The sequence below is a fragment of the Pomacea canaliculata genome, linkage group LG12 (assembly GCF_003073045.1).
Source record: "Pomacea canaliculata isolate SZHN2017 linkage group LG12, ASM307304v1, whole genome shotgun sequence".
Lineage (NCBI taxonomy): Eukaryota > Metazoa > Mollusca > Gastropoda > Architaenioglossa > Ampullariidae > Pomacea > Pomacea canaliculata.
This window is the reverse complement of record NC_037601.1, coordinates 23,035,241-23,144,568: the sequence shown is the minus strand read 5'-3', so window position 1 is coordinate 23,144,568 and position 109,328 is coordinate 23,035,241. Positions and strand designations below refer to the sequence as shown.

Below are 109,328 nucleotides of genomic sequence, written 5' to 3'. Positions count from 1 at the left end.
CCAAGTACGTCTGTCAGCTGACATTTCTAGTTGACACTTGCAACTGATAAAATAACAGTCACACACACACAAACACTAGCTCGTGCACATAGTAAAATAAAATGTGTTTCTCCCCCTAGTCAGCTGGAGGTGTGGGTGGCGACAGTGTCTGACAGTTGCTGCTGATGCCAGGTGGACTCAGGTGTGTGTTCACAGACTGTGAATGTCGTCTGACTTGTCAGTCTGGGTCCTGGACACAAACATCAGTGACAGCAAGTCTCGCTCTGTTGACATGTTTTCCAGTCGATTCCACCCCATCTTTATCTCCACAGCTATTATATAAAACTATTAATATTTCCGCATTATTTTCCAGGGCTGATTTCATGTTGTCGGTGTGTGACTAGAGCTGCAAGTGCTGCCATCGTGCTGCCATCGTGCTGCTGCAGACAAAGCTGATGATACTGCGGCTCTGTGATGCTGGCCTGTGTGTTGGCATTGTGAGCAGGTCCCGCCCTCAACACAAACACAAATCATAAAAACTGTAGATGGTATCAAACACACGACTGGAGGAGAACAAGCCAGACTGCATGTGGGGTGCACGAAACTTTCTCTCCACTGGGATTTCCCCCGCAATGGCGACTGTGAACAGTAAGTCTTTGTTGTCACCAGTGCACGTGCTTTGCCAGCTTTCCACGCCCTGTCCTCTTATTATGTTACACCTGTTGGTTACACATTGTGTGTAGACAGCACTCCACAACCCTGTAACATGGCGACATACCACTGACTGTATCCGCTGTGTGTGTGAAAACTGTTGATTACAACAAATGTAGTATTTATGTATTACTTTCATGACTGCTGACACAGAGCACAGGGAATCTCACGGCAGTTTGGTAAATATTTACACGAGACTAATAGTAGTATAGCTACATCAACACGAGACTAATAGTAGTATAGCTACATCAACACGAGACTAATAGTAGTATAGCTACATCAACACGAGACTAATAGTAGTATAGCTACATCAACACGAGACTAATAGTAGTATAGCTACATCAACACGAACAATAGTAGTATAGCTACATCAACACGAGACTAATAGTAGTATAGCTACATCAACACGAGACTAATAGTAGTATAGCTACATCAACACGAGACTAATAGTAGTATAGCTACATCAACACGAGACTAATAGTAGTATAGCTACATCAACACGAGACTAATAGTAGTATAGCTACATCAACACGAGACTAATAGTAGTATAGCTACCATCAACACGAGACTAATAGTAGTATAGCTACATCAACACGAGACTAATAGTAGTATAGGTATAGCTACATCAACACGAGACTAATAGTAGTATAGCTACATCAACACGAGACTAATAGTAGTATAGCTACATCAACACGAGACTAATAGTAGTATAGCTACATCAACACGAGACTAATAGTAGTATAGCTACATCAACACGAGACTAATAGTAGTATAGCTACATCAACACGAGACTAATAGTAGTATAGCTACATCAACACGAGACTAATAGTAGTATAGCTACATCAACACGAGACTAATAGTAGTATAGCTACATCAACACGAGACTAATAGTAGTATAGCTACATCAACACGAGACTAATAGTAGTATAGCTACATCAACACGAGACTAATAGTAGTATAGCTACATCAACACGAGACTAATAGTAGTATAGCTACATCAACATGAGCCAAAACACTGGAAAAAATGTTAAAAACCTCAGATGAACTCATCAGCGATGACAAGGTTCACATTGATAAGTAACATTCACAAGTATTATAAGTAAGATTGATAAGTAACATTGACAAGTGTAACATTGATAAGTAATATTGATAAGTAAGATTGATAAGTAACATTCACAAGTGTAACATTGATAGGTGAATTAATAAGTGACATGAATAAGTAACAAATAGGTTGGACACTGAGCACGTGCGCGCTCCCCCATCGTACACAAAGATGGCTGCTCCGCTGTGACGACACCACACGTCAACACGTGTGTAAACAAACAAGTTAGCCGATAGTAAGCTGCTAGGTGCCAGACTGTTCTGGTGTACACCTGCAGGCAGCTGTCAGCTCTGTAGTCGTGGTGCCGCTGTCTGTCTCACTTCAATAAGCTCCCTTTGAACGTAAATTTCCATTATCTCCCTTTACGTACGACAGGCGCGCCCTCTCTCTCTCTGTGCTCTGCTGACTTCCAGAGTCAAGTTGCCGCAGTTCTACCTCGGCCATTCCTTTCAATCGTCTGTTAAGTCCAATTTATCTTACGTCACTTCCGGTTCCCGCAATCTACAGAAGATTTCGAGCCCCTGAGAAAGGGGAGATAAATCAGCCCGGTATCTGCCGTCTGTACGCAAGCACCGATTGCACCCTGGCAGACTGTGTCGTGATAAGCATGGCTGAACCTGCAGTTCACCTGCAACGTCTCCAGCTTTCACTGAGGTCTGCAGTCGGTGGGCAAGTGATCACGTGACTCCACGGCTAAGCACGAGCCACCCGGCGTGTGGGCGTGTGAACCCAGGCAGGAGACGATCGCACACAATCATGTTGCATCCGCCCAAAGATTGATTGTAGCTTACGGAGAAAACTCGCCATTTACTCTCCTGCCAGCAACACGTCACACAAGCGACGTCAGCAAGGTGAGGCCGTTACATTTTGAGCTCCACCGGCGGAGACGTCACAGAGTCGGTTATCCCACAAGACTTTGTGCACAACATGTTGTTATAACAGGTTCCACTGAATACACTCTTGGCCCCGGGGTACCTGGCAGAGAAATGAGCACTGCTCCATGCCTTGTCCCGATAACTCACTGTTCGTGCTGTCACGTCACATCCCGTCACGTCACTTTAATTCTTACTTTCTATGTCACATTAAAAGTAGTACAGGTGACGAGGGTGTTAGTATACTAAGCATCACGCTAACCTAACATGCACGCGTGCTGACCCCATCTACGGAAACCAATTCTGTGTGTGTACTGGCTGCTTTAGTCTGTTGGAGGTGTAAGTGTCGGTAGGTGCCGCCTGAAATGTTGGTTAGGCCGCCACTGTAGTGAGTACAGCAGCAGCAGCAGCAGCAGCATCTCTGTCTTCCCGTGGTTCTCAGCGGACAATCGCTTCTGGTTCCGGGTCCGTGCCTCAACCGTCGACAGAAACACGCAGCACCTGTAGATATCCGGGTACCAGATACCAAGCTGACGCAGAATCTACCGTTTGTGTACACTTTGGGTAGATGGGGTCACTCCCGGACATTCAAGACAAGAAAGCTGTCATCTCTTAAGAGCGATCCCTGGTACATCGTTGGTTTGAAAGAAGTAAACAGACTTTATCTAGGGGAGAGGGCAGCCAAAGAAGGGCATCCAGTACCCAGGTTAGGGTACCCCTTAGTACATCTGGTGTCTGGAGAATCCTTATGAGTGGCGTTCATTGTGCTCAGAGATTGTAGGCTGTCACAAAGTTGCGGCCAAACGCAAGGCCACCAGCACCACCACCACCACCACCACCACCACCACCACCTGTACGCACTGACAGTCACACTAATGGAAGAGATTAACAAGCGCCAGAGAAGACTAGAAAACTCCACCACCAGCACACTTGTCAAAACATCATGGATGCTTCAGGGAGACTGAAATCGACCTCATCACCCCTGGGGACGACTACAAGAGTCAAGAGTGAGTCAAGTTTGTTTCTCCAGCTGTCCTTCATTGAAGACAAGTACAAGACGATGTCAGTATCGAGTTCACCATCCCAGAAAGGGGCTCAAGCATCAACGCCATGGTTTCCCTGATTACACCCACCTTGTCAGTGACGACATCAAAGAGCAAGATAAACTGACACAAGTGCACATGCACTGCAGGGAAGTGAACTCAGTGAAACGAACCCCTGGTTCACAGCCAGGCAACGCTCCTGTCGGCCATCAACATCAACGAAAACAAACCTAATGTTCAGACTTCCTAGTATTTCCACAGACCCTCGCGAAACATCTCGAAAGATGGAACATAAAGCACAGAGATCACGTGTCGACTGTCTCGCACAGCGGCAGCCATGACCTCAGCACAATGTGGAAACAGCAACACACCATCCTCCTATTTAAATTGCCCTTTGTGACTAATAAAGTTGGTTGTTATTGTTATTGCTATCCTGCTTGTGACACTGACACCACCACTCTACAGTCTCTCCCTCCCCTCTATGTTCCCCGATGACTGCTCACGCCGGACCTTGCCACTGACCTCCAGAGTCCAGGAGATGGAACTCTTCGAAATGAAATGCTGCCTGGGCTACTGAGCATCGCCTCAAGTGAGCACCAGACTGTCATCATCATGTAGATGACCTGCTGACCCACAAGACTGTCATCATCATGTAGATGACCTGCTGACCCACAAGACTGGCCAGCAACCGTCCTTGACATTCAAGAGAAGGAAGCTGTCATCGTCTAAACAGTCGACTGGACTGTCCTGGACACGATGGTGGGAGGCAAACAGGGGGACAGGCAACTGGTCTAATAACATCGGGGTGGGGCAGGGGGCCATCTCGCTGCCCCACCCCTGCTGTATCTGTAGACGACAGACCTCTATGGACACCCGTGTAAAAGGCTCCGTCTCCCCACCCCAGCCTCTCACGACAATAAAGGTCAAGGGCCAAACCTAAACTGTGTCAAACATCTCCCCCATGCTGACAATGCCCTCGCCGCACTTTGCTGTTGTTTCAAGCGAAGCTGTGTCTGTACAGTGCGTGCAGCGGTCAGGACAAACAACGCGTCACAGGCAACATTCACCTGCCAGCAGACTGCTTCTTGTTTACCAGACTCATCGCCAGACTTATCGCCTGCTGTCGGTGCAGCACCACACAAGATGGCCGCCAGCAGGTGAAGGTGATGAGACGACCTGTCTGCGACCATCCTCCCTGTGGAGGAAGCTTGAAATGATTTTCTTGTTCCAGGAACTCCTCAACAGCATTGATCACATGACTGGTGGCAGAAAAGTGGTACAGGGTGTTCATTGCATAGACAGCATGTAAACTCTGTGACTACTAGTTGTCTATGTAACCACCTCCTTACATAGACAACATGTAAACTCTGTGACTACTAGTTGTCTATGTCTAGTCCCTCCTTACATAGACAGCATGTAAACTGTGACTACTAGTTGTCTTGTCTATGTAACCACCTCCTTACATAGACAGCATGTAAACTCTGTGACTACTAGTTGTCTATGTCTAACCACCTCCTTACATAGACAGCATGTAAACTGTGACTACTAGTTGTCTATGTAACCACCTTACATAGACAGCATGTAAAACTGTGACTACTAGTTGTCTTGTCTATGTAACCACTCCTTACATAGACAGCATGTAAACTCTGTGACTACTAGTTGTCTATGTAACCACCTCCTTACATAGACAGCATGTAAACTATGTGACTACTAGTTGTCTTGTCTATGTAACCACCTCCTTACATAGACAGCATGTAAACTGTGACTACTAGTTGTCTATGTAACCACCTTATAACATAGACAGCATGTAAACTGTGACTACTAGTTGTCTTGTCTATGTAACCACCTCCTTACATAGACAGCATGTAAACTGTGTGACTACTATTTTCTTGTCTATGTAACCACCTCCTTACATAGACAGCATGTAAACTGTGACTACTAGTTGTCTTGTCTATGTAACCACCTCCTTACATAGACAGCATGTAAACTCTGTGACTACTAGTTGTCTTGTCTATGTAACCACCTCCTTACATAGACAGCATGTAAACTCTGTGACTACTAGTTGTCTATGTAACCACCTTATAACATAGACAGCATGTAAACTGTGACTACTAGTTGTCTTGTCTATGTAACCACCTCCTTACATAGACAGCATGTAAACTGTGTGACTACTATTTTCTTGTCTATGTAACCACCTCCTTACATAGACAACATGTTCCAACAGCATCTACACCGTAAGTACACGTGCACTCACCTCCCACGTGGCCAGTCAACATCAGTTGTTAATTTTGGGATGTGAACACGAGAGGCTCAAAGCGATTATGGGATTGAGATAGGAAAGTGGTTCATCATGCCACAGCTAAGAACTGTGTAGTGCTTGCACCCATAGCCTGCTAGCCAGGTAGTCTTGTAGCCTGGTAGCCTGCTAGCCTGGTAGTCTTGTAGCCTGCTAGCCTGCTAGCCTGGTAGTCTTGTAGCCTGCTAGCCTGCTAGCCTGGTAGTCTTGTAGCCTGGTAGCCAGGTAGTCTTGTAGCCTGCTAGCCTGGTAGCCTGCTAGCCTGGTAGTCTTGTAGCCTGGTAGCCTGCTAGTCAGTTGTAGCTTGGTAGTCTTGTAGCTTGGTAGTCTTGTAGCCTGCTCATGTCATGGTGGGTCATCGTAACAGACTAGCAAGCGGACTAGCAAGCGACTGAGTGCACACTGCAACTGCAGGTGAATGTGTAATTATTCGTCATGCCTGGTGATGCCATCACACACCTGTTCAGGTGCCACCAGTGGTCGTCATGAGACTCACCTACAGAAGTGAACAGCATGACTTCTGTAAGATGACAGGGTTTGTACATAATCCTCGTGGATTCTCGTGTTTGGTGTAAACAGTATAGCGACTGTAAATATACAACTGTTCGCAAAATATTTTGTAAATGTGAATATACATTTGCGAACGTGCGCTAGCGTGCGTGAGAAAGAAAGAAAACAAAACAAAAACAAAACAGTAAACAAAGAACATGATGGCAGGAACTGCAGCCAAACAAACACAGAAAGGAAGCTGTTAGCAAACAAATGAGAGAAAGGAGTAGAGAAGAGTAGTGTAGAGTAGAGAAGAGAATAGTAGAGTAGTGTAGAGAAGAGTAGAGAAGAGAGGAGTAGAGAAGAGAATAGTAGAGTAGAGAAGAAAAGAGTAGAGAAGAGAGGAGTAGAGAAGAGTAGAGTCAGCTTTAGCAAACAGGGAGGTGCAAACAATGTGCACATTGCTAACACTCTACGAGGGAAGGAAAGAAGGCATAAGAGTGATTAGACCGTTGGACACAAGAGCTTGAGGACGCAATGTTCGACTCTGACAACGACATTCAGTGCGGAGCGCGCTCGCCACCTGTTGTTGGTCCCTGGAAACTGCCGCCAACGGTCTGATGGAGGACACCTTCATTATCTAAAACCGTCCTCCGAGCCTCTCTGGGAGGATGGTGCCAACGAGGCAGAGAAACAACTGGATGGTGGATGTGGATGAGCCACAGGCTCCTCGTGCAGGACCTGCTCATAACCGCACACGACAGTCACGTGGCCCATCCTACCCAACCCCTGTGTCTAATTAGTTTCCCCTCCCCCCAGACAACGGGTACCGGCGGACCAGCTCCACCAGCAGGCAGGCAAACATATCTGGTGATCGAGGTTGGGTGGGTGAAACTCACGTTTTATGATGAGCCTTGTGAACAGATGCCTCGTGCAAAACAGAAAAAAGAGTGCCCGAGACAAGATCTGAACCCAGGACAGTCGGTCCTCACGGTGTTGGTGCCAGGAGGTAACCGCCAATCTGGTGATCAGGGAAGAAAAGGAGAGAAATCTGGTATTTCAACATCATTCAGACAGTCAAAGACAGACACCTACCTCAAGTACAGGAGGGTCAAGCTCTACCAGTCACAGGCAACTTTCACGAAAATATGGATTCTGTGTGCTTCCTAACTTCTCGCACTCCTCTGCGCATGTGTGTGTGTGGGCGTGTGTAAGTGTGTGTGTGTGCGCGTGTGTAAGTGTGTGTGTGTGCGCGTGTAAGTGTGTGTGTGTGTGGGCGTGTGTAAGTGTGTGTGTGTGGCGTGTGTAAGTGTGTGTGTGTGGGGTGGGGAGGGAGAGAGAGAGTAAAAGAAGACTGTGATTTACATTTCTCCCACTATTTACACATCAGCATTGTCGGGAGGGTTGCTGTTGACCACTGTGTGGAGGCAGTGTTCATGTGCCGGTGAGTTTCGCTAAAGCAAGTAAGTCGACTGTTCACGTGGTTTCCGTTTTAATTTATTTATTTTTAACTTATGAAGCATTTTAGGAGAATTACTATTCCAAAGTGTAAATTTTGTCTAAAAGCCGGTGTATCGTACTGTGTGACAATGAGTGTTCCCACCTGCCGGCTACCCCACCCTGCTACTTGCTGGTGTCCCCCTGCTGGTGCACCCCATGGCATGCTGTTCATCTCACACTTTACACTTTGTCACTTCTTTCTCCCTTTTTCGCATACTTAGACAGTACGTACGTGGCTGTGATTTGGAAGAAACAAAACCCTTGCACACCGACAGGCCATACCTGACTGACTAGTCGTGATTTCACGTAAACCTGTCTACTCTCTACTCTTGACAGCGAAATACTTGGATGTTTTGCCAGATTTTTATAATAAAATTCATTAAGAACACTTCGAGAAAAGGTAAAAGTATGCGAGAGTACAACTTATTATTATTGTATTATGTTTAATGGAAATTAAATGAAAAGAGCGAGACGGAAGTGAAAAGCAACCTTTGGTCAATATTTGGTTGTCTGTAAACAACACCTGCAGTCTGTTAGTTGAGCTTGTCGGTACTTCAAGGAAAGCTGCCTCCTCCACACACACACTAAGTCTTTCTTTTCTGCTGTCTGCATCGGGAAACCGGTCGACTCAACCATTTGCCAGCTCGACCATCAGTCGACTCAACCACCATAACACGTAGTCAGTTCGACCATTGCCTCTAGTCCATTCGACCAAACCATCATCACTGCGATTAGTCAGCACCAGAGTGAAAGTCGTCCATGGCTGACCCACGTACACATCCACACACACATCCACACACATCCACACACACATCCACACACACATCCACACACACATCCACACACACATATCCGCACACACATCCACACACACATCCACACACACACATCACACACACACACATCACACACACACATCCACACACACACACATCCACACACACATCACACACACACATCCACACACACACATCACACACACACACACACACACACACATCCACACACACATCCACACACACATCCACACACACCACACACACACACACACACATCCACACACACATCACACACACATCCACACATCACACACACATCCACACACACACACACACACACACATCCACCACACACACACACATCCACACACACATCCACACACACATCCACACACACATCCACACACACATCCACACACACATCCACACACACATCCACACACACATCCGCACACACATCCACACACACACATCCACACACACACATCCACACACACACACAGCAAGATGTGCGTGAGTCAGCCAAGGGAGAACTTCACTGTGTGTTTGTGTGTGTGTGATATAAAGAGAAAGAAAGTAGATCCAAGTAAAAATAACTATTATATCACGTGACCAATTTGCATAAAAGTGTCGTTTCGTTTTGTTGTCATAACACCAACAGCGGATGTCACTATACTGCATAGTAACTTGTGTAGGTGGTGGTGGAGTGCACTGAGGTCACTGGTCAGTCGACTAAGGGCTGAGGACGAATGACCTAGGGTCGTAGTTCAATAGTTCAAGTCAGCGTCATGGCCTCTTGTCATCTCTAAATCAGTTTAAAGGGTTTCAGCTGCAGAAGTTCCATCATCGCCATCATCATCATCACCATCATCATCATCTATAAACAACACGATATGTTGTACCGTGTAGGGGCCACCACAAGACCTACATGGCGACCGGTGCTAGGAACTCGTGTTGTGACTGTCTGACTGACACCACCATATGTCCTGGGGAGAGATCAACACAGGTAAGTCAACGCCTCCCCTCACCCCCATCACTACCACCTGGCAGGTACACAGATGTGGCGGCGGGCTTCTCTCTCTCTTACCTTTCGACATAATGCCCTTCAGCTGTCTGCGACTTGTGCACCCCGCACCCGCTACCCGCTACCCGCTACCCGCACACGTACACAATTCACGTGCAAGGGTCACACTACTCGTGATGAAGATGGAGGTCACAGTGCCCGGCCCACCCTTCCCATCTTTCATGTCAAGCCCTTACATATGAAATCTTTGGCCTCAGCCCTCCGTGTCCGCAGCTTTCGGCGCCATATGTTGCGGCGATGTACCCAGGCATTCCAGAAGAAAGGTGGAGAAAAGAGTCGTTTGGACAGGTTCACAGCTGATTTCACCTTTTGAAGCAGCTGGCATCCACACCCTACACGCAGATGTTGAAGGAGTTGTTTCTCTCTCCTCCGTCCCTCTCGTCAGGAATCGTACCTCACGTGTCGAGGCCTGTATTTTTTTCTTAAATAAATGCATAACGGCAACAGTACTTACTACTTTCAGGGGATGAGAAAAGGGATGATCGAAGTTTATCCACCACTTAATACCACACAAGAGAGAGAGAGAAAGAGGGGAAAGCAGATGATCCGAGACAGACTGATATAACACAAAGATGCATCGAGGGACAAAAACAAACAAAAAAGTAATTTAAAGTGAGCCGTAGCGTGTGAAAAAGTGGAAATCATCCTGTGGACTGAAACTGTAATGATAGAAAACACAAAACTACAATGTTGTCAATCACATCACTGCAATGGCGAGCTGTAACACACCCACCCGACTCGACATGCACGCACCCCACCCGCGGACTGTTTTGTCAGTGGAAGGAGAGAAAGGTTCACTCACGTGTTGGTGCCGCTCCTGTGTGCTGTGGGCTGCTGGCGTCTGTGTGATAAGCAGCCGTCCAGACAGGCAGACAGCGCCAAGGCAGGTGCACGTGCGTGCCGGTGGCCGTGTGCTGCGTGTAGCGGGTCTGGCAGCCTGTGCATGCTGGTGCTGGTGCTGGTGCTGGTGCTGGTGCTGGTGCTGCTGTCTCCACCCGCACACCTCACGTGTCTGGCACTCACCGACACGCTTCAAGGCGCTCTCCAGTCGCCCCTGTCAGTGAGTTGACTGTCCTTGCGGCCTTCAACACTCCCGTCAGCCAAGTGTTGCTTCAGACGTGGCCTTGAAGATGCACGTGTGCCATTTTGTTTCGAAAGATGAACTAGTAGTAGTTAGTCAGGTGCAGGTGCCACGAAACTTACAGCAGCGCCCTCCCCACTCGTCCTTCGGCGCCACTGGCCGGACCTCACTCACGATCTTGGATATCTTCCCTCCCTGTTCTTGTCCCCTGAGCACCGTAGCCTCTACCTTCAGGACAGGTGGGGAGGAGATGCCGGGTTCAGCCAGCATGGAGCACGCACACCCGGGTGCTAGCGACTACCTGAGCTGCCAGGTAACACCAGCCCCGACTTACCGAGCGACAGACAACTCCTCACTGCCCGGGCACGCGCTGCCGCCCTTCATCATGCATGGGTTAGGGTTGTGTGAATGCTTGTGTGTGCGTGCGTGCGTACTGTGTGCGTGTGCGTCTTAGATCAGGAGGGAGGAAGGGGGTAGAGCTCGTGGGGTGGCGCAAGCGGTGGTGATGGTTTGAAGTATTAGGAGAGAGAGAAGATAGCAGCGTGCCAGTCTGCTCTATCACACTCCGGTGGGGAAAGGCGAGCTCTGGAACTGTTGCCAAGTCCGATACAGCCATGAGCACCGGAGACGTCGGCAGCCAAGAAAAACTGGCATCTTCACTCTTGATGACAGGTAAACAGCAGGAGGGGCCATGCCACTTCCCTGCTGCATTCAGGGGTAGAGTGCCAGCCTCCCATACTCCCACTCACAGAGCGCTCCTCCTTCCACCCGCGCATTTGACACATTGCTGTTTGGGGCACGTTGATGTGACTGTCACCTGGGTGGCTGATGTCATGTTATCATGGCTGTTACAATGTGACTGTCACCTGGGTGACTGATGTCATGTTATCATGGCTGTTACAATGTGACTGTCACCTGGGTGACTGATGTCATGTTATCATGGCTGTTTCAATGTGACTGTCGCCTACATGGCTGACAACCTACACCTGTAGGGAGGACATAATTCAGGGGCTGAGGAAGATGCTCAGCTTTGGGTTGCAAACTCCATGCTGACAGTAAACGACCTTCCCATTCTTGTCTCCTCCGTATCTGCCTTTGAGGAGAGGCTAGGCTACCCACTTTACTGCCCCTAGGGCTCCTACACAATAAGTTGTATGACCGAAGGCTGCATGGTAGTCATAATATGTTGACTGCAACTGCTGTAATGTAAGTGTTGACTATGAGTGTATTATGAATGGCCAGACAGGCTGGTCTGTTGGTCTGTGAGTCTGTGACATTGCCGACAGCTGAGTGGTATTCACCGCGGGTGGACAGTAGTTTTTAACATTGCTGACAGTTTGGTGTGATTGCCACGTGTGTGTGCGCGTTGGATGCGACCCATCTCCGTCATGTTTGACAGCAAAACTAACCAACAATCTCGTCCAATACCCAAGGATAAGCGTGCATTGCGAACAGACACAAATGCGTCTGTCTGCGTGTTTATGAGGTGGAACTGTATAGCTACGATTCCCATATTGTACGCGCGATTGTGGTCATCATGTATATAACAATATTTATGTAGTTAGTCTGAATATAAAAGTATGTAAAATATACATAATGTCATAAAAAGTAAAAACGGTTTTAACATTTTTTATGTCTATTCCAATGCGAAAGCCAAGTCAACATGAACATAACTATAGCCATATAAAAACATGCTATACATGGTTAAGCCATAGAATGGCATCGACATATATAGTTATAGTCATATTTGGATCCATACATGCTATCGGCAATACGCTGTCAATAATACACAGTCAATGCGATATCTCTAGAATAAAAACACAGACGATGCATATTGAGTTGAAGCTGAATCCTATGAGAAATAATGTTGATGACATTGTGTCCCCCGCGAGCTTGTATTACAATAACAGCAACAGATGTCGCTGAAGATAGTTTTTAATTCTATGGAATATGTCTCTAATTACACCGTTGTCTATGTACACAGCGATATGAAACACGCGAGTCAGTCGTGTGTAGCTGCTTCCCCGTCTCTGGCCATATTGTTTATTGTTTATTGTTTATTGTTGTTATCAACCCCAGTAAACATTCATGTTCTGTCACGTCCGCTTCGTCCACGTGTTACAGAATCTGAATCGCATTTTATGTTCGTCTGTCCAAAGCACGTTGACCTGAGAACGAAGTCTGCTCCTCCAAGATCTACCCGGTACCCGGATAAAGCACGTGACGTGTCCAGTCACACAGGTGCACAGACACTTGTGTGTGAGACTGAGAGTAACGGTGCTTAAGTCCTTCACAGCTTAGCGACTTGTTGTAGTCTAAGCTTTACTTCAAACAAACACGTGAAAACCAGCAAATTAACGGTTTTACCCGTCAACTGTCGTCTGCCGCTTGACGTCACCATCACGTCATCACAGCACGGAACGACAGGTGCGATAACAAATGTTTACAGTACACAGGGCCAGAACTACTCTGATCTTCCTTCAGCTTTCATACATTATCTTCTCTTCATTTTGCTCTCTCTCTCTCTCTCCACAGACACATACATGTGTGCACATACTCGCATACACACTCACATACACACTTACACACATACACACACTCGCATATACTTACTCACATACACACTCACATACACACTCACATACACACTTACACACACACATACACACACACACATACATTCCTCTTCTACTCTCATATCAGTCTCACTCGGGAGGTCGCTATCAAAGTATCGGCCTGAGACGGTGAGACCTCTACCTTCTCTCCTAGCGAGGGAGGTAGGGAGTTACTCGCTCACTTGCGAGGGTAAATATATCTAGTTGGAGCGTCATCCGTTCCCTGGGTGGGAGATATTGCATCATTTGGTTGACTGCTAGTAGCGTCGGATTTATCAAGACCCGTGGTGGTGCGGCGTTGGCGGCAGACGGTGCGGCGGCGGGAGGCGGGGGGTGAAGGGCGGGGCGGGGGTTGTGCTGCAAATAATAATAAAAAGAATTAATTAATGCATATGCTTGTGTTAGAGTACATTGGAAACAATCAAAAGAAATTTGGACCAGAGATGTGTGGAACAGGGGATCAGAGGAGAGACATGGCAGAAGACACGCGGTCATCACACGCGAACACATGCACACGCATATGCATGCACCTTCACACACGTCCGTCGCCGCGTACGTACACACACATGCACACACAGATACACACACACGCTCTCAAACACAGTCACACTCCACATGTGGACCCAAGGCTAAGAAGTCTGGCCTTTGACCCCAGGTGTGGACGGTGGACACTATACTTCTTTGAGTATCATTAATTCGTCTTTATCATAAATGATAACCATTTGTTGTACGTGTAAAATTAATTGTTATTGTATGATGTAAATGTTTCCTGGCTTTATACTCAATGACATGAAAACCTGTGTGTGTCATTCTTGCCATGTTTGAAGTGGAACTTCAGAGAGCATGCGTGGTTTAAAATTAAACGGTTTTTAAAACATAACTTTGGCAACCAGAACAAAAATAACATTGGCATTGAAGTGCGAAACGTAACAGCAACATGAGGGACTTACCTGTTGCATGTCTCCTGCACTGTCGTGAAATATTTCGTCTTGTTTTCTGCATATCAACAGAAAAGTCACTTCAAATTGGTTTTGACAAACGATAAGTTTTGGCCGGAGAGTTGATGTCAATTTGCAGAAATTCTGTAAATTTGTCTTTTTTTGGAGGGGGGGGGGGAGCAGGGCAAGTTCTGGGTTACATTTGCAGGGTCGTATGCCGCACTAAATAACGATGGACTAGACTCTGATGACAGCTAAACTTTAACATTTTATAAATTGTTGTTAAAATACATCTTGGACTGTATTACTATCACGCAAAATGTGTTAATAATGTTTAAATGTTTAAATGTTGATAAAACATTTCTTTTCCATGTTTTACAATGTTTCATTTCAAAATGTTTCATCTAAAACTTAAAACTTATTGCTGTAGACAAAGTTCGCTACTCACCTCTATCGCAGCCTTGTACTGATCGCGTGACCTTTGGCCGGAACGGAACTGTCGTCATACCTCTTGTTTTCGTCATCCATACGTCACGCCTTCTGAAAACTGTCGTCATTCACGTTCTTTCCCCCCTTCACGCACGTTCACCTTGGCTGTCAATCAAATGTCCAGTCGGCCATTATAAATGGTCTAATCCAGTGCTTCTCAAAGTGTGGTCCGCGGACCACGTGGGCCACACGCATAAGTCAGGTGGTCCGTGGATGTCAGTCATCATCTGTCAGCAAAGTGATCGCCTCGCGGACGAACATTTCGATTCAGTGCTCCGACTTGGTACGTGTCTCTAGCCGGACATTCAGATAACCCACTAATTACTACAAAATTAATGGTAGGTACAAATTGTATTTTTGCGGTGAAGCGGCCCGTGACACGCGTGTCGGAAATGTATATGACCCCCAGGCCGAAAAAGGTTGGACATCACAGTACTATGGGAACACGTCGACTAACTCCCAATTCCAAAGAAAGCGCAACGAGAGGATTGACTTTCAGGCCACTGAATATTTTGTCTTGAGTGGTGGCTTCACGGTATAGTTTCAGATTGGCTAAGAAGGAGAACAGGGGACCGGGTGGGATTGTGGCGTTTGCACACCGGTTGTCTGCTGTCCCACCCTCCTGTGGTACAAGGCGTCGCTGGGGCATTGTACACCACATCTACTACTCTGTATCGCTTTCTTTGCTGATGCTGTGCTGACCGACACGTCATTCTACTGGCTGGGCTGGAGTTTAGCAACTATTTAATAGTCACCGTCAAACCCATTACCTCGCTTTTTGACTTTGAACAGCAGGTGTTTGGGATTTTCTAAAGGACAAGTGTAAACATATTCAATCATCAGATTCACATGATCGAACTGAGCTACCAAATGTCGTCTGGAGAAGTCATGACCTTTTTACAAACATTTAGGATCCCCACTGTAGACACACGTTATTTCGTGTATTGCCCGTGTTGAAAAATGCAGCGATGGTATAAACATAGAGCTGCGAGCATCATCAGTTGATTGCAGCTATATAGGTACATGGAGTTGTTGCATAACCAGACGCACCATAAGACCCTCAGAGTGGCATGTCTTTTGGCGCCTGGAGGATCACTTTAGACTCGTTTGTATCTATGGTCCCTGGTGTAAAAGAATTTTTTTAAACCAAGAATTTTTAGTGCCAGTAATACACTTTCGCATCCCTCTCCCTTTTTCGCCTTTGATGTTATATACTTTGTTTCCTTTTGACTAACGATTGATTTTGTCACAGATACGAGCATCACATTCTATGCATGCATTTATTCCACACACAAAAGTGTAGGACACTGATAACTTATAATATAACACAAACATAGTTGTTTTTTTTTAACTGCTCATTTACACATTGTCCCCTACAAGATAAACGAACAAACAAAGGTAATCATGACAAAACTAGATATTCATTTTTTCTTTGATTTTATTTTATGCAATTTTTTTGTATATTTGAATGACATCAAATTTTTCTAAAGCAGGTTTGCTCTGGCGAATGGCTTTTAAATCTTCGCTACTTGGGATGCTTGTGAGGGCCTCAAGAGGTCCAAGACTGTCTTCCAATGCCTTCATCGAATTGGCATCCCAAGTGACTCTGATTCCTGCACATATAAAAATCCAAGTGGTGAGACGTGCATTCTAACTCTGTCACATGCGATTGCACAAATAAGCTGCATGTAAAGAACGAGTTCTTCGATATTATAGCATTTAAAGCTTCAGTTTACTGTACAATTTTACATTAAAATTGTATTATCTACATCGTAACAGATTGATATCATCATCATCATACTAATAATATTCAAGTATACAACAATTACAAAGTATATACAAAGTCCAGACTATAGAACAAGCTGCATCTTTGGATAGTACTATCACAGATAGGTGAAAAAAATGTGAGGAAACATTTTGTATTCTCATCAAAATAGCTAGAATGCAAATTATCCGTTTGATGTTAAGAAAAAACCTAACCCGTAAAGAGTTTACTCGTGAGCATTGTTTATCTTGCTCATTCAACATGTTTTTGTGTTTCAACATAATTGTAATAATTTCTCATTAGTATTTAGTTCTTCTACACGTGTCTCATACTGTTTTGTTCCTGGCTCTTTAACACAAATACAATACCTTGAAATCCTATAACACACAAACTTGTAAAGATCATAAATGGAAACCTAAAATAAGAATTAAGGGAGAGAGCTGCAGACTCCAGGTGAACTAAATGACAACAGTAGATCTGCAATGTATCGTTTAGTGAATCTGTCATTCACTGATTCTTACTTTTAGCCTTGGGCAGATCCACTGAACCTGCAACAGAACAAGTACTGTAATCATGATGCTGTATGTTAAAAGACATAAGCTTAATTTTACACAATTCCACAAAAAATCTTTTGAGTATATGGGGGATTCATTTTCACACACAAGCATGTCATGGACACTACAAATGTATCCTGTGAAATCAGGAGAACCTGAGAGAATGTTGGCTCTAGTAAAACCCTTATGCTTTCATTTTGAAAAGATCAATTTTCACAAAAATATATCAACATCCCCATTATCATTCCCCATCACCATATGCATTGTACTCATGCACAGCAATAAACATACTCGTTTGTTCTCTAACTTTGCATAATATCTTGCCATATATAGAAAGGCATTCTATTGCATTCTATACATTCTGAAAACAATTCTGGTCTGAAACTTGGTGATCAGGACTTCCGTCTTCTCATGTTATGAGCTTCCTGACAGTTTTCACCAGTGACCATGACAAATTATCTTACTCTGGAAGCCCATTTCACATCAGTGGATGATGCATTTTTTTGCTTAACAGATAAGATGTTATCCCTATGCCCTTGATACTTATGCCTGTTAGCACTATGCCTAATCCTCATCCTATCCACCTGGCTATCGCTGCCAGGCATAGCTCTAGGGACCATTGAGACATGCAGGCTCCCTGGCTGAATGTGTTGATCATCTTGGAATATCACTCACATTGACTGATTTCAATTTTTGTCTGTTAGGGTTGCTTTATTTTATATTCATTTTTTTGTCACCTAAAAGCCAGCATACTATGAATAAGCTTGATTCAACAGCTGAATAATGTTAATTTTGGTGCTTATTTTAGTATTTTAAAAAGTACTCTAAACATAACATACCACTTGGTCAACACAAAAAGATGATATTCAATACGTTATAATAATGTAAATTTGAAATGAACTAAAAGCAATCTCTTATTACATCTATATAAATGTAGGAGTCTGCTTGCTTCACTACATATAGCAATCAACCACCTTGTAGCAATTTTATTTGTAACAAAAGTCTAGAATCATACTTTTCATAAGCTTATTAGCAAAAGCTGTAGTTTATGTTCATGTACTTACTATGCCGAACTTCAAATCATTAAATCCTATAAACTAAAAAGTCTTAATGTCAGTAATTTTAGCAAAACAGGAAAAAAAGATAAAAGAATGCACTGAAAAGTATGCATCGAGACTTGTTCTGGTTCACAAATTTTATCACGTAAGAAAATGCACGACCATATTATCTGAAATTTGTATTTTTTAATCTTTAAGATTATTACCTTGGCAATAGGTTCACAGTTGTATTTTCTGCTGGCTGTACATCTGTAGTGTCTACATGGTGTGCTGTGTTTTGTTGCATGTCAGTGATGTGTTGAACTGCACTGTCTGTCTGTGTCTCTAGGCTTAGGTTTTGTATATATTGTTCTCTCTCTTGTGTTATATGTTCAAGTGCTGGAGCAGTTACTGTGACTGCAATTGTTTGAGTCTCTGTATAATTTTCTGCGTTTGTTTGTGATGGTATGTTTGTCTGTTGTGTTATTCTTGGTATCCTGCAAAGTTAAAAATAAGCAAAACTCATGTATAAGTAAAGTCTTAACAATGGAGTGTAGAAGTGTGCCTAGTCACTACTTGTTTTTTACAGTCCCAAAGGTTACTTTTACAGACAGGTATCACTGAATGTCTTGACAAAAGCATAAAATTACAAACGAAAATCACTACTCTTCACTAATGAAGAAATTTATAGACTACACCAAATGAAGCTGTTCCATACCTGGCGACTGACAAATCACTCATAAGCAGCTCTTGTAGCTGTTTGGTCGCCAGTTTTGCTGGTGGCTGGAGAGGTTGGAGGCAAGGCAAGGGGGAACTTCCCCCTTCTCTGCCCTCTTGTAGGGAAACTGGGTCAGCCCCAGTTGTGATTCTACAAATATCAAAGCCATGCCAGTGAAATACTATTAAAATTTCAACTTTCGTGTACTATGCCCCACTGAGCCTCAGAAAACATTTACTCAGTTCACTTTTTTCCCTTTATAGCTAAAATGTTGCCACATAATCATGCTACCTTTAAGCTGAATTTTTAGTTTGTGCGAGCAGAGACAAGCACTGCTGGAGCAGTCTACAGGAGAGGGAAAGAAACAGGAATACTCAAAACTATTTCTAAGTCAGGACTTACGGTCATTGCCATCAGAGAATATCTAAACAACAAAGGTACATATTTGTAATATTGTGCATATCTGGAAAATAATGAATGATACATACTTGCAATTTTTGACATTTTCAATGCAGCCTTCTCCCTCAATTCTTTAATAGACTCTTTCACTGCAAGACAAACCTAATGCTATTATTGCATTGAAAATATCAATTACTAGGTACGTATATATGTTTATGCTTCCACTTAGAACTTGAAATACTTGAGTTTGTGGATAAAAAAAGAAAAGATAAAGGATGAAATTTTATAGCCCTAACACAAAACAGACCAAGCTTTAACAATTACACCAAGCTTACAGTACAAATAGCCTTCCAGGTATTGCATTTATGCACTATAGTGTCATATTGTATAATGACTAGACAAATCTACAAATTCAACATCTCTATGTCCATAAAGATACATGTGACATAGTGTTTTAAATCACACACTATATATATATACTGCTTAAAACATGTATGCTATAAAAGTTTTCGAACTCTTTCGAGAAAGAAAACAACTTGAGGCCAATGTTGTGACGTCATGTCGTGGCGACAGTTTACTTCCCCCTTCTGCCTCCCACCCGCCCACACTTATTTTGTAACACGTGTGTAGTAAACAGCGGATCAGTATTTCTTTTAGCATTTACATGTTCCCTTTCGAGTTTAAAAGATTTTAATTTCAAAGTTTTATTTTTGAATTACCATTGCAGTAAATGTTAAAATTTTCTCAATCCTTTTTATCTGTGGTTATTTTATCTTACGTGTAAATCTGTCTTCTTTGTTTTAACTAAATATTTTATTATTTTGTGTTACTTTGTTTTATTGCAACTGTTTGCCATCGGAAATATCCATGTGTAGCGTGCAGCAGCGCCTGGGAGCGAGCTACACACTGAGCTCTTTTCGTCTCGCGAGCTCGCTACAGAACCAATAATACTTTCATCTGGCAGTGTTATTTCAGAACTCACAAATGTCAGAATGCCAAATGATGTTAGTAGTGTTCGGTCAGCTACTAGAAGAGTATCAGCAAAGCCTGCTGGAAACAGCACACAAGGAGAGGAAGAGGTCACAGCTAGTGTCATCAAATGGAGCAGGGAGGCCACACACAGACTGATACAACTTTACAGAGAACATCAACATCTTCTCAGTGATCACCACTACAAGAAGAAAACAGTAACTGTCATTGTGATAACTTTATAACACTTATTTCAGTATCTGGGCATGCATTTAAACTTGGAGTTTTGTTTTTGCTGTATGGTGGTATTAATACTAATGAAATATGCTCTCTGCCTAGAAATGATCAAATATGCAAGAACAAAGATTAGCAAGGCCAGTGATCACTATTACATCTAAATACAATTTACTGTTAATTAAGGCACTAAAGTAATTTTTTTATGATAGGTAATCGACAGTTTTCAGCAAAATCCACTCCTGCAGCTGTATTGAAGTTTGCAAAATATTGCAGTTTATAAAAACTCCTTGTAGAAAAGTATACTTAAAGGGTATGTATGTATAAACTTGATTACAAAGGTAAAATTATGTCTCATTCACATGTTCACCCAGCCCTCTCCTCTTCTAATTTGCAGATCTGGGAGATGATTGCCACTAAGCTTACTAAGGAATCAGAGATGACAAATGGTATGGTGTATACTTCATCCCATGTTGGAAATCGATGGAAAAATCTGACTAAATTGTACAGAGACTGTTTTGAAGCAAATCGAAATATGAACAAATCTGCTAGTACATTTCACAAGTGCCAGTTCTTTGATGAAATTGCTTCTGTTTACAATTATGAAGGTCAAGATAGCATTGATAGCACCTCCAAGAGTAAAATTACATCAGGTACCACATCCCATTCTAATAAAGAAATACTAGTGGTTCCAACTAAGTCAACTCTAAAAAGAATTAATTATGTGCATATAGCACCCAAGCAGTCAACAGAATGTACTGGAAGTAGTTCAGTTTCCAAAGACATGCCTTTGGCAAAGAAAGTTAAGAGCAGTGCTGAAGATGTACTTACTGCTATTAGACATCTCAGTGATGATCATAAAGTTCAAGAGAATATGTTTTTGGCGAGATTAGAAAAAATGCATAATGAAAAAATGGAGATATTTCAACAGTATTTTGAAATTGTTAAGCAGCACCTGAAACCATGAGTGGTGTGGAGCTTACAAGCGACATGATTCTTGAAGAGTGGATGTATGATAAAGTTGGTCAAACTCAAAAGCAGTCGCTTTGTGTGTGTGTGTGTAAATATGAAAAGTACTGGTAAATATGCTCACTGTTAACTTTTCACTATCTCGTGTGGTTAACCCTCTTAACATGAAATAAAAGTGTATTACAAAGACTGGCTAATAATTGAAGACTGAAAATCACAGTTGGTGGACCTCGTTTTTTACTATGGCTGATCTTAGGTAAACATTAGACCAAGAAACCTATACATTTTTGGGAAGGAACAAACTTGAACTTACCAATAAAAATAATGAAAATTGCCTTCCCCATGCTTCCCCGGCAAAGCCACCATCGTAGCTTATTGTGCTTTAAGGATTAAAGCATAACCTTATCCAAAATTTAGTGCATTATTTGGAATTTGTTACAACAGTATGTGACAAATGCTGATTTCAGGAAGGTACTGTCTAGACTACGTTTTCTTAGGTCTGTCAATTTTTATAAGTTACTGTTTATATATTAACGTCGAAAATGCCATGAGATGGTAGTCGATTGAGCAAAGAAAGCCGGGCCCACTGTTGGACAGAACCATGATGTGGTTAAACAGTAATATATCGCAGATCGACTAGTTATGAAGTCTAGGGGAAAGATGATAGCCGAATGATTAGAGCACTTGTCCGAACCCTTAGGCACGTCTTGTGACTACCCAGATGTTGAACATGGGTACTTGACCAGCCTGCAAAGATAAAAAGTAAAAAGGGGCGAGGGGAATCACACTAAGGGGTCACACTGATTTTGTCTGGCATGTAAATGGCATGAGTAGAGAGAGTCAGTGTCACGAAGTAGCGAGACTTGATGCCGCAAGTCAACTTTCTCCTGCCAACTCTTGCAAGGGAGGTTGCAGACAACATAAAATTAAAAGTGGTCAGGAGCAAACTACACGAACATTAGTCCAGACATTCCGCTGGACGAAAGAAATATGTAGGTACACGTATATACAGCTGCAAACTGGTTAGGTCGGACTGTCAGACACATGTGTGTCACATGGTCACACTTGCTTTATTAATCCGTTGAAATGTACCCGATATCTAACAAAAAAGTCTTTGCCTGTCACTAGCAGTGCTTTCAAAGTTATCGGCAAGATGCAGTCATAATGTAGATGTGCTTGACTATAGGCATAAAGCTACCCGGACACGCGCGATTGCTTCAGCTGTAAATATAAACAACAGGGGAGACTACTGTAAGCCAAGCCAAGCCAAGCGGAGCCAGGCCACAGCACAACAGATGAATCTTGGTGAGGATCTTACAAGCCTGCACTGTTGTCATTCTTAATTTTGTGGTCATAACATTAGTATTGTTAAGGCTGTTGCGTGTGATTTGGTAGTGACCTCTGGGAACCTTTCTTAACAGGTTGAGAAAGGGAAACCGAATCAGTCCTCGTCAAACCGGATAATGGCTGTCAGCGAAACTGGTTACAAACGGGTTCCGGGCGCAGACAGTACATATCACATTTTGTGGCATTTAAAAAACACGAAATAGTAGAATTTTGCTGTCATCATAACACAAGCTATAAAGTGATGTAAACAATAAGAAAAATTACAGGGTATTGAGTTATTTTTTCCAGGAAGATTCACAACCGCAAACAGATTGGTTCCATGATGGCTCAAGGGTATATTGTTTTTAATTTTCGGCTGGTGACGTTATAGGTGCTGTGCAAATAATAATAATGTGAGAGATCTGTAAAGCACTGACAAGAAAAAGGTCTATTTTGAAATACTGACAAAGACAACAAGAGTGAAAAAAAAAACTGAAAATGATTAAAGGAAACCGATCATATAATAATTAAATTGCTTTTGTTAATTAAAAATTAAGTTGCTTTTGACTTATTGTTGTCCATCAGGTGTGCAATAAAGAAACATTGCTAACGATCTGAAATAGAAAGCATACTTACGTAATTTCACAGCGTGTCCCTCTTTAGATATAAAAATGGACGATTCCTGGATTGAATGTTGTATTTTTAAATTAACATAAATGGCAAATACATCTAATCTAAAACTTCTAAAACCAAGTTAGTCCAATTGTGAGACTAACTTTTAACACCAATGGATACATAGCTTTCTTTTTGTGCAAAAGGCCATACATAAAAAATTAGAAGTAACATTTGAATGTATATTTTGTAAAAATGTATCATCTTTATAAAAGAAAGGTACCAAAAGAATAAATTTTACTGTTATAGCAGAGCGAGATTGGTGGTGCCATGCTGAATTGCTAGTTACCAAAATTGTGAGAATCAAATGCCATGGGCTCTTATGCTAGGTGTGACATACCTCTTTCTGGATGTGACCCCTTTTTTACAGAGGCATTTATGGTGTCCTCTGCCCTGTGTGCATGTTGGGCTCTGTGCGCGTATGTGGTTTAGTTTTGAATGCATTAAATTTAATGCCTATCCTAAAAGAAAGGGTGCATGCTTATACACCTGTGCATGTGTAAAGCATGTTGAGCTTGACTGGCACTGGAAAGGTACTATATAAATGTTCTATGCTCGAACAAAACATGTCCCACATGTACACAAGTAATAAAGATACTTCTGCTGGTTCAATTAAGGTAATAACTATATAATCAATTAGGCTGAAGAACTCTTAAAATCTTCCATTATCATATCTTCCAACAGCTCATGAACAATGGTGGTAACACGACAAAAGGCTACAAGCGCTCTTAGAAGTGACTCTGCAGTGACACTTCAAGGCTGCTCATCAGACAGCAGAACTTTTTCAGGATCTGCCAACAACAGCACAATAAATCAACAGGTTGTTGCGTTATTGTCTGACCGTGCAGAATTAGCTTCAAAGCAGCATGTACCTATAACAGTTTTCGATGATGGAGCTGTTGTGTCAGCCAACGTCAACTTTGCTTCAAGCCAGCAGCCACAGGCTAAGGTATCAACTCCGGCAGCAATTATTTTGACAGAGTCTCCTTCTGAAGAAATAGTCAATGCAAATTTATTGAAAAGTTCTGCCAATTTACAATCAGATTTATCAGGTAATTCTGGCCCATCTTATGGTGATCATCAGATCAATACAACACAGTCACTCCAGAAGCCTGAGATTTTTTATGATGATGGAGTTCTGCCTGTTCAATGTACTCAGCTCAATCCAGTAGGAAATAAAGAAGCAGCAAAATCTTCTTGTGGAGTCATGTCCAAATTTGATACTGAGAATTGCTTCCCTACCTCCAAGACGGATGGTATAGCTCTAGGAAAAAATAGCAGTAGTACTTCCTGGAACAGCCAGTTTATCATAAGTATTGCTGATCAGCCTTCACATCAATCTGGAGCTGGTATCCACAATTTTTGTCATGCAGAGTCATGTCTGGCCCAACCTTTCACCTCCTCGGTAGAATTTTCTACTCTAGCCTCTACCCAGGCTGTGACTAATATTGCACCAGGATACGTTATTTCAGCAGTGACAGCAGCCAACACTGGTACTAGAGTACCCTGCACTCCGCACATCTCCAGCGTGCCATCTGAGCTCAAGTCGGTGCCTTCTGAACAAGACTTAGCAGGGTCCACGTGCATTGTCTCCATCACTGAACCTAACAGACTTTCAGATCTGAAAGCTCTGGCTGACAGAGGAAACACAGAACTTTCTGGAGCTGCTTCTCTTGTGCATGAAGTTCCAAGTGGAGTGCATGAAGAGGAGGATTTACCTGTCCAACTAACATGGACAAGAACTGCAACGCTCAAACTGCTAGAGCTGTATAAGGAGCATGAAGTGTATCTAAGGGATCCTCACTACAAGAAAAAATCGGTATGACAACTAAAACATATATGTTCCTGTGTTCTATAATTGTAAATAAATGTATATCTCTGTATTTCTTGTGGCACATATCCTGCTTCAAATTAAAAACCAGTAATCAGAATAGTAAGAAAATGATATTGAAATGTATTTGGAGGACAATAAATCTGTATCATGTCTTAATTCTTTATTGCTGCAGTTTGGCTTAGACTCAGTTAAAAATATTGCTAGGAAAGCTGTACAATATGGAAAACATGTATTTGTCACTCAAAGCAAGGGATGAACAGTGTATGATTCAGGACATGATCTTAGAAAACAAACACTTAAAATGAATAAAATGTATATTGAGTGAAATAAGCATAAGAATCTTCTAGAATGTTGCAGTTTTATACGCTTGTCATATTATGTCTGGAATTGACAGTGATGACTGTTTCTGTATATGGTCTGGTTCAATCTGTTTATTCCAAAATGTAGCTTTTAGTATTTTTGACAAACCTATTACTAACCAACTTGCAGGTCTGGGAGCGTATTGCAGCAAGAATGAACATGGATCCTAGTGACCCAATCCAATACCATTGGAATCAGGTGGAGAACAAATGGAAAAACATGACCAAGAAGTACCGTGACTGTATTAATAGCAATCGCCGCAACGGGACAAACCACAAATGCCCCTTCTTTGATCAGTTGGCAACAATTTATAACTATTGCCCTGACGAAGCTCACAAGACAGCAGTCGAAGGCCTGAGAGCATTAGGGTATTCGTTCAAAGCACCTGTTGCTTCCAAAGATTTGCCAGGTATTGATCTACTGGCAGCATCTACAAATTCACTAAAACGTGACCATGGAGCAATAATGGACTTAAGTGATGACAAAAAGGATGAACGAAAGTCCATTCCACTTCCAAAGAAGAAAAAGAAGTATGAGCGGCAGAGTATTGCAAAGTTACCCACATCTCTAAAACAACAAGTGCATGTAGAGACCTCGGTCCCAGCCCAGCAACCCCCACTGACCAGAATCCTGTCATCCGCTAATAATGATGCAGCCAGCAGCACCAGTTCTGCTCAGTCTTCCTCTGATCAGATGACACTAAACTATGAAAGCATTATCTCTACCATCAAACAGTTGAGTGAAGACCGCAAGGCACAAAATGCCCAAAGAATGGAGAGACTTGAGCAGATGCACCAAGAAAAAATAGACTTGTTTCGACAGTTCTTAGATATTCTGAAACAAGCTGACTAAATATTCCAAATGAGTGTTTTAATATCCTTACAGTTGTAATATTGGTGTTTATTTTTGTAGTCAAAGTCATAAACTTTTATTTTAGGGTAAAATATTGCATTAACTCTACCACATATTTTCCCTGATTTTATTGGGATGTAGTCAGGAATTATTGTTTTTATTGCATGTAGCCATGAACAAAATTTTGTGTGCTATATTACTTGTTTTTAATAAGAGGTTCTTAGCCTGAAGGTCAGCGCATGACTTCAGAATCAGAGCATGGGAAACTGCCCTTGCCCAACCAGCATTAATGGGTATCTGATAACATCAGGAAAAATGAAAGGCAATGACACTTTACTTCTGTGTCATATCACAGACATGGTGAATAGCTGACAGATCACTTCCACTAGGTTATAGGACACTTCACCTTTAGTTTTGTTGCATTGTTAGTGGTTTATATTGCATCAAGGTGTATGAAATTTTATGTGACTCGGTGAGCTAATTGAAGACCAAATGCCCACCACAGTACATGAAATTTATTGTGTTTAAGAAGGGACAGATAACTTCAATATTTAAATTTTATTTTCATGGATTGGATTAGCAGTTCTAAGAATTGGCAACAGATCCTGAACAGCATTTCCACAAAAACTTCCTGTACCACACCGACCATGTGTCAGTGAAGATGGCATCAAATTGATACAAGACTGTCAGGAATTCATCTCACTTTTTGGTAGAGTGATGTAAAGAACTCTGTTTTTAAATTGTATTAATTCTGGCATTGCTTCCTTTCAGACAAATTTGGGCTGTCAGATGTTGGCCTATAACAACAGCTTTCTGTAGTCCTGTATTAGATGTAGGTCAGATTTTGATACAGTATATCCATCATGTCTCCTTTCCCGCTCTTAGATAACACCAAAACATTTATTCAAAAGTATTTTGCTATAAAAATGTCTTTCATGACTACCTCCACAACATGACTTATGACCAACAGTTTGTGCTGTATTATGACTTTTTTTTTAACATTTCAAGTTGAAGAAAAATATAAAAATTAAGTACATTTTAAAAATAGACTGCTTCTGGCCTTATATTACAACTTTTTGCAGAAATAATGTAATGCTATTTACATTCTGAAAGGCTCCTTATCTCTTTGTTTACCAGTGCACATCAGTCAATTGGGATTCATTACAACCATTAGGGGGTCAGGTGTTAAAAAATAAGATTCTTTTGATAGGAAGGTTTTACTGTATAAGTAAGGTTTTACTGTATAAGTTTCTAGATTTAATTTTAAAAAAATGTTGTTCATGTCTTGCATTAAATTATTAGTCTGTTTGGTACTATAACCTAGTGGTGTGGATAGGAGGATTTGCAGTCCTAGTTTTTCAGCTAGACTGAGCAAGCTGGCAGCAAACTGGCTTCATATGTTTGATCATTCCATAGATATAGCCTTTGCATATTATGTTGTGCACATTCATGTATGTGTTCTTATTATTCTGTTTACTCAATTATTTATCTTGACTGCAAGTGGCATATGTATATATGATCTATGTGCTTTGACTCTGTATTACATTTATTTTTATTTGTGTAAAGCACATTCTCTATAGTGGAGAAATGCACTATATAAATATGTCTTTTATCATTATACCAGAATTCTGTAAATATTGTTTTCATTTATATTTCTAAAATGTAAATAATAGTCTTATAAAATGAATCATTCAATAAAAGAAATTAAAAATTTCATTTTAAATCCTCGAAGTCCTTTTTAAAGTGCACACTTCTACAATGAAGTATACACTTTTTAAAAATAAAATGAACAGTCCTCCCTTTAGAAAAAAAAAGGAGTTTACATGTATTTAGATATTTGTTTTCTCCCCAGATCCTGCATAGGTTGCAAGCATGAAACCACGAACTTGTATTACACGTCCATGATGAAACTATGATGCCTGCACCTCAGCTTATTTATTTAACCTAACAAATATTATATAATCATACTGTATAACCCTCTTAGCACTGCATATAAGTATGTACAAAGGACAATGGCTAATAACTAAAGACTAGAAAGACAACAGTGGGTGATGTTTATTTTTATTATTGCAACTCTCATAAGACCAAGAAGACATAGTTTTGGAAAGGAGAAAAATTGAAGCTTGCAATGTAATGAAAATTCGCAGTGCTTTTCCGACAAATCGTGACTCATCGTGCTATATATATAGGGACTAAGCACAAATTATATTAATGATAAATTCTGTGATAGTGTTGAACTATATATCTTGGTTATTGGCTGTGTAATTCTGACCACTGTTGAATTAACCTAATGTCGCTGCAGTCAGTTGGAAACTAGAAACAGGCGAGCTCATCGAATTTCACACGCATAGAAATTACACTGTGAAAACAAATTACATTTTACAAACAGGTTACCATGTACACAGACTCCAAATTAAGGTTAAAATCTTCTCTTAAAAATAAATTTTTAGCGTCTTTTTAAAAGAATATTTCGCTCCACCAAAATGCATCTTCCTTCACCATACAGGAAATTTCCAAATATTAAGATAAGTATTTTCACTATTCCTTTTATTTTACCGATTAAAAAAAAAAAAAAAAATCTGAAGTTTAGAGGAATTGTGTATCACATTAAAAATTACGTTAAAAAGAAAACTACAAAACCCATTAAGAACGCTATGCTGTTGACTTGTGGAGCTGCACCAGATATGCCATGTCTCTGTTTTATCTGTAACCCAGATTGTGTGCAATTATTAGTTTTTTCTTGTTTTAGCATTTCGTGCGACCTGCGAGCAGCTGTGGCTGGGAGTGTCAGGGGAGATAACTCTCAGGCCAGCGTGTAAGTTGTCGTCACTGACGAGACAGACGATGTCATCTCGATGTTTCGGCTCAACTCTTGGAGCAGGCTGTGTTTTAAGAAGGAAAAAAACCGAAGAAATAGGGTTTACGATTGTAATATTTGATTTCCACAGAGTTGGTGTGATGCAGTGCAGCGTCTGCTGCCAGTTATCGTGGTGATAGCGATGCTGACATGGAGTAACGCAGCCTTGGGTCTCAACTCGCGATACACCTTCTATTGCCAGGTAATATGTGGCGTGTTACCACAATACATAACGAGGTGAAAGGTGGATTTATAAACGTGTCAGTTCGCTAGAACTATTGCTTCGGGACTAGTCTAAGTACGATACCACATACTGGTAACAGGTGATACTGATGATAACATTTCGTAAACGGCAAGGCTTTGCCAGAAGTTCAAGATACTATGAGGCCTCGTCGTCACAAAACACTTGTAGTGCAGAAGACAGAGCTGCTTGATTCCTTACGAAAAACGTGATATGTGTGTTGTACCATACATTCGAGTAAATGCCGCGTTTGTAGCTTTAATGAAGAAATTGTACTGTTTATTTGTGGATTTGCTACCATTATATATGTATTACTTTAAACACACCAAGGGTCATTAGTTACTATGAAGAGTCTATAAGTTACAAGCTTAAAAAAGTCAGTCGGTGAACAACAAATCAATAAGATGAGAACATTTAACTGATGAGAAAGTTCAGAATTATGGGTATATTAAGGAATTAAAGTTACAAATTAGAATTTTTGTATATCTGAAGTCTGATGTGTAAGCCATGTAGCAAAAAAAGAGATCATTTTGTGTGACCAAAATCAGCTTAAATAGAAAATTATATGTACACAGATAAGACATTTTTTCACAAATAACCAGTGAGGTTAAAAATCTTCTTGTTAAATTTTATATTCTCAGCAGCAGTTATAATTAAATTATTGAGAACAATAATTATAGCATTTTTATTTTCATCTTTCTGGTAATGACATTTTTTGCTAGTATTATGATTAGGCTCAGTGCTTATATTAAACAAAATTAAGTGATTTCTGTAAGTTATTAAAGATAGATTATCATTAATAATTTACAGATAATTGATTTGTTTTCTTTAGGGCTGCTGAATGTGCTCCCTTTGTGTGGTAACAGCTGCTACACTACAATGCTAACGGCCAACATTGCTGTACCTTCCTGGCCATTGAGCAAACATGGTTTCATTGTGCTAACTATGCTCTTTGAAGCTGCATTGTAGTTTTGATTGCACACCAGTATGTGATGAAAAGCAATAGAAAACTTTGGAAACAACCTTTTCCCCTCTGTATATCTAGTATGCAGAGACTGGATGTGAAACTTATTGTATGTCGACTGGCTCAGCGTTATAAATCAACAATGTTCATTTACATGTTTAGGCCATCGAAAGCAAGTCATCAGCAAATGGAGTGCTGATTTATACTTAAAGAGAGTTTTTCATCTTGTGATGTAGTTTTTTTGTTTTGGTTTAAGATAATTGTCAAAATGAGTAAGTTTATTGTCAGTCCTGCAATGTTGATTGGCGAACCATCCAAGATAGATGAACTATTTCTGCCCAGCTCCCTTCGTCCAGCTAGCCTGGCACATGAACTGTGTGAGAATTTGGCACTGGAAGCTGAAATGGGTCTTAGCAAACATGGATCTGATCAGCCAACAAGGGAGGAAATGAAATTTGATGACACCACAAGAATCATTGTTGATGCCCTGGTGAAAACGCCAAACGCTACAACACGATGGTACCAGGCATCATTTACATCAATAATCTTCATTATAGCAATTATTTTGTTTCTTTTCTTTGGACGCAGCTACATCCATGCTTTACTAATGTGGCTGCAAGAAGCAGACTTGGTTGTGGGACTGATAATCTTCACACTACTTTTTTGTGTTGTCTCTTTTCCGCTCTTCTGGGGTTACAGCTTACTCCTTTTGGCTGCAGGCTATCTCTATGGATTTATCCTGGGTCCTTTGGTTTCTCTTGTGTGTTGCGTACTAGGTCTGCTTTGTGCTAATCTGGCCATGAGAAACATTTGTCGGACATACTTCATGGATAAGTTTTATAGTAGTAAAGTGGAGAGTATTATTCAACTGCTTAATGGAAGCTCAAGGTTCAAGATTGTGGCACTGTCACGACTAACACCAGTTCCTTTTGGGCTTCAGAATGCATTATTCTCAGTAAGTAGATTTAATGTAGTACATTTTGTTTCTTATGGCTGCTATTGCTTACTTACACTTCTGTTGAATCATAAAAAACTAATATATTTGCTTGCTAAATACAGGTATTAGAATTGTATGATGGATAGACAAGATGGGAAAGCTGAGAGGCAGTTGCTATGAGACAGCAAAGTAAACTGTGCAGCACAGGTGCATTTTTTAAGGTGTAAACATGAGGATCTGATTATTATATGCAGGAAAAAATCTGTTTTGATACCTGATTAATTTTGTCTAAATGAAATCTACAACACATGTATAGGGGCAGGTTAACAAGGTTAAGTCCAAGACTTAATGAAATGTAAATGTAAAATGTAAAATGTGAAATGTAAATTTGTTCTGCTTTTGATTGTCATCATTGCCCCTTCAAACTGCTCTGTGTATCTAACCATCTAGATTTTGCCTTTGCAAAAGTCATATATGATCCTAAATAAACTTTAAATGTATAAGAAAAATCTTCCTAACAGTATAATATATATATAACTGAATTGATGCAAGTGAGAGGTAATGAGAATGGAAGCAAAATAGTTTTTCTGACTAGCTTGTGATTGTTTTGGAATATAAGCTTTGTCATAAATTGCTCAGAATACAAGTATTAGCTCTGACTACACACTTAATGTAATATGTGAAGGTTTTTTTTTAAACAATTTTTTTAAGAGTCCCTAAGATGCAGATATAAGTATTCATCTTGTTAAAATGTAGGTAGCAAATCTTTATATGTTATTTAGTAAGCATAGCAATATTACATATACTCTTACTTTGATTTAAATAGACATGTGCTTACCATTCATGTGAGATATTTCCCCATTCCTTCCTTAAATCTAATTCTTTTTTAAAAATCTCCTATGAAGAACCTGCATGTTGCTTATCTTTCTCTTAGTCGCAATTTCTATAATTATGTTATCAGATCTTTCTTATGCATGTGCCAAGCCTCTATCAGATACACTCCTGGTGTTAGGTCAAGATCAGGACAGGTCTGATATGAGGGTCAAAGAGCAAAGGTGCACCAAAGTAAATACCCACCATTGTTAACAACAAGTGGTAGCAGTTCTTTGGGGAATTTAAACACTCAGGGCCTTGTTACAAACATGTTATTCATGACTCTTTTAAAGAGTTTAGAGATGCGTGTCTTTAGAAGGGGTTGGTTTGTACAAAAAAAGAATTTTTTTTTTCTCGTGAATCTAATCTACCTGAAGAAACACTTAAAAAAATTTGTGTGTGTCTTATTATCTTTTAAAACCATTTCCTTCCATAATAGTCGAGACATTCATAGAATTATAGTTTGCAATGCTAACTCATAAAATGGATAATGAAATAATGAAAAACCTTTTAACTTCTGTTACCACTTGTGGCTGACACCAAGTAAGGTTACTGCCCCCCTGTAACATGGAATACATAATAGAAAAAATGCCATGGGGATCAGTAAGTTAACCATGCAATTTAGTTATAAGTGTGCCATCAAACAATTTCCTCAGATTTAGATTTTTGTGATAAATAGGGATCACTTACATTGTGTTTCAAGTTAGATACATTCTGTAATATTTACTTAAAATATATACAGAGATGTGTGCATGCATTTAAAAATACAGAATGTGTACGTTTTGAGCCAGAAGTATTACTGTCATATTAAAGACTTGATTGCATGTTGATGCTTAAGCATATTGATGGATTTCACTTAGTTTTGACTTACTGTTATATTGGACACTAAAATGTTTAGCTTTGATAAAACAAGAAACTCTTGGTAAAAGTGCAGTTCTTGCGATGAGATACATTATAGTAAAAGCTAAAGAATTTGCTAGAGGAACAGCATCTGTTTTAGCCAATTAATATACAATCTTTCACAAGTTTCTGTTACTCAAGAACTCCTTTATAATATTTCTAAAATAAAAAAACTTTTTAAATATTAGTTTGAATTTTTGTTTGTACTCTGAATGTACAAATTTTGTTTCTCGTTTTGTTTTCTCCCCTTAAGCTGGCGGACATTGGTCACTTGGAATATTTGCTGGCATCGGCTGTTGGATTGGCTCCAATGGCAGCATTGAACTGCTACATGGGTTCAACTCTTCGCACAATGGAAGACATAATGACAGATCAGACAAACCAGTGGACAGGGTATTTTATCTTCATTGGGCAGGTATGTTTTAAAACACTTAAAAGAACTTAAGTGCAGATAAATATTCATGTTCTATAAAATTCAATATCACTATTATTATTATTAAACAAACCCTGATTTTAGTTGGAAAAAATACAATGAGTAAGGAAATCATTGGCACACCTGTACATGTAAAACACAAGGTTGTTTTTTTTAAAAATCAAGCAGAAATCTTTTTGCCCATATCAAAGCAGACATATACATTTAATAATCAATGTTTTTAATTCTGACATTTCTTTATTGTAATTGTTGCAATGTCTTTCTCAACAGATACTGTTTACAGTGATCCTTTTGTGTTTTGTGGTAAGAAAGGCTCGTGCAGAGCTAAGGAAAACAATGGAACAAAATGAAGAGGGAAAAATTACCTGTGGGGGTGCGATTGTATAAAATGGCTTATCAGATTGAAAAATTTGTTATTGTCATGCGATTTTATGATTATATTATAACAGCTTTACTGAAAGCAAAAGTACATTGCACTGTAAAAACTATTTATAGCACTAATTAATGCCTGAATGTCAAAATTGTAAAAAACAAAACAAAACAAAAAAAAACACAGCTATAAATGAAAGTCAGCATAGCACATTTTTTTTTTTTTATTTCGTTATCACTGTCAGCATATTTTTTTCATGTTATTGAAATCAACTTCTTTTCTCAGGGCACCCAATGAAGCACAGTTTTACTTTAGTTTATTCCTTGTTACTCCTCGAGGAGCATAGGGCCGCCAGGGAAACAAAACTCAAAGAGAATTTCTGAATCCTACTTAATTAGCAAAAGTACATTCTAAGCACAGACATGTAGACCACATATATATCACATCTATTTTATCATATTAAGAAGGGGCAGATCAGTGACTTAAATAAGCTTGACTTTAATGCAATAGTAGATGTAACATTGATGATAACAATTACATAAGAGCTGCAGTTCTAACGTCAAAATTACTTTAGACATGAATTCTGGATTCTGCTCTATGATCATGAACCATTGATATGTAGAGTAAATTGCACATAAACAGCATGAAGAACTCTCTTTGACTTCTTACAATAAAACCTCCCTGTTAAGACTGGCTAATATCTACCACAACTGCAAGACTGTAACTAATAGGAAAATCAACTAGTCTTTCATGACAGTAACCATGACTTCAGACATCTATAAATTCAAGTTCATTTATTTAAATGTTGAAATAAAGCTCTTAAAACCACATAATAATGCTTCTCTTAGTCAGTCATGCTTATTCTGCCATTGATATGTTTGACTGAAGATTTATATTGGAACGAAATTTCCAGGTGAGAACAAATAAATACAATTTTACAATGGTATATAAAGATTCTTTCTTAAAATACACTATTTGTATTTTTGAAAGTGATTTCTGCAAGAAAAATCACAAAGCACAAACAGTTGGTCACAATAATCTTACTTTTTTTTATAAACATGTGACCACTACAAAAGGTCCTTAATGAAGCACAACTGACTGACATGCACTGGTAAAGATACAACAATGAAGAGGGGCTGATCATTTTAATCAAAAACCATATCATATAGCCTGAGTCAAGCGATTCCCATAACCATGCTGTCCCATCTAAGACCACATTGCCCCAAAGTCAATTCGGCCCAGGCTAAATGAATGCCCAAATGGTGAAATCAGTTTTACATTAACCAAACGTGCATGTACAAACCTCAAAACTAAAAAATAATGACAAAGGTTTTCTGAAAGTTCAGATAAAATCACATTTATGCATCATTGTAATGTCTGCAAACAATGATGATAAAAGTTGTTTTTGTTTTGTTTTTTTTTTGTGTCAAAAAAAATGTAAGAGAAAAATTGCATTTATGCACTTTTGTGAGATTTGTTCTCTGAACCAAACGACCATTTTGTTTAGTGAGATGGTCGCTAAATTAGTATGAACAACACATGGCTCTGTTGGTACTATTTGACACCAATAGCTGCTTTTGTGATCAATTCCTCTTTTGAGCCTGGTGTTTTCGGACCTTTTTGGTGTTGGGACAATTTTATATATGAGGGACAATATGTAGTCATAGTGGGGCTGATTGGACTCAGGCAGGTGGTAGATATGACTGGAGCAATGTGGCTTGGGTTAAAATGACTGGTGACCCAATGAACAAACAGTCTCTTTCAAAATGTACACAGTTTATGTTGCATTATCTCTGTGTAAAGTCAGAAATGATCAGCCAGAAGGAGTGTGTTTTTAAAAAGTACTTAGTACTCTTCAACACCTGAGTTTGTGATAGAGTGCATTTTTTCACTCATAAATCAGGTTATGGAGGTAGTCATAACAGAGATAACATTTATATTGAGAAACACATTTGTGTAAAGTTTTGGGATTGTATCTAAGGTGGGGTTTCGATAGGGAAGGTCTTAATGATGAAGTTTTACTGCATGTGTTTATACTGAAAACCTAGCAAGTGTTATGTGAACATCAGATATAACTCCTCTTGTACCATTTGACCATTTGGAAAGCACTTGACAGTTAATGAGTGCTTTCATGGTCTGCTCATTCTTTACATTTCTGAAATATTTTATACATTTAGTTTATTAGCTTATAGCCTATAAAAGGACCTTGTCTGTTGTCACTAAAACTGTAATTATGTACTCTGGAGGATGAAAAGTGAAAATTGTCCAATGGAATCAAATTGCATCCCTAGCAAAGGACAGCTCTAACTCTAGAATGAAGTAGCAGTGCTTTTCTTCACTGAAGCAGGATATCTTACTGTGTGTTGATTACTGGTGCAAAGCACATTCTTTCTACAGATTATTTCATAAATGGCTGCACCGAAGATGCTGTAATTTACCGATGCATATATTTTCCCGCTTTCTGTTAGAACAGAATTACCATTCTTTAAAAATGGTCTTTAAAAATCTGACTGCATTTTAGTAACCTGATGTAAAGGTGTGTGCATTGAGTATATTATTGGAGGCAATTGATGAATTGTTTTAATTGACTATTGTGAGTAGTCATAATGTATCAACAGTATTAAGCAAGGTGTTCATTTTGAAATACAAAATTCCTGGGGATGGTTTTGTTTATCTGCTGTTAATGTGTGAAATACTTAGTTTGTGTTGGTCACTGTGACACATCATGTTCTGGGCTGCTTCACAGGAGTCACAGCTATGAGATTGCCTGGTGTGGCTGACTGAACTACCAGGATCACAAGATATGTTGTAGCTGGATCACATCCATCTTTGTCAGGATCACTATGTTATCGTAATTTATTGGTTGGCAAAAGTCAGAAGCGCCAGCTAGCTTTTCATTTCACCTTGGGTTTGTTGGTCAATTTACTGTTGGATATATTGTGGTGCTGTTCACATTCTTTTCTCTTGATTTTGTTGTAATATGCAATTGTGGAATTTTTTTACCAGTATAGGAAATATCTGCCTACCTCTTCATATTTTGCTGTGTGTGGATGTACATGTGTGTGTGAGAGAGAGTGAGAGATTTATATGTATAGCAGCTAAAGGCTAAATAGAAATTTGCCACTCTTCTTATTTGCAGTGGCTTCTGCTGCTATTGAAACCATTATTTTGCTTCTACGAAAGAGTTTTTTGTGATATTTTATCGTGCCATTAAACTATAAAAATAGTTCAGTATTTTCAAAAGTTAATGCTTTTAGAACATTCTGTAGTTACTGCTTATGAAGATCCTTTTGAGATGGCATACATTCTGGCCATTGATGTAAATATGACCATGCTGACTAAAAGTCTTTGCGTTTTTACTTTCCCACAGCACAATGGTATAAAAGTATTTTTTAATACTCTTCAGTGGAGTGAACTGATGTGAAGAGACATTATTTTGACCACATCCTTATAATATTGTTGTAAAAGTGTTCTGATGCAACACTGAGGTTCTGAGGCTGATGGTGGCAAGTGATGTCTGTGTTTCGTATGTATTTAATCTAATATTTCATTTATACATTTAACAATGGGACAAGTTTTTCTTTGGTATTTTCACTTGACAGTTTTCTTGCATGTGTAATCGTTATATTTTAAAAGTTTAGAAGCATCAACCGTAGGTAATTAAAATGTGAATCATGTTTCGGGTTATCATGGTTTATTGAATGATAAAAGTAGAAAGGGTGTTTAAAATATCAGTTGATCAATCAGTGTTGTGCAGGAAGCCGACTTTCACAGTGGAGTGGCCAAACATTTTTATCTTTGTTACTGCAGAAGATCACGCAATTAAGGGAATACTTAGTCCTCTTCGTTCATAGGTAGTACCTAAGGCATTCTTTAGAGACCTCCATTTTTGTCTGTCAGCAGCAAGTTTAGCTATGTTGTTCCAGGACAGTTTCTGGTTTGTTCTATCCCTAGTGACCTTTGCCATGTTTCTTTTGGTCAGCCGTATTTCCTTTTGCCACCAGCTGTACAATGAAGAGCTGTTTGGGTGCTTTCACATCCCCTAACCATTTCTATCTCTTTTGGATTATGGTTGTCATGTTTGTGCAGCTGGCTCTTGAAAGGATTTCTTCGTGAGTAATTATGTTAGTCCTATTTTTTATGCAGTTGTGGTCAGATTGTTATATCTTTTCCTGAGAATCTTTGTGTTGGCTGGATAGAGTAATAATGTCACCAGCATAAGCTAAGTCTTCCTGTGCAGACGTAAGTGTCCAATGGATTCCTTGTTTTCTTGTCTTCTGTTGTTTCATAAGCCAGTCCATGGCCAGTGTAAAAAGGAATGGTGAGAGAATGCATCTCTTCACCAGTAGTAATGTTGAAATTGTAAGCTTGCTGTTGCTACAAACCACCAGGAAATGAAAATCTGTATGTAGGGCTTTTATTACATTTACTATTTTCTGTGATATTCCATAGTGCATGATTTTCCATAATGATTCACGGTGTATGCTGTCAAATGCTATCTCATAGCAAGGGAATACACACATACACAAAGGTAAAATTTAATGGCAATACTTTGGCTGTCATTAACAAGTGACAGACCAAGTGCAACAGTTGATGTAGAAAGTAGCTGGTCTTTAATATCTGAAGCCCAGTGATATCTAGGAGATGGATTGGTAGAGTCAGTACTGTGGAGCTCAAATTACATTTAGTTTCAACATTGGGTTGAACAATGATTGAAACTAGAATTTAAAATAAAAACATACATTAACTCAACAAATTGTCACTTAATAACAACACAGTTGAGTATTGTAACAATTTCTTGGTACCAAAGACATCTATTTTCATATACTTTGTGGACAAAGGTGATCTTATAAGGGAAAGTGAGCATCGTTTCTTTCAAAAGCTCAGAAATACCTGGACTTAATTGAAGTTGCTAAAGTGAGTTTATTACTAATGTGTTATGTAATAAAAATGATAACCCTGTTGTTATTATTATGCATTATTAACTTCCAAAAAGATGTGATATGAAAAAAATATTAGTGAGGTTGAAGATGTTGACAATGAAAGTGATGTAAACAAATTTTGGGATATTGATGTTGATATTTGATTATTAGTGTGCCAACTTGTCAGTGGAAGTTTTTAACATACTTTTTCACTATGTAACATTTCATTAACTATATAATAGTTCATATAAAGCTTTACAGAGGCACATTTTTAAAAATTTGTTTAATCTAGTCCAGACTCAAACAACTTTGCATGTTTTGTATGCACTTGGAGAAAGAGAGATGTCCATGAACTAATACTCAAATCATTGCTGTAACCATACATAAACTGTTTTAAGGACAGCAAAATGAAAACATTAAACAAACAGAATAATTCCAGTCAGTGGAAAACAAACACCAATGAATATTTAATCCATTTACTTTAGATGGACTAGTTAACCAGTTTTACTGTAGCAACAAATGCAGAATACAAGGTGATAAAGCTGTGCTTGCATAGCCATATTCTTTATTTTGAGTGTTTTTATCTGTCCGGCCCATTCACTGAGGGCATTATGAACTTGAAGATATAGCTTGGCAATCTGCCTGAAAGATCCTTTACCCTGTGGATTTTTCATTTGGGAAAAAGTTTTCTGCCAGAAGAGTTTTTTTATTGGTGCAAAGTAAATACTGTATAACACATGAAAATGTCTATTAGCATTGCATTTGTATGAAGTAAAGAAATATGTCAGTGTTATCAAGAACATAAATCACTCTAGATAATTATTATGAATATTTCAGGACCATTCTCACTACTGTAGGGTGTTTTAGGATTATTTTAACTCATTCAGTACAGGTGTGTCAGTTGAGCTGTAGCTATGAAGACATTCACCTCTGTGGGTGCAAAGTGTATGGGAAGAGTTAACTTTATTTGGCTTGTGTGTTACAAGTATGCTGATATTGCAGCTTAGATCTTGTGGCGTATCTTTGCCATTTACTGACGTGTCCTCTTATTCTGCCTCCCTTTTACACTGTCAGTTTGTCATTTTGTGCTTGTTTGATGCGCCTGTTTAACAACTCAAGTTCTTGTTGATTGAACAAAAGTTAACAGATGGACTCACACACACACACATACATACACATACACACACATACACTCCTACATGTGAAGACAGATACTTGTGAGTAGTTGTCAGGTCTTTCCTGCCAGTTGTAGTTGTGTTGTCACTGAAACTCACATTTCATTTTCATGTTAATGGTCTTGGCTGTGCTACACTAAGGACAAATACTGAGATATCTCTGGAAGGAAATATGCTGTGTTCATTGGACTGTCTTATTACTGAGTCAGTAAAATATTATCTTGTACTTTATGACATGGAAGTGCCTTCGGTGACTTGCAGCATTTTTGTTGAAGATACACATCACCAACTCCTGTGCACAAAGAATAAATATATTTTTATGTGCAAATTTTGCAGCAAGGCCAGATGTGTTGAATAATATTTATGTGTCATTAGAACAAAGATGTCAATCTCTTGTGGAGCTTGTATGTAATAAACCACAGGTACTGTTTACAACAGCATTGAGTGACCAGTTTATAGCCTCTTGTTAGCTTGAATGGGTTAATGCTTACACAATGCTATTGAAGTAGATGTTACTGTATTATGTCATCATGCACATTCATAGAGAGCATCCTTATCAGGAATGTATAGGCTTTGGATGGTCCATTTTTTCTTGCAGAGAGTGTTGTGTCTATGAAGTTTGGCATTGTTTTATTTGAGGTTTTAATGGTTTTATTTGATTTTTATTCATCAGCAATTCTTGAATTAAATGACATCTCCACCAGCAGCCTGTGGAATTTTGGTTGATGTCTCCACCATCTTTATGTAGGAATATCGCTTCAAGTCATGTGTTCTTTTCAGAGAATGGATCTCAGAAAAAAAAGAGAATAGATAACAATGCTGTTGGTGACAGTGGTGTTTTGTTTGATTGTTTAGAGGTGTGTGTGTGCATAATGGCAGTGTTACAGGTATATTCTAGTGTGTTGTAGATAGTTTTGCACCATGTTTCCTGAAAGAAATGACAAACTCGATCTACCAAAAACTATAATCATGAGTATAATCTATAATCTAAAAAACTATAATCATCTTGCGTTCCATTGGCATCGTCTGTTAGGAATATTGGGTTCCTGGTCACTACTGACATGTCCCTTGACAAATTGTAGCAGGCAGTCTGCTTGGATGAGCTGTGTAAAATTAGTACCATCTGCCACATTCTGTGTAGACAAACTGCTAACATGTCTGATGTTCATCTTCATTCTGTGCACTGGCTGCCTGTTTGTGCTCGCATTTAGTGCAAGTTGTCTGTGCTCTGCTTTAATTTGTTTGAAGGAACTTGTCCAACTACAATGACCAGTGCAAGATGTCTGCTCTTGTCACCAAAACAATAGCCGCCATGATGGCTATGATGCTCACCTCCCCCTCATATCCGCCACTTCCTACCTACACTTTCTCCTGCTGTTTCCTGTTTCTCCTACACCCCTTCCTTTGATATCTTGATTATTCTTGTCCTGCCGACATCCCTTTGTTACTGCTACTTCGTGTCTTCGCAGTCTTTTGTACTTCATGGTTGCTCATCTTTCTGTTCCTGTTTTACATATTTTGTAAGCGCTGACTGCATGCTCATATGTAAGCGTGATTATGTGCTCACTAAATTTCACTTTTATTATGGATATTAGAGTGCCACGAGCTAGCCTAATTCATGACCACTCTGCACGTGGCATCTGTTTACAGGGCTGGCTGCTTGCCGTGATATAGCCTCAGTTGCTGGCACGGCGTAAAACACCAATTCCCCCCTCCCCCCCCCCCCTAATTCATGACCACGTACCACGTCCACAGAAAAATGACTTTGCCGGATGCGAGGTCTGAATCCATAACCCACGACTCCTTAACTTAACCCTTTAAGTTTAAAATGTGTTTTGAAATGTTTGCCATCACTTCCTCAGCTCTTGGGCAGCGCACGTGGAGGTGAAGGCAGCAGGTCTCAGGTCTCTGGTCTCTTCTCCACCCACAAGAGTAAAGTTGTTGTCGCCCGTCTGTCCACCTGCCAACGTGTGGTGCTGCCTCAAAGCTCAGCTGTCGGCTTTTCCTCTCGCATCTTCTACCCAGTGTTTCTTAACCCCAGAGCTTATCTGAGATTCGTTTATAAATATTGTTGCTGAAGTGGAGGGGTTATCAGTGTTGAGTAATTGTTTACGACTTGTGCACTACATCTGGTGCACACCTATAATTGTGTGAAGGCTGTGATTAAACAAACTTTGCGTTTAATTTTCCTTCACATCTGGTGCTCGGCTACCCTGCTTCACAAGCTACTGAGTCTTCACTGTGTCTAATAATGTCTGGAGCATGCTAAATGTGCATTTGTGCATGCTGCATTGTTGTTGGCACGAGTGTATATAAACAACAAAATGCTTGCTTACACGTAAAGTTTTGTTATGTAGTCTGGCAGCCTGGGTGTGCGCGCGCGAGGTACTGGATAAGTAAGAAAATGAAACAGTGCAACTATCCGCAAATAAGTGTTTGTGTATTGTATGGCAGGTAGCGGACGGTTAAACACAAGGATAACATGACATTTTGACATTTCATATAATTTATTCATTCCATGAAGAGTTTCCAGTCCATTCACACGTTGCTTGCTTAGTTCGCACAGTCTGAAGGCCATGTTGTAATGGCAAGTCTCAAACTCCTTACTCGGCTACGTAGCCGGGTGGATACTGGATGATGATGTTGGCCGGGCACACGGGCACTGGGCAGCACTTGCCTTCAGGGGCAGGGTCCATGTGGCAGCCAGAGGGCAGCTGGAAGTTCAGACACCTGTGTGGACAGACGGAAATGGCCGATTACATGCATCTCTGCAGAGACTTGACTGACGTTCGTGATGTCACGAGCCACTAGTGCAGGGCGAGGCCTCGCTAAGTGACATCACATCATACTAGCGGGTGGCGGGGGCTGTACCCGTGACGCTACGTGATACTAGTACAGGGCGAGATCTCAATCATTTTGTGGCTAACTGCTAACTCCACATACTCTGCCATGTGTAAAGGAATACAGGTGTAAGACATGTAACAAAAATACACGATACGTAACTACGTGACTCACCTGCTGGTACACTCGTATCGACCAGTCAGTCCGTCCTTACACGTGCACTTGTAGTCGCAGCCGTCGTTCCACTGCTGTCCTTGCTGGTAGTAGTTATCTTTGTACGAACAGGTTGCTGCAAGCAAAGACACCGTGTGAAAACCACTCCACCTGCAGGGAGAGGCACTAACATTTGTTCCACGTGTACATGGGCAGTGAGTGCTAACTGGTTGTGAACTGTGTTTAGGGCACAGGTGACAGGCGGAACACAATCCAAGGTTCCCAGGACAAAAAGAAGAAGGCATTCAATTGTCTACATTGATATCACATTACAAACAAAGTTGAGGTCTTCATTCATCACCACGGAGATCGCCTTCTCGACCTTCCTAAGATGAGTCTCCAAGATCAAGGACTCTCATGGCCTCAGGTTAAAGACTGATTAACTGAACAGAGAATAATGGATTTCCTTCTTTCCAATGTCATTGTCGCTGTTTTTCTGCCGAAATGCGTGGCTGTACCCACGTACCTGTATTTCCTGGACACCCGGGTCCTATTGGCTTGGGACAACATTCACCGTCCGCCTTCACCAGCTGACACGTGGCGGGCAGGTTGGTGTAGGTCGGGCACCTGTGCAGTTAAACAAACATCTGAGTAACTAGTTGGTTACTGGAATAGCTCAAGGAAAAATGAGTTCAGCTGGAGGCCACAAGCTCCATCGGCATTCATCAATAATTTCAAGTTTTGGAGAGTGAAATCACCACTTGGAAGACCACCTTCACACCAAAGGGAAAGCGGGTGTAAATGACAGGTTGGTTTCTGCCTTCACAGTCTTGCAATAATGACCCTGACCTGTCTTCAACAATCGCAGTGATTATATAAGAGATATAAATCTCCTGTAATAGTAGGACCTATGACAACATCTTCACTGGATACAGGCGCAGGCTTTTTATGTTGTGTCGGGCTTTGGTGTGGTACTTGCCTTACATATACACACAGTATTCAGGGTTTTACAACAATAAAATGTATTGCGATAATGGAGCAGATGTGGTGGACACTGTACGACTGGACTGACCAGCTGGACTGCATTAAGCGAGAGAAGGGCCCAGACAAGGGGTGAGTGGCCAGCAGTGACCACAACACTCACAGCTGGTAGCAGCGGTAGAAGCCGCGCTTTCCGTCCTCGCACGTGCAGTTGTAGTTGCAGCCGTCTTGCCACCACTCGCCTTGTTTGTAGATTTTGTTGTCGTACACACACACCTCGCCTGGAAAAACATTACAATCGCAACATTACGCGTTGTGACAAACATTATAATCGTTATATTACTCTAGGTATTCTGACAATCACCATCACAAACACCTTTACGAGAACTGCACTCATCTGCTTATTTTTATGATCAGTACAAATTATTACAATGCTTACCTTCCCCGTTAACATCATGCTACCACTGTTATCGTAGCACACTTGATTTACCATTCGTACACTCTCTGTTGTTCTGTGTACTGACGGCGCATTTGTTTACAAATAATACCTGCGCGCGTGATGTAACAGGTGACTAAATTATTATAACTTACTTCTGTTGGACACGATGGAGGTGGGTGGGAGGACTCCCGTTGGACCTGTTGGGAATAAACAACATCATCAGCTATGAGTACAAGAGGACAACCAGCAACTAAGACTACATCGCAGCAAGGCAGTCAGCCCTGTAAACAGATGCCACATGCAGAGAAACAACAGTGGGCCCGCCACGAGGTCCGAACCCAGGACAGCCAACCCTCACTGTGTTGGGGACAGGCGCTAACCGTTGCGCCACTGGACCAAGCTGCAGGACATCTCCCCATCTGTACAATGTCTACGGCACATAATCTAGTTGGAGGAGAAAGAATGTTGAAGAAGGTGTGTAATGCACATGTTTGCTGGCTGGAGACCTGCCAGGCAGGCAGTGGAGGGAGGGAGGCGGAGGGGGCTTGATACTCATCAGATTTTCTTCACACATCCGCACTCTTCATAGCTTATCTCAACTGTTGACGACAGCGGAAAATCTACAAGCTAGAAAAGTTTTTTGTTTTGTTTTGGTTGGCATTCTGGCTAAACAAGGCCGGTGTATGCAACCGTACTGACAAGAACTTGGCTCCTGAATAAGCAGGGGAAAAAAAATCAGACTAACTGAGACCAATGCGTACAAATGCGACAGAAAGTCCTTAGTACTTGCATGATCAGACTAAAATAACATATATATACATACGTATATACATCAGTGACTTTAGCTGCCTACTGATCTGTAAATAACTTGAGAGCGTGACAGTACAGCACACAGAATGTTGAAAACTTACAGCTTCCACCCTGGCCCATGATGGCATAGACATCCCCGGAGTGAAGCTGACCTGAAGAAAAGACCAATGACCACGTTTTTATTATAAACAGACGAAGTTTAAAATTATTCCTGACAACTTGATTCAAAAATATTCAATTGCTTCAAGTTAAAAGCACCACACACACACATGCACACCAGACATCGTAACGTCACAGCTCCACACCTTTGTCAGTGACGTTCGCGGTACCAGCTTTAGCTTCATGTAGCCTACTGTTAGGTGCCTGCTCTCTGATTTAAGTCTTGACGACGAAATTTTTAAAAGAAATCTTTTTATCTTAATGCGAGGGAATAAGGGAGAAAGGGACTCGAGGAGTGGAGAACGATTAACTGAAAGAACAAAGAATGACAGAAGAGGACCAACCACTGTCCCAGCTGCTGGCTTGGGTGCCTGCTGAGTAGTAGAAGCCTGGCTTGGTGCCCGACTCGTAGGAACAGGTGTTCCTTGTCGACACCATGATCCACCCACTGCCGCTGCATCCGCTGTTGGTGCCGCCGATGTAGAACTCGCGGCCAGTGGCGGGGTCGCTGTCAGGACAAAGAGACAGATGGCGCTCGTGTCACGTGTACACGCTCGTGTCACGTGTACAACGCTCGTGTCACGTGTACAACGCTCGTGTAACGTGCACACATGATACTGCAATGCTCTTGTGTACACCTGGAATGCTTACCCAGCCAGCTGGAAGTGGGCGATGGACTGTGACGTCAGGTCGTTGTAGGTGGATGAGATGATGCGGCTTGGCGAGAACCAGTCGTCGTGGCCGGTGTTGCGGCCGTCAAAGACGATGTTGGCCATTTGATGGCCGTTGTTGTAGACTGCTACCATGATCTAAGAACAGATAATACGAAGAACTGAAGCGTTTGATTTACCATGTAGTACATAAAGAACACACGCGCAGTTAAGGTAATGTTTATTTACTAAAATAATGTTTAAACAGAAAAGTTTCCATTCTGTATACGGTTATCTACTAAAGTTTGTTTGATGTATACCATAGGACAGACACTGCCTACAACTTTCAGCTTACCCTGTCGAAATCGCATGAGTCTAGGTGGTTGGTGATGTCGGGCTTGTAGTGACCCAGGTACTCGGAGGTCAGGCGCTGGGCGGCAGGTCTGTCTGTGTTGGCGGTGTTCGGAGACTCCCACAGCTGCCACAGGTCACCCGGTGCTCCACTCACACCCTTCAGGAGCAGCACCCAACCTGGACAAAGACAAAAGCCTTGTGATCTCTTGCTGATCACTTCATCTCTCTCGTTCTTACAAACACAAGCACTCATATTTACACAGAAAAAGGAGACAAGAAAGCCAGTAAACAGGAAATTGGGAAGGAAAGACAAGATGGTGAATCCGGAAGACAGGCTTTGGGAGAAATCACCAGTCTTGGACAAAAAGACATGAAAATGTGACAGGCAAGACAGGAAAACGGCACAGAGATGACACTTGGGGGACAGGAACATGACACATGGTGGACACGACAGTGAGACTGGAAGCACAAACCTTGTGGGACTTCGCCCGTGCCTGGAGGTGGTGTGGTTGTGACTGTTCCCCCTGTAACACACCGAGTGGAGAAATGTCATTTTCTACCCCACAGTCTGACAATCACCAAAACTAGAAAACGACAACAGTTCTTTTCAGCCCAGCTTATATTTTTTTCATCTTTATCTTCTTTCCTCCATTCCTTGCTTTGTTTCTCGCGGTGTGTAGTAGGGAGTAGGGAGGGGGACAGATGCTCACCGCAGTAGCCGCAAGTCTTCCTGCAGTTGTCCTGTGCCCAGGCGGCGTACTGACCCACACAAGCGAAGGAGCCATACTGGTTACAGTTGGACAGCACGTCCGCACAGGCTGCAACACACAGTCGTGTCTTCTTCACTCTCCCTCCACATGGCGACCGGACACCAGCCTCAGGAGGCACAAGTAACCACAAGTAACCAACTCTCATCTTAAAAGCGCACAAACCACATCTCATGTTCTAGTATCTTAAATCATCGAAAGAACGAATATTAAGAAATATTTAGTAAAGATCCTGACTTTTGTAGTGTTCAGTGCTGAATGCAGTCCATTCCTACCCTTGTGAGGAGGCATGAATAAATAAATATTTCACATGTATGACAGTATTTCACACGTGTGACAGTATTTCACTTCTGTCTTGCAAGTGTGGAGGAGTACTCACGGCACAGGTTGCAGTACTTGGCGCAGTTGTCTGTGGCCCACGCCACGTACTGGCCGGTGCAGGCGGTCTGTCCATAGGCGGCGCAGTTGTTCAGTTTGTCCACACAGGGTCCTGCTGGCTTTGTGGTGACCTCAGCTGCATGGGGGAAACACCGACAGGTGACAGTCATCAAGTCGTGTAAACCTTTACATTAGGACTGACAGGACTAACCCCTTATTATGTCTTTAACTCTGGAAAGTCGCAGTCACAAAGGACACAAGGTGCAAGTCTATGCACGACTGATGTGCACTTTGTTGTTCTGCTTTCGCAACAATAAGGTTCGAACCGCCGTCCTTCGTGTAATCAGAATGTAAAGCGGTATTTTTTTGTGCGTAAGCAATGTAAAGTTGCCGAGTTTTTGTGGGTGACAAGCAAACAGTCGGTGAAGAAGCATGTGTGGTTACTCGAGGGTAAGAGTATCCTATTCCACCCAGGAAAATAAAATAAAGCATCTTTAGGTCAGGGTGTCCCACATTATGTCATCGCAGAAAATCATGTATTTGTTTGTGATAATGAGTTGAGGGACACCTAGCGGTACGTACTGCAGTATCCGCAGAAGGCTGGGCAGTTGTCCACGGCCCACGGCTTGTAGTCGCCCACGCAGGCCACGTTCTTGTCGTACTGGTTGCAGTTGGTCAGCTTGTCCACGCAAGCACCGGTGGGCGTGGTGTGGGTGGTGGTGGTGCTAGCGGTACCCGGGGTGTCGCACGTCACCTTGGCACAGCAGTCATTTCCCACCTTCACCAGTCGACAGACAGGCGGAAGTGTGGTGTACGTCACGCACCTGCGCAGACACCACAGATCAGCCTCATGCGGGGCGACAGGTAGACTTTTGGGTAAGGTGCTGACAAAGTTAGGAGTCGTTTAACTGTAGGTGTTTGGTGTGCTTTACGTGACTAAAAGAGATCAGTCGACGGCTATCGGTATCTTGTTTTAGTACTTAAACCAAAAGGTCAAAGTTTGCTGTGTGACGGGAGCAAGAAAATTGTGAGCTCACTTGTTTCTGCACGTGTACATGCCGGTGGAGGCATCTGTGCAGTCGCAGGCGTAGTTGCAGCCGTCATCCCACTTCTGACCCTGAGTGTAGATCCTACCCTCGTATGTACACACATCTGCAAACAGGGTACCAAGAAATGACGGTCAACCATCTCAAGACACAGAAGGAGCAAAATACGCAAAACAAACAAAACCTTGGATCACAGACAGTTTAACGCGATACCACCAGACAACAGGACAGAAGTTTCAAATCTTTACGTGAAAAAAAACCTCATTGTTGTTTTATAACTGGTAGACGACAAGTTAGCTTGTTGCTAGAATTGCAGATCCTGGTAAATTACACAAAACTCGCCAAACACTAACAGCGAAGACAGAAGACAAGAAACAGCGGACTGTAACCCCCTGACAGCAGGGTCATGTCACTCACTAGAGTTGCCACCAACTATGTTGGTGTGGCCGGGGATGTAGCCAGGCCTGAAGCCTGAGTAGCCGGAGCCGATGACACCGTAGACAGGCACCTTGGTGTTGCCGGGGTTCTTGGTGGGGTCGGTGACCGTGCCGTCGGGGTTGGTGCAGCGCAACGATGGACAGCACTGGCCGGCCACGTTGACCATGGAGCACGTAGGTGGCAGGCTGCCTTGCACGTAGTTTGGACACCTGAACACACACACACACAGGTGATTCTGTTAGTGTTGGCATCCTATCTCGCCTGTTGTGTGACCTGCAAGAGAACTCTCACTCCCGCTCTGTTACTATAACTCGCTGACAGGCAAGAACTGTCGTTGATGTGTAATGAGTTGTCAATGTGTTGATACACGTAACATCATGGTTGTGTCAGATATGAGTAACTGATCCGTGCTTGAAACAGCCAGCCACTCACATAGGTGTACACTGGTAGTAGCCACTCCTGGCATCCAGACACTTGCAAGTGTAGTCGCAGGTGTTGATGTTCCAGAACTCGCCTTGTTTGTACACCCGATACTGACCGTCGGTACCCAGGTACACACAGCGATCTGAAACAGAGGACAACGTGACTGCATCCACTGCGTGATATGTTGTGATCCTTTGTTAGGATAACTTGCTCCTCAGAAACACCCTGTTCCTGAATCTCCATGGTTACAGTGCACCAACACCGATATAACAATGATTAAACAACAATTTAACATCTGTGCAGTGATAATAGTTGGTTACCATGGTATCATATTTTACACAAGCTGCTGGCAGTCCAGTGGCTGAAGCGCCGCGTCCACCCACGACACGCGCACAGTAGCCGCTTGAATACCCGTGCAGCGAGCTGCAACCAGCGGTTAAGCGGGTGCCTGACTCCAGAGTGGGGGAGAAAATACGGGGAGGGTGGGAAAGTGGGAACCGTCCTTACAAAATGTAGGCCTCACCTTGTGGGTGTCTAACACCTCGTCTTGTAACAAGAGGAGAATAGGAAGTGAGTACCTTGACCTTTCTACCTGTCTTTCATCCAGGTCATGACTAGCGCGATAAGACCACGTGCTCACCGCTGATGCCGCCGATGGCGCTGGGGTTGCTCAGGATGTAGCCGTTGCCCGGCAGGTTGCTGGCTCCTGTCATGGGTAGCAGGCCCGACAAGACCATCTGAGGATTCTGGGAAGGCACGGCGCCTGGAATCATCGTGGGCACGGGGCGGGGCTCGGTCTGTGGGATCGGTGTGTAGGCCCCAATGTCGGGAATGTTGCAGTGCATGCTGGGACAGCACTGGCCGGGTACGTCTACCAAGCTGCAGTACCTGGGTAAGGGTGGATACTTGGGACACCTGTGCACAAAAGTATACATCGAATACAGTTTGATTACTACCACCTGGACAGTTGACACTCCTTTGTCATCTCTGTTAAGTGGAGGTTGTGGTGTTTTAACTGTGTTGCTATTAGTTACACGAAACAAGCAGCGAAGACTACATCAGTGCCAAGCAGCCAGTGCCACGTGCAGAGAAAGAAGAGTGTGCTCGAGACAAGATCTGAACCCGGCACAGACAATCGTCACTGTTTTGGTGACATTGAACCACTAGAGGAGGTAGGAATGTGTTGAGTATATGGAGTAATTACTGTGTAGGTATATTACTAGGTATGGCAGTGTGTTACTCTGGTGGTTATACAGAACAATACCTACTTGCTGGTGCACTGATAGACGCCAGGCTCTTTGTTCAGACACGTGCAGGTGAAGTCACAGCCGTCATCCCAGGATTCACCAGGCTGGTGAGCTGTGCCCTTGTACACACACACCTCTGTACGACAGCCACGACAGACACGACAATTAGCACACCGCCGTGGGCCACAGACATTGCTGGTAATAATATTAATGAGGAGGAGGACAAGAAGAGCACAACGACGATGACGGAAAAGAATTATAAAGATCAGTGAGCAAACAATAAAAAAAGAAGACAAAAAAATACAAGAGAAAGAAGACCAGAGTTGGAATGGCATCCTCCCTCCATCCCTGCCCCTCAGTAGGCTGGGTGTCTATAGTGTCTAGTGACACTATAGTGTCTAGTTCTAGTGTCTAGTGACACTATAGTGTCTAGTTCTTGCGTCTAGTGACACTATAGTGTCTAGTTCTTGCGTCTAGTGACACTATAGTGTCTAGTTCTTGTATCTAGTGACACTATAGTGTCTAGTTCCTGTGTCTAGTGACACTATAGTGTCTAGTTCCTGTGTCTAGTGACACTATAGTGTCTAGTTCTAGTGTCTAGTGAGCACGTACGCGTTCCACCGAAGAAAGCAGGTATGGTCTGACCGGACGGCAGACTGGAACCCGAGATGATGGTGTGGGTGCCGACTGGCACGACGTTGGTGATGGTGGGCGACATGGTGGGCGACACGGTGGGCCTGTTGTCGCCAGGCACCGGCACCAGCTCTTTGCCCAGCACAGGTTCGCAGTAAACCTTCTGGCAGCAGGGGTCAGCGGGGTCGGTGATCAGGTGGCAGTACTGAGGCAAGTCAGAGTACACGGGGCACCTGCAAGACAATCGCCCCACCCCCAGACTCCAGTTATATAGTCCGATCGGTAACGAGATGATAATGAATATGATAATCGACAACTAATTAAATGTTAATTAGTACACAAATACGTGGCAGATTCAGCAACTAAGGCAATAATATCACGGCGAGAAAAAGTAATCGCATTAAAATATTTAGGAAAAACCTAGGTTCTATAACAACAACACCCTCAACAATAACAGCCAGCATATCAAGCAAGACCAAAGTAAAAAGGTAGGTAGCAGGTAGAAGACAGGTGTTGTGACTTAAAAGCCACCAGTAAACACGAACCTCAAACCAGAATCTAACAAAACACAAAGCCTGAAATCTGATAGTAAAGTTTTATCCAAAAGAAGGGAGAAGGAAGTTGGGTCAGAAGACCCTCAGGGTGCGAGGAGAGGGAGGAAGATAGACACAGCAGATAGCGAGTCTTGCCCAGGGTAACCCGGGTAGCAACAGCGTGAAGAGGAGTGGAGGGTGGTCTCTGGCTCAACAAAAGGTTAGAAACAGAATTGGTAGAAACAGAGGGAACGGGATTTGCCTAGCCTTGTGCTCAATTCTCATCTGGTGTTGTCCTTATACCTGAAGTCACACTTGTAGCCATTTGTGTTGGCGTCTTCACAGCGACACCTGTAGGCACATCCGTCTGTCCACTCCTGTCCCTGACTGTAGGTGGCGCCGGTCGTGTATACGCACATACCTGTTGCAGGTAAATCACATGTGGTCACTGTCAGATATCACTTAGTCACTGACAATATACATAAGTCGCCGTCAAAGATACCAAGATCCCTTTTTGACCAGCGAGTACTTTTGTCTGCCATCGGAGCTCCTGCCCTCGAGGCCGCACACTATTTCTGACGCGCACTTACTGCTGTCAATAAGTCAAGAAAGACTGGACTTCAAGATCTTCACACATGTACAGTTCACGAAGGACCAAAACATAAGGCTGTGATGATTGTACAACACGGCCACAACAATTACATAATCTTTCCAAGCCCAACTTTTTATCTCCCCAGCCCCACTCCCGCCCCGTTTGCTGAGAGGGCGCTGTCTACATCCAACATGTTCATGGTGGAGGACTGAGGGCAGCGAGTTAGCCTGAGGTACAGCTGGGGGCAGACATGACGAGGACTGCTGTGGTTGTTGTTGCTGGTGATGTGCAAAGTGACTTACCGAACGGTTTGCCGGTGAAGGTCTGCACGGTGGAGCCGATCGGTGTGCGCGTGCCCTGGAACACGGGCCCAGGGTTACCGCTCACCACGCCGGATGGTGTCGTCTCACCAGGCTGCACATGCGCAGTAAGCTTTTTATTATATGTATTAAATAGTCGTGACCTGCAGTATTATGTCGTTACTTGCAGGCACCTAAACATCAAGTGCTTGCAGGAAGACAAGAACTCCCTTACCGAGACAATCTTGGGCGTGCTGACTGGCGCCGTCGTGGGGATGGAAGTAGCCATGGGGGTAGGGGTGGGGAAGTCCGCGGGGTGACAGCGGGCCACCTTGCAGCAAGCATCTTTGGGATCAGTCTCGTATGTACAGCCCTTGGGCAGGAAGTAGTAGCTGCTACATCTGCAACAAACACACGCAGCAGCTGCGTCAGGGGCGAGCGTGGCCTGCAGCATGTTCTTTGTGAGTGCCATGCACGTGTGTACAATGTGTAACGAGGCCCAAGAAACCATCATCAAGATGCTAAACTATATCCAACATCCCTGGTGTAGACACGTCTTACCTCTCGGTGCAGCGGTAAAGGCCTTTCATGGCGTCCACACACTCGCACTTGTACTGACACTCGTCCTGCCACTGGCTGCCCTGCCCGTACAGCTGCCCCTTGTACACGCACATGGCTGCACGTGTGAGAAAACGTTTTGTGAGTCAACAACATTCACTTGGTCAAACATCAGGCACGATGTCGACTATCGGTACAACTACAGCACCCGGTGTGTAAAAGCAGAAACTACATCCAGACAGTAGCGGCAGCGGTGTCATAAGAAAGGATGTGAGTGGTTTACTGTAGCTCGCTCACCTGTTGTCCCCCCTGTCTGTGGCCTAAACTGTCACTGGAATCACTCGGCACCTGGTTTACAACGTGTTAGTAGTCAGCAGGTGGTGTTTGCTACTACTCGAGCTGTGACCTCTTACTTTTATTGCTGCCCAGTGGACACAGGTAGTGAATATGAAGCCAGAGGGTGGCGCGATTTGATACTAGTGTTAATTATTAGATTAAATTTCCTCCAGTTGATCATTGGAGAAGGTAGGCTAACAGTTTAGTGTAAGTGTTTCGCGCACATGTACATGTCGGCGCGGGTGGCGGAGGCATCGAGAGTGTAATCAGCCCGAGGGCAGCCTCTGTCCAGCCCGTGTACCCTTGTCTCGAGGTTCACGACAGTTGTCCCACAAAGGTCACCTGAGACTTTCGTGCTGATGGTGCTAGTGTAACGGGTAGTACAGTGCGAAACATCAGCACGAGCACACAATGATCACGTGCACTCCTTGCCTGTAGGGGTGGGCATGTTGCAAGCAGTGATGCGCGTGGTATAGGAAAGTGAGACCTGCGAGACCAGCGAGACCTGTGAGACCTGTGAGACCTGCGAGCCAAATGTAGAAAAGCATCCTATACTCACTGCTGTAGCCTGACATGCTGGGGTTGTTGGGGTTGATATTGGGTCGGGTGCCTGTGAAAATGGCGGGTGCCGCTGTGGGTGCGATGATGATGTCAGGGCGCGTGCCAGTGACGCTGGGGCCTGTGGCGGGTTGTAGCGAGGGGTTGGCACCACTCACCACGCCGCCGGGTACTGGGGTGATGTAGTTGGGGTTACAGTCGGGTACGAGGCAGCACGGATCGGCGGGGTTGGTGCGCAGCACACAGGCAGCATCTAGCTGACTGAAGCTTGGGCATCTGAAAGCGTGCAAATCAGAGAGGGACATCATTGCTGACAATGCTCCTGTCACTGGATGACACCTTGTCATTAAAACATCTGTTGGAACGTCACCAGTGGTGACACGTCCTGAAGGCTGACTTCTAGTCTTTGTATCTTAGTCTTTACTGTCGCCCAGACATTGGTGGAGCTCCAGTCTGTTCACGTCCTTCTAGTTCTTCAACATTTTCATATTATCGATATATTATCGATATATATCTCAATCATGAATTACATTTCTATATACATACATGTGGTTGTAAACACATCATATCAACACATTATAGATGTATCTATGCAGAGTGGCTGTAGCAATACAATAATAACAAACTGTGTACACACCACATTAACAAGTTCACTATATAGAGTGGCTGTACATTACCATAATAACAAATTATTTATACATGGACGTTTACTTGAGTAAATATGTTTCACACTGCTGTTGACAGTGATGGTGATTTCTTGCCAGTTCTCACCTGTCTTTACAGCTGTAAAGTCCATGAACTGCGTCGTCGCACACACAAGTCTGGGAGCAACCTTCATTCCATGTCTGACCGGCGCGGTAGAGCACCCCCTTGTATACACACACCTCTGAAACGACAGTAAATGTAGATGAACAACTCACTTGTGGGTACATACACAGGCAACATGACAGAGTAGAGATCAGCAACTCCCTTGTATCCACCCGACATCTTTCCCGGATAACAGTAAAACTTTTAATACTTTAAGTGTAATTACCCCCAACTGACAACTTTTTGGATAAAAAGCTCCCCTCCCCCTGAGACGGTTCACGATGTTAGGGAAGGAGTGAGAGAAAGTGAGGACCCCACCCGCCTTCACAAAGATCCGTGGGGCCTGTACCACCTCACGTGTCAACTAGCCAAAGGAAGAAAGCTCACCACTGGTTCCTCCAATGTTGCTGTTGGGGTTAAATGTTGTCGTTGCTTCGCCGCCGCCGAACTTGGTGACGAAGCCAGGGATGAAGACGGCCACAGTTGTGTGAGTAGTTGGCGTCTGCACAAGGTGGGATGACAGTCAACATTAGGTAGTCGCTAGTCGGATGCATCAACATGTTCATTCAGTGTACGATTCAGTTCGTCTGTGTGTACGCACAGCTTGACAGGAGAAAGCGCATGTACCTGTAGGAAGTGGTGGTGGTCTCACCTGGTTAGGGTTGGGTGTTGGAATACCGTTGGTGAAGGGATGGGGTCCGAAGTCACAGTAAGGAACCTCGCAACACGAGTCCTGGGGATCGGCGATAAACACACAGCCGCTGGGAAGCGAGGGCACACGTGGGCACCTGCCATCATCAACAAATCAATCAATCAATCAATCAGTCAATCATCAATCAATCAATCAATCAATCAATCAATCTCAGAAGCAGCAAAAGTAATTTGTGTTGTCTTGCCTCGTGTCAGTAAAATGTGTCATCGCCTTCATTAATTCTAACACAACTGATGTTTTTCTCTCGGCAATAGCTCTGAAGGCTGTGCCAGACTGACTGACAGACTAACACATGGTTGTGACAGAGTTGGTGCTAGTACTGTGTGACTTCACTCGTCACTGTGTTCTGACAGATTGAGGTGCAATACATGTCATGCACTGGTGAAGCTGTGGGGTGACTAGGGTGACTTGTGTGACAGACTGGGGTGACTGGGATGCAGTACCTTTCGTTGCACTCATACTGGCCGGTCATGTCATCCAGACATGCGCATTGGAACTCGCACCCGTCATCCCATCGCTCGTTGCCATGGTACACCCGACCTTTGTAGTAGCACCCTGCATCAAATGACAGTGGCACTCTCATCACACCAGGTCCATGAACCACTCGCATTAATGTCAGACATAGGAGAACACGAAAAGACGCGAGACAAAAGCGAGATGGCGATTAAACTGAGAAAGAAAGAACACTGTAGTTGGAGAGGAGGATGCCCACCTGTTCGAAGTTCCGGCACCTGTGTGGAGGCGGGTTGTGGAGACAAGGTGTTGCCGTCAGGGCCGCGCGCAGGTGTCACTTCTGGGCGAGGTGACGGGGTGGGCATGTTGGTGAAGACAGCAGTGGGCTGAGTGGGCCTGATGATGGTGGGCTGCCCGGGAGTCGTGCCGCCTGACGGGATCAGAGGGCACTCGGGTACCTGGCAGCATGTTGGATCCTTGGGATCGGGTACCATGATGCAGGATGGGTCAACCTTGGGGTAGTCACCACACCTGTTCATTCAACACATGATCAGTGTAAGGATTTCTCGATAAATGCTGGATTCGACCCATGACACAAACAACTTCGATTTAAAAAAAAAAACGATCGAACACATCCCTTAATTTCCTCGATGTAATTTCAGAAACACTGGTCACGTGGGACAGCTCATCTTAATCAACTTAATCAATTTACTAAAAGGAGTGAATCTCACCTGGACTGGCACCGGTAGAAACCAGTGTTTCCATCCTCACAGGTGCAAATAGCGTTGCAGCCGTCGTACCAAACCTGCTTCTCGCGGTAATACTGGTTCTTGAACAGGCACATACCTGAAAAAAAAGTTTGAAAAATTATTAACAGCCAGCTAATTATTTTCTGCACGAAACCTGTACCTTTATCTTTATCTGTATCTTTAGCTACTTGCATACTTGTAAAAAAAAAAAAGTAAGAATTTTTTCGTTTTCTTTACACAGGACTTCTTGACTGGAACTCACCTGGCACTGGCGATGGCGCGGGGGTGACGAAGGGGTTGGGGGCCAGCGTCTTGCTAGTGGGGGCTGCAGTCGGGGGTCCGGTGTAGGGGGTGACAGTCTGTGGGGTGGGGTTGACAGGGCAGCTGGCGACCTGACAGCAGAGATCCTTGGGGTCTTGGACCAGAGTGCAGGTAGATGGCAGGCTTGGCAGGCGAGCACACCTTTCAGTGCAGGTGTAGTGTCCGGCTGCCGCGTCGTCACACACGCAGGTGTAGGAGCAGCCGTCATCCCACGTCTTGCCCTGGTTGTACTCCACCCCGCGGTACACGCACACGTCTGCACATGCGCACGTGACATCGCGTGAAACCCGCATCCACCTCTTTCCCTCCCTCATTCTCTCTCTCATCCACACGCCAGACATCACATGCACAATGCTGTCACTACTACCTGTACACCGTACAGTGTACACTAATTGTACTGCTACCCTGCTGCGGGCTGTGAGGGTGCGCACAGAGCACAAGGAGAGAAAGAGGAAGAAAAGCATTCAGGAGAGAAGTCGCCTACTCATTCTCGGGACCAGCGGGTTGGGTTGTTGCGGTGGCAGGCTGTTGCCGCTGATGGTACCCGGGAGGCCAGTGATCACCCTGGTGGGGTCGCCGGTGTTGGGGTTGGAGCAGATTGGTATCTGGCAGCAGGGGTCCTGGGGGTCAGTGGCCATGCGACAGTTGGGCTGCATGTTGGGGTAAGTGGGACACCTGCAGACGACGAGAAAATACAGGTGTTACGATGTGTGTGCGTGTTCACAGTGCATTCTACAACTGAACTCCACAACATTGTCTCATTTCTCAGCAACATCCGGCGTCAACTGTCTCTTCCTGACTGCTTCATGTTTGCGATTCCACAAGACACTAGACTGAGGTACCATCACAGCTGTCGTCACAGCTGACTGACCTGTCGTCACAGCTGACTGACGTGTATTAGCTGCTGACTCACCTGTCGTCACAGCTGACTGTGCGTGTCATGGCATCCTCACAGCGACAGCGCTTGTCGCAGCCGTCGTTCCACATCTGCCCCTGGGTGTACGGCACACCCTGATAGACGCACACAGCTGCAACACGATGACATCATAAGGATTAGTTGTTTGTTCTTGTTACCAATGTTCCTGCTGTAAATAGCGCGCTGATTGATGATTGATGGACAGGTGGGAACTTACCCGAGTTGGGCACCTGGTTGGGGCTGACTGTTGGGATTTCCCCGGGCTTGCTTGTCGGGGAGAGTGTAGGTGCACCAGAAGTGCAGACGGGAATCTCACAGCAGGGGTCGTTGGGGTCGCGCTGCATTGTGCAGCCGCTGGTCACGATAGCCGGGAACTTGCCGCACCTGTCAACACACACGCCAGTGTCAGCAGGTGCAATGCGTGGGAAGGTGCCGCGACTGCCTGCCTGTGTGTGTGTGTGTGTGTGTGTCTGTCTGTGTGTGTGTCTGTCTGTGTGTGTGTGTGTCTGTGTGCCTGTCTCTGTGTTGTCTGCCTGTCTGTGTGCCTGTCTGTGTGTCTGTGTGTCTGTGTGTGTCTGCCTGTGTGTATGTGTGCCTGCCTGTGTGTGTGTGTCTGTGTGCCTGTCTCTGTGTGTCTGCCTGTCTGTGTGTGTGTCTGTGTGTGTGTCTGTGTGTGTGTCTGTGTGCCTGTCTGTGTGTCTGTGTGTGTGTCTGCCTGCCTGTGTGCCTGTCTGTGTGCCTGTGTGTGTGTCTGCCTGCCTGTGTGCCTGTCTGTGTGTCTGTGTGTGTGTCTGTGTGCCTGCCTGTCTCACACACAACAAATACACTTCTATACCTTGAGCCACACAAGCCTGACTCAGCACTGCTGTTTATTCCAAAGCTCACTTACCTGTCGGTACACCTGTACTGTCCACTCTTGGCATCAATGCACACGCAGTCATAGGTACAGCCGTCCCTCCAGCGCTGTCCTTCCCTGTAGCTTACACCGTTGTACACGCAAACCTCTGCAAACAATGAGATTTCGGTTTGTCATTTGACATGTCGTCTGCCGTCTCCAAGCTTCCGTCTGTGAACGAACAACCGACTCTGGCGACCTTGTTCACACATCACGTGACAACGTGTAAGAACAGAGAAACGTGCTTACCTTGCTTGGGAGTCTGTGTGACTCCTGGCTGAGGAATGAACGTCTCTCCTGGACCAGGTGTGAACCCGGGAGGTGGGGTGACTCCAGGTGGCATGGTGTATCCAGGTGAATAGGTCTGACCTGGCGCAGGTGTCAGGCCCAAAGGAGGTGTGACACCAGGTACAAACGTGTATCCAGGTGGATATGTGCGACCAGGAGTTGGGAACATCCCAGGTGGGGGAGTCATTCCAGGAGGCGGGGTGCCACCCGGCGGGAAAGTGTATCCAGGTGGATAAGTGAGCCCGGGTGCATATGTCTGACCAGGTGCGGGGGTAGCAGCTGTAGGGAATGTGTATCCTGGAGGATATGTCTTTCCGGGTGCAGGTGTCATGCCTGGAGGCGGAGTACCACCTGGTGGGAAGGTGTAGTTTGGTGGGTAGGTCATGCCAGGCACGGGTGTCATTCCGGGTGCTGGTGTGGCTGCTGTAGGGAATGTGTAGTTTGGAGGGAATGTAGGTGCTGGGGTTAGGAAGACACCAGGTGGGACTGTCATATCCTTCGGCGGAGTTACTCCTGGAGCAAATGTGTACCCGGGTGGGTATGTGTTGGGGGGAGTAAAGACATCATTAGGCCCAGGCGTCATACCAGGAGGAGGAGTGCCACCAGGAGGGAAAGTGTAAAAAGGTGGATAAGTTAAACCTGGGGAAGGTGTTTGTCCCGGTCCAGGTGTGGCGGCTGTTGGGAATGTATACCCAGGAGGATATGTTCTACCTGGAGCAGGAGTCATTCCCGGTGGTGGCGTGTTACCTGGTTGGAAGGTGTAGCCAGGTGGATAAGTAAGACCTGGGGCTGGGGTCTGCCCAGGTCCAGGAGTGGCTGCAGTAGGGAAGGTATATCCGGGTGGAAAGGTAGGGGCAGGAGTCAATCCATGTGGAACAGTACCTCCAGGTTGGAACGTATATCCTGGTGGGTAGGTCTGGCCAGGTGCTGGAGTAAACCCTGGTGGTGGGGTAGCTGCTGTTGGGAATGTATATCCGGGTGGATATGTCTGGCCGGGTGCTGGAGTCATTCCAGAAGGTGGGGTGCCGCCTGGCGGGAATGTATATCTTGGTGGATAGGTCAGACCAGGTGCTGGAGTCTGTCCAGGTCCTGGTGTTGCTGCTGTTGGGAAAGTGTATCCTGGTGGGTATGTCCTGGCCGGTGTGGGGACTATCATTCCAGGTGCTGGTGTCATTCCGGGTGGTGGCGTATCACCTGGTCTGAATGTGTATCCTGGCGGGTATGTCTGGCCAGGAGTGGGTGTCTGATCAGGTGCCGGTGTAGCGGCCGTCGGGAATGTATATCTTGGCGGGTATGTCTGTCCTGGGGCAGGTGTCATTCCGGGTGGAGGAGTACCACCAGGGGGGAACGTATATCCGGGTGGATATGTTAAACCAGGTGCAGGAGTCTGACCTGGTGCAGGTGTAGCCGCCGTTGGGAAGGTATATCCGGGAGGGAATGTTTGTCCAGGTGTGAAAACATTAGGGCCAGGGGTCATACCTGGTGGTGGTGTGCCACCTGGTGGGAAGGTGTATCCTGGTGGATAAGTCTGGCCAGGTGCTGGAGTCTGTCCAGGTCCTGGTGTTGCAGCTGTGGGGAATGTGTATCCAGGTGGATAAGTTTTACCTGGTGCTGGAGTCATACCTGGAGGAGGTGTGTTACCTGGTTGGAACGTGTAGCCTGGTGGATATGTCAACCCAGGTCCTGCTGTTTGCCCAGGTGCAGGTGTAGCAGCAGTGGGGAAAGTATATCCTGGGGGATATGTTCTGGCAGGAGTGGGAAACTGTCCAGGTGCTGGCGTCATTCCTGGTGGTGGAGTGCCTCCTGGTGGGAAAGTGTATCCTGGTGGGTAGGTCTGGCCAGGTACAGGTGTCTGTCCAGGTGCAGGAGTAGCAGCTGTAGGGAATGTATATCCGGGTGGATATGTTTGTCCTGGTGCTGGGGTCATTCCAGGAGGTGGAGTGCCACCTGGTGGGAATGTGTATCCAGGTGGATAGGTCAAACCGGGTGCTGGAGTCTGGTTTGGTGCAGGAGTAGCTGCTGTTGGGAATGTGTAATTGGGTGGGAAGGTTGGCCCGGGTGTAAAAACCATCCATGGAGGTGGTGTCATGTCAGGCCCAGGTGTTACTCCCGGTGGTAGAGTGTAGCCAGGGGGGAACGTTTGAATGGGTGATGGGGTTTCTCCTGGAGGAAGAGTAAAATGGGGTGGATAGGTTTCCCCAGGTTGAGGTGTCTGATCAGGTGCAGGTGTTGCTGCAGTGGGGAAGGTATATCCAGGTGGATATGTCTTTCCTGGCTCTGGCGTCATACCAGAAGGTGGTGTACCACCTGGTGGAAAGGTGTAGCCAGGTGGGTATGTCTGACCTGGAGCTGGTGTCATGCCGAGGCCAGGTGTAGCTGCTGTGGGGAAAGTGTACCCTGGTGGGAATGTAGGCCCGGGTGTTAAGCCAGGTGGAGGAGTGCCTCCTGGTGGGAATGTGTATCCCGCGGGATAGGTCACACCTGGAACTACTGTGAATCCCTTAGGTGGTGTAGCTGCTGTAGGGAATGTATATCCGGGTGGATATGTCTGGCCGGGTGCTGGGGTCATTCCAGAAGGTGGGGTGCCGCCTGGCGGGAATGTATATCCTGGTGGATAGGTCAGACCTGGTGCTGGAGTCTGGTTGGGACCTGGAGTTGCTGCCGTTGGGAAGGTGTATCCTGGTGGGTATGTCCTGGCCGGTGTGGGGACTATCATTCCAGGTGCTGGTGTCATTCCGGGTGGTGGCGTATCACCTGGTCTGAATGTGTATCCTGGCGGGTATGTCTGGCCAGGAGTGGGTGTCTGATCAGGTGCCGGCGTGGCTGCAGTTGGGAAGGTGTAGCCTGGAGGATATGTTTTTCCAGGGGCAGGTGTCATTCCGGGTGGAGGAGTACCACCAGGAGGGAATGTATATCCGGGTGGATATGTTAAACCAGGTGCAGGAGTTTGACCTGGCGCAGGTGTAGCCGCCGTCGGGAATGTGTAACCAGGAGGGAAAGTAGGCCCAGGTGTCATTCCAGGAGGAGGAGTGCCTCCAGGAGGGAAAGTATATCCGGGCGGATATGTTTGTCCTGGTACTGGGGTCATTCCGGGTGCTGGAGTTGCTGCCGTTGGAAAGGTATAGCCGGGTGGATATGTTTGTCCTGGTGCTGGGGTCATACCTGGTGGTGGCGTGCCACCTGGTGGGAAGGTGTATCCTGGTGGATAAGTCAGGCCAGGTGCTGGAGTCTGTCCAGGTCCTGGTGTTGCTGCTGTTGGGAAAGTGTAACCTGGTGGGTATGTTGGTGCAGGTGTAAAGATCTGGTCAGGTGCAGGTGTCATACCTGGTGGAGGAGTACCGCCTGGTGGGAAGGTGTAGCCAGGAGGATAGGTTTGACCAGGTGCAAAGGTTTGTCCTGGCGATGGAGTCTGACCTAAGGGTGTGGGTGCAGGAGTGGACGGGGTACCGCTGCCAGTAATCGTGCCCTTCACTGGCTGTGGAATGTTGGGGTTCTGGACACTGGGGCACTGGGGCACAGTACAGCATGTAGGGTCACTGGGATCAGGTACAACCACGCATGTTGGATCGCTGTTAGGATAATCAGCACACCTGTGACAAAGACGCAAAAGCCATCATGAAGCTTGCTTACAGTAATGTGTTCGTACAATAACATGGAGCAAGCTGTACAGACCTCGGCATACTACATGATGTCATTGTCGACAGTCCTCTGCCTGTTGCCCGAGCTTTCAAATCTTAAATGTACTCGTGTAATTACTCAATGTACTCGTACATATACTCAGTGTACTTATTTAGTCACAGGGTTCCATACATTCATAACCAGGTAGACTTGTAATTAAATCTCTTCTGGTTTTTGTTTCCACTTTCTTTTACATCTGGATAAACTTTTCCTTATCTCTGGGTAAAGCCCTCGTCTCTGGGTACAGTCTAGGCTCGGCTTGCTTACCTCTGGGTGCATCTGTAGAAGCCTGTCATGCCATTCTCACAGACACAGATCTGTTTGCAGCCATCGTACCACTGCTGTCCTTGTGTGTAGGACCGGCCATTCATGATACACACGCTGCCTGAAACACCCCGGGTACACCCTTGGTCAGCTAGGAGGAGAAACACACCCCAGCACCCAACTAACCTTCCCTTCCTTCCCATCTTCCGCTTTACCCGTTTATTCTTTAATGCTCCAATATTCAAATCATCATCATCATCATGGAATTTGTAGATCGCTTTTACCTGTATGGAGGTGAGCTACGTACCTTGTGCCCTAAAGACGGTAGCACCAAAGAACCGCGAGTTTACCCGACAATAAAGAAACTCAAGAGACAGACGAGACTTGGAAGGGGATGAGGGCGAACACAAGTGAAGTGAATGGACAAAGATGGGGGATGATGGAGAGAGCTTAATCGTTCTTTGGATTATGAAAGGTATTTCAGGAAGAAGTGGGTTTCGAAGCCAGACTTCACATCCAACACAAACACAGACGAGTGGGGATGGGTGAGAGAAAGCTCATCTTAACCGCAGTAAGCTCCCTTTTGTTACAATGATCGTGTGAAGAAAGGTCAAGGCTGGAGGCTGAACTTACCGGGGGAGGGGACTGGAGTGGAGAGAGGAGGCTGGACTGTTCTACCCGGGGTGGGCTGACCAGGATAGAAGGTCGGAGCCTGAGTGACTGGCGGCATGCACTGTGACGTCATGCAGCACTGGTCGTTGGGGTCCTTGACCAGGACGCAGTAGGGCGGGACGTTGACATAGGTGTCACACCTGGGCCACAGGTGAGGAAGTCGCGCGTAATCAAGTGAACAGGTGAGAGCCGGTCTTTAGGTTTAATACACTTAGTCGATGAAGAATGTTAAACTACACCAGCACCAACGGATGTTTGTGACATGTCAACACTATAAGCTTTGACAACTATTGTGTGCACATACGTAACAATGTTTCTTTCAAATAAATAACTGACCTAAAGATTCCAGTCTACAGAGTACATTCATTGTTTTTAGTCTAGCTGCCACCTGTGTCCTGCAGACCCTTAGTTGTGTCACCACGTGACTTACTTCTGGTTGCAGACGTAACGCCCCGTCTTCTCGTCAACGCACTCGCAGCTGTAGTCGCAGCCATCATCCCACTTCTGACCCTGGGTGTACGTCATCCCCTTGTAACTACACATTGCTGCACACAGACACAGACACTACATGACACTGCCATAGTGGGTGTGACCTGCACATACACACAGACACACAGACATGCGTGACACATACACACAGGCGCACGCAGCTACGATATCTTTCTGCAGCTTACGTCGTCCTCTCTCTGCCCCATGCACAGACATGATATTGTTATTGTTGAAATATCCGGGCACTGCCGACACTCGCCATCATTGCCGATGTTCACTGTTCTTGACACTACAGCAACTCTCCTTGTTGACACTACAACAACTCTTCTTGTTGACACTACAGACACTATCCTTGTTGACACTACAGACACTATCCTTGTTGACACTAGAAACAATGACACTACTCTTCTTGTTGACACTACACTATTCCTTGTTGACTTAAAACAACTCTTCTTTGTTGACACTACAGACACTATCCTTGTTGTGTTGACTTGTTGACACTACAACAACTCTTTCTTGTTGACACTACAGACAACTTCCTTGTTGACAGACACTATACCTTGTTGACACTACACACTCTCCTTGTTGACACTACTCTTCTTGTTGACACTACAACAACTCTCTCTTGTTGACACTACAACACTATCTTGTTGACTCTCTTGTTGACACTACAGACACTCTTCCTTGTTGACACTACAGACACTATCCTTGTTGACACTACAACAACTCTTCTTGTTTCACAAAACAACTCTCTCTTGTTGACACTACAGACACTATCCTTGTTGACACTACAAACAACTCTCCCTTGTTGACACTACAACAACTCTCCTTGTTGACACTACAGACACACTATCCTTGTTGACACTACAACAACTATCCTTGTTGACACTAAACACTTCTTGTTGACACTACGACAACTATCCTTGTTGACACTACAACAACTCTCCTTGTTGACACTACAACAACTCTTCTTGTTGACACTACAACAACTCTCCTTGTTGACACTACAGACACTATCCTTGTTGACACTACAGACACTATCCTTGTTGACACTACAACAACTCTTCTTGTTGACACTAAACAACTCTTCTTGTTGACACTACAACAACTCTCCTTGTTGACACTACAACAACTCTCCTTGTTGACACTACAACAACTCTTCTTGTTGACACTACAGACACTATCCTTGTTGACACTACAGACACTATCCTTGTTGACACTACAACAACTCTCCTTGTTGACACTACAACAACTCTCCTTGTTGACACTACAGACACTATCCTTGTTGACACTACAGACACTATCCTTGTTGACACTACAACAACTCTCCTTGTTGACACTACAACAACTCTTCTTGTTGACACTACAGACACTATCCTTGTTGACACTACAGACACTATCCTTGTTGACACTACAACAACTCTCTCTTGTTGACACTACAAACAACTCTTCTTGTTGACACTACAACAACTCTCCTTGTTGACACTACAACAACTTGTGAACTAACAGACACTATCCTTGTTGACACTAACAACTCTCCTGTGACACTATCCAACTCTTCTTGTTGACACTACAACAGACACTACACTCTCCTTGTTGACACTACAACAACTCTCCTTGTTGACACTACACACAACAACTCTTCTTGTTGACACTACAGACACTATCCTTGTTGACACTACAGACACTACTCTCCTTGTTGACACTACAACAACTCTCCTTGTTGACACTACAACATGCCTTGTTGACACTATCCTTGTTGACACTACAGACACTATCCTTGTTGACACTACAGCAACTCTCCTTGTTGACACTACAACAACTCTTCCTTGTTGACTAACAACTCTCTCTTGTTGACACTACAACAACTCTCCTTGTTGACACTACAACACTCTCCTTGTTGACACTGGACACATCGTTGACTACAACAACTCTCCTTGTTGACACTCGACAACACTACTCCTTGTTGACACTACAGACACTATCCTTGTTGACATTTTACAGACAACTCTCCTTGTTGACACTACAACAACTCTCTTGTTGACACTACAACACTCTTCTTGTTGACACTACAGACACTCTTCTTGTTGACACTACAACAACTCTTCCTTGTTGACACTACACAACTCTCCTTGTTGACACTACAGACACTATCCTTGTTGACACTACAACAACTCTCTTGTTGACACTACAACAACTCTCTCCTTGTTGACACTACAGACACTATCCTTGTTGACACTACAGCAACTCCCTTGTTGACACTACAGACAACTCTCCTTGTTGACACTACACGACACTATCCTTGTTGACACTAACTCTCTTCTTGTTGACACTACAACAACTCTCCTTGTTGACACTAACAGACACTACAACAACTCTCCTTGTTGACACTACAACAACTCTTCTTGTTGACACTACAGACACTTCCTTGTTGACACTACAACAACTCTTCTTGTTGACACTACAACAACTTGTTGACACTAACAACTTCCTTGTTGACACTACAGACACTATCCTTGTTGACACTACAACACTATCCTTGTTGACACTACATTGTTGATCCTTGTTGACACTACAAGTTGACACTACTTCCTTGTTGACACTACAACAACTCTCTTGTTGACACTACACAATTTGTTGACACTACAGAACTATCCTTGTTGACACTACACAACTCTTCCTTGTTGACACTACAGTGTTGACCTTGTTGCTACACTCTCCTTGTTGACACTAAACAACTCTTCCTTGTTGACACTACACTACCTTGTTGACACTACAGACACTATCCTTGTTGACACTACAACAACTCTCCTTGTTGCTTGTTCTCCTTGTTGACACTACAGACACTATCCTTGTTGACACTACAACAACTCTCCTTGTTGACACTAAACAACTCTCCTTGTTGACACTACAACAACTCTCCTTGTTGACACTACAGACACTATCCTTGTTGACACTACAGCAACTCTTCTTGTTGACACTACAACAACTCTCCTTGTTGACACTACAGACACTATCCTTGTTGACACTACAGCAACTCTCCTTGTTGACACTACAACAACTCTCCTTGTTGACACTACAGACACTATCCTTGTTGACACTACAGACACTATCCTTGTTGACACTACAGACACTCTCCTTGTTGATAGCGGTCCGGTGGCGCAACGGTTAGCGCTGTTAGCGCTGTTAGCGCTGTTAGCGCCTGTCACCAATACAGTGAAGGTTGGCTGCCCTGAGTTCATTTCTCGTCTCGGGCACGCTGATCTTTCTCTGCACGTGGCATCTGTTTACAGGGCTGGCTGCTTGCCGTAATATAGCCTTAGCTGCTGACACGGCGTAAAACACCAATTCCCCCCCCCTCCTTGTTGACACTACAACAACTCTCCTTGTTGACACTACAGACACTATCCTTGTTGACACTACAGACACTCTCCTTGTTGACACTACAACAACTCTCCTTGTTGACACTAAACAACTCTCCTTGTTGACACTACAGACACTATCCTTGTTGACACTACAGCAACTCTCCTTGTTGACACTAAACAACTCTCCTTGTTGACACTACAACAACTCTCCTTGTTGACACTACAGACACTCTCCTTGTTGACACTACAGACACTCTCCTTGTTGACACCACAACAACTCTCCTTGTTGACACCACAACAACTCTCCTTGTTGACATTCTACTCACTGCTCTTGCCGTTGGGATTAGTGTTGGGGTTCTCGCCGGTGATGGAGCCTCCGGGAATCCTCTGGGGTACTGCAAAGGGCGTGGGTGTCGGTGCCGGGGTGAGGCCGACGCCAGGTGTCTGGCCAGGACTGAAGGTTGGAGCCAGAGTAGGCAGAGCTCCACAGACAGGCACCTGACAGCAGGGGTCATTGGGGTCCAGAGTCAGTCTACACGAGGCGTCAACATTTTTGTAGGAAGGACACCTGTGGAGGAGACAACACGACGTTTGTAGTGACGTTCAGTTGCTTACACAGCACGTCACTCCTAACACTTAGTGTGCTTACACAGGGCACAGGTACTCTCCTTCACTTACCTGTCGAAGCAGGTGTAGACGCTGTTGGACGCGTCGTCACAACGACATCGCCTGGTGCACCCGTCTTCCCACGTGTCGCCCTGTCGGTACGCCACCCCGCGGTACACGCAGAATGCTGCACGCGCCAGAATGTTTCAGTTTGAAGTTTAATAACAAACATCAGCCAAGTAATCCTCAAAGACACGCGCCAGAATGTTCCAGCTTGTGACTTAATTACTAATTACTAGTCAGCCGACTGCTACCCATGGACAGACAACATCTGTTCAACAACATCCGCGCTGTCGTCAGTAGTGACGTGTGATCTGATGGATTGTCGTGTGTGCGCGCGTGCATCAGGACCAAAGTTTCAGGTACGTTCACTTGACATTCACTCACACACGACACTCGTACACCGTGACACTAGTGAAGTGAACATTGTGTGACAGGCTGACAGGTGATCACAGCGAGAATAGTCAGGAGTGACAGATGATAATTGGTCGTGTGACAGGTGACTGCAGTGTCAGGTGTCAGTGAGAGAAAGCACAAAACACTCACGCTGCGGAGCAAAGGTCACGAGGGGGTTGGGGGTGATTGGAGGGTTCAGCGTTGGGGAGGAGGTGCCGGGGATGGGCTTGGGGGTCTCATTGGGGTTGGGGCTCTGGTTGGGGTTGGGTACCACAGTGGGCAGGCCGGGGGTTCCTGTTGGGTTAGTGCCGGGCGCTGGTGTCAGGAAGGGGTTGGGGGTGCTGATGGAGAGGTCACACACCATGACCTCACAGCAGAAGTCCTTGGCGTCAGCCTGCATGTGGCACTGGGGAGGAACCAGGGGGTAGCTGTTGCATCTGAAACACGACGACAAAGACATCTTGTGTCCACAAGGTCAGTCGGTCTAAGGCTGTGGGAACGTGAGCAACAGGTTGGTGACAAAACTTTCTGATGATGTTTACAAAACATTTAGTCATGTAACATTTCTGAGCAAGACCGAGGACAAGTCCGCTTACTTTCATGGCATTCTATGAGTTTGACTCAAAGTGTGTGAGATAGGAAGAAGGATGAATCAGGCAGTCCAGACATTACCTTTCTGTACACTTGTATTCTCCAGTGACTTCGTTCTCGCAGACACAGTTGTAGTCACAGCCGTCCTGCCAGCGCTGTCCGCGGGCATACTGACGACCCTTGTACACACAGGCGTCTGCAGACACAGGTGTGTCATTAGCTACCCTGCTACAGGTGAGACGACACAGTTCTAGGTAAGACTACAGGTACAAGAGTCAAAGGTCATTTAGCTGTACATCAACCATCCTTTCGTGAGTTGCTCTCACAGCTTTCCGCCATCACAACTCCCTTCCGGTGCGCCGTTGTGTGTGTGGCTGGGTGGGCGGGTATGGGTGCGCATCAAGACCAGATTTCACATACATGAAGATTACCACAATCAGCAATACTTGTACACCGTGATGTCATACCCGTCATCTTGTCTACCCTTGACTGATGTCACACTGACAATGATGATCTCTATGTGTACAAAGTTCAGTCTACTGACCTACTCAGTGTTAATGAACTGTCCACTTGCCTCAAGTGTGAGCTACACCTACAGATCAAAAACAAACACAATAAGAAGTCCTAACCATACGAAAACCAGTTATCCACGTAAATAATTTTAATGTACTTACTGTTAGGTGGTGGCGTTTGCCCGCTTGTACCCGGGGTAGGTGTCGGAAGGCGGCCGGTGACAACACCAGGGACGTTGGTGACGATGAAGGGTGTGGGACTCTGTCCGGGTAGGGGTGTCGGGAAGCCAGCTGGCCCTGGGGTCGGGGCGCACTGAGGCACCTTGCAACAGGCGGGGTCCTTGGGGTCGACGACCAGCGTGCAACCGGCCGGCACTGTCTCGTAAGTCTTGCACCTGGTGACGTCACAGACACACGTGAGGCGCAGCTCTGGTCACCGAGCGTGGAGTATGAGAACAGAGCAGAGCAGCAGCAGCAGAAAAAAAAGGAAGAAGAAACAGGAGCAGCAGACATACCTGTCTGAGCAGCGGTAGAAGCCGGTCTTGCCGTCCTCACACACACAGACCTTAGAGCAGTCATCGTACCACTGCTGGCCCTCCACGTAGATGGCGTTCTTGTAGGTACACACGTCTGATGACAAGCATGAATGATATTACCTGCTACAGGTAACATTTTATTATTGTCTGACCCCTACCTTCTTCTTGTTATTGAAAGAGTTCTTTTATTTAAAAAATGTAATATAGGATGAGAATAATGACTACTGGCATTGGCGCGATAGTTGACTTGGAGTTTGAAGCCAGAATTCACTCCACCTGATAAACCTCCAGTAAACACTTGTTTATTCACCCACATGGAGTAAATCATGAACTGTTTTTACTGATATCATTTCACTAATGTCATCCTAAGTCAACTGAGGTCACTGGAGTACCCCACGCGTGCTCCTGACAGCGAGTCCTGGAGTCTTGCAGTCAGGGGTCAGTGTGACGTACCTTTGGTGAGCGGCGCCGGCGTGAGGACGGGGTTGGGGTTGGGGGTGGAGAAGGGGTTGGGGACGGGCGTGGCGGTGACGGGGTTGGCGCACACGGGCCGCTTGCAGCACGCGTCGTTAGGGTCCACCACCATGACGCAGTAGGACGGCACGTTGATGTAGGGCGGGCACCTGCCACACACCGTGACGTCATCAGTGGTCACGTGAGTCAGTGTTTGGGACTTTCGTTATTAGAGAGCCACGATGTTAAATCCCAAATAATGAAGTCAATGTTACCCACAATTTATGGAGTTTTATTGCGACAATCACTTTATTGGCTATAAGGCCGTGGGAGGGAGTGTCCGGAGTGTAGACACGTGACAGTGGACGGAAGGGAGACTAGACGATGGCCTTGACACCTACCTCTCGTGACACTCGTATCGGCCAGTAGTCTGGTCCTTGCACTCGCAGATGTAGTTGCAGCCGTCCATCCACGTCTCACCTGTCTTGTAGATCTTGCCGTCGTACACACACATGGCTGCGCACACGTCACACACACACAAGGCGTGAGTCACAACAGTTCTAGTTATGACGTAACAACACGGACACGTGACACACAAGTTGTGCGTACTTGCATGTTTAGACCTCGGGCGTGAGAAGCGAGATTATCTCTGTATGTGTGAAAACTGTTTAGAATGTTGTAGGTGGCTAGCTGCTCCGCTTGACAAGCTTTGTACTTCCTTTCAAGCCATGATATCGCAGTTAAATTCTATGTGGAAGACTGCCTTCCCAGAAAGGTGTAGTGAAATAACAACGATGATAAGAACAACAATAATAACAATTTGTAAAGCGTGTTTCTGCAGGATGCCAACTCACACGAAAGACTACAAACGAACTGAGTCAACCATCAACATAAGGTTAGGCCCGGGTAGGGAGCCGTTAGGTCCACCCAGCCAAGGCGGACTGGCAGTGACATGTCACAAGTGTTAACATGCTTTGGCAAAACTACAGCTTGACCACATACAGTAGGCTAACTTTGTTGATGATTGTGTATTGCCCGCGAATGATGTTGTAAATATTCAAATGACCAGCGGCACAAAAGGTTCCCCTCCCCACCACCACCACATCAAATGCGAGCAGACCTTGTGAAGTAAACATCCTACACATGGAAACAAAGTCGATAAAGTAAAAATACAAAGTAATCTTAAATGTATTCACAGTCACTGATATGCCACTATGCTCGAGATAAGTAGGATGAGCTGTACTCACTTTCATTCTTAGGGTTGTTTGTGTTAGGGTTGTTTACTGAGTTGCCGACCACCACACCTGGGATGGCGGTTGGGATAGGTATGGCTGTGGGGTTGGAGGTTGGCTGGTTGCCCGGATTGACGTTGGGGGCCTGAGTGGGGGGCAGCGACGGCTGGCAGGATGGCACCAGACAGCAGGAGTCACGTGGGTCGGTTACCAAGGTGCACCCTGGCAACAAATCGTATCTCGCGCACCTGCAAAACCGACAAATGTTATCGTTATTTTTATTTGATTATTTTACACCATGTCAGTCTTTGCTGTCGTTGGTGACTTCATACGTAAGTTATTCACACCTGACTTTTATATCTTCTACATCCTCAGACTTCACGTGTGACATACCTTGATGTGTCATGACACAGGTTTGTGACTAACGTCCACTCAACACATTCTCTCTTTCTCGGACGAAACCACCACGACTACACGTTGTTGTAGTAAAGTGAAACAGCATCTAAATATAGCACCCACCGCTGGTTGCATCGGTAGATGTTGAGGTTGGAGTTCTCGCACCGACACCGGAGGTCGCATGCGTCGGTCCACGTCTGGCCCTGGGTGTAGGGCACGCCGTTGTATATGCACACGTTTGTCGGCGCCGCTGTCAGCAAACAGAACCACGTGACTAGTTACGCACCACATTAGAGGGATTACGTCACGGCCATTATAAAGGACACCTTTCAAGTCAGTTAATGCTTTTGGTGGTGAGCAGGGGTTAGGGTCCCCGTTGTCTGTGTCTGAACTTTAACCCAGCCTGTAAGTGTACCTCAGCCACCAACACGTGTACAACTATTGTCATGACGACCAAGGGAGGACATGCGGGTACTCACGAGTGTTGAGAGAAGGAGGACGAAGCGTCTGTCCGTTGGGTGCCGTGGGAGGGGCTGACGTCACAACGGGTAACGGGGTCTGGGTGGGAGGCTCCGTGGGCAGGAAGGGGCAGACGGGTGTCTGGCAGCACGGGTTGTACACGTCACGCACCATGTAGCAGCCGCTGGGGATGGGTGGGTAGCGCGGGCACCTGATGACACAACAACACAGACTCACGTCAATGTGCGGATATATTCATCAGATTCATACATGTATATTCATATACATATTCATCAGAAAGCACCTGACACTGAGGTTCACTTTAGCCAAACAACTTGTGCATTGTCACAATTCTGTGAAATGTTGCAGGCACTCACATCTCCGTGCATCGGTACTGGCCGTTAGGGGCGTCCACACACTCGCAGTTGTAGTCGCAGCCATCTTGCCACTTCTGACCCTGTCTGTACTCCAGACCCTTGTACACGCACACGTCTGCAAAACAATGTACATATCTGTATTTTTGTTCACATGGCCTAATATTGTCAAGGACTTGGCTGTTTGTTGAAAACAAGCTTTGACTTCAGTTTCAATCGCTCAAATTTGTCACTTGAAATCTGTACACAGAAGACTTCTTCCCCACCTTTAGGCACTGGAGCCTGGGTCGGTCCTAGCGGTGGATTAACTGTGGAACCACTGGGTCCCGGAGTCGGGGTGACACTGCCACCCGTAATGACACCCTGCAAGCAACCAAAGAGTGTCAAGCGTCAGTGATAATGTTTACTTTAGGACATGAACTAAGCGCGTGCACGAAGATGAAAGCAGAGCTTCCCCTGTCAGAGCATCTGGCCACAAGGACACTGGGTACATCAGTAAATCTTAGACCGCCTTTGATGGAATGGTTGGCTAATAAATTAAATATCAGAACATACGTAGAAATTGGCGTGACGGGTGTAACCGATGCCCGTCCCATAAAAACCAACCAACCAACCCGCAGACCCGAAAAGAAAGTAAAGTTACCTGCGGGGCGACGGTGGGCACTATGTACGGGCCGTTGGGCGAGATGGGTGTGGGGGAAGGCGTGTCGCACTGCGGGAGGAGGCAGCACATGGGGTCCTTGGGGTCAGGCTTCATGGTGCACTTCACACCGGTGGGTACCGGGTACGATGGACATCTGTATCGGGTACAGAAAACGTTCGGTGACAAAGTTGTAAAACTGTCCGGCAAGGCCAGGAGGTCCTGCCGTCAGACATTAGCACTAGCACCAAGCTTCCCTCCAATACCACGACAACAACATTGGTAAGAAAGTGTGAGCGGCCATCACTGACATTTACAGTGAGTGCATCTAAAGATTCAGATAGGTATGCTGTCATGTGATGTGGTGTTTGTAAACAAAGCCATGGTCCACAATGTCTCCGCAGGACGTTTGGCTTACCTGTCGTTACACCTGTAGATGCCCTGCACGGCGTTCTCACACACACACTGGTAGTCGCAGCCGTCGTACCACGTCTGGCCCTGGCCGTACGGCACATTGCGGTACACGCACACTGCAAGCCACAGAAACTCTTTGCTGTCACACTTTGTCGGGTGGATTGTATGTAGCATTCTACTCTTATTTATTGTCTACACATGGTTGTTTGTGGTGTGTCAGCTGGCGTGCCTCTTGTGTACAGTCTGGCATGCTTGTTGTTCACCAGGCAGATGTAGATGTACTTCCATACCCCAGGGTTTGCTTTACCTCCGCTCAATACGGACAACTGTATGTGGCCATGGCTGTGAGCACTACTCATCTCCACATTCACCATCTTGGTGTGTGACCTCTAGCATCAACATCAACAAACCGCCAACATTTTCGTCTGCTTCTAGTTCCAGGACCCCCTTCCCCCAACACTTCTAGTCCATTGCTAACCCTGAGGTAGCGCTTGTGGTCCATAGTTAACCCTGAGGTAAGGTTACATTGGCTTAATGAGTACCGCTCGTGGTGTAGTCATAATTACGATGATAAAACTGCTAATAATAACATGGCAACATCTTGAGACCTGATACCCTTGATGCGACTGATGTGACTGCAAACTGCTCACCAGGCAAAGGCGACTGGGTGGTGCCGAAGGTTGGACTTATCGTCACGACTCCAGGCCCAAAGGGGGGAGTAATCGTGGAAACAGGGCCTGGGGTCACCGTGGCGCCTGCCCCAGTGATGCCACCCGAGAGGGGACTGAAGGAACAGTCCGGCTTGTAGCAGCACGGCTTGGCGGGGTCCTTGACCAGTCGACACTCTGCTGGAAGACTGGGGAACTTGGGGCATCTGGTCACGAATAACTCAATTGATCAACAAACCAATCAAACAACAAACCAATCAAACAGTCACATTATCTATTTTTACCCGACATGAGCAATTAAACATCATTGGTCAGTGACTGTAATACCAACAAATTACTGTTAAACAAACTCTTGGATGTTAAGCCGTTTAGCTACCAATGACCTGTAGTCCATCGTGACCATCATTTAGGATAAAGGCTACAAGATATGCACACGACTTCCTGTCTCGGGTGTCGTGACACTGTAGTTATGACACGAGGGATTGCCATGTACCCAAGCTAAACTTACATTTCATCGCAAAGATATTTGCCAATGTCAGCATCCTCGCACGTGCAGTTGTAGTCGCAGCCGTCAGTCCACGTCTCCTTCTGGCCGTACCGCACTCCGCTGTACACACAGTAGCCTGCCCCACACACCACTCACAGTGAGTAAGGACTAGACTCACGTGACATCACGGCACAGGTACACCAGACACCCGACCACAGCTCCACGCTCACAGATGACACCACCAGTCACCCCGAGGTAACGTCACACACGCCAGTCACTCGACCTTAGCGCCAGCCACACTGCGAGAACGTCACACAGCACACAGCAGTACCGCTCATCCCACACACACAGCAGTACCTCTCATCATACACAGCAGTACCTCTCATCCCACACACAGCAGTACCCTTCATCCCACACACACAGTAGTACCTCTCATCACACACACACAGCAGTACCTATCTTGGGGGCCTGCATCCCGGGGCCAGGTGTGGGTACGTTGGCCTGTCCCTGGATGTGGCCGGGTACAGCAGTGGGGTAGGGCGTTGGTCCCTGGCCTGATATCCCACCAGGCACCGGAATGAAGTTGCACTGAGGAATTTTGCAGCACTGGTCTGTTGGGTCGGTCACCAGCATGCAGGTGGAGGGCAGTGGCGGGTACTTGGCACACCTGGTTAGTAATCAGACACCAAAGCTTTCATCAAGATTGACAAGTGCCGCACTCTCCGTTTTATGGTGTAGTCGTCATTGCATCTTTAGAAAGTTCTTTTCACTGTGAACAAATTGTCATTTTCTCGTTCTCTAGTATTTTAACTTTTGTGGACAGATAGAGAGAGAGAGAAAACAATCGTCAAGACAAATAAAATCAAAGGTCACACGAGAAAGAAAACAAATTTCCCTTCCCTGAAATGTCTATCGACTGTTGACTACAGACCTGTAGAAACATATTTCTACAGCTTTTCATCTGACCTTCACTTTTAATCACCAAACTTTTATAGTAATTTCATTCTCCTATTTTTATTAGTAACAGAGTTTTGAGTGCAGCGTTCCTTTGTGGTTGTTAATCATCCTGGTGTATCAGTACTGGTCGCTTCAGTACAATTCTTGCTGTCGGTGTGACTGACCTGTCGTTGCAGACGTAGATGCCCTGGACGGCGTCCTCACAGCGACAGCGCCTGTCACAACCGTCGTCCCAGGTCTGCCCCTGGTAGTAGTTGACGCCGTTGTACACACACACGGCTGCAACATTCACAACATCATCTCAGCATCGCCACAGTCAGTGGGTACACAGCAACTAGTGCACACTGTCGGGTGGGTACACAAGTACAGGTGTACATTCGTCCTTATGTACCCAGAGGTGTAGCACGTACACACACACACGTACACACACACACACGCGTACACGCCTGTACTCACCAGTCTTCCCTGGGGCGGGGGTGAGGACAGGGGCGGGGGTGTTCAGGTTGGCCTGGCCGTTGATGCCGCTGGCGATGCCCTCAAAGTTGCAGGTCGGCTTCTTGCAGCAGGGCTCGGCAAAGTCCGGAACCAGTCGACACTCAGCTGGGAGTTCGGGAAAACGTGGGCAGCTGCAATCAATCAGTCAATCAATCAATCAGTCAATCAATCAATCATACTATGATATATATATATATATAATGTTACAATTAATACACGCTCTATTACTAGCCCGACACTATCATTAACACCTCTACCCCGGGTGAGCACTACTCACATCTCGTTACACTGGTACTGTCCTTTGCTGGCATCGACACAGTTACACTTGTAGTCACACCCGTCCTGCCACACTTGTCCTTGGGAGTAGCGAGTGCCCTTGTAGTCACAGTAGCCTGGAGAGAGAGACAGGAGATGGAGTGACTCACAGTGTGATACGGATGACAGGTGAGCGAGCGGCCCCAGCTACTGAGCTGTTATGTGTTAATACAATTGTTCGTGTATGCTAAATGTTTGTATGTTTTAAACATCGCTTTTTCACAGCCTTGGTTGTTTCCTTTTCTCAGCCATTTCTTTGTTGTTCAGTGACTAAGTTGAGGGGTCAGGACCAGTCTGTCCGTTGGTGAGCGGTTCTATCTACCTGTGTCTTACCCTAACATTGGCAGCTCACCTATCCCAGGCACGTTGGTGACCACGAAACTTCCACCGGGGACGGAGGGTACGGGTGTGGGACCTGTGGGTGGGGTCGCAGTTATCGGCGTGCACACCGGGATGGTGCAGCAGGCGGGGTCGGAGGGGTCAGGCTTCATGGTGCAGCGGCTGGTGTCAATTCCGTAGTATGTAGAACACCTGCGGGCAGACAGGTGAGCGTTGACATTGTGTTGACATCTTATACATGATTCATTTTTATAGTCTATATACAGAAAATAACTAAATCAGGTTTCGTTTTGTTACTAGTAAAGGTAACTGTCAGCATACAGATGACGAGAGGTGGGTTACGAGCATTGTGTCAGGCTCCAGACCTCCCATGACTTTGTCAGCTCAGTTCCACCTCACCTCACCTATGACCTCGGGCCATCCAGTGCATCCAACTCTAGCAATGGAAGAGACCTAACCGATGCAGCTCTGTTTTGCTGTGATGAAAATGATGTTGAATTGTGCACGTGAGGGCCCTATAGGCGGACCTAGAAGAATGATCAGTGCTGGTGAAAGCTGTGTGCTCTGTAATTCTAATCACCGCCTTGTTCTCGTCTCCCGCACCCCCTTGCTCCCAGTTTTCACCCGCATTATCTGTGAACTAATGGTTGGAGACACGAAATCGTGTTCATGTTTCTTGAATGCATAGTGTAAGTAACAGCTGACTGGGTTGAATCTCACGACAGTCAGCACATGGTGAGGTGAGAACATTTTCTACTCCGCATCAGTTCTCAGAAGCTACTGTCAGTAGTAACCCTAACTAAAATACTCCTTAGGTGAAAACACTTTACATTTTTACAAAGACTCGACAAAGGAACAAACAGAGAAGTCACACAGGAGGCGGATGTCGCTCCTGAGAGCTGAGGTAAGTGCCTACCTCTGGCTGCAGGTGTAAAGGTTGGAGGACGCGTCATAACAGACACACTTGGAGTCGCAACCGTCAAACCACTGCTGGCCCTGAGCGTACTGAGTGCCCTTGTACACACAAGTGGCTGCACACAAATATTTGTAATATTATTTACAATTAATCATGACCACTCACTAGTCTGTAAACTCTAGTCCTCGTGACATCACTAGTCTGAACACAACGGTCCTCAGACTGGGTGGCACGAGTCTTCGCATCTCGCCCCTTACATCCCCAACAAGAGTCAGCCTCCCTCCCCTGCGACAACCACCGCAGCTAACCCTTTGCCAAGTGTAATGAAGTGATCGTGACAACTTTTCTACGTCGAGGCTACACTTGGAGAAACTTCACCCACCGGGCTTGGGTGACTCTGTAGGGGTGAAAGAGACGGATGGCATCGTTGTGACCACAGGCATAGGTGTGGACCCCAGGCCCACAAGACCTCCGAGAACTCCGGGGATTTGACAGAAGGGCTTTTTGCAGCATGGCGAGTCCGGGTCGGCTATCAGCTGACAGTACTGGTTCATTGGCGGGTATTTGAGACACCTGCAGCACAGCAAAACATTAACTTATCTTACACCTTCATTTAGCACATCACCAGAAAACACCAAAGATTGGATTTCAGCCATTACAGACCACAACTGAGTAATCTGCTACTTCTTCTCTCGTTCCTCCCTCCCTCCTTCCGACCATGTAGGTCATAGGTCAAGAGACTAAACTAAGAGAGCGCGATGAGCGTGCCAATGATGTTTACGACGAGACAGGCGTTAGAGAATCTCCCACAAACAAAATACAAGCCAGACACACAACATGTCTGACGAGGTGTTGAGCCACTCACATGTCGGCGCAGCGCCAGAAGCCCGTGGAGGCGTCCTCGCAGATGCAGTTGTAGTCACAGCCGTCAACCCACCTCTCGGACTGGCGGTACATCTTGTTCTTGTACACACAGTATCCTGGTAACCCAAAATACACAACTTGCTTGTAGACCCTCACACTGTCGGCAGCTTGCAGAAAAGTCTAAAATATCTTTTGAGACTCCATTGTCCTTAGAAGGTCCAACAGACGAACTACGATCCTACTGGTGCTCTACTTATTTATTCAACTTTATTGACCTTTACTGAGATAATTCAGAGAAACGTAGGCAGAAGCGTTGATGACAAGGATGGTGCTGGTAATGATGATGAGGATGATGCTGGTGCTGCTGATCATGGTGAGAATAGTGTGGTGATCACAATAAGGTTGTGCTCATGACGATGAGGATGGTGATTATGAGGATGGGGATGAAGAGGCGAGAGCGAGGCTCACCGATACCGCCGGTTGGTATTGGCCCGGTAGGCATGGACGGGGGTGTGTTTCCTCCCCCCTGCGAGAACTGCTGAGTCACATACAGGGTGGATGTTGTGGGGAGCAGCTCGGAGAAGTTCGGGGGGCGAACTTGACTGCTGGACACCGAGCCTGACGTGTATACAGGTACAGGAATCGACTGCACACCTGGCTGACATACAGGTACGCGACAACAGGCGTCAGCTGGGTCTTGCTGTAGGGTGCAGCCCACAGGTAGGTTCTGATAAGTGGGGCACCTGTCGAGGACGAAGACATGATGTCAGTTTTTTGTTAACGACAATATCAAATAATCATATTTGACATCATCACATGACTAATCTGAAAACACCAGTGGTCAGAGTGGGTTGCATGAGTACAAACGTCAGTTAAGGATGTGTCACATCAATATACCTTGAAGAACAAGAGTAGAAACCTTGCGAGGCATTGGTACACTCGCACACCTGGATACAGCCATCGTCCCACCTTTGGCCTTGCACAAACACCTTTCCATTGTACAGACATCCACCTAAGGGAGACAAAGGAACAAGTTAGTGGCAGAGTTTGACAGAGTGATGTGTTCACTTCTTCCCTCCATCTCCTCATCTCTCTCTCTTCCCCATCTGCATCCCCGTGCGCCACTTGTATCATTTATACAACTCTTTCTTCACCTACTGAGTCTCTACCAAACAATCTTCCGCTTTGAGTTATGAAACACACACTCTCTCTCACACATACACTTACGCTCTCTCTCTCTCTCTCTCACACACACACACAGATGCAGTAAGAAAGGACTGAAATCTGTCGAAAAGCAAGACCTACTGATAGGAGGCACTTGGTAACCAGTCACCGCGGTGTTGGGTCCCACTGTTGCTCCGGGTGGCAGGGTGGGTACTACTTGGATCAGCTGACCAGTGGGTGAGAGGGGGTTAGGCTGCATGATGCCGTTGCCGGAGCCCAGCGACAGGATGTTGGTGGTGGATGGTGTCAAGAGGCTGCTGGCGGGACACGTGATCGTCTCACAGCATCCGTCACCTGCCGGGGCTCGGGTGCACTCGGAGGGTACATTGGTGTACTGCGGACATCTGCACAAGACCACAGGATCCCCTTACAGCACAGCTCACTACTGTAGACATTACTTGTCACGTGTTTCTAGGACCACTAAAACCCTTTCTTCTTGATGTCTTCCTTTTCGTCAAGCTGCTATCTGTCTCGCCATTAGAGGGAGAGCGGAACTCACCTGTTATAGCAGCGATAATAGCCATAGACTGCGTCCTCGCAGACACACTGCTGGTCACAGCCCACCAGCCAGGTCTGGTCCTGCTTGTACATCTTGCCATCGTACGTGCAGTTGTCTGCCGACGTCACAAATGGTCATCGTTACAAGAAGTACAAGGCACGTGCCCCTGACGGGCAACACACAGAAATAGCATCACTGTGCATCTACAGTTCTAGACAATATTTAAAGTGGAGCGAAGACACTGAGTTAAATTAAAAATTCTCGTGGAAAGTGAAATAAAGCTGAGTTCGGTACAGTCACCGCCCAGTAGACTTACCGTTTGGTGTGGCCACCGCTCTGCCCGTTGCTGCAAAGAAAAAAGTGTTTGTGACACTGATTTACAAAGTTCTGGGCTGATAAAAGAGATGCCACGTTGTATTTGACTCTTATCCTGTCACTGGTATTTTCTATTTCGACACCACAGCCATCTTTTTCAAACTAAACGACGTGTGTACTTAGCAAGAGCCAGAAGCCGCTCTGGACTGTGTCAACATATGAACATATTTTGTCAAGATATTAAGATGTGTGGAAATTACTCTTTCTTGTCAGACTGTATTACAACCCTTGTCTCATTCTCTTTTACCTCACTTCTACGCTACTCAGCCGAGAGTATTGTGTGTTTAGTGTTTCATCACAAGCATTCTTTGGTAAATGAACGACAATAACAACGTGCTTGTTGCTGTTCAGTATGGTTGATGTGTCAAGAAAGGTCTTACTGCACAGGTTGCAGAAGGCGCGGCAGTTGTCCCGGGCCCAGGGGATGTAGGGGTCCTTGCAGGCGGACTGCGTGTACTGCGCACAGTTGGGCAGCACGTCCACACAGGGCAGGGGGTCGGTGGGGTGAGCATCTGTCACCACAGTGATAACAATCATAAACACAGCGTGGACACCACTAAGTCAAATGTTATAACAGCTGGAAACAGAAGATGCTAACACTTGTAGATGATAAGTGCAATGTGTAAAATGCAATCTCAGCCACAGAAGACTCACTGCGCTGATCAAGATCACAAAATAGTAACAAAGATGTGGAGCAAGTTAACAAAACAGTAACAAAGATGTCGAACAAGATCACAAAATAACAACAGCGATGTAGAAGGAAGAACGAGGCGAGGACAGCAAAGGGCGATAACTGTAGATGTCAGGGTAACGACAGACAATAAGGTCAGTGACATCAGCAGAACACTGGGACGATACTGAGTCATGTTGACAACATGTTGAAATGTTATCACATGAAACTGCAAGATTGTGATCATCACTTCAGTTTACTAAGTGTAGCTCCGTGCCGCTGCCGAAGCCAGTGAAGCAGGCGGAGTGCTCCCGCCATTAGATCCAACAGCTCGCACTTCAAACACCTTTATAACTGTATGTACACCATGTACCGTCCTGATTCACACCACAACATGAAGAACACGCAACAGCAGCACATGTGAACACGAAAGTCCAACACTTTTATCCAAATCGAAGCACAAGCACTAAAACATAAACAATGTCAATGAGAACTGATCCGCAGCCTGTAGGCCAAGGGACGCAACTCTCATCGCCGTCAGCAGATGTCAGCACAGTAGTGGATGTTGTAACCATGACGACAACACAACACAAACTAGCAGCGGGTCAGACAGTGACACTAGCAGTGGTGACAACCAGTGACACTAACAGCAGTGACAGTGACACCAGCAGTAGTGACACACAAAGCATGAATGACATAGCATGACAGTGAGTGTCAGAGCACGGTGACAGTAGTGAGGCTCACTCACCTGCTCCTCTGCCGCTGGTCATGCCGTGGCCGGTGATGCTGCCCACCTGTGTGTTGAACTCGCAGACAGGCTCGGCGCAGCACTGACCCATCTTCTGCTGCAAGTGGCAGTTGGAGGGCAGCGCGCCGTACCGCGGGCAGCTGCACACAGCAACGGGTGTCACTGGGGGTCAACACGGACACGGAGGCAGCACACAAACACCAGGGTCATCACAGGTAACGGTGGGCACAGATACAGGTAACAGGTAACTCAGTGTAGTGCGTATAAACACCTGAGCACTCATTATGCATCATACTACATGAGGCAGAGGAAGAAGGGACAGCGGGTCAGACAGTGAGACACCGAGAGACGGATGGCAGGAGACAAAGAGAAAGAGAGACAGCCAGCCAGCCAACCAGCCAGCCAGCCACACGTACTAGTCTTGGCATCGGATCTCGCCGGTCTGAGCATTCTGACAGGTACACTTGGAGGAACAGCCCACGTCCCAGCTCTCTCCTTGTACATACTGGTGGCCCAGGTATTCGCACACACCTGCAACATAACAACAGCGGATACAGTGCCTGTCACGTGACCAGCGACACCCTGCCGAGGTGTGTGTGTGTGTGGGGGGGGGGGACAACATGCAGAAAAGATACACTGGGAGGGCTCGACCTTTGACCTGCTAACTTCTGACGTCAGCGTCTCCACAGGTCAGCAAACCTGAACGTCCACCGTCGTCGTCTTTCAATGTCATAGTGGTGATTTGTGATTTGGTACTTAGCAGATCCATGTCAAGGGTATGACACTTATGTAATATTCAAACAAGTTTAGTGACTTCGTGATGTCACGGCAGAATATGTCTTGAAAACAACTGGTGAGGATAAAGAAAGATAAACATGACAAGGTCAAGCAGGACAGTTCACGAAGTGTGTAAATAATTCACCTGCAGCGACGACATTGTCGGCACAAGATTGATACATCGCGTCAGGTAATGAAGATGACGTCACGATAAATAAGGTGATGTTTGAGTTGTGGATGACACGTTAGGGTAGACAAGAGGACGAGCAGTTCTGAGTAAGGTGACGTGTAAAGGTCAAGAAGGGTCACTGGAGGTCACATAATAAGGTGACGTACTCATGCCGCTGGCAGTCTGGCCACGGCCGGAGGTGATGCTGGAGGTGATGGTGGGATTGAAGTTACAGACGGGCTGCAGACAGCACTCGCCAGGCGCCTTCACCAGAGTGCACTGCGCGGGCAGGTTCTGGTACAGCGGACACCTGACACATAGGTATGTTCACAGGTAAGCAGGTGATCTGACTTACTTGGTCACTACAACAGGCGTCACCATTAACAACGGTGTTTAAACCACCCACTACAACAGGGATCCTCACTAACAACAGTGACAGAGATCCATAGTAGCACCAGTGTCTGGACGGACGCTCTGACGGGTGGATGGATTAATGGTTGGAGAGATTCTTGTCAGACGTCTGTTGACGTTTTGTTTTTACTTTATTTACTTCACACTTACCTGTTGTAACACCTGTACTGGCCGGTCTGGCCGTTCTCGCAAGTGCACTGGTAATCACAGCCGTCGTACCACGTCTCGCCGGTAGAGTAAGTCTTGCTCTTGTAGAAGCACTGGCCGTCTGCAGAGAAACAGCCACATGTCCGTCACTCATTGACTCCCTAGCTACGTCACCTCGTATACTCTCTAGCTACGTCACTCCTCTCTTACTGACTCCCTAGCTACGTCACTCCTCTCGTATTGACTCCCTAGCTACGTCACCCCTCCCTTATAGACTCCCTAGCTACGTCACCCCTCCCTTATAGACTCCCTAGCTACGTCACTCATCTCGTATTGACTCCCTAGCTACGTCACCCCTCCCTTATAGACTCCCTAGCTACGTCACCCCTCCCTTATAGACTCCCTAGCTCGTCCACCCCGTTTCTCTCTCTCTCTTGTCATTAGTAGGTTACTTTGAGCATTGAGATGCTGCTGTACATACCATGCTATTCAGTAGGTAATGTTTAAACTATTTATAGATGTGTGGATGGATGGACGGATGGATGGATGGAAGTATAGTGAACTACCTGTACTAACATTAGTCAGGACCCTGTGGAAAGAGAAGATGCCTGGTGACCGTATCCTTAGGTTCAAATTATGTGAACCTGTACATTTGCATACAGATTGTTGTTGAACTTCGCTGTTTTGTATTATCAACATGCTTGTAAATTGTCATAATGACCGTGAATCATCAGCATTACAGATGTCATGTCATGTCATGCACAGAGCCACGTGATGACATGATGTGTAAGCGGTAAGTCATGACATTCTATAATCCACCACGGTCCCTACACGACTGCTGTGCGCCATGTTGCTGATTGTGAGTTTTGTCAAAGCTACTTAAGTACAACTGGTAGACTCATAGGATAATTAATTATCGCTCATTATCTTAATGTTACAGTAAATCAAGTTACAAACCGACTTACAATATCCGTTTGACGATGTGTCCGATCCTGCACACAGATGACAAGACAGGGTGAAAACACGCAGACAGCACACACACACACATATATATACTCATATATATTTCGTAGATGATATTAATCATTGTATAACATCTCTGTTCACGTGGCCGGAACCACGATATTCAAGCATGATCGCCTCACCCAGCTACCCACCCGCCACGTCTGCTTTGTTGGCTCTCTCGTACCTTCCAGAATACAGAGCGAGCTAACAGCTAGCATGCCCATCAGACAGACAGACAGACAGACAGACAGACAGACAGACAGACAGACAGACAGACAGACAGGCAGGCAGACAGGCAGACAGGCAGACAGGCAGACAGACAGGCAGGCAGGCAGGCAGGCAGGCAGATAGGCAGGCAGACAGTGAGCGGAAAGGAGAAAGCACAGAGACAGACGTGAGAGACAGCCAAGGGAGAGAACTGACCACACAGGCCGCAGAACAAGGCGCAGTTGTCTCGCGCCCACCCCTTGTACTGTGGGTCGCTGCACACCGAGCTGTCGTAGCTGCCGCAGTCGCTGCGTTTGTCGGTGCAGGTCGGCAGGATATCGCCCCTGAGGGCTGCAACATATCATTGGGGGGTGAGCTCAGGTCAGTCGTCACAGCTGATGTGTGTGTGTTTGTGTGTCTGTGTGTGTCTGTGTGTCTGTCTGTGATGTGTGTCTGTGTGTATGTGTCTGTATGTTTGTGTGTCTGTATGTCTGTGTGTATGTGTGTGTATGTGTATATGTGTGTATGTGTCTGTGTGTCTGTGTGTCTGTGTCTGTGTGTGTATGTGTGTGTATATGTGTGTGTGTGTGTCAGTGTGTCTGTCTGTCTGTACTCACGAGTGCACAGCTTGCAGTATCGCTGGCAGTTAGTCTTGGCCCAGTCGGCGTAGGTGGTGCAGGTGTCGGCGGCGTAGGAGGCGCAGTTGGGGAGGGCGTCCTGACAGGGGTCGTGCACGGATGCTGCAGGGAAAACAAGGAACAAGTGAAGCTGAAGTGTGACGGGCTTTGAACCGACTACTGTCAGCAGGGTCGGCATGTATCATCACGTGACATGAGTACAAACTACTGCCCGAGTGACACAGGCCACGTGGACTGACAGCAGCGACACCAAGTGGTGCCAAGTCCTGACAACCTTCACCTGGGTGTGAATAACTACACTGAGGGGATCCTTCGTCGTCTGCTGTAAAGACCTTTCTCTAACCGACATTTTGAAAACAACTTTAAACAAGAGAGAGATTTTAAACTGACTGTGCTGGTCAGTATATATATATAACTTGACTTTATTTTGAGCGTCGGCTAATGTGAGATTAAATAAAGATGAGTGTATCAAGCACAATGTGTCAGTCGAACATCAAACAACACTACAACACCAACAACAGCACTACAACAGCACTACAACAGCACTACAACAACACTACAACAACACTACAACAGCACTACAACAACACTACAACACACTACAACAACACTACAACAACACTACAACAGCACTACAACACTACAACAGCACTACAACAACACTACAACAACACTACACAACACTACAATACTACAACACTACAACAACACTACCACAACACTACAACAACACTACAACAGCACTACAACACTACAACAGCACTACAACAACACTACAACAACACACTACAACACTACAACAGCACTACAACAACACTACAACTACAACACTACAACACTACAACACTACAACAACACTACAACAACACTACAACAGCACTACAACACTACAACAGCACTACAACAACACTACAACAACACTACAATACTACAACACTACAACAACACTACAACACTACAACAACACTACAACAACAACACTACAACACTACAACAGCACTACAACAGCACTACAACAACACTACAACAACAACACTACAACACTACAACACACACTACAACACTACAACACTACAACAACACTACAACAACACTACCACAACACTACAACACTACAACACTACAACAACACTACAACAACACTACAACAACACTACCACAACACTGATTTCTGTCTTTACTCACGACTGAGGGTAGCAGACACCGGAGCAGCTGTGGCTGTGGCTGGAATGAAACACAAATGCAGTCAAGCTCAAACCTTATTGTCAACATGGAGACTGCAATGTATTGTGAGAACCTCTCAGCTCTGACAGATGCAAGGAAGTGGTTCAGTGGGCAAAGTTAAAAGGCAATGAAGCTTCCAGTATTTACCACAAAGTCTGGTCTAGCAACATTTGGAGCAGACTGTCACGGTTCAGTTGTTTGGAGAAGTTGGTGTGCGAGAGGTGACTGTTGTCAAGGAGTGATGAGAGGGGAATGATGAGAGAGGGGAGTGATGAGAGAGGGGAATGATGAGAGAGAAGTGATGAGAGAGGGAGTGATGAGAGAGGGGAGTGATGAGAGGGGAGTGATGAGAGAGGGGAGTGATGAGAGAGGGAAGTGATGAGAGAGGGGAGTGATGAGAGAGGGGAGTGATGAGAGAGGGGAGTGATGAGAGAGGGGAGTGATGAGAGAGGGGAATGATGGGAGAGGGGAGTGATGAGAGAGGGGAGTGATGAGAGAGGGGAGTGACCTACCCTTGCAGGCTTGCTGTAGGATGCTGGCGCTGAGGGTCGACAGCTGGTCGTAGTCGTTAATGTTGAAGACGTCGTTAGGGTTGTCGGCGATGCCGCGCAGTTCCGCTTGGTTGACGCCGCTGCCCACACCCACTGCAATGACGCTGATGCCCTCCTTGCGTGCAGCATCCGCCTGCTTCACCGTCTCCGTCATGGACGACGACTGGCCGTCCGTGATCACCACAGCCACCCGGGGTACCTGCGCGCGGGCGCCCATGCCCTGCGAAAACATCTGGGTGCGAGCAGCCTCCAGGGCAGCGCCTGTGTTGGTGCCACCGCCGTTGTAGTGGATGTTGTCGATCGCCTTGAGAAGACTTTCTCTGGAGTGCAAACAGATCGGACATTCATCATTGCCTTCTCTCTCAATCACTGTAGACACTGTCATCATGTCGGTCAGTGACGACACTACACTCACTGTGTCAGGATATCAGTGATGTCATCCCTGAGTGCTGCCAGTGTATCAAGTGCCAGTGTATCAACTGCCAGTGTATCAAGTGCCAGTGTAATAACTGCCAGTGTATCAACTGCCAGTGTATCAACTGCCAGTGTATCAAGTGCCAGTGTACTAACTGCCAGTGTATCAACTGTCAGTGTATCAAGTGCCAGTGTACTAACTGCCAGTGTCAGTGACTAAGTATCTAAGAACATCAGTGTGGACAGTGAGCTCTCCACCTCCGACCTGTGAGTGTAGAGAGCTGACTGGCTGCCTATGAACACGAAGTTACTGTCTTTACGGCAACACCTCCTTGTGTAGTGTGCTGTGAATGTGAACACCTGTGAATGTGTCAGTGTGGGCAGTGAGTTCTCTGTCAGTACAGGTGTGTACAGTTAGTATGACTGTCAGTACAAACAACACTCACCTGTCCGTGTAGACGCCGAGGCCGAACTCTGTGGAGGGCAGGCTGCTGAACTGCATGACCCCCACGTGCACACCGGTGGGGGAGACGGGCAGCTGGCTGGAGAAGGTCTTGACGTAGTTGAGAAGTCGCTGGAAGTGAGTCTCTCCCACACTTGACGACCCGTCCACCAAGAAGGCCACGTCAGCTCGCTGAAGGCAACCTGCCACGTTGTCAAGGAAACGGTTATATTCAAAGCAGGTAGATATTGTCACAGGCGATGGACATGAGGGACACAAAATACACCGGAGAAAAAAATACATCGTCCGTTCTTTTATTTTTCTTTCTTCGCTAGCGAGTGACTGCGTTACTCGAGCGTCCGTCAACTCACCTGGGGTTGCTGCAGGTAGACTGCCGGATGCCGGGAGTTCTGCAACACACGGGGCACAGTATGAACACACGGGGCACAGTATAAACACACGGGGCACAGTATGAACACACGGGGCACAGTATGAACACAGGGGGCACAGTATGAACACAGGGGGCACAGTATGAACACACGGGGCACAGTATGAACACACAGGACACAGTATGAACACACGGGGCACAGTATGAACACAGGGGGCACAGTATGAACACACGGGGCACAGTATGAACACACGGACACAGTATGAACACACGGACACAGTATGAACACACGGGCACAATATGAACACACGGACACAGTATGAACACACGGGCACAGTATGAACACACGGGGCACAGTATGAACACACGGACACAGTATGAACACACGGGCACAGTATGAACACCGGACACAGTAGGAATGGCTCTCGTCAACTTCTACTTCACTGAAGCTCACTCGTGTTCCTCATCATCTCTGTCATCCAGATCTCGCTAGTGATGCATGTAAACACGAGTTGTCACGATGTGCTGACCCGACAATGTGTTTACACATCGGACTGTTGACAGTCCACACAAAACCTATCTGAACACCAGAGGGCGGCACTACCACAGTCATTACAGCCTGGTGTCACGTGTCCAGTTCCTAGGTTTGTTGTTGTGAGAGAGGATACTTCGTGTGTATGTGTATATATACATCGTCTACAAACATGTACAGGCCCCTGCACTAGGGTCCCACTGACCATCGGCGATCCTGGTGGCGAGGGACTCGGTGATGGTGGGCAGGGTGCCGAAGTTCTGGGCAGAGTACACGTAGCGGGTGGCGGGTACACTGGCCACGGCGGCCATCTCGCTGCTGCTGAGGCTGCTGCCGGGCCCGATGCCCACGTTGTACACGGCGATGCCCTGCTGCTTGGCCGCCTGCACCTGCAACAGGCATCCAGGTGAGCATTTCCTGCATCAGCATCTGTACTTCCTGTCTCACAGGACTGTGTTTGCTTGCAGTGTGTCTAAAGTATTAATCCTTCATGCCTTCTTCCGTTATTTTTCTTTGTTTCCTCCTTTCATCTATTTTCTCTCTGTCTGTGTGTGTGTGTGTGTGTCCTGCAGGATAACTCTTATTTTCTCTGAAACCGTTAGGGCGGGAGCTAACCACCAGAAGGAAGCAGAAATATTAAATCGCTTTATTTTTTATTTACTGTCGGGAGTGACTGAGTGGACTGAGTGACCTACGTTTGTGTTCAAGTCCCTCAACACGTGTAGAGCAAGGCTTTTACAAGGAGGAGGAGCCTTCATGGTTATCTACCTTAATTGTTGAGCTGTTTTCTTTCAGAATCAACTATACACATGTAGATAGTTGAGGGCGAACCAGGGAGAGATAGAGACAGAGACAGTATAAATTGATCAAAACAAAATCCTGTAGCTACACAATTTTAAAAATTAAAAAATTAAGCTCTAAGGTGCTAGATGCACACTGTTGCTGCAAGCCTATTTCTTGTTTATCAAGACCCACTTCCTGTTTGTACAATACCCACTTCCTGTTTGTACAATACCCACTTCCTGTTCGTACAATACCCACTTCCTGTTCGTACAATACCCACTTACTGTTTGTACAATACCTACTTACTGTTTGTACAATACCCACTTACTGTTTGTACAATACCCACTTCCTGTTGGTACAATACCCACTTACTGTTTGTACAATACCCACTTCCTGTTCGTACAATACCCACTTCCTGTTGGTACAATACCCACTTCCTGTTCGTACAATACCCACTTACTGTTTGTACAATACCCACTTCCTGTTTGTACAATACCCACTTACTGTTTGTACAATACCCACTTACTGTTTGTACAATACCTACTTACTGTTTGTACAATACCCACTTACTGTTTGTACAATACCCACTTCCTGTTGGTACAATACCCACTTACTGTTTGTACAATACCCTCTTCCTGTTGGTACAATACCCACTTACTGTTTGTACAAGACCACTTCCTGTTTGTACAATACCCACTTCCTGTTTATACAATACCCACTTCCTGTTTGTACAATACCCACTTCCTGTTGGTACAATACCCACTTACTGTTTGTACAATACCCACTTCCTGTTCGTACAATACCCACTTACTGTTTGTACAATACCCACTTCCTGTTTGTACAATACCCACTTCCTGTTGGTACAAGGCGCTGTCGGCGGCAGGCCCGGCTCCCACATTCACTATGATGTGAGGCACCCCCTGGCGGCCGCCGTTCTGGGCGGAGAATCCGTCACGGTAGGCCATCAGCATGGCTTCCCCGGCACTGGCAGGGCCGCCATACAGCTGCATCCTCTGGATGTTGGCCGCCACCTGCTGGTAGTTCGTGCCTTGCTGCAGTGTATACTGCTGGTGGCCGCCATTGCCGTAGGTGTAAAATCCAACCTGCGTTTTTAAAGAATACAGATCGTCATCATCATCATCATCATCATCATCATCATCATCATCATCATCATCATCATCATCATCATCATCATCATCATCATCATCATCTGCTAGTCACGTGCTCAGTGGTGTGGCCTACCTGTACTCCCGAGGGCCCTAGCTGCCAGTACTCGGTCAGCTGTTGCAGCCAGTGCTGGAGATAAGACCAGTCAGCAGAGGTCACTCGTGCTGACCCGTCCAGCAGGAAGATGACATCAGCGCCATGGCTGATAGCTGAAGAAGATGGAAACAATGTCAGCAATGAAAGATTATCCCTCAACTGTCCAGTCTGTATTCCCATGCTGTATTCCCATCCCCTGTCCCGCGGTTTAGCAAGACTGAGACCAATGAACCTTCTGCCCTAACCTGTGAATGCTCAATGATGTGAAAACTTGTTTCACGCTGCAAACATTTGACTTACAAACGTTCGGCAAAAGTAGACCGGTAGTTATGTTAATTTGTTGCTAAAAGGGAAGTAAACTGAAACTCAAAGTACTCATACAAAATGCAGGCTCAGACAGACAAACAGATAGATAGATGTGTACTTACTCGGTATATATTGAACATCTGGAAAAAAACAAGAAATTTTCGTGAGAAAGTTGGTCATTTGTGTTTACGCGATGACACTGAGTCACAAACAATAACAGTGTAAACAATGTGAGAACAGACCACGTGGTGTTGTGAAGTCCATTTCCCAAAAGTATTTTCTGGTATTTCAATAGAAGAGAAGACAGAAGGCGAGGAGAGCAGGTGTCAGAGAGACAGAAGGACAAGATTAGTCACGTGTGTGTTCTAAATCTAGGTCAACCGTGTGACCGATATTTGGAAGGAGGACAATCCAGGTACTGTCTATAGTTTGATTTCAACTTTTGTAAGATATGACCATTAGGCAGATAATCCTTATATCAATATCTCTTAACAGATCAACTCGATGATACACAGAGAAAACTATTGCATGATGGGATGCGAGTTTGAGGTCAACCATTGGCTGGAGAGAAACTGGATGACGTGGAGATTGTACACGGACACAACTTTGTCTTCATGTGACATTAAACTGATTGTAAAAAGTCTGACACAGAAGTTATTGAGACAACATGCGCTGAACGAGAACTTTCCAGACATTCACAGAAGCATTTCAAAGCCATGAGTGCAAACCACGAGATGTTTGTCTAACACTAACTTCTGAAGAGCAGGATGACACTGAACTGTTACTGAAACACGGAATCTGCTAAACACAAAATCGTAGAAACTGTGAACCGTCTCCAAACAGGAAGAGTTGATGTTGGGACACAAAGTCGGTTTCTAACTACAGACAGCTCAACTGAAACTTCAACGACAAAAGGGAATCAGAGAAAGTTACAGGTGTGCAACCCGTGTAAAGACAGAGCATGGCAACAAGACAGCTGGTGTAATCAGCTACATTTTCTGTTTCTGCCCCCAGCACTTACTGGCAGGTCAGACAGCGTCTGTCACATAAAAAGTCCAGAGCCAGCAACTAGTGCCAGTGGACTTCAGCATATGGAGCTGCGATAACCTCCGCATAATACAAGGAGGGACTGTCGACACTGGAAATACTGTAAGGGCAGGCCGAGACAACAACACTGACAGACGTGAGAGAGCGAGACAGAGCGAGACAGAGCGAGACACACACGAGACACACACGAGACACACGTCACCCAACGCTTGAAGCTTCAAGTCATGCCTGCTGACACAAGTCACAGCAAAGGATGCACCTAGTGACCTGTGACAGATTACAGACCGTGGCAGGACCACTCACAGGACATGTCACAATAGGCTGAGACATGGCTGAAAGCAAGACAGATGGCATTATGTTGCTGAAGACATGACATGATGGAACTATGACAACCTGGACTCTAGTCAGTGTATGTCAATGCACATAGATGAGTGCTACTCACTCTGGGCATCTATCCATGTAGCGGCGGTGACCAGGGTCACCAGCAAAGCCCACGGACCGTGCGCCATGTTGAAGGATCCCGTCTCACGGGTCAGATTCACAGTCGTCTGCGACCTCTCTGATGTCGTGGATTGTTAGCGACCGAACTCAGCAAACTGCTTCCCCAGGCAGTACTAGTGACTGTACCCAGCTTGGCGCTAGTCCTTTATACCTACAGATAAGGCTGTGACCACGTGACAGCATTCAGCCAATGCCAGGGCTCCAAAGGTCCAGCCAGAACATCATGAATGACTGTAAGTAAAAAAAAATGTAATCTTAAAAAATGCCGGAAAAGGCTGTCGTTTTCCCAGACCCCAAGTAGAGTTTTATCAGGACAATGAGGTAAGATTCCATCCCTCATCAGTTGTTCACACGTGCGTGTCCATGTGTGTCCGGAGCTGTCCACAGTCGCTGGCCGCTGGACACCAGACAATACTGACCTTCTTCACATTGTGGTGGCAACTCTTCTGTTGTCATGGCAACACCATCTTACATTTTGTCTTCTATGGTGTTTAGTTTATGTGTGTGCGTGCGTGTGCGCTTCTTGGTGTGTTAGTGTATTAACATATGGTTAGTGTAGCTTTGGGACTTGGTTAGTGTTAGCTGTGGCTTAGCGTTGGCAGGTTTGAATGAGCATCGTGGTGTCGACTACAGCTCAGCTTTGGGTCTAGGCTTTCACTTTAAAGCAATGAATGGACGAAACCGTCGAGGTTAAAGTTTATTAAGCTAGCAGTTCACAATTCCAGGTCACGGCAAAAACAAGAACTAAAAAAAAAAAAATCTCCGCCGTTATCAGGACCGACCCCCGGCGCACGAGGCCCAAAGTTTTCCGCGCTTTCTCGTGCGCTGAGGACACGCAGTCCACACCACTGATCTCTTGTGTGAATTGCATAATCACACCGACCTTTGACACAGTGTGATGTACTGATTGTCAATGTTTGATGCACTCATTAAATATTAATTAGCTTTCTGACCTACTGGTGTGCTGAGTGCATGCTGTCAATAAAACATTTATATTTATTGAGTTCTTTGTGTTTATATTCTGTCATTGGATGTTGTCTTGGGCCACCAACGGCAATGTATGTACATAGCACATCTCGCGGACACACACACGTACACATATATATAATATTTATCATGCATAGTTTATATTATTTATGATATACATGCGCAAAAAGTTTTAAATGCATTTATGTATTATGCATATGTGTGTGTGTGTGCGTGCGTGTTGTGCGCAGCCGACTGTAGCATGTCAGACGACTACAGACACTTCATGCTAAACTATGTTGAGGGCGTGTGTGTGTGTGTGTGTGTGTGTGTGTGTGTGTGTGTGTGTGTGTGTGTGTGTGTGTGTGTGTGTGCGTGTGTGTGTGTGTATGTGCGAGCGTCTGTGTGTGTGTGTCTGTGTGTGTGTGTGTTTGTCTATATTTGAGATATTTTACCTTTAAGCATCATTCGCTACGATCTGAGAGCCTACAGAGTTATATCGCATGTAAGCAACACACACACATATATATATTAATCACATGTATAATATAATAGGTGTGTATTGTGTGTACAGGTGCTGTGTGTGTGTGTGCAGTCTACTAGTGCAGGATCCTAGATATTAAAAGGTAAGAACACGGTTACAGACAGATATATAATATATAATGAATATAATATGCATCATCTTCATCATGCTGCTGCTGTTGGCTGAGGTCACCCGTGTATCGATGACCTGACTGATGTCACCCGTGTGTCGATGACCTGGCTGAGGTCACCCGTGTACCGATGACCATCACCCACAGGACTGACAGGAGGAGGGAGGCAGTGCGACAGGATGTGGAACAACGAGGCTCTTATCTCTACCTCCTCCCACTAATTTCTTTCTTCTTACATTCTCCGCTTATCCTTTGTCGACATCAGCTTTACATGGCAGCCGCCATCTTGGTGTTGAAGGCTACATGGTCCTATAAGCTGGCCCGCTGGTCACAAGCACCATGTAGCTTGTCCACCTCACACGGTCAGGTGGGAAACCTGTATCTCAGGTAACAAACAAACAACTAATGTTGTAGGAGTGGAGGCAAAATGTTGCTAGAATCTGGTTGAGGGTACACAGGTGAGGGTACATGTGAGGGTACACAGGTGAGGGTACACAGGTGAGGGTACAGGTGAGGGTACATGTGAGGGTACACAGGTGAGGGTACAGGTGAGGGTACACAGGTGTGGCTAGCTGTCAACCCTGAACATAAGGCCACTCTACATTGACGTAAGCATTTGCTAAGGGTCACTCAAGTCAAGGCCAGTTACAGACATGAACTTAGAAAAAATACTTTGGGACAGTTCTGTTACAAGACAAGAAAAAAAGATAAGGAGGAGCTGCTGGGGACAAGCTTGGTGTCGGCACCACACTCAAAGAACAGTCACCTGCACCATCGTCACGGGCAGCAATGGCTGGAGACTGGAGGAGTAAGAGTATAATAAAGATAATTGTGTTTACCAGTTGTAGTAACATTGGTATAGACATTGATATATACACATTGTCGTCACAGACATACATACATATAACATACACACTGTATCACATCGTCACACTGACATACACACTGTATAACATTGTTGTAGACATACATAAATACACACTGTACAACAAGCTCAGCGTGTGGACAGTCAAGCATCATGACAGACACCCGTGCGTTCAAAACAAGATAAACAATCGCCGACAACTGAAGTCCACGTTGCACGCTATGCACACACCTGTAAAATAAACAGCTACATCCGGGCATTTGCCGGTAGATGTTGGTTGGTGTGTTGATGCCCTGCGAGTAGTGACCGGCTTGTGCCTCGTTGTGACCGAGAGGCTGAGTGGTGATGTGGCTACAGGGCTACAGGGCCACAGGGCTACAGGGCTACAGAGCTACAGGGCTACAGGAGGTTTGGGAGCTCAATGGCGCGGTCTGCAGTGGACTGTGCATGCAGTCAGTAAACCGTTGCCATTGACTTCCTCCTCGCTTTTTTCACTTTTCAACCTTTCATGAAGGGAAGGATGTGTCAATGGTGAGAAGGATGATGGCAGGGTTCGACCTCCGTGCTAAGGTTACTGGGTTCACACGAGCTTCACGTGTCTCTGTGTGAAGGTGAATAACCGTTGATGTAAAAAAAAAACAACATGTTTCATGAATTAAAACATGGGAAAACAAAAGCTTTGGTAAACATCCTGTAAATGTACGCTTTTGGAGTAGGTACATCCTAACACACTCTGGTCTATCAGGGTCACCTAGCAACCACTTGCGTCATCGCCTTATCGGGGTGGATCTGTGGTGGAGGTCTGGCCTTGCTTGACACCATTTCCTTACCTGCTGGTCGTGGGAGAGACCAGCCTCGCTGACCTGGGACAATGCTGGGTGGATGTGACTTGTAGAACGTCAGCAGTTGGTGAAGGTGGCGACACCTATGGCCGGTGGTTTAGTTGCTTTCAGGAGAAGGCTACTCTCATTGCAGGACACAAAATGATTGGTGTGGGGATGAAAACTTACAAGAGACAACAACAACAACAACAACAACAACAACAACAAAGGAGGAAGGAAAGCTCTATCGCCGTCTTCATTGTCCAAGCTGTCCAGCAGCTGTCCAGAGCGGTGGCAGCCATCGCGGTGCGCGGTTCACCTGGCGGCGGCTGCTGAGGTCAGGGAGGACAAGACAGTCAGACAGGGAGAGGCCAGGTGAGGTGGACACTGCAGATTGGAGAATGAACCGCGTCATTTCGCCTGTGACGTCAGACATCCAGGTACACACGAGCAGCACGAGTTGGGGCTGTAGCAGGTCACGTGTCGCTCTCAACGTCCTTGACCTTAAGGTCACATACGGCCGCGTACCCTTGTCTGGTGGTGTGCATACCCTGCAGTGTAAAGCAGCACCGCTGCCTCTCCCCGTCTAGAGACAAGGGTACGAGCTCAGGGAGCTAGAGAGGGAGCAATGCTGTATTCGTCTAACCTTCTGAAGCGAAGATTTTGTAACGAAAAAGAGAAAGTAGCTCGGTAAACAAAACAACAGGAAAGAAGGAAATAGAGATAACGAGGAATGGAGTGTTGCTTGGCTAAGCTAGAAAAATGTCAGTAAAAGTCAGATAAGGTGCGCGGTGACTTATTCTGGACTGAAATTTTAAAAAATGGGTGGCAAAGAAAGGAACAGACTAAGACTGAAGATTTACTGTTCAGATCGGGAGTTCGCTTTGCTGTGCCCTCGGGCATGACATGACAGAGGACAGACGATGAACAACAACAAATACAGAAAGCGCAAAAAGGAACCAAATAAAAAACAGAATATCGTGATTTTACAAAAGGAAGACGAGAAGTCAGCAGCAACAAGCGGAAAAGGATGGAAGACTGGGACAAAGGTCGGACCTTGTGGGGACTGTTGCTACAGGTCGTGTTTACAGAAGAGGTGTGTGTTCAGTGCACCTTTACAGGATTCAATAGCGGGTAGGTGGCGGGTGTGGAGAAGGAGAGAGCTCCATTGTCTGGCTGCACAATAACTAAACATCCTGTGGCCATTGGTTGTTTTGATGACAGGAAGAGTAAGGAGACGATCATCAGACGACGAGCGGAGTTGTGTAGCTGGGATGTAAGGGAAGAGCAGGTCAGAGAAACAATCAGGGCAGGTGTCAGCAAAGACATCAAAAGACAGACGGACAGTTGGTACTGGAGGCCACAACCGATGGGAAGCCAGTGTAGACAACAAAGGTCAGGGGTGATGTGGTCACGTGGCCTGCACTAAGCTCCTGACGACTTCCAGACAACAGGACATACATCGTCTTGTCGTCTTGACGACAAACAACAGCCACAGCACAAACAGTTGCCATGGAAACACAGGCAACAACCAGACAATAACACATCTTTCTCTACTCAACATAAGCGTATTTCAACCTACTACAGTAAATAATCTCTCTCTGTCTGTCTCTGTCTCTCTGTCTCTCTGTCTCTCTCAGTCTCTGTCTCTCTCTCTCTGTCTCATTCTCTCTGTCTCTCTCTCTTCCACCCAAACTCTTTCTGCGTTGCATAATCCTCGCCAACAGACAACACTTCACTTTCCTCTGTCGCTCTTTTACAAATAGTTCCAGGCAGGTTCCCGGGTGGTGGCCGGGTACTTGTCACAGGTGAGGAAACACGCCCCTCACTATCCTGTCGTTACTTAGTACGAGGATCCTGCTCCCAAAACAAGACCCGAAAACTCTTTCTACCTTTAGTTTCTTGACATAACTTGCTTGAGAATTCACGGAGGTCCCAGAGATACCAAGAATGGCACTCGGAGCGAAAATGACGAGCAGACGGAAGAAGGCGGAAAGACAGACTGTTACAGCGACAAAGGACAGAGATGAGAGATTGACAGACTTGGTGTCCACGTGTACAAACCTACACACGACACATCCGGGTGTTTGTTAAACAAATAAAGATTCTAGTTCATTCAAAATGCTCTCTCTCTCTCTTACACGAGCAGAAGGGGAGGTGAGGTGAATGTGGTCTGGTGTGTCAACAAGATGGATTGAAACATCTACACTCTACAAACTAATCGCAGATGAACACGACTCTGCCACACTTTACAGAATAATGTGTGTGTGTGTGTGAGAGAGAGAGATAGAGAGAGAGAGAGACTGAAGGAGTAATTACAATCTGAATTATGATAAATGAATTTGTAGGAAGCATTTGATCCTGATTGATGCGTACTCATGTGACGTCATGTATGCATCGTTATTATTATTAGATTAACAGACGGACAGCCCTCGCTCCCCCTGTACAGACGAAGCACCGTCAATAGGTCCCCCGGGTAAAAAGCCTTTAATTAAGCGAAAGTCGGCAGGTCATGTCCCCCGAACCCTTGACATCCAAAGGCAATCAACTCCAGTGTTGTGGCAGCCTCCGCCATCGGTCAACGACATGCGGGAGGGTCTGGTCACGCACCTGGTGACGTGCTTGTCACGCACCAAGCCAGCTCGTGACGTACAGAATACCTGTGTGTGGACGACACCACAGAGCTTATTTCCGGTCCGCCCCCACCCATCTGTGCACCTACAGAAATTACTGCCAGCATCTCGGGCGACACCGCGTTGGCAGTCGTCGCATTCCCTGATGTTGCAGCGCTCGGTACACAGCTCGTGGTGCGACATCCACCTCATCATCTGCAATGTCCTGGGCAGCTGGTAGTCCAGCCGACATCCTCCTGTAAGACTGTGTCTGTCCCACAGAAGGTAGACAACGCTTGTGACAACAGTATCACCTGTATCACCTGTCTGATATCTCTACTGTACCCCGAGTACCTGGACAATGACAGCTTTAGTTCCGACAGCAATGGTCTTCATACACCTGACTGCACTGGTGAGTCCATCTGCTGTAGGCTGAGTGTCTGTTGTGTCTACCTATATGCGGGGTGTCTATACAGGTGTATATTGTGTCTGTGTAGGCGCAGAGTAGTCTGTCTATACAAGGCAGGTAGTATCTAAACAGTGCAGACTGTGTAAGTTCAGGCTGTCTATATATATATATGTAGTCAGTGTCTATGAAGGTGCAGGATGTGTCTGTATAGGTGTAGTCAGTGTCTATATAGCTATAGTCAGTGTCTATGTAGGTGCAGGATGTGTCCTCTGTCTACAACATTGCGCAGACGAGCGCCTGACGGGACACTCGGTACCGGAAGCCATGGTAACACTCCACACCGTAGCCTGTTAACCACATTTATCCGATGTCCCATCCTGCAATTTTACTTTTCTTCTCAAAACAGTAATTCTGTAACTGTAACACGATGCACGTGCCTGTAGGTAGTGATGCAGGTAACTTGCAGTCATCACAGTCAGACACACTGACTGCTGTACCTACTGAAGACCATAATAGTTGTGAATATTCGCATCATGGAGGTGAGACAAGAGCTCATGTCATGCTCTCATTGCTACAATGAACAATTGTTGTGTTGTCAGGTTGTGCTCACTCACCTGGTGTCACCTGGCGGCGCTCAGACTGTGGCTCAGGTAAGGTGAAGGCTGCAAGAAACAGAGCTAGAAATTATGCACTAATTCACTGTGGTCTGATGAATCAGTGTACAAACACACAAACAGCACTAGCGATTATCCACTAATTCACTTTTCTCTGATTAATCAGTGTACAAAGACATGATGTCGCTAGGTGTTGTACACCTGCTTGCAGACGATCATCTAATTCTGTCACTAGCAGACGACAGTCAGCACCGAGGGCCGAGAGTTCTTGATCTACCCGTCACGTGTACCCGACCTGTGGGATCGCATCAACCTGTACATCACAACACAGTCAGCCAAGCTGTTCAAAGTGAGTGTCTTTACAATACTTTGATTACAAATACTTTGATTGGACTACCGATGACGTGCACAAGAAATAAACAAAAACGAAAAAGAGAAAAATTAAATGGAACACAAGAGCTGATGTAGGGATACAAGTGGCTAGATGCTCTCCACACTCAAGCTAATAGAACAGATGAAAGGTTACAGCCTTATTGACAAACAGTTTGGTAAACAAGTTTACAGCTCTGTTTGTTGCCAGTCTAAAGTGTAGCGCTGACACCAGGCAGTCCAGTGTCACGCTGACACCAGTGTAACGCTTACACCAGGCAGTCCAGTGTAACGCTGACACCAGTGTAACGCTGACACCAGTGTAACGCTGACACCAGTGTAACATTCACACCTGCCTGACCTGTGGCCGTCTCCCCTCAGGTGAGGATCTTCACGCCCAAGATGCCCGTCAGTCAGGGCGGGGTGGACTACGACCTGCAGGTCAGCGCCGACAAGCCCATCAACCTGGAGTTCACCACAAGGGGGTCAAACGGCGCGCGAGGCAAGCTGCTGGATGGCGTGCGCGTGTTGGCAGAGGACGACATCGCTGTCTTCGTCAACAATCCCAGCTCCAACGCCACCGGCGTCACCGCCATCCTCACCACGGCCTCGCTCGGCACCAAGTACATCTTCCCCAGCATCAGGCGCACCTTTGACGGCCAGGTGTGTCTGTGGTTGTGACGTCACAGGGAAATACCTTGGGTGCTTGTCTGGGTGGTGACGTTTGTAGCACCTGAAACTGGCGAGCAGAGTTTGACTTTACTTGATACACAGTCAATCGTGTACAAGGGTACAGGGTATAGGGTATAGGGTACAGGTGCAGGATACATGTACAGGGTACAGGGTACAGGGTACAGGATACAGATACAGGATACAGATACAGGGTATAGGGTACAGGAACAGGGTACAGGGTACAGGCCCAGAATGTCTGCGGAATTTCGATTTCGATTAACCAAGGTGTGAATACCCAGGTCAACAACGACGGTTTAGATGCTCAGCTATTTGTGACGTGTTTGTATGTGACGTGTGTTGCCGTGTCTCTGTACCGGTGCACTAACGGTGACGGTGTGTTTCGCTCGCCCAGGTGTCCATCTGCATCGGCAACCTTGACCAGCCCAACGCCGTGCGCATCACACTGCCGAGGGCGGCCGGCCACCTGCAGCTGATGTACCGCAGCAACGTCTACCTCCCCGGCGACACCATCACAGTCCTCCTCAACGACTTCGAGTTTGCCGACATACGCGACTCCTCCAGTTATGTTGGAAAAGTGTCTGTCTGTCTGTCTGTCTGTCTGTCTGTCTGTCTGTCTGTCTGTCTTTCTGTTTGCCTGCCTGCCTGCCTGCCTGCCTACCTGTCTGTCTGCCTACCTGTCTGTCTGTCTGTCTGTCTGTCTGTCTGTCTGTCTGTCTGTCTGTCTCTGTAGCTATAGCAAGTGTGGTTGTGTGCGAGTCCCTCTCACTCTGCATGTTGTCATTGTCTATGAAGCATGACACAAACATGTTGTAGACGTCGTAGCAGCTTCTGTGTGCTGACCCCGCTGTCCATACATGTGTCTGAAGGCTTGACCCCTGACTGTCAGACTGTGTCTGTGTTTGCACGTGTGTCCGCGCCTGTTGACAAGGCCACTGTGCTGTGTCACGGATGGTTGACAACGTTGACCGTGAGATGTTGTGTCCAGCAGTGTCGCTGACCTGACGGGGGCGGAGATAACCGCTGAACGTCCCATCGCCGTCTTTAGCGCTGCTGTCTTCTACCCGTCCGTCCTTCTCTGGTCCGTTTCTAGAACTGACAAGGACATTGTCATCGAGAACATCCCACCTGTCAGGTAAACACTACACGGAGCGTGACAGATACACCACGTGATGTCCATGGTAGAGCGAAATGGTCACATGGGCAGTCATCTAGACTCTAGAGAGCCCGACATGTCCTTTGCATGACGTTCCTGTGTACCTGTCTGACGTCCTGTTCTTATAGTCTATTGGTAGTTGACGTCCCTGTGTACCTGTCTGACGTCCTGTTCTTATAGTCTATTGATAGTTGACGTCCCTGTGTACCTGTCTGACGTCCTGTTCTTATAGTCTATTGATAGTTGACGTCCCTGTGTACCTGTCTGACGTCATGTTCTTATAGTCTATTGATAGTTGACGTCCCTGTGTACCTGTCTGACGCCCTGTTCTTATAGTCTATGGTCAGTTGACGTCCTGTGTACCTGTCTGACGCCCTGTTTTCAGTTCGTGGGGCCAGAAATTCGTCGTCACCGCCTCGCCGTCAGCAACAGCCGGCGACTATGTGCGCGTGCTGGCCAGCCAGCCAAAGGTCACAGTTCACTTTTCAGACCAGCCGGAGCCCTTGATGCTCCGCTCCACGGGGGAGTTCCTGGAGAGAAGTCTGGAGCCTGGCACTAGTCTCCAGGTGACTGCTGACAGACCCGTGGGGGTAAGTGCCACACCGACAGTGTCAGTGCCAGTGTCAGTGCCAGTGTCAGTGCCAGTGTCAGTGCCAGTGCCAGTGCCAGTGTCAGTGTCAGTGTCAGTGCCAGTGCCAGTGTCAGTGTCAGTATCAGTGCCAGTGTCAGTGTCAGTGCCAGTGTCAGTGTCAGTGCCAGTGTCAGTGCCAGTGTCAGTGCCAGTCCTACTTTGTCATGTTCAAACATCGATGTTTATGTTCTGTCATGTACACATCCCACTGTTCACGTGCATTACAGAACACACTCAGCTCTCTACATGACAGTGTCATGAGCACAGTGTGTTGTCAGTGGTCTGTCATGTCGTCAAGTTACAGTTTGACATGTCAGTCTTGTCTTCTGAAGGACTGGTGTTGAGAATGTAATGAGCTGTCTGTGATGTTCAGTGGATGCCGTCGTCTGCTGTGTGCAGATGATTCAGTACCGCTCAGTCTTTGAGGAGGACTCCGCTCCCTTCCTCTTCTTTGTCCCTCCTCTGGAAAACTATGGCAACCACTACACTGTCCCCATGATCTTCAATGAACAGGTGAGTGACTGCTGACTGAGGACGCTAGGTCTGGTCACACACACACACAAACACACACACAAACACAGACTTACACACACACACTTACACACACACACACACACACACACACACACACACACACACACACAAACACACACACACAAACACACAAACAAACACACACACACAGACACACTCACACACAAACACACACACACACACACACACACAAACACACAAACATTCGCCCTCATACCTTTGGTGGTGGACCAAAAAAAAAGACAGAAAGACAGATGTCATTAAAAAAATATTTACTCCCCAGAAAAGTTCACCCCCGGAGTAGATGGAGCGTGACGTGTGTCGACAGTAACTGTCTTGGTCCGTTCAATTCCTGTGTCGAGCTGTCAGCTACGTGACGAACATCCTCATCAGTTCCCGTCACACACCGTAACCACCTTTGTATGTGACAGTTCCTGCCCAGCACTGTCAACTACGTCATCCTCGTGACACACGTCTGCCATGCTGACCGTGTCGTCATCCGACACAACACCGACTCAACACTCAACGGACCTGTGTCGACCATGACGTCATGGCGGCAGCTAGGAGACGGACCTTACGTGACGTCACACGTCAAAGTGAAGCTGGGCTTCGTCAGCATCTATATGTCACCGTCGTCAGACGCGGAGGAAGACAAGAGGGCGACACTGGGAGGATACTTCTTCGGGCGGGGCCCACAGAAAGCTTATGCTGCTCCGCTGGGATTATATCCTCCCGACGCCAACAAGGTAACCCTCCCCACCCTGCCCTCGCCACAGCAGGAACGTGTAACACAGAACTCACCACAGACATAGGTCTAGACACCACGTCACTAACAAAGTGTGACGTACCTTGTTAGAACCTTGGCTAACCCCCGTGAATAGACTTCGCCGTGCACTGGCGAGTGACGTATCTAGCAGACTGCGTACTTGACTGGTGACGTATCTAACAGATTGAGTGCGCGCGTGCGTGAATAATGACGTATCAAAGAGTGTGGGGGTCACAGAGACGCTTGGAGGGTCTGGCAAGTGACGTATCAAGGTGTCTAAGTCTAAGTAAGATAAAGGAAAACTTACAAAATGCTCCTGTAATCCACATGATTGTGGAATATAATCAAACATTGTTTCTTTCCAGACATTCACCTGGGTACAACCTCGGACACCCGCCATGGCTGTGCAGGGTATTTGTACTGTATTACTGTCTTGTACCCGGTATTTGTACTGTGTTATTGTCTTGTACCCGGTATTTGTACTGTAGTATTGTCGTGTACCCGGTATTTGTACTGTAGTATTGTCTTGTACCCGGTATTTGTACTATATCATTGTCTTGTACCCGGTATTTGTAGTGTAGTATTGTCGTGTACCCGGTATTTGTACTGTATCATTGTCTTGTACCCGGTATTTGTACTGTACTATTGTCTTGTACCCGGTATTTGTACTGTACTATTGTCTTGTACCCGGTATTTGTACTGTAGTATTGTCTTGTACCCGGTATTTGTACTGTATCATTGTCTTGTACCCGGTATTTGTACTGTACTATTGTCTTGTACCCGGTATTTGTACTGTACTATTGTCTTGTACCCGGTATTTGTACTGTAGTATTGTCTTGTACCCGGTATTTGCACTGTGTATTATTGTCTTGTACCCGGTATTTGTACTGTGTTATTGTCTTGTACCCGGTATTGTTTGTACCCTGTAGTCATTGTCTTGTACCCGGTATTTGTACTGTAGTATTGTCTTGTACCCGGTATTTGTACTGTAGTTATTGTCTTGTACCCGGTATTTTGTACTGTAGTATTGTCTTGTACCCGGTATTTGTATTGTATTATTGTCTTGTACCCGGTATTTGTACTGTGTATTGTCTTGTACCCGGTATTTGTACTGTATTATTGTCTTGTACCCGGTATTTGTACTGTAGTATTGTCTTGTACCGGTATTTGTACTGTATATTGTCTTGTACCCGGTATTTGTACTGTGTATATTGTCTTGTACCCGGTATTTGTACTGTATTATTGTCTTGTACCCGGTATTTGTACTGTATTATTGTCTTGTACCCGGTATTTGTACTGTATTACTGTCTTGTACCCGGTATTTGTACTGTATTATTGTCTTGTACCCGGTATTTGTACTGTAGTATTGTCTTGTACCCGGTATTTGTACTGTAGTATTTGTCTTGTACCGGTATTTGTACTGTATTATTGTCTTGTACCCGGTATTTGTACTGTATTATTGTCTTGTACCCGGTATTTGTACTGTATTATTGTCTTGTACCCGGTATTTGTACTGTATTATTGTCTTGTACCCGGTATTTGTACTGTAGTATTGTCTTGTACCCGGTTATTTGTACTTGTGTATTATTGTCTTGTACCCGGTATTTTGTACTGTATTATTGTCTTGTACCCGGTATTTGTACTGTATTATTGTCTTGTACCCGGTATTTGTACTGTGTTATTGTCTTGTACCCGGTATTTGTACTGTAGTATTGTCTTGTACCCGGTATTTGTACTGTAGTATTGTCTTGTACCCGGTATTTGTACTGTGTTATTGTCTTGTACCCGGTATTTGTACTGTAGTATTGTCTTGTACCCGGTATTTGTACTGTAGTATTGTCTTGTACCCGGTATTTGTACTGTAGTATTGTCTTGTACCCGGTATTTGTACTGTGTCATTGTCTTGCACCCGGTATTTGTACTGACAGTTGCAGGTCAGGTGGTGCAGGGTCGTGCCGTCCTGGTGCTGCGCGACAAGCTGCCCTTGTCCTTCTCTCTTGAGGCTGCACACGTCACTTCCGCTGCTCGTTGTCACCATCGTTGCTGGTCTCGTTCTGACTGTGCACTGGTGGCCTACGCCAGAGGGCGCCAGGGGTCGGGCCGCTGCCAGCTGTACACAGCTGCGGGCAGCTGCTCCGGCGTCAGAGAGGCTCCAGGCTTCCGTCTTTATCAACTGATGAAATGAGCGACAGCCACGACACCAGCACACCACGCACACTCCAGACAGCGCCTCAACAGAAATGCAACACGTACCGACGGCCAGTCCTTCAGACATCCCATCATTACACAACAGCGTGTGTCAGAGACCTCCTACCATAGTCTGTGTTTTACTATGGCACTACGTGTCTTACACCTGCCATAGTGTGTCATAGCCGTATCGCTATGGCACTACAGTCGGTGCTGACACATCCTACCATCACCGGCACTGACTGTCCACTGCAGGGATCAGCAAGTCTCCAGGGGAACCAGGTCACCTGCACCCTGGCTCCGGTGCATAGGCGGTCTTAACTCGAGTTAAGACCGCAGTTAAGCCAAGCACGCTGTCTTAACCTAAGACGCCTGCTAAGCGCGGTGCATGGGCGATCTCAACTCGCTAAGCAAGCGGTCTTAGTCTTAAAATTTAAGACTGGTCCCCCCCAGGCTTAACTCCTTGCTTAGCCGCGACACGCTGCTTACGCATGACCGCACGGCGGCTTTCGTAGTAACAGTGGCGCTTGATCGGGTTGTTTACTGAGTTGCCCTGCGTATACCATTGACAAGATACAGATTTTTCACTACTTCAGCGATCGATCAAATCCATTTGAAATGTATGACGTCGATTTGTTTCATCGTTTTCGATTCCGTCGAGCGAACATAACTTAGTGGAAAATGATTTCGACCATCATTTTCAACGAAAAGACTCTATTCCGCCTTTGCTGCAGGTAAGACCATAGTCACCACCACTATATAAATATATAATTAATAAGTGTAATTGACAGCATTACGTTAAAAATATTTAATAATGTTAGCATGACATCAAAATATAGTTACACAACAAAACAATGGCGTATAACTTAAGATGGTGTTGACGACAGTGGGTGATGTTTGTTGTTATTATTGCTGCTCTCGGGTAAACATGAGACCACAAAACCAATACATTTTTGGAAAGGATAAAACTTGAACTTTGCAATAAAAGTAATGAAAATTTTCTACTTTCACTCTGGTGACAGCAATAATCCAAGAAAATTCACAGTTTGCTATACTTGGCTCATTTGAGCAGAGGCACAATTCTGGCCCATCCACTGTGCTCCAAGTATTGTTTTAGAGTATTATTAACATTAACATTATTAAAAAAATTGATGGCATTGTATTTAAGTAAAACAACACAGAATAAAGTAGCAGAGCACCCAGAAACTCCGATATAGTTTGATTTAATACATGTTTATCAATTTGACAGGCAGTTCCTTGCAGTATGTCTCAAGTTGTAAGCATGTGGCTCAAGAGGTAAATAATCATAATAGGTTAATGTTATCATCGTCCTTTTTAACTAAAAATGGACAGTTTCGTTGAGATGTGAGTACTAAAATATATAAATCATTGGGGTCAATAATGTTTCCTGTCTTTTGCAGGTGATGGTGGCATTACAATTTTATGCAAAAAGGCATAATGCAAGTTGTAGTGGCTGACACTTTTGGCATTGACATGGGATGAATATGGGAGACAGTAGCTACCCGCTGACTGATTGGCTTAGTATCCCCTTTTTTTAAAATGCAGACACTAGAGCCAAGGAAAAGTTCAACTGTGCCCACAGCTCAACAAGTGACACCATTAAGAGAACCAATGATGTTCTCAAAAATTGGTTCCATTTTCTTCAGGAACAACTATGGTAAATACTGTCTTTGCTTTGTCAGGGTTAAAATGCACAAGTTTTGCTTGTGGGCTGGTTAGTATGTGTCTTTACTCCATGTTGTAATATATTGCACCCTTTTGTTTGCATCATGGTTTAGAAATACATAAACTCCTCCCCTTTAATATCCAGTGCTCCAGAATATATTGTGTGACATCAGATACATCCCTGCCAAAGCAGCA

General features: G+C 45.4%; 5 protein-coding genes and 1 long non-coding RNA gene across 10 annotated transcripts; 4 read left to right on the top strand and 2 right to left on the bottom strand.

The window, feature by feature from the left end:
- Nucleotides 1-16,109: 16,109 nt before the first annotated feature.
- LOC112553472 lies at nucleotides 16,110-19,987 on the bottom strand. 2 transcript variants are annotated; one of them, XR_003097057.1, is made up of 5 exons: nucleotides 19,541-19,807; nucleotides 19,053-19,202; nucleotides 18,562-18,831; nucleotides 17,265-17,291; nucleotides 16,110-16,591 (listed from the first exon to the last, which is right to left on the bottom strand). It is a non-coding gene; the product is annotated as an uncharacterized LOC112553472 (long non-coding RNA). The 2 variants fall into 2 exon arrangements; XR_003097056.1 differs by lacking the exon at nucleotides 18,562-18,831 and having other exon boundaries at nucleotides 19,541-19,987.
- Nucleotides 19,988-19,996: 9 nt separating this feature from the next.
- Nucleotides 19,997-21,837, top strand: LOC112553471. Of its 2 annotated transcripts, XM_025220696.1 has the most exons (3): nucleotides 19,997-20,073; nucleotides 20,327-20,638; nucleotides 21,052-21,837. In XM_025220696.1, exons 2-3 carry the CDS (start codon nucleotides 20,444-20,446, stop codon nucleotides 21,619-21,621), a joined length of 765 nt encoding a protein of 254 aa, XP_025076481.1. In that variant the 5' UTR covers nucleotides 19,997-20,073; nucleotides 20,327-20,443; the 3' UTR covers nucleotides 21,622-21,837. The 2 variants fall into 2 exon arrangements, with proteins under 2 accessions (XP_025076481.1, XP_025076480.1); XM_025220695.1 differs by having other exon boundaries at nucleotides 20,055-20,638.
- A 788-nt stretch (nucleotides 21,838-22,625) lies between these two features.
- LOC112553469 lies at nucleotides 22,626-28,364 on the top strand. 3 transcript variants are annotated; one of them, XM_025220692.1, is made up of 4 exons: nucleotides 22,626-22,928; nucleotides 23,045-23,132; nucleotides 24,306-25,440; nucleotides 25,945-28,364. In XM_025220692.1, the coding sequence occupies exons 3-4, from the start codon at nucleotides 24,316-24,318 to the stop codon at nucleotides 26,665-26,667; spliced, it is 1,848 nt and encodes a 615-aa protein (XP_025076477.1). In that variant the 5' UTR covers nucleotides 22,626-22,928; nucleotides 23,045-23,132; nucleotides 24,306-24,315; the 3' UTR covers nucleotides 26,668-28,364. The 3 variants fall into 3 exon arrangements, with proteins under 3 accessions (XP_025076477.1, XP_025076476.1, XP_025076478.1); XM_025220691.1 differs by lacking the exon at nucleotides 23,045-23,132; XM_025220693.1 differs by lacking the exons at nucleotides 22,626-22,928; nucleotides 23,045-23,132 and adding an exon at nucleotides 23,139-23,303.
- A 240-nt stretch (nucleotides 28,365-28,604) lies between these two features.
- On the top strand, nucleotides 28,605-41,170 carry LOC112553470 (transmembrane protein 64-like). The gene is made up of 4 exons (XM_025220694.1): nucleotides 28,605-29,726; nucleotides 30,598-31,684; nucleotides 33,693-33,854; nucleotides 34,143-41,170. The coding sequence occupies exons 2-4, from the start codon at nucleotides 30,998-31,000 to the stop codon at nucleotides 34,257-34,259; spliced, it is 966 nt and encodes a 321-aa protein (XP_025076479.1). The 5' UTR covers nucleotides 28,605-29,726; nucleotides 30,598-30,997; the 3' UTR covers nucleotides 34,260-41,170.
- A 1,657-nt stretch (nucleotides 41,171-42,827) lies between these two features.
- Nucleotides 42,828-94,295, bottom strand: LOC112553468. Its single transcript, XM_025220690.1, has 86 exons — nucleotides 94,116-94,295; nucleotides 92,749-92,766; nucleotides 92,300-92,433; nucleotides 91,909-92,160; nucleotides 90,480-90,663; nucleotides 89,726-89,764; nucleotides 89,359-89,557; nucleotides 88,460-88,818; nucleotides 87,909-87,947; nucleotides 86,703-86,825; nucleotides 86,302-86,436; nucleotides 85,839-85,865; nucleotides 84,877-84,994; nucleotides 84,483-84,625; nucleotides 83,786-83,900; nucleotides 83,370-83,509; nucleotides 82,332-82,463; nucleotides 81,893-81,922; nucleotides 81,577-81,691; nucleotides 81,159-81,421; nucleotides 80,751-80,865; nucleotides 80,322-80,596; nucleotides 79,855-79,969; nucleotides 79,372-79,562; nucleotides 78,990-79,104; nucleotides 78,087-78,265; nucleotides 77,697-77,811; nucleotides 77,381-77,550; nucleotides 77,089-77,203; nucleotides 76,423-76,634; nucleotides 75,989-76,103; nucleotides 75,463-75,686; nucleotides 74,817-74,928; nucleotides 74,402-74,555; nucleotides 74,025-74,121; nucleotides 73,762-73,876; nucleotides 73,405-73,595; nucleotides 73,049-73,175; nucleotides 72,545-72,777; nucleotides 71,699-71,813; nucleotides 71,298-71,467; nucleotides 70,824-70,938; nucleotides 70,471-70,703; nucleotides 69,878-69,992; nucleotides 69,356-69,642; nucleotides 68,822-68,936; nucleotides 68,470-68,711; nucleotides 64,720-64,834; nucleotides 64,251-64,429; nucleotides 63,621-63,738; nucleotides 59,637-63,265; nucleotides 59,382-59,496; nucleotides 58,710-58,876; nucleotides 58,490-58,604; nucleotides 58,061-58,251; nucleotides 57,518-57,832; nucleotides 57,238-57,352; nucleotides 56,766-57,037; nucleotides 56,497-56,608; nucleotides 55,994-56,129; nucleotides 55,729-55,843; nucleotides 55,306-55,420; nucleotides 54,536-54,810; nucleotides 53,644-53,758; nucleotides 53,318-53,483; nucleotides 53,086-53,197; nucleotides 52,495-52,612; nucleotides 51,638-51,891; nucleotides 51,047-51,161; nucleotides 50,419-50,693; nucleotides 49,788-49,920; nucleotides 49,335-49,564; nucleotides 48,909-49,023; nucleotides 48,454-48,695; nucleotides 47,873-48,007; nucleotides 47,437-47,544; nucleotides 47,200-47,250; nucleotides 46,728-46,903; nucleotides 46,374-46,531; nucleotides 46,067-46,230; nucleotides 45,665-45,715; nucleotides 44,906-44,950; nucleotides 44,478-44,595; nucleotides 43,860-43,960; nucleotides 43,355-43,469; nucleotides 42,828-43,069 (listed from the first exon to the last, which is right to left on the bottom strand). Exons 1-86 carry the CDS (start codon nucleotides 94,180-94,182, stop codon nucleotides 42,943-42,945), a joined length of 16,302 nt encoding a protein of 5,433 aa, XP_025076475.1. The 5' UTR covers nucleotides 94,183-94,295; the 3' UTR covers nucleotides 42,828-42,942.
- Nucleotides 94,296-100,227: 5,932 nt separating this feature from the next.
- On the top strand, nucleotides 100,228-107,814 carry LOC112553142. The gene is made up of 11 exons (XM_025220166.1): nucleotides 100,228-100,503; nucleotides 101,100-101,150; nucleotides 101,350-101,463; nucleotides 101,865-102,146; nucleotides 102,568-102,752; nucleotides 103,162-103,308; nucleotides 103,715-103,919; nucleotides 104,360-104,473; nucleotides 104,926-105,240; nucleotides 105,626-105,671; nucleotides 107,189-107,814. The coding sequence occupies exons 1-11, from the start codon at nucleotides 100,453-100,455 to the stop codon at nucleotides 107,443-107,445; spliced, it is 1,767 nt and encodes a 588-aa protein (XP_025075951.1). The 5' UTR covers nucleotides 100,228-100,452; the 3' UTR covers nucleotides 107,446-107,814.
- The last annotated feature ends 1,514 nt before the right edge of the window (nucleotides 107,815-109,328 follow it).

Bases quoted from the DNA above. Each gene is read 5' to 3' on its own strand.
- LOC112553469 (XM_025220691.1), top strand. From the start codon at position 24,316: ATGGTGGTAACACGACAAAAGGCTACAAGCGCTCTTAGAAGTGACTCT. The intron at 25,441-25,944 runs GTATGACAACTA...ACCAACTTGCAG, and splicing joins CTCACTACAAGAAAAAATCG to GTCTGGGAGCGTATTGCAGC.
- LOC112553468 (XM_025220690.1), bottom strand. From the start codon at position 94,182: ATGGCGCACGGTCCGTGGGCTTTGCTGGTGACCCTGGTCACCGCCGCT. The intron at 85,866-86,301 runs GTCAGTTCTCTC...ATCTGTGTGCAG, and splicing joins CTTGTTCTGCGGCCTGTGTG to GATCGGACACATCGTCAAAC. The intron at 77,812-78,086 runs GTGAGCTGCCAA...CTCTCTCTCCAG, and splicing joins CACCAACGTGCCTGGGATAG to GCTACTGTGACTACAAGGGC.
- LOC112553471 (XM_025220696.1), top strand. From the start codon at position 20,444: ATGCCAAATGATGTTAGTAGTGTTCGGTCAGCTACTAGAAGAGTATCA. The intron at 20,639-21,051 runs GTAACTGTCATT...TCTAATTTGCAG, and splicing joins ACCACTACAAGAAGAAAACA to ATCTGGGAGATGATTGCCAC.
- LOC112553470 (XM_025220694.1), top strand. From the start codon at position 30,998: ATGAGTAAGTTTATTGTCAGTCCTGCAATGTTGATTGGCGAACCATCC. The intron at 31,685-33,692 runs GTAAGTAGATTT...TCTCCCCTTAAG, and splicing joins TTCAGAATGCATTATTCTCA to CTGGCGGACATTGGTCACTT. The intron at 33,855-34,142 runs GTATGTTTTAAA...CTTTCTCAACAG, and splicing joins ATTTTATCTTCATTGGGCAG to ATACTGTTTACAGTGATCCT.
- LOC112553142 (XM_025220166.1), top strand. From the start codon at position 100,453: ATGACAGCTTTAGTTCCGACAGCAATGGTCTTCATACACCTGACTGCA. The intron at 103,309-103,714 runs GTAAACACTACA...CCCTGTTTTCAG, and splicing joins GAGAACATCCCACCTGTCAG to TTCGTGGGGCCAGAAATTCG. The intron at 104,474-104,925 runs GTGAGTGACTGC...TGTATGTGACAG, and splicing joins CCATGATCTTCAATGAACAG to TTCCTGCCCAGCACTGTCAA.